Here is a 144,179-nt window from a genome sequence, read left to right on the forward strand (position 1 = left end):
CATTTTGGTCGCTCACAAACGTTCCATCTCGAAAATTAACTCATTTTTATTTTGGGAACGCGTGCCACGCACTGGTTTCTTCATTTGAGCGAAGAAGAAGAAGTAACTGGGCACCATGTCAGAAAAGTAGGGAGAATAAGGCAAAATTTTATAGCCTGAAGAAACAGTTAATTAGTTACTTTCATGCTCCATGGATTATTTTGCACAATAAACCGTAATGACGTGGAACAAGTCAATTTACATTCACATCGCAAATTATTTTGTACAGTTAGTTACATGGTGAACGTCTCTAGAACATTTTTAAGGAAAATAATTTACATTCACATCGCAAATTATTTTGTACAGTTAGTTACATGGTGAACGTCTCTAGAACATTTTTAAGGAAAATAAATTGCACAGGCGAGTTATTAATTCCTACCCATCACCTTTTACACATTACAATAATAGAAATTCTTATACGGAATAGAATGAGTTGCCGAGAAGAAACTTTCTCAGTTTGTCTTCAAATCTTACTTTGCTGTCTGTTGGGTGCATTTTATCTGGTGATATTTGCAGTTTCGATTTTTGAATGGGTACATGATCAAAAATTTTTGTTGCAGCATTGGGCATCCTTCTTTGTGCTAAAGACAAAACCTGAATGTGAGAAATGAATGTCATTTTTCCTTCTTGTATTGTAATTACGTATATCATTGTTCCGTTTGGACTGTAATGGATTATTTACAACAAACATCATGAGGGAATAAATATACCGTGAGGTAGTAGTCAGAATGCCCAACTCCTTAAACAGATGTCTACAAAATGATCACGGGTGAGCACCACATATTATTCTTACATCACGTTCTTGAGCAATGAACACTCACTCTCTTAAAGGTGAATTACTTCAGAACCCTATTCCATATGACATTACTGAATGAAAACAATGAGAATATGTCAACTTATTGATTTGTGTCTCCTCAAGATTTGTACTGATTCTGAGTACAAATGCGGCTGAACTATTTTGTTTTAGGTATTTCAAAATGTGTTTTTTTTTCAGTTTAAATTCGTGTGTGTGTGTGTGTGTGTGTGTGTGTGTGTGTGTGGGTGGGTGGGTGGGTGGGTGGATGGGTGGGTGAGTATTTGGTGGGTTAGGTGGGTGTGCGAGTTTCGGGAAACCCAGCGGCCAGCGACCATTGACATGTTAAAAATGTGGTGCAAGCTGTAGAAAACTGATATACGATTGTTTTAAACTTTTTCCATTTCGCTTTTCTTCGTCATGCAGACTTTTATGAACCCAATGGAAGCATCTGCTCACCCAACCAGTGTGACTTGTGAACATGTATTGATGCCGTACTCTTCCATTAACTCGGTCTCTCGTGTACCAGCGGAGTTCCCTTTCCATTGCAGAAAATTATCTCACGATATTCCACTTCATCGACAGGCTGCGACATTTTGTTTTGGTTGCTCTAAAAACGTGCTACGGAAATGTGGCGCAGGGACTTCAGTATTCATCAAGGCTGAAGACATGTACCAGCTGATATTAAAAAAAATCATGTTTTAGAGGTCAGAACCGAACCTTTAAAACTACACCTAGTAGGGGTATACCGGGTGACGTATAAGCGGGGTGTCTCTCCTCAGAGTTTCCATGTGCGTTTTCTCTTGTATTTCGCCACATGTTTGTAGTTTCGTGTTTGCAGTGTGTAGTTGGGAATCAGTCCAAACAAACGCTGCTCATCAGGTCTTTCATCCAACGTCCCGTGTCGTCGTAAAGCTTCGGCTTGTTTCCAGTAACAAAACAAAATTACAGATAAAGCGGAATTTGACGTACCCATCTGACAGACCGAACTGAAATTAGTCTAGAGCGATATTCGTTTTATTGGTATTTCTTAACAGGGACAGTAAAACACACATAATAACCAGTACCCTAGCAGCGACTCGAGTGCAGCCCTCGTCCGCGCTGACTGCTAACGCCGTGTACATAGTAGCGTTGCAAGTTATATCGTCCCTGTTAAAATATACCGGTAAAACGAATATCACCGTAGATAAATACGGGACCGCTCTATCAAATGGTACGTAAAATTCCACTTTAAGAATCTTTTTGTTTGTAAACGGAAAATAAACCGGCGGTTTCCGTCAACTCTGGGCGTCGCATGACTGGCGTGGTGGGCAGTATTTGTTTGGACTGACATCTGTGCCATTGTTGAGTCTTCGGCAGCACATTTACAGATCTCCTAATGATATAAAAGAACATATGTCCCTTGGACGTACAAATCAGGAAAGGGTTGCCATCTATTGGATGAAGAAAAACAATAAGGAAACATAAACGAAGCTGTTAGTACTAATGAATTTAATATTTAAAGAATGACAGTAGAAATGAAATCCTCAGACAAAGGGAGGAGAACGTATGAATTTACTCCTATTGTAAACGAAAGGTTTCAGCTAAAGCATTTTGAGCTTACGAAGCGACTGGTCCACACCTTTCCGAACGTGAGCAGTGAACTACTTACCTGAATACAGCTAACGGCAGAGCAAGGAACAGCTATGATTGTGGCGAAAAAGACACACCAGATGGTCAGTCTTCCGTGGATGTGGTAGTGTCAACTTGACTTCCTCTAACGTGCTTTGGTTTTAGTCATCAGTCTTCCGACTGGTTTGATGTGACCCACCATGAATTCCTCTCCAGTGCCAGCCTCTTCATTTTAGAGTACCAGTTGCACCCGACATCCTCAGTTGTTTGTTAGATGTATTCCAATTTCCGCCTTTCGCGCAGTTCTTAACCTCTGCAGCTCCCTCTGGTACTATAGAAGCTGTTACCTGATGTCTTAAGACATGTTCTATCATCTTGTCAGGTCTTCTTCTCAACGCTTGCCGTATGTTTCTTCTTTCTCTAATTCTGAAGAGAACCTTCTTACTCCTTATTAATATAAGGCCCACCAGATCGTCGACATTATTCTCAAGCAACACATCTCAAATGCTTCGATTCTCTTCTTTTACGGTGATCTCACGGTCCATGACTCACTACCATACAATGCTGTGCACCGAAAGTACATCCTTAGACATTCTTCTTGAACTAAGGCCTGCGTTTGGTACTAGTTGACTTGTTTTACTCAGAAATGCCCCCTTTTACCTGTGTTCGTCTGCTTATTATGTCCTCTTTGCTTCGTCTTTCACGTGATATTTGCTTCCAAATGGTTCAAATGGCTCTGAGCACTATGCGACTTAACTCCTGAGGTCATCAGTCGCCTAGAACTTAGAACTAATTAAACCTAACTAACCTAAGAACATCACACACATCCATGCCCGAGGCAGGATTCGAACCTGCGACCGTAGCGGTCACGCGGTTCCAGACTGCAGCGCCTTTAACCGCACGGCCACACCGGCCGGCTATTTGCTTCCAAGATTGCGTAAATTTCATGATCTCCGTCTAGTTTTCTCACCAATTTTAAATTTACCCCTAATCTCATTTCTGTTAATCCTCATTGGTTTCCCTCTTTCTTCGGTTAATTTGCAACGCATATTATGATCTCGTTAGACTATTCACTCCATTCGACAAGTCCTGTAGTGTGTAATCGAACAGTCAGCTAATCTTAGCATCGATAGCTGATCTTAGCATCGATATCCTTCTATCCTGAATTTTAATGCCACTCTTCAACCTTTCTCTTATTTCCGTCCTTGCTTTTTCGATGTACAGATTGAACAGTAAGAGTGGAATACTGCGTCCCTGCCTTGCAACTTTTTTAATCTCAGCACGCCGTTCTTGATTTACAATTCGTATTGTTGCCTCTACGTTCTTGTACACAATGTATATCATCAGTCTTTCCCTACAGCTTACTCCCATTTCGTTCTTATAATTTCGAATATCTTGCACCATTTTATATTGCTGAGCGCTTTTTTTAGGTCGTCTTGATTTTCTTAAGCATTGCTTCCGTTGTCAAGGGCAACGTCAAAACTGTCTCTCTGGTGGCTTTACCATCCCGTAAACCAATCTGATTGTCCTCTAATAGCTACTCGACTTTCTTTTCCATTCTTCTGTATATTACTCTTGTCACTAACTTGGATCCGTGAGGTATTAAGCTGATTTTGCGATAATTTTCGCACGTATCTGCTATTGCTATCTTCAAGTTTGTGAGGATGATACTTTCCAGGAAGTATGATGGTATGTCTCCAGTCTCAAAGATTCTACACAGCTAATTGAATAGTAGTTTGGTTGCCATTTCCCCACATAATTTTAGAAATTGCGAAACAATATGATTTATTCCGTTCTGTCTCAACTGATGGCAAGTCTTCCAGTGTTCTATTAAGCTCTAAATCTAACACTGGATTGTCTATGTCTTTCATCTCGACCCTCATATCCTCCTCTACCATGTCGCCTGCCTCCCCCCCACTCCCCTCTCCCCTCGTAAGGCCTCAATGTACTCTTCCACGTGAAACTTCCTGGCAGATTAAAACTGTGTGCCGGACCGAGACTCTAACTCGGGACCTTTGCCTTTCGCGGGCAAATGCTCTACCAACTGAGCTACCCAAGCTGTGAGGACGGGGCGTGAGTCGTGCTTGGGTAGCTCAGTTGGTAGAGCATTGGCCCGAGAAAGGCAAAGGTCCCGAGTTCGAGTCTCGGTCCGGCACACAGTTTTAATCTGCCAGGAAGTTTCATATCAGCGCACACTCCGCTGTAGAATGAAAATTTCATTCTACTATTCCACGTATCCGCTCCCTTCTGTGCGTTTAATAATATCGCCGTCTTTGCTTTTATTTCACCGCAGGCTGTTTTGACTTCTCTACATGCTGAATCAGTAGTTCCCACGATCATTCCTTTTTTGATCTCTTCATGTTATTCCTGTAGCGATTTAACTTTGGATTTCCTGCACTTTCGTTTCATTTCATTCCTAAATGACTTGGGGATGCATGGAGATGTGGGCATCATCTCAGGTTGCATCATCCATAGTGTGGCAGAGGTCAGCCCAAGAAAAACGAAGCTCTACTTAACGATAGATATGTTGTAAATTAGCTACAGAGCACAATCAGACAAGGACTACTTAGCTGTGCGAACATGTCCAAAAATGCTGTGGTTATGACCACTTGAAGGGCTTATTTCAGTAGTGGTACAAGTCCATTTTTTTCATCCTGAGATACAGAGTCCTAAAGTTAAATGAGCGCTGAAAAATCTGCAGTTGAGATACCAGAAATATTCAAGTATATATACTTGAATATCTGCTGATTTTTCAGCGCTCATTTAACTTTAGGACTCTGTATCTCAGAATGAATAAAAATGGGCTTGTACCAGTATTGAAACAAGCCCATCACTTATCCAAATTTTACAAGACAGAAAATTACGTTTGGGTTCACTGTGGTGAAGCTGGATGCTTAAAGAATGACCGTCCCAAAGCTAAAATGTCACCAAAGCGCATACGATGCACGATTAGCTGTAATAAATGTTGGAGCCACGGAAATGAACGAGCCACATACAAGATGCTGCTGTGATCAATAACACCTTTGCAGTTGGTTTTGGAGATCAACGTTCGGTTCCGGAAACTACACAGAAAGAGATAAGAGATAACTGTAGGCACAAAAAGAAGAAGCATCCTTCAATGTGCCTTCGAGATTGATGGTGTGAATTACAGTTTTGGAGAACCAAAACTATCGTACCAGAATGAGGATTAACGAAGGCATGAAAGATCGATGGGAAAAAAATTATGTTATCGAGCAGCAGAATGTGCCGTATTACAGGGGACATATGCACGTTATTACTAGCATGGCTCACCCAACAAGTGGTTCAGTGGTCTTTCATACTCCTGAGGCGACTGACCGAATTAAGATGAAATGTACCGAAACTTGCGTCCTCGTGAATCAAGTGTTGACCATGAAATAAGAGGTTCTTGACCTGGAACAAACAAAGACGTTATCAGAGCACGGGTTCGAATTTATTTCGATTCCTCCCAACAATCTCCTAAATCAGGTGACGCCAAGAATTCAGTTGGTGAGCCTTGTCCTGGCAAAAGCGCCATAGCGCTCAACATGGCTTCACATTTTCTCCTCGACCAGGGCACGCTGTCTGACCGAGAAGAGGGGGACACTGCACTGCATATGACTTAGTTCTATATTTCACGTTTGTGAACAACATAAACGAAGACAGAACACATTTTCAGTACCATTCCATTACTTGTGACGCGCTGAAGACATACTATAATTTTTATCTGGCGAAAATTGTTGGCAGACGGACTGACGCAGACTCTTTCACAGATTTTCGCACTCAGGATGCCACGTAACCGTGACTTAGTTAGTTTCATAATCGAATAAATTCTTGAACACAAACATGTTGATCGAAACATTGTAGTACTTTTGCAGTCTCATTGTGGAGACGTAGAAACTCTACTTGAGGAGAGCAATGTTGACATCCTGGACAGTTGTAACGTAAAACGATTTGTCTTTAAACTGAAATTACGCTGTAGGTCAGTGAGTTACACCTGCACTAGCACAGAGGCGCTTTCAAATGAAATGCCAAACGGTCTCGAGAATAGCTTGAAAACAGATGTGAGATAGGCAGGGTCCTCAAAACGTTCAGAAAAATGTCCTTGTAATTTCTTAAAGGTCACAATGAATTCTTCATACCTTGCGTTTTCCCTAACCCCAATTAGCTATAAGAGCTGGGCTATGTATTTCAGAATTCTCCCTTCCGCAATACGAATTTCCGTTTAAATTTATCGCAATAAAGTAAGAAATAAATTTGTCAAGGTTTTTTAAATTACCGCTAGCAGTCACAAACCTTGTTGACCATTGTATTACATAGTCTTTTTCTAAATGCTGTAGTTTTCCTGTGGAAGAAGAGCAAACTTAGTGAGAGGCGATGTCACTTTGGAAGCTGGACTGATGTTTGCATGAAAATGTTTTGTGAAGGTCACTCACTTTGTTCTTCTGTCGTTGCAGTCTCGTTGTAATGCACTGAGGTGTTTCCATTTCCGTGGAAAAATGAAAAAACCGATAGAAGCCGATCACAGGGCAAATCAATATGAGTTCCGGAGAAATGTGGGAGCGTGCGTAGCCGTACTGAGCGTATCTTAGAAGAAAGACAAACACAGATTTATAGAATCTGTAGATTTACAGAAATCGTTCTATAAAGGTGACTGGACTGTTGTCTTTGGCGTTCTGAAGGTATCAGAAATAAAATACAGAGAACAAAAGTCTCTCTACAGCTTTGACAGCTACCAGACCGCAAGAACTGCGATGCTGCTACGGTCGCAGGTTCGAATCCTGCATCGGGCATGGATGTGTGTGATGTCCTTAGGTTAGTTAGGTTTAAGTAGTTCTAGGTCTAGGGGACTGATGACCTCAGATGTTAAGTCCCATAGTGCTCAGAGCCATTTGAACCATTTTTGAACCAGACCGCAGCTGAATAGTCGAAGGACGTGGAAGGGAAACAGTAGTTGAAAATGGGGTTGGACAGTGTTGTAGCTTATCCTCGATGTTATTCAATCTGTACACTGAAGAAGCAGTATAGGAAACCAAGTAGAAGACTGGAGATGGAATTGATGTTCAGGGAGAAGGGACGATAACTCTGAAGATTTGCCGAAGACATTTTAATTCCTTCAGAGACGGAAAAGGACTTGTAAGAGCAGTTGCACGGAATGGATAGTGCCTACAAAGTGATTATATAGTGAATATTAACAAAAGCAAAACGACAAACTGCAGTCGAATTAACTCAGACAGTGGTGAGGGAATTAGATTATGAAATTAAACATTAGAAGTATTAATGATTAGAAGGAAGGTCAGCGGTGGCCGTAATTTAGATGATTTGTTAACAGCAAAAACGATCGTTTCATAGCTTTTGTTACTGCTAATAACTAGACACCAGTGCCTATGAGCTTTGATTTGTACGCTAAAGCACTGAAGATGATCATTATGTGATCGAAAATCGATTTTGCTGTTAATAAATCATAAATATTATGGCCAACGCTAACCTTCCTTCTAATTTTACTTATCATATGGTCGCTGTGCACACAGCACTCTATAGAGTCGCCAATCAATAGTATTAATGATATTTGTTATGTGGGCAGCTAAATAAGTAACGAGGGTTGAAACAGGGACGCTATACAATGTACACTGGTTGCACTAAAAACAGAATTTGTGACAAAAGAGTAAAGGGTTCAAAGGAGATATTTGGAATATACACCGGCCGATAAAAGAATGTGAAGCAGCCACAAGACATAAATAGATGTAAATGTTACTTCGTACACGTATACGCCATCAGCGAGTAGTTAAAATATTATAGTTTTGCAGTTATTTGTGACAGCACTGGAGTGAAATTTTTGTTGTTTAGGTTTAGTGTTGTTACCAGGCCTGATAGACTACATAAAAGGACATGAACAGCGTCAGTTCTTGAGTCACAACCGAAAATGGCACAGAGATGCCATGTACCTGCGCGTGACAGTGTTATCGGCACAAGGGGTTTTTGAAAGGGGCCTCATGTTGAGTCCACATATGGCCAGGTGGTACAATATCCTGTTTTGAGAAATATTCGGGGGTAACAGGGACCAGTGCTGGACTGAATGAGAAATGAAAGCAGACACACACGTTGTCGAGGTTCCACGTTCGACCACCACATGTAAAGATCGCCGTACTGTGCACCAACAACACAGTAACTCCTTCACGTGTATCCCTGCCCCCTGTCAAGATGTAATGGACTCCCTCCAACACTCTGTGTCATCGCACATCATTGGTCAGAGACTACCAGCTGCTGGACTGGGGAATTATTATCCCGTGTGTAGGCTGCCGTCAACGCTATTATACAAACGGATACGTTTGGTGTGGTGGCACGATTAGGAGGTACAGACTGCTAATGAATGGTGTCGCATTATGCTCAGCGATGAATTGTACTTCTGCGTTACCTAAGATGACTGTAACCGGCGAGTACAGCATTCACCTAGGGCGAGGTCCAAAACTTCCAATTTTTTTTGGTGACCTACAGTAGTGTTAATCCTAACATCGTGATGTGGCGAACCATCAGGTACCTTTTAAGGTTACAGCTAGTATTGAATGGGGGAACTCTGACGACACAATGGTACGTCATAGACCGCCTGCATCCTCAAGTTTTACCTCTCATGTGACATGACTCTGGATTAATTTTCCTCAAAACAATGGTTCCAAAAATGGCAAGTGTCGTTATGAAATGTCTAGGTGAATTTTAAGTACTCTCGTGTCCACCAATATTCTCAAATCTGTCCCCCATAGAACATGTGTTGGGACATTTCCAGCCGGCCCCAGTGGTCTCGCGGTTCTAGGCGCTCAGTCCGAAACCGCGTGACTGCTACGGTCGCAGATTAGAATCCTGCCTCGGGCATGGATGTGTGTGATGTCCTTAGGTTAGTTAGGTTTAAGTAGTTCTAAGTTCTAGGGGACTGATGACCACAGATGTTAAGTCCCATAGTGCTCAGAGCAATGTGAACCATTTTTTGACATTTCTAACGACAAAATCAACCCAGAAGATGTCAAGGACCAGGTTGCAACAGATAATTTACCTAAGGAAGGATACAACGTTTTTAAGACATCCTTCGTGAACCAAATCAGTGCAAGCCTCCAGGTACGATATGGTGCAACGTTCTACTGATGAGTCGGTTCTTACTGCCAAATTCCATGTAAATCTGAAATGATTTTGTGATCACTGCTGTAGCATCACATACCCTCTCAACCCACGAAATTTCGTTACCTTCTCTTGTCAACGCTTCAATTTTTATCATGCAGCGTAAGCTTAACTGTTAGGATATTGTTTGAGACGTGGTAGTGGTGTGTCATCTCACTGCATGTCCGCTCAAACTTAATACATTGTGAGGTTAAGGAAGTGGGCAACGGCCTTGTCGCAGTGGATACACCGTTTCCCGTCAGATCACCGAAGTTAAGCGCTGTCGGGCGTGACTGGCACACTGGATGAGTGAACATCCGGGCTGCCATGCGCTGTTGCCATTTTTCGGGGTGCTCTCAGCCTCGCGATGCCAACTGAGGAGGTACTCGACCGAACAGTAGCAGCTCCAGACAAAGAAAACTATCTTAACGATCGGGAGAGCGGTGTGCTGACCACACGCCCCTCCTAACCTCACCAGAGGATGACACGGCGATCGGATGGTCCTGACAGGCCACTTGTGTCCTCAAGGCAGTGAGCTTTTTAAGGGCATAATGGAGAGAAGGAATCAGGTGGAGAGATATATAGAGGGATATATAATTTTATGAAAGTGAGATTGGTGAAAACCACATTATGATCGAAGCTAGATAAGTGAATATTGATAGATGATAATCCAAATTCTTGCTAGGTAGCAGTGGCTGCAGAGAGCCACTGTCGAGCAGGAGACTGTAGGCAATCAGAAGAGATGCAAATCAGCATCTGAGGAGTTCAGGCTACAATGTCTGGAAGTCTGGAAATGGGGAACCAGAAAACTACCAGTGACTAAAAATAATTTTAAAAGTTTTAGTTTTAGCCTGTAGGGATGATACTACTCAGCTACGAGTTGGTGGATCAGTCGAAGGCAATCCAAAAGGGGAAACGAAAAACAACCTATCTTTAAATTACAGAATTAGGAGGTAGGGGAAATTATATCAATTATAATTCTGAGAGTGCCTTCACTGGTGTCGTTGAATTAAGCTACTGTACTATGAGAAGCGTTAATATTAGTAAAATGAAGTCTGACGTTAATGCAGTTCAGAAAGACTAGCTTTGGGGGTGGCAAGCCACTGTTCAGGGAGAAGGTATCACATGTTGAAAGAAATCCGACGTGTGACCAACGTCAGTCCTATCTATAGGACATAATATGTTTCGTATTGGCTCATGTCATGTTAGCAACGTGTATTAAAGCATGTTCACTTAGGCAGTCAGTATAGTATATTTTGATTGAAAATATCTAGAGACTCTAATGGCGATAGAAAATGAGCAAAGGTTTATGCCGAGCGATGCGCCATCACTGCAGTTAATAACGGTAGGTGGGTTGATGTGTCCCTCCAGCTGTTCACTGTTTCATTGTGCGTGGCAGACAACATAAATCATATGCCGCACCATATGACAGTATTTTCGCAACTCAGCCTTCGAAACTCATATATGAGTGACGGTTACATTAGGGCTGTAGTACCACATTTATTGAACATAGTTACGGTCGACTGAGCTCCATGAATTCTAATAAATGCACTCGTAACTTTGTGCAACTAATTTAACGAATGTATGTATGTCAAAGTGGAGGTAATTACAATTGCTACACCAAGAAGAAATGCAGATGATAAACGGGTATTCATTGGACAAATATTACGCTAGAACTGGCATGTGGTTATATTTCCACGCAATTTGGGTGCATACATCCTGAGAAATCAGTACCAAGAACAATCACTTCTGGCCGTAATAACGGCCTTGATACGCCTGCGCATTGAGTCAAACAAAGCTTGGATGGCGTGTAGAAGTACAGCTGCCCATGCAGCTTCAACACGATACCACAATTCATCTAGAATAGTGACTGGCGTATTGTGACGAGCCACCATTGACCAGACGTTTTCAATTGATGAGATATCTGGAGAACGTGCTGGTCAGGGCAGCAGTCACAAAATTCCTGTATCTAGAAAGGCCCATACAGGACCTGCAACATGCGGTCGTGCATTATCCTGCTGAAATGTAGGGTTTCGCAGGAATCGAATGAAGGGTAGAGCCACGGGTCGTAACACATCTGAAATGTCCACTGTTCAAAGTGCGGTCGATGCGAACAAGAGGTGACCGAGACGTGTAACCAATGGCACCCCATACCATCACGCCGGGTGATACACCAGTATGGCGATGACGAGTACACGCTTCCAACGTGCGTTCACCGCGATGTCGCCAAACACGGATGCGACCATCGTGATGCAGTAAACAGAACCTGGATTCATCCGAAAAAATGACGATTTGCCATTCGTGCACCCAGGTTTGTCGTTGACTACACCATCGCTGGTGCACCTGTCTGTGATGCAGCGTCGAGGGTAACCGCAGCCATGGTCTCCCAGCTGATAGTCCATGCTGCTGCAAACGTCGTCCAACTGTTCGTGCAGATGGTTGTTGTCTGGCAAACGTCCCTATCTATTGACCCAGGCATCGAGACGTGGCTGCACGTTCCGTTACAGTCATGCGGATAAGATGACTGTCATCTGGACTGCTAGTGATACGAGGCCGTCGGGATCCAGCATGGCGTTCCGTCTTACCCTCCTGAACCCACCGATTCCATATTCTGCTATTGGATTTCGACCAACGCGAGCAGCAATGTCGCGATACGATAAACCGCAATCGCGATAGGCTACAATCCAACCTTCATCAAAGTCGGAAACGTGGTGGTACACATTTCTCCTCCTTACACGAGGCATCACAACAACGTTTCACCAGGCAACACCGGTCAACTACTGTTTGTGTATGAGAAATCGGTTGGAAACTTTCCTCATGTCAGCACGTTGTAGGTGTCGCCATCGGCGCCAACCTTGTGTGACTGCTCTGAAAAGCTAATCATTTGCATATCACAGCATCTTCTTCCTATCGCTTGAATTTCGCGTCTGTAGCACGCCATCTTCGTGGTGTAGCAATTTTAATGGCCAGTAGTGTATTAATATTTTACCAGATTTCTTTGATGTTTATTTATGAGCGTACCAACCTCTCGAAGAGTGCGGTTGTCGTAGAGTAATTTATCATCGGGTTTCATATATTGGAGTGCAGATAAGGGCAGGCAAGTTTAGCATGTAGAGGATGTGCAGAGGGACTTCGCAGATGCAGTATCAGCTGAGTCACATACCCCTCTTAAGCCTCCGCTTCCTGGTAGTGGAAGTTTTCTACATAGTGCGTTGTTGGTTAGAGTTTGGGCAGTTAACTTTCTCTTGATGTGAAGTGATGTGCTGTATTTCGATTATCCTCAAGAAGTAGAAGAACTTCTGACAGCAGAGTAGTAACAGAGATGATCCAAACATTGCATCGTGAAGCCAGTAAATCGCTTGTAATATTGCGGTGTAATCATTAATTCAGTAATAAGTTTGCTGAATGTTCCCGAAGAGCAAGATTTGAATTTTTGAACGCAACACAGTGCAGTATTAGCTGGATGTTGTAAATCATTAACCTTATGACAGAATGCGACAGTTGTGTGGCAGACCGAGGCAGGACGTAAACGGAAACATTGTGGGTGTGGTTGCGAACACACAACAATGGGAGTTCCTGTCGCAGCCGGCCGTGGAGGGAGAAGAGTCGAGGGTGTACGGATTCAAACAGTGTTGCGGTCTTTCATCTCAGCTCCTGTATCTGCTGGAGATGTGGTTGACGACGAGATGCCTAATTCTTTGAAAGGTGAGCTCTTGTAATCTTTATCACCTGTTGGGTACTATGTAAAATTTCAGAACAGATTGCCCAGTTGTTATAAAGACCCAGAAGATCCTACTTACCATGTGAAGTAGAGGTTGTAACGTTTTCAATTGTAATATGTACTCATCACAAGTATTGTGTGAAGATGAAATTTGGTTAGAATATGCAAGTATTGTGTCAACAGGACAGGCTAAAGTGAAACCAACTGTAATCATTCTAGCAATCCAGTAACTGGGGGTACTGATGACACTCAAGCAATGACAGATTCAGTAGCTGAGCAGCTGTCTCCATGGCTGAAGCCAGATGGACAAAATGTTTCATTATCGTCACTAACTGTACATTAGGCAGTCTTAAGATGGAATTAACAACAGAAATGAGTAACTTAACATCCAATATATTAACAGAAATAAGTTATATTACCAAGGATGTAAAGCAAAATCCGTATGATTCGGGTTTATAGTATATGCCATGTTTCAAGGTACCATATTCTTCTTTCTGTACTAAAACACCCAGAAAAGGTAATTTGCCATCTTTTCCAATCTAAAATTTGATACGTGGATGAAGACAGTTAAAACGATCTAAAAACCGATAAAGAGCTTTCACTCCATGAGGCCAAACAATGAAAATATCGTCCATGTATCTCCAAAAACATGTTAATTTTAAAAGAAGAAGTCCTGAGTGCGATATCTTTAAAATCTTCCATGTAAAGTTTGGTGACAATAGGGGAAAGAGGACTCCCCATAGCCACACCTTCAGTTTCTTCCAAAAAATACGTCATTAAATAAAATATATGTCGATGTCAATACATGGCGACACAGCTCAGTAGTTTTACCATCCAAAAGTATACCGATTAGCAGCAAGGAGTCTTCCAAAGGTAGCTGGGTGAAAAGAGAAACCACATCAAAACTAACTAAGAGGTCAGATGGTCCATTGCATGAAGACTACAACCGTTGAATGAAGTCATTCGAGTTGTGAATGTGTTTACGTTACCCAGCGTAAGTGCTGAGGACGGAAGCAAGACATTTAGCTAAATTATAAGTGGGAGCGCCCAAATTACTACCGATAGGACGAACAGGATTTCCAGGTTTATACACCTTCGCTAAACCATACAACCTGGGGGGTACTGCCACCCCTGGATGAAGTTCTTTGATGATGTCCTTTGGCAGGGAGCTCTTCTTATTAAGTGAAATGGTCCTCCGCTTCTCTTCATCTTACATGTTTTTGGAGATAAAAAATGGTTCAAATGGCTCTGAGCACTATGGGACTTAACATTCGAGGTCATCAGTCTCCCAGAACTTAGAACTAACCTAAGGACATCACACACATCCATGCCCGAGGCAGGATTCGAACCTTCGACCGTAGCGGTCGCGCGGTTCCAGACTGAAGCGCCTAGAACCGCTCGGCCACAACGGCCGGCTTTTTGGAGATACGTGGACGATATTTTCATTTTTTGGCCTCATGGAAAGGAAGATCGTAATTGGTTCTTAGATCTGTTTAACTGTCTTCATCCACGCATCGAATTTTAGATGGAAATAGAAAAAGATGTCAAATTATCTTTTTGGATGTTTTCGTACACAAAAAAGAAGATGGTACCTTGGGACATGGTGTATACTATAAACCCACACATACGGATCGCTATCTTCATTCCACGAGATGTCCTCCAGCCCATCAGCGCATGGGAGTTCTACGTACATTCGCCAAGAGAGCTTATGCCATTTCTGATTCCGATAATTTGACACAGGAACTGGATCATCTTAAGGCTGTCTTCAAGCTCAACGGATATACCAATCATCAAATTAATCGTGCTTTTCAGTTTGGACCATCAAGTGAATCAGCGCTGGATACTAGCAAATCAGTTGCTTTTCTACCCTATGCTGGAAGTATTTCTTCAAAAATTTCTAGAATACTCTGGAAATATAATATTGAAAGTGTTCTTTGGCCTTTGGCCAAGATTAGAGAGCTGTTTGGATCTATTAAGAATGGTCTGGGATTGAGAAAGCCTGGGGTTTATAAAATTCCCTGTCACTGTGGAAAGCCCTATATTGGACAGACTATTCACACTGTTCATGACCGACGTGTGGAACATCAGCGTCACGTACGTTTGCTCCAGCCTGAAAACTCTGCCGTCGCCGAACATTGTCCGAACGAAGGGCATAACATGTCGTTTAAAGAGACGAAAACTGTTGCTCCGTCTTCTCGTTACTGGGATTGTGTGTTCAAGGATTTCATCGAAATATGATTATCCCATGACATTATTAATAGAGATAGGGGTTTCCCTTTAAGCAAGCTATGGAACCATATTTTATTTGATATAAAACAACAACGGTCAGGTTTTCGACCAACTACATCTTAATTTGATATTTATAACTTTCGCCAGTTTCTACCGCCGGCGGCGCTGCAATTTTTCGCTTCGCAGGAGACAGCTCTTCCGCTTCTCGCGCAGGCGCAGTGACCTGGACACGGTGTATAGAGGAGCCGCCGTTTCTGATGTTCATTCAGTTCCAGCGTGATTGTGTACTCAGCGATCGCACGTGAAGATGGCGGCCAATGGATCACCGAAATATCGTGTATTGAAAACGATCTCATCCGGTAGCATACCCGTGAAAAGCATAATAATATAAGACGCCGGGAAATTCTACGGAATCGTGATAAGGCAGAATGTTTAAATTAGCAAATTCCACAAGCCCCATTAAACTAATATGGGTTTCAACGGAGGATCAGCTACAGACAACAAGAGATGAGATGCCTACTTGAAGCGGATATCCTGGAAGGTGATGAACTTCACGCTGGTGTGATATTCAGAACCGAGAGGCAGTTTGATGTTGAGGAACCAACTGTACTAGGGAATGTAAAAAATAACAATTCGTTTAACTGGTTACTGTGGTAACTTTGGGCTCCAAAACAGAATATTAAAGACGGTAGAGCAAAAGCACTTCTGAATTGTAAGCAAGAGAATTGAAACAAGCATATAAAGTAGAAAGCGCAATAGTGATTTTGGAGGTAAGTGACGCTATCCCTGATTTCGTATTTGATGGAGGTACATAATATGAACTGCCCTTAAGATTGGATAACAGTCACGCAAAGCTTTTAGATTCCCAGGCCATGTGGGATGATGCCCAGAGCCCTTGTGAAGTGCCACTTCACGACGAGATGCTTCAAGACTTTAAATGTTTGTCGGAAGAGTAAAAACGGAAATTCCGCTGGTTACATCAAAGTTCGATAGAAAAGCAGTAATTAAAGATCTGTTATATGAAAACGTGCCAAGACCCATTCCATCTGATGTTAATCCTATTGTAACAGCATTAGTAGGGGGCCTGGCGAAAGAATTATTACTCGACAGCGGTTCAGAGATTTTGGCACTTCGAAAGAATACTTTACAGTCGTTCCAAGCAAAATGGACATGGCAGTACTCTCAGTCTCTAGTGTTAAAATTTTAGGAGCTACAGGGAAGTTGTCCAAAGTAACCGACACTATCGGTGCAACTTAAGGAAGTCATCGTAGAGCACATTCCAAAGCTACTAGTTGATATGATTATAGGTATAGACGTCTTGAATTTCGGCTGTGGTACCGTGTTTAGAGGAAAGGACCAAGTCATGGGACCCCTGCACTTTAACATAGTGCCAAATTCAGTAGTGAAAAAGCAGTATGAAATATAAGTTTATATGGTCTCAGAGTTAAAAGGGAAGTAGAAAGAGGGTAAACAACCATTCTCAAGGAGGGAAATAGGTAACGCCCTGTTGGAGGTTGTAACCTCCCCGTGAAAATAAAAGACAATGTATTGAAATTGTGCCAAATGTTGTCTTCGCACAAAAGCGAATAATAATCCCCGCAAAATTTTAAATGACAATAATTGAATAAAAATGCAAATAGTGCCAAATGTTAGCTTCCCACAGTAATAAAATTCAATGATAATAAAATGTGCAAAAATGTTATGTCCCCACAAAATTAACGTTAAGATGAACCTGATAAATTTTATAAGGGCAGCTGCGCTGACCTTCGGCCATGTGCAATAATTAAACCTGAACACAAAAACCAAAATTCTTACCTCAGTAAACTGCATCTATATCTGCTCTTATTTTTACTGCATCTACATCTGCTCTTATTTTTCGGCACAGCTCCGTGCAATGCTGGCCCGTGTTTAATTCTGATTCTTGGAGGGAATGCATGGGAAATATTATTTAACTTGAAATGAATCCTTTTTGTTTAAAACAGTTACTTTAAAAGAAAATTATTATTGGGGCAATTCTCGAACAAATTAATTACAATTAACATATGTTATTGGCTGAGCGCAATGCTGCTTCATTACCTTCGATAACAATATACCTCGTCCAGAACCGTGACCAGAGACCCATGTCGACGCCCGCCGACTCCTCACACACAACTACTGTTCCTGCCGGCTCGCTACACGCAACTGCTTACGACTGAGCCCAACTCACAACTGCAACCGACTACTACTGCAGACAGAGTGCAACTGAACACTCGCGCGGTCAAGCGCAGACTAGCAACTATAAATAACTCTCTGGTCAGAGATTCTGTCATGCCTCGCCATCGCTGTTAATGAATACACTGAATACATACGTGTTTCATAACCCTCCACTGGGGGGGAGGGGGGGGGCAAAAATTTGGCAGCGATGGTGAGTCATTTGGACTTGCCATGAGCAACAAATTTTTTCTTAACTAATTAACTTTACAAACAGAGAATATACATATATAGAACATGAAGTAAATATGGTGCACATGCACCGAGTACAAAACATATTAGGCAATAACAAAATGTGAGTACAAAACATATTAACAAATGACATAAGTGCACATGCACTGAAAAATTCTTCAAAGTTTGCACAACAAATAGACATAATGAGTACAAATCCCATTGACAAATGACATAAGTGCACATGTCCTGTAGTTCAGAACATATCAGCAAATGAAAAAAAATGTACATACAATGAGTAGAAATCATGTTAGAAAAATTCAGAATATATCAGCAAATCAAAAAAAAATGTATTGGTCATGAATACAAATCATATTAGCAAAAAAATGATTTTCACTATGTTACAAGAATTAGGACAGGAAAGGGAAGGATTGCATCATGGTTGTAGCACTTTAGGTTGCACGCAGCTGCACTGAAAGTCCATATCTTTCTACTGTACCACAACACCAAGTGGAACAATCTGAAGTTCTTTTCCCAGAAGTATTTATCAGCGTAGCCAAGACACTGAAATGTCGTAGTAATATTCCATGTTATAATTTTAGCAGTACATTAGGTACACCAAACAGTGGGACCATAATAACATCTCAATCGCTCAAGGTGGTGGACAGCATGTCGTGTCAACACCACGTTCTTGTAAGGTACACCAACGTAGAATTAGTGCAAAAACCAAATATAGTGCTCCATGATCAAGAGGATATACTGGATAAACGGATATTGCAGTAATTCAGGGTAGTTAGGCCAGAAGGTGAATGACATTAAGTCACATACTAGTCTTCACTGAGAATTACATTAGTAGTTTGCGGCATTCATTGCCCAGTTATTGAACATTTCCGTACCATGTATGTACTATTAAAGAATAATGTTCATAAATTGGCGTTTTACCGAGAACATTGGCATTCATTGCCCAATTATAAATCATTAGAAGTCATAATATTCATGCAGTGTTTTACAGAAAACATTAGTACTCATTTCCTAATTACAAATCATCAGAAGTCATAACATAATAATATTCATATAATGATTTACAGAGAACATAGGCACTCATTTCCTAATTACAAATCATCAGAAGTCATTATATTCATGTGGTGCTTTACAGAAAACAGTGGCACTCATTTCCTAATTACAAGTCATCAGAAGCCATAATATTCATATGGTGTTTTACAGAGATCATTGGTACTCATTTCCTAATTACAAATCGTCAGAAGTCATTATATTCATGTTGTGCTTTACAGAGAACACTGACACTCATTTCCTAATTATAAATCATCAGAAGTCATTATATCCATGTGGTGCTTTACAGAGAACATTGGTACTCATTTCCTAATTACAAGTCATCAGAAGTCATTACATAATAATATCCATATAATGATTTACAGAGAACATAGGCACTCATTTCCTAATTACAAATCATCAGAAGTCATTACTTAAAACAGGAGGTAGTCAATAACATAGTATTACAGAATAATGTTCATAATTAATCATTGCTCATTTCAATACAGTAATCAGTAGCATTCATTTCCCAGTTACAAAGCATTATTATTCATTATGCAAGTGACATACTATTCAGAGCTGAGCAGTATTACTCAGAACTTTCTTAAACTGGTATCATTATTTGGGACTGGTAATACATTTTTTTTGTTAGCAATGCATTGCGTTGGGTAATTACAGGGGAAAGAAAAAAATTTGCTTTTGGGTTGTTGCTGTAAATGAAAATGTGTAACGTCATTCGTCATGAGTCAGCTGTAGCAAGATTATGAAACAAATAGAGTATATGTAATCACATTCATAAGTGACACAGGTTTAATGACCAACTGCTTATAGCACATTAATTTCATGAATAATTTCTCCTGCAAAAAATATACAAATAATGGATTATTAAACTGAAAGAAGAAACGCATTTTATGCTGAAAAGTAGTGAACTTCGAATTAACAGGCAGTGAAATGTATATAAAAATGTGTTCCATAGCTGTCCCTTCCAAAACCTTCATTCATCCTACTATGCAATAAAACACATACTGTCAAAACGAACTGCAACAAATACTTAAATAACTACATAGCATAAATACATAACTTCAACATTATCCTCATCTGTAAAGAAAAAACTTCATTATCCATATTATCATAACTCCATTATTATCATCACCTGTAAAGAAAAACTTCATTATCCATAGTAGCATATTCTTCATCATTATTCATCAGCATTCATTATCATCTGCAAAAAAAATCACTTCATTATTCATTATAGAACTATTCCTTATTTCTACCATATTTCATCACTAAAACTAAGATGTGAAGTTCTGTCAGACAGCCTGCATCAACCGCCTCGTATTCTGAAAGAAAAAATTAGTTAAGACTGCTATTCTACGATGTGTATAGTATATTCTTGTTAATGCTTGTTAATCCTGATCCATTTACTCCTCATCACGAGGTTTGCATCTTGTTTCATTCATTCCGAAGGTGAAATTCCCATTTCTGTTTAATTTATTTCTTTTACGCATCATTTCTTTCTGAAATTGATGAACAAAGATTAATGTCTTGCATTTACGTCATATACTCACGAAATAATGATTGGTTTATGGTAACATAATTAAGCATACAGCATACCATGACAGAAAACGTAATATGAGAAAAAAAATAGACAGTGTTCAAATGCAAAAATGTACACAGAATATCACAATGCAGCAGCAAAAAATGTAAAACAGTCACGGTGTCGAGATATCATAGGGCAAAAATGTCCAAGTCAACTGGTGTGTGTTATATCTTAACTATTTCACAGTGCATACAAACAAAATATGAAAACAATCGTACATACAGAAAAAAATGATGACAAGAAATGTGACCTTCTTTGAGTTCAGCTTGTAAGTTGTGTATTTAATAGAGGCGAGAATTAAAGACTTTAATGGAGAGAGAATTTAATAAAATTAATATGTCTCTAGATAAAATTGCATAATTATTCATAGCATACGTAATTTTATTTGGAAAAATGTGCACAGTCTGATATGTAACGACAAGAAGAGCGACCTGCTAACCTTATCTTGCCGGGCATTTGCCAAGAAAAAATACGATAATCATCAGTAAGTAATCACATAAATATAATTGCATAAATTGTCATAAAATGTGTAAATTCATCTGGAAAATATGCACGGTCTGATGTGTAACAACAAGAAAATCGACCTGCTAACCTTACCTTGCTGGACACTTGCCAAGAAAAAATACGATAATCATCAGTAAGTAGTCATGTGAATATAATTGCATAAGTGATCATAAAATTAGCAAATGGCATTATAGCATGTTAAATCATAAAGTATCTTCATTCAATAAAAGGTTTGACGTTTGACCAGTGGTGGTTTCCTTTCGATTTTCTGGTTCTCAAAGTTTCGACGTGTACAACATTGGGGTGAGGAATGCTGCGAACCCGATATGGTCCTGCGTATAGAAGTTCAAATTTACTGCACCTACCTTTTCCTTTATTAGATAAATAGTGTGTATCTTCTGTCCAATGTGAAAGTCACGGCGTATACAAACCTGTTTTTGTTGTCTTCTCCGGCGCTCTGCGGCACGTTTGATGTTGTTCAGCGCAATGTCAATTATTTCATGGTGTCGTAGTCGACGAGATGTAGGAAAGTTTACTAATTCTTTAATTTTATGTGGTTCAACATTTTTCAATATAACCGACGGAGATAGCATAGTGGATTCATTTGGTATGGAATTAATTACATCCTGGAATGAGTGTATGTGTGTGTCCCAATCAATATGTCTTTTATGGCAGTATATTCTAACCAGTTTACCAATTTATTTCATTATTCGTTCACAAGGGTTCGAAGAAGCATGGTACCTAGATATATAGATCGGAGAAATGTTTCTAGCTCGTAACATACGTGTCCATATAGCAGAACGAAATTGTGATCCATTGTCGGAAATTACTTTCAATACATGCCCTACATGAAATAGAAAATGTTTTACAAATGCTTTCGAAACAGTTTTAGCAGTAGCTTTGCGTAACGGAGTGAAGGTAACAAATTTTGAAGTGAGTTCAACAGCGACAAAGATGTAGCAAAAACCTGTATTAGTTCTGGGAATCGGACCAAAAATGTCTACAGCGGCCATATGTCTCAATTTAACAGGTACAATGGGATATAATGGAGGAATAAGTGAAGTTGTGTCTGACTTAGCTTTCTGGCAGATTTTACATGACGCTAAAACTCGTCGTATACGTTTCTCCATGTTGGCAAAATAACAGTTCTGTCTCAGTATAAGAAAACATTTTCTAGCTCCGTAATGTGCGTAACTTAAATGAGGATACCAGATTAATTTGTTAACAAGCTCGTCAGGAATGCATAATAACCAATTGTTGCTGTCAGGATGAGAGCGGCGAAATAGAATGTCATTGCGTACAGTGTAATGGTTTCTAATAGTAACATTTTTCCTATCTTGCCAAAGGTGTTTAATCTCTTTCCACACGTTGTCTTTATTCTGCTCTTGTGCTATGTCCTGTAATGACGACGAAATAAAATTTTCAAATGCAACTTGCTGAATGTACATGACGCTGAAATTTGCTTTGCAGAAGTTAGTTGCGATGTCATGCTGATTGTTACCGAGAGAACGAGATAGTGCGTCTGCTACAACATTTTGTGTGCCGGGAATGTGAACAATTGTGAAATTAAATTCCTGTAAATAAAGTTTCCATCTGCTTAACCTGTCGTGAGTAAATTTAGCTGAAAGTAAAAATTGTATCGCTCTGTGGTCTGTGTATACGGTCCTATGTCTGCCATAAAGAAAATGCCTAAATCTTGTAAAAGCCCAAACGACACATAATGTTTCCAGTTCGGTAACGGAATAATTTCGTTCAGCAGGTGACAGAATTCGACTTGCAAATGCGATGTTTTTAATTACTGTACAACCATCTTCTTCAATTTCCTGGAAAATATGCACTCCGAAAGCGGTGTTAGAACTGTCGGTGGCAATGGAAAAATTTCTAGTAAGATCTGGGTGTGATAAAAGTGGTGCATTCAGCAAGGCTTCTTTCAGGTTCACAAATTCAGAATGTGCTTGCTTATCCCAGGACCAAATACTGTTTTTACCTGTCAATTGACATAATCTTGGGGTATCTAAAGCAGAGTAATGAATAAATTTACGAAAAAAGTTAATTAAGCCCAAAAAACTGCGTAGTTGTTTCTTCGTCGTAGGAACAGTAATGTCACGTAGAGGTTGAAGTTTTTCCGGGTCAGGCGCAATGCCTTCGGCTGAAATTACATGTCCAAGAAATTTTATAGAAGTTTTGCCAAAATGTGATTTACTGAGATTAACTCTAAGTCCTTGTGCACGAAAAGTTTGCAACAGTTGTTCAAGAATCAGATTGTGTTCAGACCAGTTAGCTTCTGCAATAAGAATGTCGTCTACGTACGTTGTAATTCTGTCTTTAAGTTCTGTCGGAAGTATTGTGTTCAAACCGCGAATAAAAGCTGCAGAAGAAATAGTTAAACCGAATGGTAATTTGCAAAATTGATAACAGTCACCAAAACAGAGAAAAGCTGTGTACTTTCTGCAGTTCGGATGGAGCTGAATTTGCCAAAATCCCGATTTCAGATCTAATGTAGAATAAATAGCAGTACCACGAAATTTCTGTAGTAGTTCCTCTAGTGTCTGTGGACGATCTGTTTCATTAATAATTATGTCATTGATGTGACGTGAATCAAGTACGAGGCGAAGTGAACCATCTTTTTTCTTAACAATATGTAGCGGGTTTATGTACGGACTAACTGCCGGTTCAATAATTCCTTGGTCAAGCATTTCCTGCAATTCTTTCTTAACCTGTTGTCTATGAATATACGGAATGGAATAATGCTTGGCTTTAAATGTGTCGTGCTGTTTGACTTGAAATTCATACATAAAACCGGACATAGTACCAGGAATGTTGTCGAAAATTGGAGCTTGGTGTAAAAGAATTTTGTGTAGTTGCGTGCGTTCGTCGTCTGTATTTGCACTGCTTTGTTTAACTTTATCAGAAATCATCTGCATTACGTCGTAGTCAGCTTCGTCTGGAGTATTATAGTTATATACGTACGTATCTGTGAACAATGTGGGATTACAGTCTATGTTACGTGATGCAGAAATGACCTCTGTACGATTAATTGTTTGTTCTTCCGCAGATAAAGAGTGCTGAAATTCTAAAGCCAATTGTACATTTTCATCCTTTAGCATTAAATAGGAATTTTGAAAATCAATAACTGCGTCATGTTGTACCAGAAAATTAGTACCTAAAATAACGTCTGTTGTCAATAAAGGAACAATCCAAAAATTTGAGTGAAATGTGTGACCTGCAATGCAAAATGATAAATGTGTCTGTAATTTAACGTCTACTCCTTTACTCGATACTGCTCCTTTCACTTTCGTTTTGCCTAATGGTAATGTAGGATAGGTATTCTTTTTGTTACACTCGTTGAAAGTTTCTTCATTTATTACTGACATACGTGATCCGGAATCGATTACTGCTGAGAATTTCGATGAACCAATTTTAATTTCGATGACAGGGTGTGAAATAGTTTTTTGAACGATTGGTCTTTCCTGCAAAAGAGTGTCTCGGATGTCGTCAAAAGTAATAACATTTTCGTGAACAACATTCTGCGTGTCTAAAGTAGTGCTTGTGTTACTGGAAGATACGACATGTACAGTATCTAGTCCAATTCTATCTGACGTGTTATTATTTTCGGGAGGATGCTGTGGCATTTCGACTATTTGAACTGTTCTGTTATTTCTTCCAGACGTATTACGTTCTGGGTGATATCTACTATCTGGTTCATTCATGAGGATATGTTCTTGCGGACGATTTTGCTGTTGGTAAGACCGACTGTTATTATATGTACGCTGAAAATCTTGCTCATTACTTTTACGTCTGTCGTGATAGTCATTCCTATACGGTGCAAAAAATGGTTCAAATGGCTCTGAGCACTATGGGACTCAACTGCTGAGGTCATTAGTCCTAGAACTTAGAACTAGTTAAACCTAACTGACCTAAGGACATCACAAACATCCATGCCCGAGGCAGGATTCGAACCTGCGACCGTAGCGGTCTTGCGGTTCCAGTATACGGTGCATTGCGATAGGAATTGAAGTAGTGTGTTTTCTGCACGTAGTTATTTCCTTGCTGCCGTGCGTTACTATTTGTTGTACCAGGGACTATACGTGCACGCGGCGAAACATTAAAGTTTGGTCGACCTTGTGCATTACATTGTTCGTTAGGTATGCTAACCGGCTGACTTTCATGCTGTTGCGGAGAAAAACCTGTATTGTTACCAAAATGTGTTTGCTGTCGCTGATAATCTTGACGATACTGATAATTAAAATTTTGCCTGTTATTAAAGTTCTGTTGTCTGTCGTTCCTGAAGCGTCTATTACCTTTACTATTGAAATTGCGTGGCTGATCGTAATTACTGTAACTTTGTTGGCCTTGGTTATTATATGAAAAATTTTTGTTTACAAAGGTATAATCCAATTGCTGCACTTCCAAAAGCTGTAACAGATCCCTGAATGCCGAGATATTTTCTTCTGGCTGACTCGTTAAAAGTGACACTCTTAATGATCGTGGCACTTTAGAAATACATAATTGAATGAGTGCAGATTCACTATATGGTTCACTTAGGTACTGGTTTTTTTGTACCATGTGCTCAAAAAATTGCGTGACACTGGGAAAATTTGAGTTCTCATAATTTGGCAAACTAATTAATTGATCCTTAATTCCTCGCTGTGTCGTCTTCGACCAATACGCTGACAGAAAAGCATTCTGAAATTCTTCTACCGAATAACATTGTCTCGCGATCGGTCTCATACGAGTTGCCGGTTCGTCTTCCAAAAAACTACAAATAAATTCAAGTTTATGTGTTACAGGCCAAGTCGGTGGAAAAGCAAAGCTAAATTGTTGTATCCAATCCAGAGAGTGAATTTTGAATTTGCTCACTGACAGAAAATGTTTGTAATCAAAATTATCGTCTCTGTATGATGGAACATGTTCACGATTGTAAGAGAATCTATTTGTCTGTGTCTGTTCTGAATCTAAGTCGCGTACTCTCTGTACATTACCCAAATTCTACGCGCTGCGTGAGTCTGACAAATGTTCGCGAAGTGGCGTCTGCTGTGATGTGTTATTAACTGAAATATTTTTCATCTCTGTTACTTCTTGCTGTAAACTTGACAATTCTCTACGCAATGTGTTATTAGACGAATCTATCTCATTGATTGTCTGCTGTAGATTTTGGAATTCAGGTGTTTGGTTAAACGAAATCGGTCCGGTATCGTCTGATTTACTGTCATTATTACTTTCAATAATATCAATACGACTGGCCAATTCATCACATTTTTCAGTCAGTATTTTTACCTGATCATCGGTTTTAGTGTCAGAGGCATTAATCTGTTTTTGCATTTTACGTGTGGTTTCGTTCAGTTTTTTAACGTCAGCTTTGATGTAGTCGGAATCCTGTGTTAGTTCTAATTGTTCGAGTCTGTCGGTAACTCTTTGAATATCTACTGTGTGTGTATCTGTTTTTGATTTAAGATCAGAAATTTCATCACGTAATTCGGTGTTCAACTGTTCGATGGTATTAATTTTGTCCGATACTGTAGCAATATTGTTGTCTACGTATGTTTTTGCCTTCGCAAACATTTTACGTTTATCTTCTTGTCTCTGTGCAGTGATTGTTTCCATGACTTGACGTTTCACTTTATTTTGATCCTGTATAAATTTGCGGAAACGCGTATCACTGTTTTGTAGGTGAAGATTAAAGCGTTCGTCAATTTGAGTGTTCTGTTGGCCGAATTTCGCGTCTATCTTTGCATCCATTGTGCGCGAAAGTTCTGCTGTCAGTAGTTTAAACTCGTCGCGTAATTGTGTTGCTTTTTCAGAGCATTGTTTACCGACTGCACTAATTTCCTCTCTAAGTGTTTCTGTTGTAGCTGTTTGCATATCCCTTAATTCCTGAGCAACAGATCTAATTTCTACGCTACTTTTCCTAGCACAAGCCTCAATTTCCTCGCATAACTGTTCTTTAATATCATGACACTGCGCGGCAACGGCTTTAATCTGTTCACTAAGCTGTCTGGAATTGTTGTCTAATTTTTCATTTAACTGTCTGGAATTGTTGTCTTGTTTTTCACTCTGTTGTTTGAAATCTTCTTTAAGGTTGTCTTGTTTTTCACCCTGTTGTAGCAATATTGCCATTATTTGATCAAATCTAAAATGAACATCTCTACTCTCTGTACTGTGTGATGGTGTGTCTGCAATTGTCACGTTTTGTGTATCCATTTGGACATTCTGTGATTCTTGAAGATGTTTGCTAATCGGATGTACACTTTTGGTCACTAAATCGGAGTTAAATAAATCCGACGCATTCTGATTACACTGTTCGATTTCATTAGAGAAATTTGTCTGTTCGTCACGTGAATTTTGCAAACTGGTTGTGTTAAGCTGGGCAGCGCTCATTGCAACAGAACGCCCCGCGTCATCAATTGTCGTCAAATTAACAGAGGACACAATTGAATTCGTCTGTTCATCACTAAGATGATTGTCAGTAAACGGTGGATTGTCATCATTATATTGCGTGTCGCAAGTACTATCGGTGAAGTTATTTAAGTCGGTTATTTCATTCATTATACCTCGCGATGCACTATTAATAGTCTTTCGCGGCATTTTTACACTAGTCACAATTATTCACAAATGAGACAAAAACAATGCAAAATCCAACAAATACAACAAAGAGCAACGAATTGCCGATGATCTAAGGAAAGAAAGTCACAAAATTAGTAAAAGAGTTGCGCCAAATGCTAATTAAATTTTAATAAATAAGAGCAAATATCTGACTAGTTCTCAAAAGATTCTCAAAGAAATACGATCCTGGTCCGGATGTCGCCAAGTGTAACCTCCCCGTGAAAATAAAAGACAATGTATTGAAATTGTGCCAAATGTTGTCTTCGCGCAAAAGCGAATAATAATCCCCGCAAAATTTTAAATGACAATAATTGAATAAAAATGCAAATAGTGCCAAATGTTAGCTTCCCACAGTAATAAAATTCAATGATAATAAAATGTGCAAAAATGTTATGTCCCCACAAAATTAACGTTAAGATGAACCTGATAAATTTTATAAGGGCAGCTGCGCTGACCTTCGGCCATGTGCAATAATTAAACCTGAACACAAAAACCAAAATTCTTACCTCAGTAAACTGCATCTATATCTGCTCTTATTTTTACTGCATCTACATCTGCTCTTATTTTTCGGCACAGCTCCGTGCAATGCTGGCCCGTGTTTAATTCTGATTCTTGGAGGGAATGCATGGGAAATATTATTTAACTTGAAATGAATCCTTTTTGTTTAAAACAGTTACTTTAAAAGAAAATTATTATTGGGGCAATTCTTGAACAAATTAATTACAATTAACATATGTTATTGGCTGAGCGCAATGCTGCTTCATTACCTTCGATAACAATATACCTCGTCCAGAACCGTGACCAGAGACCCATGTCGACGCCCGCCGACTCCTCACACACAACTACTGTTCCTGCCGACTCGCTACACGCAACTGCTTACGACTGAGCCCAACTCACAACTGCAACCGACTACTACTGCAGACAGAGTGCAACTAAACACTCGCGCGGTTAAGCGCAGACTAGCAACTATAAATAACTCTCTGGTCAGAGATTCTGTCATGCCTCACCATCGCTGTTAATGAATACACTGAATACATACGTGTTTCAAGGTAAATAAATGAATGATGGTGGAGGAGGTATTAAAAGAGAAGCAGAAATAGAATGCAGGAGTTATTCTTAAGAAGGGGAAATAGAAAATGTCACGTTGGAGTATACAAACGAATGGTGGTGGAGGAGGCATTATCCTAATGAAACGAGGAAGAAGGCGACGTCACCGGCTATGAGACGCCTATGGCCTTGCCCCATGACTACTTTTAATTGGAGAACCGGTTTCCCTCCCCATTCTTCTTTCCGATCACCATCTTAACTCAAGTACATGAAACTGTATGACGGAACAGAGGTAGAAGTGTTGGATAGTGCGACAGGGCAGCAGTGAAAATGGCATGTACACAGCACAGAGTAATTGTCTTAAAGCAAATTGATGTTTTAAAATCAAGCTTCCGTTGTTTAGTAATGGAAACTATTAGCGATAATTATCAGTTGAGATTATCTTGCAGTCAATCGTATTTAGTATTGATGTAACTTGGAAGAAACTGGGAATGCTTGCAAAGGTAATCCAAGTCTATGAGGTACATGAATATTTTTGGATTAAGCGAATGTGAGTGTACGTGAAATATATTTACATGGTGAAGTAGAACAAAAAGTGAAGTGTATGATAATGTTATTTGAAACTCGATGAAAGTTTTAAAAGAGTGGGGACGGAATGAAACGCGGCAGTGGTATGTCATCTCACTTCATACATTCATATCAGAGTTAATAAGTTGACGGATAAAATCGTGATGGGGAGCAGAAATTAGGTGGAAACATGTGTAGGAGCTGTGCAAGTTTTTATTAAAGCGAGCTTGATGAAAACTGTATCGTAATCCGTGCTAGGCATCAAGAGGTATTCTATCTTTGATAGATTATGATGGCTGGAACCGTGGATGGCTGGCCTAAAAGTACTAGCAGCGACCAAAACTCGAAATAGGGAGTAGTTTATATGGACGACACCCATGAGCTACGACTTGGAGGAAGAGTCCAAGCTAATGCGTGAGGGGAAAGGAAAAATAGTCCACCATTAAGCTGCAGATTGTCAGAGTTTGGAGGTAGGAAAAACTTTGTCATGTATGATTCTGAAAGAGTCGCCGCTGGAGCCATCGACTTAAGCCATTGCATTACACGATGAGTGATAATGTTCCTAAAGTGGACTGTCTGACGTCCCTGCAGCCCAGAAAGGCTGTCAGTTGGCGTGGCAAGCCATTTTTAATGGAGAACACGGCTTGTGTTGAAAGAGTTCAGAGTGCATCGAACGTCTGTCCTAGCCTCTATGGCGTTATCAGCTTTGTTTGTGGTCATATGTCGGCAACATCTAATCAAGTACATTCGTGAAGACAGCTAACTTTATTGCTTTGAACTGAGTATATTTTGATTGGTGACAATGTACGGAGACTATGATAATGGAGGATAATGAGGAAAGCTTGTGCCTTGCCATACGTCACCACCCCAACTCATGTCAGTAAGTGAAATGATGGGTCCCCTCTAGTTACTCACTGTTTGAGTATTGTGCACTGGTCTCGCATTCGGGAGGACGACGGTTCAATCCCGCGTCCGGTCATCCCGATTTAGGTTTACCGTGATTTCCCTAAATCGCTCCAGGCAAATGCCGGGATGGTTCCTTTGAAAGGGCACGGCCGAATTCCTTCCCCGTCCTTCCCTAATCCGATGAGACCGATGACCTCACAGTTTGGTCTCTTCCCCCGAGCAACCCAACCCCCCCCCCCCCCCCCCAGTATATTGTCGCTGGTGGCTTCTTGGTTGTGTCAGCAGGCTTAGGTATTTTTGTATATTGGAGAATATTGTGTAATTAATTGTCAGCAGATCTTAAATTATTCTGGTGTTCTGGTTTCATGCCCCGCGTGGCAGAAAGCATAAAGTCATATGCCACACAGTATAGCAGTATTGTTGCAGCTTGGACTTGTAAATTTATACGTGAGTGGCTGTTTCGTTAGGGTTGGTAGTGCCATATTGATCGAAAGTAGTGTCAGCTGAGAGAGCTCCTTCAATTCTGATAAATTGTAACTTTTTGCATATCATTTGTATGTACAGCTACCAAACTAGAGGAAAACGGACGTCAACAATATACTAAGATTTTACCAGCTATGTTCGCTATTCATTTATAGATGTACCAACCTCTCCGAGGTTCCCATTCTCTTAGCGTAATTCAAATTTACAATGGGCACAGGAACAACATTTGACCAGTCACTGACGTTCTAAGTTTACATAACCAACAAAGAATTTCACTTTAGTATTTTTTATTGATCTAGGGTGACTTAGCTCTAAAAACTACGACGATGTGAAGTGAGTGTCTCTCACTGTACAACATTTTAGACTGATCTGAAGATTTCTCGGTAAGGAGCCGAAGCCGGTAATCAGTTTTTTTAGTGGTCCTGATGTAGGACTTTTATCCACACAAGTTTTAGTGCAATTCATCATCAGGGTTCATGTGTTGGAGCGCAGCGTGTAAGCAACTGCACTGCAGGTAAGGGCAGGTAAGTTTAACACGTCTAGACTGCATGGACTGTCTTCGAAGACATAGTACCAACAGGAATGTCGGCGTTGCAACTGAGTCACGCACCCCAGTTAGGCTTCCGCTTCCTGATACACACGGTTTCCTGCATTGTGTGCTGTAGGTTAGTGTATGGGCATTTATTTTCTCTCGATGTAAGGCGATGTGTTGTGTTTTGCTTATCACCCAAAACGCTAAATTCAGTAAATGTCTTATGTGACAGGAAGTAACGAATATGTTTCAAGTTTCGGAAGATAACTAACTGAAGAGTAGCCCTTCACGAAAATGACAAATGGACAATATGCAGATAAACAGAAGCTTTTGAAATGTGGCGCTACTGAAGAATGTTCAGGTTTAGAAGGATAAATAGGATAACTAATGAGGAGATACTAGGTCGAATTGAGGAAAAGAGAAGTTAGTGGTACAAGAACGGATCATTTAACAGGACTTATGTTGAGGTATAACAGAATACGCAGTTTGTTAATGGTAGCTAGTATGAGAATTGAGGAAAGAGACCGAGGCTTGACAGTAGAGAGTAGATTCAAATGGTTTTAGATGCAGCTATAACGCACAGATAGATTAGCGTGGAAAGCCACATCACGCCAGTTATCAGGCTGAAGTCTATGACAGAAAAGTACTGGAGGAGAATAAAATGAAAGAATTTTGATAGCTGTAACACAGGAAGGTCTTACGACTTGAACGGATAAGAATAATTCAGTGAAGAGGGCCAAGACTGATTATATGAAGACAGAAGACAAGGGAGACCCCTTGTCAGGCGAAGGAAACAGAATACATAAAAAATGGCTCTGAGCACTATGGGACTTAACATCTATGGTCATCAGTCCCCAAGAACTTAGAACTACTTAAACCTAACTAACCTAAGGACATCACGCAACACCCAGCCATCCCGAGGCAGAGAAAATCCCTGACCCCGCCGGGAATCGAACCCGGGAACCCGGGCGTGGGAAGCGAGAACGCTACCGCACGACCACGAGATGCGGGCAGAATACATAAAAAGGCATTCATTATTTACTTAGCTGTTACTGGAGTGAGCAGTGGGCTGAACAAACTGCAGATGTATGTAAAATTTAAAAACCATAAACGTCGGCGGTAGTCAGTGTAGAAGGTAAGAGTAAGTACTAGATACCAGTGGAAAATCGTTCGCCTACAAAAAGATACGAGCGCGAAGCGTACAACTTCCATCGTCATATCTTAGGGAAAGATCTTACGGAGAACCAAGAAAACTTTGGTCCTATGTAATGTAACTGAGCTGGTAAAAGGCTTTTGTCCACCCATTCGCCGACCAGTCAGTCTCGTGTGGCAATAGAAGACAGCAAAGAGAAAGTTGAAATTTTAAATTCCGAGCTTAAGAAATCATTCAGACAGAGCACGAGGATCGTGCAGACAAACCGTTGTTTAACAGTCGCACAGAGAGAACAGAACAGTAAGAGTAGAGATGCAACTATAAGAGCTGAAAACAAATCACCAGGTCCGTATGGAGTCCCAAATCCGTTTTACAGAGAGTACTCTGCGGAATTGGTCACTTACTTTGCTTGTCTTTATTGCATATGTCTCGCCCAGTGCAAAGTCTCAAGCGACTCGAAAACATTGCTGGTGACTCCCGTATATAAAGAGAATAAAAGAACAGACACGCAGAATTACACATCACTACCATTCACACTGATTTGCTTCAGAAATATTGAATATATCTAAATTTCGAATAACACGGATTTAGAAAGCATCACATTTGTGAAACTTAGCTTGTAAACTCACATAAACCCTGCGAACCGTGAATGAAGAGCATCGGAAGAATTCACATTCCTAGACTTTCGGAAAGCGTTTGACACCATGCTCTACCGCAGCGTACGGGTTCACATCTTCAGTAATAGAAACTAGTAAGTTGCCCTCGACGGCGCGTATCCATCAGAGACAAGGGTATCGCCAGGAGTGCGCCACTGAAGTGTGATAGGACCACCCTTATCACCTACACTATATGATCAAAAGTATCCGGACACCCCCAAAAACACGTTTTTCACACAAGGTGCATTGTGCTGCCACCTACTGCCAGGTACTCCACATCAGCGACCTCAGTAGTCATTAGACATCGTGAAAGAGCAGAATGGGGCGCTCCGTGGAACTCAAGGACTTCGAACGTGGTCAGGTGATCGGGTGTCACTTGTGTCATACGTCTGTACGTGAGATTTCGACGCTACTAAACATCCCTAGGTCCACTATTTCCGATGTGATAGTGAAGTGGAAACGTGAAGACACACTTACAGCCCAAAGCGTACAGGCCGACCTCGTCTGTTGACTCACAGAGATAGCCGACAGTTGAAGAGGGTCGTAATGTATAATAGACAGACATCTATCAAGACCATCACACAGGAATTCCAAACTGCATCAGGATCCACTGCAAGTACTATGACAGTCAGACGAGAAGTGAGAAAACTTGGATTTCATGCTCGAGTGGCTGCTCATAAGCCACACATCACGCCGGTAATGGCCAAAGGACGCCTCGCTTGGTATAAGGAGCGTAAACATTGGACTATTCAACAGTGAAAAAACGTTGTGTGGAGTGACGAATCACGGTACATAATGTGTCGATCCTATGGCAAGATGTAGGTATGGCGAATGCCCGGTGAACGTCGTCTGCCTGCACGTGTAGTGCCAACAGTAAAATTCGGAGGCGGTGGTGCTATGGTGTGGTCGTGTTTTTCATGGAGGGGGCATGCACCCCTTGTTGTTTTGCGTGGCGCTATCACAACACAGGCCTACACTGAGTTTTAAGCACCATCCTGCTTCCCACCTTTGAAGAGAAATTCGGGGATGGCGATTGCATCTTTCAATACGATCGAGCACCTGTTCATAAAGCACGGCCTGTGGCGGAGTGGTTACACGACAGTAACATCCCTGTAATTAACTGGCCTGCACAGAGTTCTGATCTGAATCCGATAGAACACTTTTGGGATGTTTGAGAACGCCTCACCGACCGACATCGGTACCTCTCCTCGGTGCAGCACTCCCTGCAGAATGGGCTACCATTCCCCAAGAAACCTTCCGGCACCCGACTGAACGTATGCCTGCGAGATTGGAAGGTGTCATCAAGGCTAAGTGGAGGCCAACACCATATTGAATTCCAGCATTACCGATGGAGGGCGCCACGAACTTGTAAGTCATTGTCAGCCAGGTGTCCGGAGACCTTTTATCGCGTTCAGAACATTGTGTAATCGGTTTTGGAATAATGCCCTGGTACCTAGAATCCTCACCAGGACTGACAAAGGAAGACATTGAAGCAATGAAGAGGCGTGCTGATAGGTTCGTTACCGGTAGGTTCGATCAGCACGTATGGGTTCTGGAGATGCTTCGTGAGCTCACATTGGAATTCTTGAAGGGAACACGATTTTCTTTTCACGAAACACTTTCAGGAAAAATTTAGAGAAGCGGCATTTGTAACTGACTGCAGAACGGATCCACTGGCGCCATCGAATATTTCGCGTAAGGACAGAGAAAGCGAGATTAGGGAAATTAAGGGTCATACGGAGGCATATAGACAATAGTTTCTTCCTTTGCCTCCGCCTTGCGCTATTGGGCGTATAGGTGTGCAGATATAGAATACATTATAATGATGACAGTCTAATAAGAAACCTTATCATTTTGTGTCTGAGCATTCTACAGCGGAACTGGGTGGGGGGTAGGAAAAAGACGAATGGGCAGTAATACATGTATCCTCAACAAATAACTTCTATATGTTGTCCTCGTAATACACAATGATGGTATTTACATTGTCACCAGCAGCAGTGCTACAGGAAATAAGAAGAGAATGGCCTATTGACAGTAAGTCAGATATTGGGAGCATACTGAACATCCGAAATACATTAATGTTTTGAGAAAGTTCATTCTGTCAAACAAATCCAATGCTATACTGAGTCATAGTGGTAACTGCCTCTTGCAGTAAGAGAAATGGACTGCCGCTACCGACAGTGCATAAATTCTGGAAATAATTCGTCGAAACGGATGAGTTTAGCGAAGTTGAGAAAATTAAAGCCAAGGCCGATTAAACGTAAATTAGATTTTAGAATAAGATAAAGGAAGGTTCTTTACGGGAAAAGTAATTAAAGAAGACTTCTCCGTATAAGACGAGGGGACGTTAGTTGGACCGCGGAAGCGCCCTTCAGAATTAAGACAATGGCTGCAGAGGATGCGAATTGTGGAAATAAATAGCTACGTCTTATTGATATGCACGTTCATTGTATGCCTCTGAGTATGTGTGTGTGTGTGTGTGAGTGGAGTGTGAGTGTGAGTGTGAGTGAAAGGGGGAGGGGGAGGGGGAGGGGGAGAGAGAGCGAGAGAGAGAGAGAGAGAGAGGAGAGTGTAGATGGCTCAAAGTGTCATGAATCTTTACAGGCTATGAAACATACGCAGTTTAAGAGAACGACAAATATGACAAATAAGTACATTTTCACTGATTCCACTCCATTTTATTAACATACACATGTTACATATACGTCTGCATTGGGTTTTTCACCTCTATGCGCTTAGTATCTTTATGACGGCTTATATACCAGTCCAGGAACTACTCACATTAGAATTTATGAACATATTTACCCATGTTTCTCATTTTCTGTCCATCATTGTGAGCCTAATCATGTGTTTGAACATTTCGTATATATACTCTCCTGGAAATGGAAAAAAGAACACATTGACACCGGTGTGTCAGACCCACCATACTTGCTCCGGACACTGCGAGAGGGCTGTACAAGCAATGATCACACGCACGGCACAGCGGACACACCAGGAACCGCGGTGTTGGCCGTCGAATGGCGCTAGCTGCGCAGCATTTGTGCACCGCCGCCGTCAGTGTCAGCCAGTTTGCCGTGGCATACGGAGATCCATCGCAGTCTTTAACACTGGTAGCATGCCGCGACAGCGTGGACGTGAACCGTATGTGCAGTTGACGGACTTTGAGCGAGGGCGTATAGTGGGCATGCGGGAGGCCGGGTGGACGTACCGCCGAATTGCTCAACACGTGGGGCGTGAGGTCTCCACAGTACATCGATGTTGTCGCCAGTGGTCGGCGGAAGGTGCACGTGCCCGTCGACCTGGGACCGGACCGCAGCGACGCACGGATGCACGCCAAGACCGTAGGATCCTACGCAGTGCCGTAGGGGACCGCACCGCCACTTCCCAGCAAATTAGGGACACTGTTGCTCCTAGGGTATCGGCGAGGACCATTCGCAACCGTCTCCATGAAGCTGGGCTACGGTCCCGCACACCGTTAGGCCGTCTTCCGCTCACGCCCCAACATCGTGCAGCCCGCCTCCAGTGGCGTCGCGACAGGCGTGAATGGAGGGACGAATGGAGACGTGTCGTCTTCAGCGATGAGAGTCGCTTCTGCCTTGGTGCCAATGATGGTCGTATGCGTGTTTGGCGCCGTGCAGGTGAGCGCCACAATCAGGACTGCATACGACCGAGGCACACAGGGCCAACACCCGGCATCATGGTGTGGGGAGCGATCTCCTACACTGGCCGTACACCACTGGTGATCGTCGAGGGGACACTGAATAGTGCACGGTACATCCAAACCGTCATCGAACCCATCGTTCTACCATTCCTAGACCGGCAAGGGAACTTGCTGTTCCAACAGGACAATGCACGTCCGCATGTATCCCGTGCCACCCAACGTGCTCTAGAAGGTGTAAGTCAACTACCCTGGCCAGCAAGATCTCCGGATCTGTCCCCCATTGAGCATGTTTGGGACTGGATGAAGCGTCGTCTCACGCGGTCTGCACGTCCAGCACGAACGCTGGTCCAGCTGAGGCGCCAGGTGGAAATGGCATGGCAAGCCGTTCCACAGGACTACATCCAGCATCTCTACGATCGTCTCCATGGGAGAATAGCAGCCTGCATTGCTGCGAAAGGTGGATATACACTGTACTAGTGCCGACATTGTGCATGCTCTGTTGCCTGTGTCTATGTGCCTGTGGTTCTCAGTGTGATCATGTGATGTATCTGACCCCAGGAATGTGTCAATAAAGTTTCCCCTTCCTGAGACAATGAATTCACGGTGTTCTTATTTCAATTTCCAGGAGTATATATATATATATATATATATATATATATATATATATATATATATATATATATATATCTGTGTGTGTGTGTGTGTGTGTGTGTGTGTGTGTGTGTGTTCATTAAAACGAATAATAATAAATAATCTGCAATAACAATACTTTTAATAAGAACTGCAGGTTTGGAACCATATTAAGAAAACATGAGCTTATCCGATCTTGAGAGTTTATTAAAATTGGAGAGATAGTGACTGTTATGATAGAAGCTGTTTCACAAGAGAATTCTGCGTATGAAAGGAAAATAAATAAGGGTGGACAGAGTGAAACAAGATTTTTAAATACTACCAAGGTTGTGCCAAAACTTCAGAATTTGAAAGAAATAATTCTCTGAAATTCTGGCAAGAGATCCATCCAATCCCATGTTAACAAATCTGAAAAAGATTTTCAAAACAGGATCCACGTTATTCTATAAAAAGCAAAAGGACGTTATTAGTTCAGTACAATAAATAAATATACAATTGCCGGAGGTCCATGCTGGTCTGTGTTTGTGACACGAAGTGTGACTTGTGAGGGCACTTACAATGGAGCCAAAGGATGAGGCTATCTAGGAAATTCTCTACTTCACAAAATTTTAGCAGTTAGTAATCTCTTTCGATGACAGTGAGAGTACGTATTACAATTGGGAAGCATGTCACCAGTCTTAGTGCTGTCACAATAGGCTAACACGCGACACGCGGTAACGTCTCTTTCAAGAATTGTCAGAGAAGATTTGTGACGATATCGTGCTCATTAAATAAAGTTATGCTTAACACACAACTGTTCCATGCACATTTTCTGTTCCGTTACGCTATTTTACTAAGGGTTCCAGAGCAACAAATATTACTTATGAACTGGCCGAACACGGATTCTGCAAACGGATACCTGTTCAAGTAAATTAAAATTCCCAAATAATCTTCCTACAAATACCAGTCTGTTATCTGAATTAGTGGCGAATAAGTCTATCTGACTGTTTATTCCAGATCGCCGAAAGGTACTCCTACATAAAACATGACAATTGCGATTGATATCAGAGACAAAGTTCCTGCAATTCTGAATATAGCATTTAACATTTACTTAGGTAAAAGTGGGCAACGTCTCTGATCGACAGATATCAAACAGACACGAAATTTTTGATACAGTGAACGCCGAGGATGGATCATGAAAGAAGGTTGCATACGTGGAAGAGGTCCTGAGTCACTGGAAGGTTTCACATAGATTATATTATGATAATAGAGACATTTAGGAACCAGATTTTAAATTACAAGACATTTTCAGGGGCACATACGGACTCTGACCACAATCTATTGGTTATGAACTGTATATTAAAACTGAAGAAACTACAAAAAGTTTGAATTTAAGGAGATGGGACCTGGATAAACTGAAAGAACCAAAGGTTGTAGAAAGTTTCAGAGAGAGAATTAGGGAACGATTGGCAACAATGGGAGAAAGAAATACAGTGGAAGAAGAATAGGTAGCTTTGAGAGATGAAATAGTGAAGGCAGCAGAGGATCAAGTAGGTAAAAAGACGAGGACTAGCGGAAATCCTTGGGTAACAGAAGAGATATTGAATTAATTGATGAACGAAGAAAAAATAAAAATGCACTAAATGAAGCAGGTAAAAAGGAATACAGACATCTCAAAAATAAGATCAATAGGAAGTGCAAAATGGCTAGGTAGGGATGGCTAGAGGACAAATGTAAGGATCTAGGGGTACGACATATACTGCCTACAGGAAAATTAAAGGGACCTTTGGAGAAAAGAGAACCACTTGTATGAATATCAAGAGCTCAGATGGAAAGACAGTTCTAAGCAAAGAAGGGAAGGCCTATCCAAGGGTGATGTACCTGAGGGCAATATTATGGAAAAGGAGAGGACGTAGATGAAATGGGAGCTACGATGCTGCGTGAAGAGTCTGACAGAGCACTGAAAGAAGTCGAAACAACGCTCCGGGAGTAGACAACATTCCATAAGACCTTTAATAGCATTGGGAAAGTCAGCCCTGGAAAACTATACCATCTGGTAAGCAAGATGTATGAGACAGGCGAAATACCCTCGAACTTCAAGAAGAATATAATAATTCGAATCCCAAAGAAAGCAGGTGTTGACAGATGTGAAAATTACCGATCTATCAGTTTAATAAGTCGCAGCTGCAAAATAATGCGAAATATTTACAGACGAATGGAAAAACTGATAGAAGCCGACTTCGGGGAAGATCAGTTTGGATTCCGTAGGAATGTTGGAACACGTGAGGCAATACTGACCCTACGACTTATCTTAGAAAATAGATTAAGGAAAGGCAAACCTACTTAGAGAAAGCTTTTCAAAATGTTGACTGGAATACTCTCTTTCAGATTCCGAAGGTGGCAGCGGTAAAATACAGGGAGCAAAAGGCTATTTACAATTTGTACAGAAACGAATCTGCAGTTACAAGAATCGAGGGGCACGAAAGGAAAGCAGTGGTTGGGAAGGGAGTAGACATGGTTGTAGCCTACCCCTGATGTTATTCAATCTGTATATTGAGCAAGCCGTAAAGGAAACAAAAGAAAAATTCGGAGTAGGAATTAGCAACTAATAATCCTGGACAAATACTGAGTGTCGTGACGAACACATAGATTAGCGACCACAAGGCAGTTGCTGCTAGGCTGAATGCCGAAAACACCTACAACCTTAAAAAAGAAACTCAAAGTATATCTTTTTAAAATAGGCTGATAACAATGCTCTTAACACATTTTTAGGAGACAGTCTGCACTCCTTCCTATCCGATCATGTAAGCGTAGAAAAGTTGTGAAATCATTTCAAAGAAATAGTTTCGACAGCACCACAAATTAATAAGTGATGGTACTGATCCCCCATGGTACACAAAACGGGTCAGATTGCTGTTGCCGAAGCGGCGAGAAAAGCATGCCAAATTTAAAAGAACTCAAAATCCCCAGGACTGGTGAAGTTTTATAGAAGTTCAAAACATGGCGCGTACTTCAGTGTGTGAGGCAACAGTCTGAATGATTGACTGATCTGGCCTTGTAACACTAACCAAAACGGTCTTGCTGTGCTGGTACTGCGAACGGATGAAACTAAGATGAAACTAAAGCCGTAATTTTTCCCGAGGGCATGCAGCTCTAATGTGTGGTTAAATGATAATGGCGTCCTCTTGGGTAAAATATTCCGGAGGGAAATAGTCTCCCATTCAGTTCTCCGGGCGGGGATTACTCAGGAGTGTGTCGTCACCAGGAAAAGGAAAACTAGCGTTCTACATATCGGAACGTGGAACATCAGATCCCTTAATCGGACAGGAAGGTTAGAAAACTTAAAAACGGAAATGGATCGGTTAGGTATAGTGGGAATTAGTGAAGTTCGGTGGCAGGAGATTACAGGGTTATAGTCACAAAATCTGATAGTGATAAAGCAGGAGTAGATTTCATAATGAATAAGAAAATAGGAATGTTGGCAAGCTAATACGTACGGCATAGTGAACGCATTGTTGTAGCCAAGATAAACACAAAAACCACACCAATCACATTAGTACAAATTTATATGCCAACCAGCTGCGCCCATGATGAAGGCTTTGAGGAAATGTATGATAAAAGGAATTATTCAGATTGTTAAGGGAGACGGAAATTTAACAGTCTTAGGGGACTGGAATTCGATATTAGGAAAAAGAAAGAAAATAGTTTGTGAACGTGGAGTGAGGGAAAGGAAAGAAAGAGTAAGACGCTTGGTAGTTATGTACACAGCATAATTTAATCGTAGCTAACACTTGGTTTAAGAATCATAAAAGAAGATTGTATACGTGGAAGAAACCAGGAGACACTGGAAGGTTTCAGATTGACTGTACAATGGTAAGACATAGATTTAAGAGCCAGATTTTAAATTCTAAGTCACTTCCACGGGCAGACATGACTGACCACAATTTATTAGTTATCAACTGTAGATTAAAACTGAAGAAATTCGAAAAAGGTAGGAAATTAAGGAGACGAGACCTGGACAAGTTGACAGAGTTATAGATTACTGAGAGTTACACTGCGCAAAGTGAAAATGGCTAAGCAGGAATGGGTAGAGGAGAAATATAAGGATTGTGAAACACACACTATGTAATCAAAAGTATCCGGACACCCACAAAAATATACATTTTTCATATTAGGTGCACTTTACTGCCACGTACCGCCAGGTACTCCATATCAACGACCTCAGCAGTCTTTAGACATCGTGAGAGAGCAGAATGGGGCGCTCCGCGGAACTCAAAGACTTCGAACGTTGCCAGGTGATTTGGTGTCACTTGTGTCATACGTCTGTACGCGAGATATCCACACTCCTAAACATCCCTAGTCCACTGTTTCCGATGTGATAGTGATACGGAAACGAAGGGTCACGTACAGCACAAAATCGTACTGGCCGACCTCTTCAGTTGACGACAGTTGAAGAGTGTCGTAATGCGTAATAGGCAGAGATTTATTGATTGATTTATTTACACGTCAAGTTCCGTGGGACCAAATTAAGGAGCAAATCTCCAATGTCATGGAACGTACCAGTACATGAAATTACAACATAAAAGTAATAACACATAAAAATAAATGTTTATGAGCCCCAAAAAAAAATTTCAGTCCATACGTTTAAGTAAATGCAATCAACAATACAATAAGAATCAGCTTATTTTTTCAAGGAACTCCTCGACAGAATAGAAGGAGTGATTCGTGAGGAAACCCTTCAGTTTCGATTTGAAAGCGCATGAATCACTGCTAAGATTTTTGAATTCGAGTGGCTGCTTATTGAAAACAGATGCAGCAGTATACTACACACCTTCCTGCACAAGAGTTAAGGAAGTCCGATCCCAATGCAGGTTTGATTTCTGCCGAGTATTAACCGACTGAAAGCTGCTTATTCTTGTGAGTAAGCTATTATTGTGAACAAGTAACGACAGTAAGGCATATTTATATTGAGAGACCAATGACGAACTACCCAGACTCGTGAACAGGGGTCGAAAAGAAGTTCGTGAACTTACACCACTTATTGCCCGAACCGCCCCTTTCTGACAAAAATACCCTTTTAGAATGAGAAGAGGTACCGCAAAATGTAATACCATACGACATGAGCGAATGAAAATAAGCAAAGAAGACTAATTTTCGTTTCGAACGCTCACTCCCTTCAGATACCGTTCGAATAGTAAAATTGGCAGTATTAAATCTTTGAACAAGATCCTGAACGTGGGCTTTCCACGACGGCTTATTATCCATCTGAACGCCTAGAAATTTGAACTGCTCAGTTTCACTAATCACATGCCCGTTCTGTGACATTAAAACTTCAGGTTTAGTTGTATCATGTGTTAGAAACTGTAAAAACTGACTCATACTGTGATTTAGCATTAGTTTATTTTCTACAAGCCCTGAACTTAGGTCATGTACTACTTGGCCACCCCCCCCCCCCCCCATGAACCAAGGACCTTGCCGTTGGTGGGGAGGCTTGCGTGCCTCAGCGATACAGATGGCCGTACCGTAGGTGCAACCACAACGGAGGGGTATCTGTTGAGAAGCCAGACAAACATGTGGTTCCTGAAGAGGGGCAGCAGCCTTTTCAGTAGTTGCAGGGGCAACAGTCTGGATGATTGACTGATCTGGCCTTGTAACATTAACCAAAACGGCCTTGCTGTGCTGGTACTGCGAACGGCTGAAAGCAAGGGGAAACTACAGCCGTAATTTTTCCCGAGGACATGCAGCTTTACTGTATAATTAAATGATGATGGCGTCCTCTTGGGTAAAATATTCCGGAGGTAAAATAGTCCCCCATTCGGATCTCCGGGCGGGGACTACACAAGAGGACGTCGTTATCAGGAGAAAGAAAACTGGCGTTCTACGGATCGGAGCGTGGAATGTCAGATCCCTTAATCGGGCAGGTAGGTTAGAAAATTTAAAAAGGGATAGGTTAATGTTAGATATAGTGGGAATTAGTGAAGTTCGGTGGCAGGAGGAACAAGACTTTTGGTCAGGTGATTACAGGGTTATAAATACAAAATCAAACAGGGGTAATGCAGGAGTAGGTTTAATAATGAATAAAAAAATAGGAGTCCGGGTTAGCTACTACAAACAGCATAGTGAACGCATTATTGTGGCCAAGATAGACACAAAGCCCATGCCTACTACAGTAGTACAAGTTTATATGCCAACTAGCTCTGCAGATGATGAAGAAATTGATGAAATGTATGACGAGATAAAAGAAATTATTCAGGTAGTGAAGGGAGACGAAAATTTAATAGTCATGGGCGACTGGGATTCGTCAGTAGGAAAAGGGAGAGAAGGAAACATAGTAGGTGAATATGGATTGGGGGGAAGAAATGAAAGAGGAAGCCGCCTTGTAGAATTTTGCACAGAGCATAACTTAATAATAGCTAACACTTGGTTCAAGAATCATAAAAGAAGGTTGTATACCTGGAAGAATCCTGGAGATACTAAAAGGTATCAGATAGATTATATAATGGTAAGACAGAGATTTAGGAACCAGGTTTTAAATTGTAAGACATTTCCAGGGGCAGATGTGGATTCTGACCACAATCTATTGGTTATGACCTGCAGATTGAAACTGAAGAAACTGCAAAAAGGTGGGAATTTAAGGAGATGGGACCTGGATAAACTGAAAGAACCAGAGGTTGTAGAGAGTTTCAGGGAGAGCATAAGGGAACAACTGACAGGAATGGGGGAAAGAAATACAGTAGAAGAAGAATGGGTAGCTCTGAGGGATGAAGTAGTGAAGGTAGCAGACGATCAAGTAGGTAAAAAGACGAGGGCTAATAGAAATCCTTGGGTAACAGAAGAAATATTGAATTTAATTGATGAAAGGAGAAAATATAAAAATGCAGTCAATGAAGCAGGCAAAAAGGAATACAAACGTCTCAAAAATGAGATCGACAGGAAGTGCAAAATGGCTAAGCAGGGTTGGCTAGAGGACAAATGTAAGGATGTAGAGGCTTGTCTCACTAGGGGTAAGATAGATACTGCCTACAGGAAAATTAAAGATACCTTTGGAGAGAAGAGAACTACTTGTATGAATATCAAGAGCTCAGATGGCAACCCAGTTCTAAGCAAAGAAGGGAAGGCAGAAAGGTGGAAGGAGTATATAGAGGGTTTATACAAGGGCGATGTACTTGAGGACAATATTATGGAAATGGAAGAGGATGTAGATGAAGATGAAATGGGAGATAAGATACTGCGTGAAGAGTTTGACAGAGCACTGAATGACCTGAGTCGAAACAAGGCCCCGGGAGTAGAAAACATTCCACTAGAACTACTGATGGCCTTGGGAGAGCCAGTCCTGACAAAACTCTACCATCTGGTGAGCAAGATGTATGAGACAGGCGAAATACCCACAGACTTCAAGAAGAATATAATAATTCCAATCCCAAAGAAAGCAGGTGTTGACAGATGTGAAAATTACCGAACTATCAGTTTAATAAGTCACAGCTGCAATATACTAACGCGAATTCTTTACAGACGAATGGAAAAACTGGTAGAAGCGGACCTCGGGGAAGATCAGTTTGGATTCCGTAGAAATGTTGGAACACGTGAGGCAATACTAACCTTACGACTTATCTTAGAAGAAAGATTAAGAAAAGGCAAACCTACGTTTCTAGCATTTGTAAACTTAGAGAAAGCTTTTGACAACGTTAACTGGAATAATCTCTTTCAAATTCTGAAGGTGGCAGGGGTAAAATACGGGGAGCGAAAGGCTATTTACAATTTGTACAGAAACCAGATGGCAGTTATAAGAGTCGAGGGGCATGAAAGGGAAGCAATGGTTGGGAAAGGAGTGAGACAGGGTTGTAGCCTCTCCCCGATGTTATTCAATCTGTATACTGAGCAAGCAGTAAAGGAAACAAAAGAAAAATTCGTCGTAGGTATTAAAATTCATGGAGAAGAAGTAAAAACTTTGAGGTTCGCCGATGACATTGTAATTCTGTCAGAGACAGCAAAGGACTTGGAAGAGCAGTTGAACGGAATGGACAGTGTCTTGAAAGGAGGATATAAGATGAACATCAACAAAAGCAAAACAAGGATAATGGAATGTAGTCAAATTAAATCGGGTGATGCTGAGGGAATTAGATTAGGAAATGAGACACTTAAAGTAGTAAAGGAGTTTTGCTATTTAGGGAGTAAAATAACTGATGATGGTCGAAGTAGAGAGGATATAAAATGTAGACTGGCAATGGCAAGGAAATCGTTTCTGAAGAAGAGAAATTTGTTAACATCGAGTATACATTTATATGTCAGGAAGTCGTTTCTGAAAGTATTTGTATGGAGTGTAGCCATGTATGGAAGTGAAACATGGACGATAACCAGTTTGGACAAGAAGAGAATAGAAGCTTTCGAAATGTGGTGTTACAGAAGAATGCTGAAGATAAGGTGGGTAGATCACGTAACTAATGAGGAGGTATTGAATAGGATTGGGGAGAAGAGAAGTTTGTGGCACAACTTGACTAGAAGAAGGGATCGGTTGGTAGGACATGTTTTGAGGCATCAAGGGATCACAAATTTAGCATTGGAGGGCAGCGTGGAGGGTAAAAATCGTAGAGGGAGACCAAGAGATGAATACACTAAGCAGATTCAGAAGGACGTAGGTTGCAGTAGGTACTGGGAGATGAAGAAGCTTGCACAGGATAGAGTAGCATGGAGAGCTGCATCAAACCAGTCTCAGGACTGAAGACCACAACAACAACAACTACTACTTGACCGCACCCCACTCAGACCACATATCACAGCAGTTATCAACATTGCGAATAATGACATTTTGCTGCCTGTTGCTAAAGTAAGAGACGAAACAATTATGAGCTACTCCCCGTATTCCGTAATGGTTCAACTTCTGAAGCAATATTTTGTGATCAACACAATCAAATGCCTTAGTTAAATCAACAAAAAAAGGCCAAGCGCTCGAAACCTTTTGTCTAACCCATTTAGTGCCTCACAGAGAAAAGGGAATATAGCTTTTTCAGTTGTTAAACGACTTCTAAAGCCAAACTGTACATTTGATAGCAAATCGTGTGATATAAAATTATCAATTTGTAAGTAGGCTGTTTAGGCTTTTATATTTGTAACGCCACGTAGCGCTCTGTATGAAAATCACTGGCTGTGCTGTGTGCAGTCTGTGGCTAGTTTGCATTGTTGTCTGCCATTGTAGTGTTGGGCAGCTGGATGTTAACAGCGCGTAGTGTTGCGCAGTTGGAGGTGAGCCGCCAGCAGTGGTGGATGTGTGGAGTGAGATGGCGGAGTTTTGAGAGCGGATGATCTGGACAGAGACAGTAAATTAGTAAGACTGGATGTCATGAATTGCTATATATATATATATTATGACTTTTGAACACTATTAACGTAAATACATTATTTGTTCTCTATCAAAATCTTTCATTTGCTAACTATGCCTATCAGTAGTTAGTGCCTTCAGTAGTTTGAATCTTTTATTTAGCTGGCAGTATTGGCGCTCACTGTATTGCAGTAGTTCGAGTAACGAAGATTTTTGTGAGGTAAGTGATCTGCGAAAGGTATAGGTTAATGTTAGTCAGAGCCATTCCTTTGTAGGGATTATTAAAAGTCAGATTGCGTTGCGCTAAAAAATATTGTGTGTCAGTTTAAGCACAGTCATGTATAATTTTTCTAAGGGGACGTTTCAAATTATCCTTACACACACAGCCTTTTCAATAATTTTTTCGAACACTGATGGCATAGAAATAGGTCTAAAATTATCTACATCATCCCTTTCATAAAGTGGCTTTACTGTTGAGTACTATAATCGCTCAGGAAACTGACCATCCCTAAAGGAAAAATAATAAATATGGCTAAATGCAGGGCAAACATGGGCAGCACAGTACTTCAATATTCTGCTAGACATTCCACCATAACCATGAGAGTCCTTAGTCTCCAGTGATTTAATTATTGACTCAATCTCCCTCTTGGTTGTATCACAGAGGAGTATTTCAGACATCAATCTCAGAAATGCATTTGCCATGAAAGTTGTATGATTCCGTGTAGAAACTAATTTTTTTAAAAAAATTCACCAGCAATGCACAGAAAATCATTGTTAAATACTGTACATATATCTGATATATCAGTAACAGAAATATTTTTAATGCGAACTGACACTATATCGTCAACCTTTTGCTGCTCACGAGACACTTCCTCCACAGCTGACCATATGGTTTTAATTTTATCCTGTGAATTAGCTATTCCATTTGCATACCACATACGCCTTGCGTTCCTAACAACATTTTTAAGCACCTTACAACACTGTCTGTAATGGGCTACTGTAGCTTGATTGTGACTACTTCTAACATTTTGATATAATTCCCACTTTGTTCTACAAGATATCCTTATCCCACTAGTCAGCCTATTACTGCTTGTAACCTGTTTGGAAAGTTCTAATGGTAAGCAACTCCCAAAGAGCATGAGAAATGTGTTAAGCAAAGCATTACATTTGTCATCTATGTTATCGGCACTATAAACATCCTGCTACTCTTGTTCCTTGACAGGGTTTAAAAAACTCCCTATTGCTGTTGGATTAACTTTCCTACATAGTTTGTAATTAAAAATGACATTTGTTTGAGTACAATAGCCTTTTAGTGATCAAATTTGTCCATCATGGTCTGAAAGGCCATTCACGCTTTTACTAACAAAATGCCCATCTAGTAATGAAGAATGAATAAAAATATTGTCTATGGCTGTGCTACTGTTCCCCTGCACTCTAGTTTGCAAAAACATAGTATGCATCAGATCATATGAATTTAGGAGATCTAAAAACATCCTTTTTCTTGCACCACCATACACTAAATTAATATTGAAGTCGCCACATATAGTTAATTTTTGGTACTTCCTACAAAGTGAATCAAGAACCCTCTCTAGCTTAAGCAGAAATGTTCTGAAGTCGGAGTTAGGGGACCTATAAACAAGATCTGTTCAGAGCAGTGTCGTGATACGTCTATAGACTCAAATGGAATACTGTTTTTTACGTACATAGCCACTCCCCTAGCCCGCAAGGAACTCCTTGAAAAACAGCCAGTTAATGTGTATCACGGGAAAGGAAGCCTCTGAATTGTCAAATTATTTAATTGGTGCTCTGATATACCAATAATTTCATAGTCAACATCTGTAAGCAGTTCACTAACTTCATCTCTAATACCTCTTATATTTTGATGAAATATGTTGGTTCCTTCTCTGCTTGGAAACTTTAAATCCTCGGAAGGTGAGCGCATAGTTAGAGGGACTTCCTTTAAGCAGGTATACCTATCAGCAGACTTCAATCTAAAAAAGGTGCAGCTCTAACACCAACTACTACAGCAATTTTTCCATCAGTGATTCCACCACCACCCACTACACTATCACGTATAAGCTTTGCCAGCCTCCCTTCCCATATCCACTGCAGTGCTCGCCATGCCTAGTGAAACCCGATCTACTGATAGACCCAACTGGCACCACTGAGCTGTGACCCATTGCCTCTGCCATCAGCGCCCTCCCCAGCCCCATGTTAACGCACCTAACAGTCGCAGTAAGGTGAGGCCGATCATGACGCTGAAACAGTTGCACGAATTGCACATTAACGCCACCAGTTTGAGTAGCTGTCTTTACCACGTCACCACCTACATTGTATTTCCCGTCCCTATGAAGACTGTTACCTGCTCCACCCACTACCTGATCCTCCTTCGTTAAAATTCCTACATAACTCCCCTAAGCTCTCAGTCACTTGAGCCAACCCTGCCCTAAGCTTCACAATTCTGGTGACCTAGTGCTCACTCCCCAACACTTCCTGCAACTGCTGGCCCACACCTCTACTGTGAGAGCTGCCTAGCAGCAGAACCTTCTTCTTTCTGTTAGACTTCGCAACTGACCTGGGCCTCCTAACTGCTGAGGACTGCTGCATGTTTCCTACAACTACAGCTACAAGAGGCTGCTCTCCACTCAACTCCGACAGTTGGTCATATCTATTGCATATATGCAAAGTAAAACTGTCTGAATACCTCTTCCTAACTGCCTTCTTGCCAACTGCCAATTCCCATTCCCCACCAACCCTAACTCTCCTCAACCTATCTAGTTCCTCCTTTGCGTGTTGTAACTACACCTGAAGGGCACAGATCTTACGCTCCTGCTCCTCTGACAAACTTATTTCTACTACAGATTCTGCACTCCCAGGAGAGGATCTCACTAGAATCCACGCCGGCTTCCTCACTACTTTCCCTGCAATGAAAATACTTAGAACAAATCCCACACCCCAACCCCCTACTCACAAACCTACAACAGAGCCCACACTTCTCACTCACAGTAAAATTTTACAGTTACTGAAAAAAAACTATACGTCTACGTTACCGAAGTTCAGTTACACCAGCAGAACTATTTAAGAACTAACAATAATGGTGTCGAATATCTCTGTCTATTCAGAAAGCAACTACTTGTATTAATACTACTACACCACAGCTAATACCAACAAAATTTCACAAAATTATTAGCTAAAACAAAACAAAAAATTCAACGGCCATTGAACTACTAAACGAAGTTAAAACACAAGATGAAAATTTTACTCAAATATTTCACTAGAAACAACAAGAAACGTCAGTTGAAAACTAAAGTACGAAATTTACTAAATGACTTCAACGCACGGAAAACTCTACAAAACACAGCGAGCGAAAGTTTCCAAAAGTTTATTAAAAAGTTATTTCGCCACAATCGTCACGAAACACCGCTGAAAACTTTTTAATTTACACTGCTGGCCACCGTAAATGCAACACCAAGAAAGACAAGAGGTAGCACAACTAAATTTATTTTGTAGATAACATGTTGACCAAGTATCAAATGATTACGTTTACAGACGTCTGTGACATGTGGTTCCCGCCAGAATCAGTAGCCAGAGTAGCCGCCATTGTTGGAGATCACCGCTGCCACACGTCTCGGCATTGAGTCAAAGAGACGTTGGGTGTGTTCCTGGGGTACAGCAGCCCAAGCAGCTTCCATACGTTGCCAAAGATCATCTGGTGTGGCAGGGCAGCTGGGGATGTAATCACTCGTTGAGCAACCGTGGACCACATGTTTTCTATCGGCGAAAGATCCGGAGAGCGAGCCGGCCAGGGAAGCAATTCAATCTGGTTATTGACGAAGAACCTTTCGACAATGCGTGCCACGTGTGGTCGCGCATTATCCTGTTGAAATATGGCTGTGGCCGAGCCCTGAATGTAAGGAAGGACAACTGGCTCCAGCACCTCGGATATGTAGCGCCGGCTATTTAAAATACCGGCAATGCGTACTAGAGGCTTGCGAGAGTAATATCCAATACCGCCCCATACCATAATACCCGGTGCAAGACGAGTGTGGCGGTGCATAATGCAGCTGTCCAGCATCCTCTCTCCACGGTGTCTCCACACTCGAATCCGACCATCGTGGTGCTGCAGACAGAAGCGTGCCTCGTCAGTAAAGACAACGTCATTCCATTCTGCCGTCCACATCCGTCTGTCATCACACCATTGGCGACGGAGACGTCTGTGGTTCTGCGTCAATGGTAGACGAAGCAATGGACGTCTTGCGGACAGACCACTCTGCTGTAAACGGCGTCGAATGGTACGCGCAGACACTGGATGATGCGTTACAGACGCAATTTGCTGTGCTATTGTTCGGGATGTCACTGAGCGATCCGTCTCTGCCATGCGCACAATTTGCCTATCAGCACGTGCAGTGGTGCACCGAGGTGAATGTGATCGACCACGTCGGTCCGTCGTACCCTCCTGCATCCAACGGTCACATATCCGCATTACAGTTGTTCGGTTTCGTCCAACACGACTAGCGATTTCTCTGTATGATAATCCACAATCTCGGTAAGCCACTATCCTTCCTCTGTCGAACTCGGATACTTGATCAAAATATGTTCGCTGTTGTCTACGAGGCATAAGTGATCGTCTTGTGAAACAACCACAAGGTAAACACAGGTGCCGAACGTACACTCGTCGAAAGCGCCAAGCCTTAAAATGGCGCTATGAGATGGCGCCACAGGCGCGCGTGATGTGCGTCTGCGCTGAAATTCTAATCAGTTGCATATCTCATCGCTGCAAACTCATGGTGTAAATTTCACTTGATTCGGATGCTTCCTTCAGGGTGTTGCATTTACGGTGGCCAGCAGTGTAATAACTGGTTAACATTGCATCAATAAGTTTGTCAGTATTTAGCTTTCTAACCACTACAGCTGCCATGCACACCGCAAAATGTAAACACACTACTGAGGCGTGAGGCTTAGACGAGCGACGAAAGCACACTGACGAATAATAGACCTCTCGAGTCAATAACGTAGGAACAAAGACTAAGATTAATGAACATACCTTAATAAGTTACTTTTACAACAAATATTAACACAAATAAACTTGAAAATAAGTAACTGAAGACTAAAATTTTATAAAATATTAACGAGCAATTTCGACAGCAGTGCAGCACACGTGACGTTACACCAAAGATACAGTTCACGAAGAAAGTTGGTCAATATGGAAGACCCTCGACAGGCTGCGTTCTGGAGTTGGAAGAACGAAGACCAACTTGAAAAAGTGGGGAATTGCATGTTGTTTCACAGCATGTGAACGTGGTGAAGAACAAACAATATCTTTTTATCTGCAGCCTATGCTCAATGCCATGCTAACCACACAATGTCATCGATGCCACCAAGGAAGCATGCGAAGCTGCTGCATACTGGTCACTCCACATTTAATTGTAATTGTAATGCTTATAGTACCATATTTTGAAACATTTTATGTAACTCGTAAGCTATAAACATCCAGACCATTACACGGAAATTCCTGACAGCATCAGGACCAACTGCAAGTACTATGACAAGTAGGCGGGAGATGAGAAAACTTGGATTTCATGGTCGAGTGGCTGCTCATAAGCCACACATCACGTCGATAATTGCCAAAAGACGCCTCGGTTGGTGTAAGGAACGTAACATTGGACGACAGAACAGCGGAAAAACGTTGTGTGGTGTGACGAATCACGGTACATAATGTGGCGATTCGATGGCAGGGTGTGGGTATGGCGAATGCCCGGTGAACGTCATCTGGCAGCATGTGTAGTGCCAACAGTAAAATTTGGAGGCGATGGTGTTACGGTGTGGTCGTGTATTCATGGTGGGGCGTGTACCCATTGTTGCTTTGCGTGGCACTATCACAGCACAGGCCTACACTGATTTTTAAGCACCTTCGTGCTTCCCACTTTTGAAGACCAATTCGGGGATGGCGATTGCATCTTTCAACACGATCCAGCACCTGTACATAAAGTACGGCCTGTGGCGGAGTGGTTACACGACAATAACATCCCTGTAATGGACTGCCCTGCATAGAGTCCCGACCCGAATACTATAGAAAACCTTTGGGATGTTCTGGAAGGCCGACTTCATGCCAAGCCTCACGGATCGACATCGATACCTCTCGTCAGTGCAACACTCCGTGAAGAACGGGCTGCCATTCCCCAAGAAACCGTCCAGCACCCGTCTGAACAATGCCAGGGAGAGTGGAAGCTGGCATCAAGGCTAACGGTGGGTCAACACCATACTGAATTCCAGCAATACCGATGGAAGGAGCCACGAACTTTAAAGTCATTTTCAGCCAGGTGTCCGGATACTTTTGATTACATACTGTATTTCGCTAGGGGGAAGAGAGACACCACCTATAGGAAAATTAAGGAGGCCTTTAGGGGAAAAGAGAAGCAGTTGAAGGAACATAAAGAGCTCAGATGGAAAACCAGACCTAAGCGAAGAAGGGCGGTGGAAGGAGTATTTAGTGACGGAAGAGGACTTAGATGAAGATGAGATGGGAGACATAATGCTGCGCAAAGAATTTGACAGAGCACTGAGAGGTCTAAGTCGTAACAAGGCCCCGGGATTAGACAACATTCCGTTACAACTACTGATAGCCTTACGAGAGGCAACCGCAACAAAACTTTTCTAAATGGTGAGCAAGATATGTGAGACAGGTGGAATACTCTCAGACTTCAAGATGAATATAATAATTTAGATTCTAAAGAAAGCAGTTACTGACAGGTGTGAAAATTACCAGATTTTCAGTTTAATAGGTCATGACTACAAAATATTAACACGAATTCATTTACACAAAAACGTAAGGACTGGTGGAAGACGACATCGGGGAGGATCACTTTGGATTCTGGAGAAATGCAGGAACATGCGAGACAATACTGATCCCACAACTTCTCATAGGAGATAGGTTAACCATAGAACTGTCGGGCTGGGTCTGTGTGACGCACTAGTTTTTTTTTTTTTTTTTTTTACTATATTTATATTCTTATAGTTGCTGATTTGACTCGAGCTAGCTAGCATTCTGTAATATCCGAGACAAAGCGTTCACGTCGTGAATGAGGTTTTGCTTTGTTTAGTCATTGTTTGGCGCTCTTCCAAAAAGCGCGCGGGTCTGTCAGACTGAGCCCGACCGTTTACATTACTAATTTCTGCCTGTGCGATCCCATTTTTATTTTGGTGTAGCTCTATTATTGTGTTACTTTGAGAACTATTTGTGATGTCCTAAAACCGAATTATCATTGTCAATAGTTTACAATTTTCAGTGGCAAGAGAAAATCTTTCATATAGTGATATTTATAGAATTTTATATGAGGATGAGAGTCAACTAGACGATTCAGACGCGGAGCCAACTTCGAAATGAACAGTGATGATGAGAGTAATAGAGAAGTAAGTGGTAGCGAAGAGGAAGATGTTCAGCTTTTTGCCAGCACCAATGCAATTATCATTGTTGGTTCAAGTATATCTCCAATGACATCGGAGCACCTAAATGGAGAAAAACTTCTTTCCCTCAGCGTTCGAACAAGATGTCACAATATAGTGACAATATATTTGCAGGGAAGCATTCGAGCTGCGTTAGAATCATTGCAGCTATTTTTTAACAGTCCATTGATTGATTTTTTTTAATGTGTGAAATCTTATGGGACTTAACTGCTAAGGTCATCCATCCCTAAGCTTAGGCACTACTTAACCTAAATTATCCTAAAGACAAACACACACACCCATGCCCGAGGGAGGACTCGAACCTCCGCCAGGACCAGCCGCAGAGTCCATGACTGCAGCGCCTCAGACCGCTCGGCTAATCCCGCGCGGCGATTGATTTAGTTCTTGAATTAACCGGTATCTACATTGATTCAGTTCCAAACAAATAAACTTTGTAAAAGTGATCCAAATATGGCTAGACCTACAAGTTTTGATGAAGTAAAGGCATATTTTGCCCTAATTTACTTAACTGCAACATAGCATGGCGGTAAAATGAATATCGAAAACTTTTTGGAATATAGACGGGACCGGAATAGAAATCTCCCTAGAAAGTATGTTACTAAAAAGGGTCGGACTTTTGACACGCTGTGTCAGGTTTATCAACATCCATACGAGCGACAAAAGAAAATCACGAGATAATCTACTGTATTAAGATCCATTCTTGATGTGTTTGTCTCCAACTGGTACGCACATTGTTCTCTGTCAGAAAACGTTACTTTGGACGAAATGCTCATTGCATACAGAGGCAGGTGCAGGTTCAGAATGTGTACCCCAAATAAACCTACCAAGTATGGGCTCAAGGTTTTCATCATGGCTTGTTCTAAAACGTACTATGTAAAACATTTGGAAGTCTATGCTGGTGCACAACCACAAGGACCGTACAAAGTCAGTAATAAGGCATATGACGTTGTGTTGCGTCTTTTAAACCCATTACAGAGGTTTGGAAGAAATCTGACAGTACATAATGGTTTACTTCTTATCCGATCAACAGAAAGGTAGACCTGATGCAGAAATGAAAAGTACTGTTGAAGTACTGTTGTTGGTACGTTAAAATTATAAGCCTGAAATTCCAGTAGAGGTTTCTGCCAAAAACGCTAAGAAGAGTACTCAAGTATGTTTGGGCTTAAGGAAGACGTCACATTACTCTCATGTGTACCAAAACGAAACAAATCAATACTCCTTATTTCGTCAACGAATCATAATAATGAAACTGACAGGGACAGTGGCGAAAAAAAATACAAGTATAGCAAAGTACTACAACAAAACATAGGGCGGCGTACATGTCGTTAACGCTATACGTGGTGATTATACTGTTGCTAGAGGGACAAGACGGTGGCCTGTCTGTCTCTTTTTTCAATTGTTGAACATTGCAGCTTTCAATGGCTACGTTGTATTCAAAACAAACAAAAACGTTCAGTTAGAAGATAATACCGCAGAACCCAAGGAATGTTTTTCATAACACCATATTTGATAAAGCATGCTACCCAGCCAAACCTCCTGAGCAAAATTAGCAGGCTTAACTCTAACTTATCCGGCACCAGAGAACAAAGAATTGTTGAAGATCCACAACCAGGAAAAAGGGGAGGATGCAACAAATGCAAGCACAGCAAAACTAAATACTTTTGCAAAATTTACAAGGTATGGTTATGCGTGGCGCATGCTGGAATGGTTTCTGGTGACTGTTCAGAAAAATGATGATTTTAGAGGAAGATATCTCACAAACTATTCATTACATTCACAATTTCCATTTAGATAATGAAAATTCAACATTTTTGCTTCTTAGTTGTACAAGGTATTCTCATTTGCAGCCCTATTTCAATCAGATTTACTTGTATTTGCAGTTTAATTACGTTTTGTACTACAAAGAAGTATGTTTTTCAGCTTCGTTATTTTTTTTTTTTTACAGTTACTGTATAATCCAGAATATAGCATTTAGTGGTATCCGAACAAAATAAAAATTCGTCAGTTGATGAAAATACACTGCTTGCCACGTGTTAGAAGTATTTTATTTATTGGGTCCCATAGACCCAGCCCGACCATTCTTGAAATTATTTTTCGCTAGGCCGTTCTAGTGTTAAGAACAGATATCTTACGTTTATAGCATTTATAGGCTTAGAGAAAGATTTGAAATTGTTGATTGAAATACGAAAAATGGCTCTGAGCACTATGGGACTTAACATCTGAGGTCATCAGTCCCCTAGAACTTAGAACTACTTAAACCTAACTAACCTAAGGACATCACACACATCCATGCCCGAGGCAGGATTCGAACCTGCGACCGTAGCAATTGCGCGGTTCCGGACTGGACCGCCTAGAACAGCTCTACCACTGCGGCCGGCTTGGAATAGTATCTTTTAGATTCTGAAAGTGGCGGGGATAATATACAGGGAGCAAAAGGCTATTTACAATTTGTACAGTAGCCAGATGGCAGTTTTAAGAGTTGAGGGGCATGAAAGGGAAGCAGTGGTTGAGAAGGGAGTGAGACACGGTTGTAGCCTATCCCCGATGTTAATCGCTCTATATATTGAGCAAGCAGTAAAAGTAACAAAAGAAGAATTTGGAGTAGGAATTAAAATCCACGGAGAAGAAATAAAAACATTGAGATTTGCCGATGACATGGTAATTCTGTCAGCAAAGGACTTGGAAGAGCGGTTGAGTGCAATGGACATAGTCTTGAAAGCAGGATACAAGATGAAAATCAACAAAAGCAAAACGAGGAATATGGAATGTAGTCGAATTAAATCAGGTGATGCCGAGGGAATCATATTAGGAAATGAGACACTTAAAGTACTGGATGAGTTTTTCCATTTGGGGAGCAAAATAACTGATGATGGTCGAAGTAGAGAGGATATAAAATGTAGGCTGGCAATAGCAATGAAAGCGTTTCTGAAGAAGGAAATTTGTTAACATCGAGTATAGATTTAAGTGTCAGGAAGTCGAATCTGAAAGTGAAACATGAACGATAAGCATTTAAGCATGAAGAGAATAGAAGCTTTTGGAATGTCGTGCTACAGAAGAATGCAGAAGAATAGACTGGTAGATCATGTAGCTAATGAGGTGGTATTGAATAGAACTGGGGAAAAATACTAGAAGAGGGGATCGTTTGGTAGGACCCGTTTTGAGACATAAAGGGATGAGCAGTTTAGTAGGGGAGAGAAGCGTGTGTGTGTTTTTGTTATTGGGGGAGAGGGGGGGCGTTAGTAGGGGGAAACCAAGAGATGTCTACAGAGAGCAGATTGAGAAGGATGTAGGTTGCAGTAGCTAAGAGGCTTGCACAGGGTAGAGTAGCATGGACAGCTGCATCAAACCAGTCTTTGAACAACAACAACATTATTATAAACATATTTTTGTGATTGGTCATTTTGGTCCAACTTACACTTCTTTCACGCTACAGAAATAAATATTTTGTTTTATTGTAAGCTGATTACTTTATTGTAAACTGAAGTTTGTATGCTTGACAAAATAACTGTTAAATTAATCCCGTCCCTCCGCTCCCCACCTACACAGCTCCCAGCCGCAACCCCACTTCACCGAAGCCCCACGCTACAATCGCGTAAAATACTGAAATTGGCTGAGGACGCCAAGAGGCGAGCGGAGCGGTGACGGCCAGCGCAGTTTTCCTGAGGCGGCGAGCCGTGATGCTGCGTCACGAACCCCGCTGGCCGCTGGGCGTGTTTGTCATTGTTTTTACTTTGCGCTCGGTCGCTGCGGCCACCGCTTTTGGAGGCACTAAAGCAAAGCGTGGGTCGTCGCGTATTTACTGCGTGCCGGTGTCCATAGCGGCGGCTGTGTTTTATGTCGGCACTCTCAGACAATAGGCCGCTGGGCCGCGGCCGTTTTATTGCCTCCCGCTCTGCCTGCAGGGTGCTGGCTGTTGGCTACTGGGCGCCCTAGTGTGCGCCTTTCCTGCGTATGTTTCTGTAGCGTGTGTGTGTGTTTGTGTGTGTGTTTTTACACGGGTGTGGGGGCGCAACTGCGCCGCGCCGCTCTTGTCTAGGCTCGGACGCTATAGAGCAAACACCTCCCCGTCGTACCGAGTGTTTATAGTGGCACCGGAAAACATCTGTTCACCTCTGCACTTCACCTCCTACCTTTCTCGTGCCTTCTTGCTCTTTGTTATGAGATCCTAAAAAATGAGTGTCGACATCAAAGGAAAGGTAACAAAAGAATGATATAAAAAAATTATACAGGATGACTCACGTGAATCCTGCATACCTTTAATTTCGTGAACGGGTCACGATATGGAAACCGCATTCTAATTTATAGCTCTCTGCCGTTCTGTGCAAATGAGGGGAGGGTAGTGTCTCCGTTGTGTGCCCTGTCCGTAGGAAAATTAATACTGAAATTCAGTCTCAGTCTTGACCGCTTACGGCCGTCCTAATTCTTCCTATTTATGGGGAGGGGGTGCGAGAGGAACTGAACATGGTTATGACCAAAACAACTTTAAAATCAGGATCTTTCACAATGCACAGAGCAGTGTTCACAAATGTACGGTTGCAGCCAACATTTCACTTTAGACAGGTGAGAACAAAGTGCTGACACTTGAATGGAAACTGGAACTGTTAATATGTTATTAAACAGGGGTAGAGTGGCGGACTTACACACTACTTAACCTAAGGTATCCTAAGGACAAACACACACACCCATGCCCGAGGGAGGACTCGAAACTCCGCCGGGACCAGTCGCACAGTCCATAACTGCAGCGCCCCAGCCCGCTCGGCTAATCCCGCGCGGCTCTGAGGTCATCAGTCCCCTAGAACTTAGAACTACTTAAACCTAACTAAGGACATCACACACACATCCATGCTCGAAGCAGGATTCGAACCTGCGACCGTAGCGGTCGCGAGGTTGCAGACTGTAACGCCTAGAACCGCTTGGTCACATCGGCCGGCGCTTTACTCTAGAAGCTAAGTTTAATGTGCACATTGAAAATTGTGTTGGGGAAGGATTTCGTGATAAACCAGAGAAATCAGAAACCACTTTGCACACATAAGAGTCTAGTCGACGAGACAAAGTGTGGTGATATAGGATGCGATGTCATCTTACCACACTGGGCCGTCGAAGACGGCTTGGAGCATCCAGCACGTTACTAGAAAACACCTGCCTGAAACAGCTGTTCGAGTTGCATTGAAGCAGTTGTGCTTTACCGCGGGAATCATCGTCTATTACAGGTAATGAACAGCATGACTCTAAGAAGACTCAAGGGTGCAAGAGCCTCTGGCCGAATTAGATAACACTGACGTCTTCCGAGGGTACCATCCAACTGCATCTGCTGACGACCGAACAAGAATAATCGTTCGGGACGTCTACATTCCGGAGTCTTATGATCTCGGAGGATACTCTCCACAGTAAGCTTCACACGCCCTGACAACCACTTAGAATGACGGTGGACATGTTCCACCTGTTGGAATATAGCAAACAATGCTTTCGTTTCTCAGAGGTGTCCCACCCTGCCTAGGCGCCAACCGATGCAAGGGAGGACGTTTTGTTGTATGGGACGCTTCTTTAAAGGAAAAGGAACTGTTGATGTTATCAGCGGATTCTAACTGTAGTTACCATTTTGGAGAAATTGCTAATTTATTTCACGAAGATCATATCATAAATAACTTCTTGTTTATTTTTGCTTGCAAAATTATAGAAATTATAGGACTAAAGACATAGAAATGAAATTAATATTGAGAAATGAAATACACTAGAGTATTAGCTGTTCTGAGATGATCAACATTTCATAGGAATGTCATTCCAATTTTAATTAACTGAAACCTCTTTCTTTGTTGTTAGATTTTGAGCGAGTGCTTTTTAGCCGTCTCAGCATGTGGCAAGGCTGGCTCGAGCTGTTGTCTCATATAGTTCTCAGCAAATGACAGTAAGCAGAGGAGCAAGTAATTTCGTTCTGTGTGTAAATTACTCTTAACTCTTGTATCAGCCAGAGTATTAAAGCTAGTGTAGCTCCTTTAAATGCACTGATATATTTTTAGAGGCATTCAGAAGCTCTTGTCAACCAGAGTACAGTTATAAAACACTTGTTAATGTTGGCGCCGAAACTTTTCATAAAAATATCCTAGACATATGCTAACATAGGAGCTTACGCTGGTCGGAATCGGCTATTGCGGTTAGAAAACCTCCAAGTGGAATTCTGTACAAGGCTCCACAGATATATCAAGTCTTTGGTCAGGTTACTTGTTTCCACAAAACCACTTCACATAGTCATCAGCATGTACATGCTCTTGAAATAGTTTTCCTAAGCCTCTTGGCACACGAGTCCGTTTACAATAATTGTTGCTGACCATGCATCTGTATAGGGCCGAGAGGAACTATATTTCATCTTAGTAGTGTAAGCCTACAGTAAAAATTTGAGTCTTCTGTAAATCTGTATCCCTGACTTGGTGGAGGCCAATGGAACTACTGAATAAAAGTGGGCAACTGCTTTCGCCATCACTACCACACACACAAACTGCTGGCAACTGGCAATCAGATTCTTCTTCATGTATTAGCAGAGATGGTGTTTTATATAAACATGGTTGCTAGGGAAAAATGGTAAGCAGAAGAGAAGGGAACGCATGAGTAGGGGCTCAATGCAGTTTCTGGCAGAATTCACTGACTCAGCATTTATTTGCACTTTCTTATCATTGCATTCCCAGAATCCAGACATAAGCGTGTCATTGCCCCGGAAGCCTACCCAAACTCCACAGCACCGGCTCCCCATGACTGTGCCTCCTGCCCCAGTGCCCCGATGCCACCACACCCCTGTGGCCTCCAAAACGTGAATGACCCTGCTCCTGGAAATCATCAGGCTGTCACCCAACTGAATGCAAACTCAGTTCCCCGCCCTTTTAGCAGTTTTAATCTGTATGTAGCGCAGCTTCTCGTGCTGTTGCATTAAAGAGAAGGTGTGAGCTGTTGAAGCCTGCTATTGTGAAGTCACGAGAATAACTTAACACACGACTGGCCATTAAAATTGCTACATCAAGAAGAAATGCAGATGATAAACAGGTATTCATTGGACAAATATATTACACTAGAACTGACACGTGATTACATTTTCACGCAATTGGGGTGCATAGATCCTGAGAAATCAGTGCCCAGAACAACCACCTCCGGCCGTAATAACGGACTTGATACCCCTGGGCATTGAGTCAAACAGAGCTTGGATGGCGTGTACAGGTACAGCTGCCCATGCAGCTTCAAACCGATACCACAATTCATCAAGAGTAGTGACTGGCGTACTGTGACGAGCCAGTTGCTCGGCCACCACTGACCATACGTTTTCAATTGATGAGAGATCTGGAGAATGTGCTGGCCAGGGCAGCAGTCGAACATTTTCTGTATCCAGAAAGGCCCGTACAGGACCTGCAACATGCGGTCGTGCATTATCCTGCTGAAATGTAGGGTTTTGCAGGGACCGAATGACGGGTAGAGCCACGGGTCGTAACACATCTGAAATGTAACGTCCAATGTTGAAAGTGCCGTCAATGTGAACAAAAGGTGACCGAGACGTGTAACCAATGGCACCCCATACAATCACGCCGAGTGATATGCCAGTATGGCGATGGGGAATACACGCTACCAATGTGTGTTCACTGCGATGTCGACAAACACGGATGCGACCATCATGATGCAGTAAACAGAACCTGGATTCACCCGAAAAAATGAATTTTGTCATTCGTGCACCCAGGTTCGTCGTTGAGTACACATCGCAAGCGCTTCTGCCTGTGATGCAGCGTCAAGGGTAACCGCAGCCATGGTCTCCCAGCTGATAGTCCATGCTGCTGCAAACATCGTCCAACTGTTCGTGCAGATGGTTGTTGTCTTGCAAACGTCCCTATCTATTGACCCAGGCATCCAGACGTGGCTGCACGTTCCGTTACAGTCATGCGGATAAGATGACTGTCATCTCGACTGCTAGTGATACGAGGCCGTTGGGATCCAGCACGGCGTTCCGTATTACCCTCCTGAACCCACCGATTCCATATTCTGCTAACAGTCATTGGATCTCGACCTACGCGAGCAGCAGCGATACGATAAACCGCAATCGCGATAGGCTCCGATCCGACCTTTATCAAAGTCGGAAACGTGATGGTTCACATTTATATTCCTTACATGAGGCATCACAACAACGTTTCACCAGGCAACGCCGGTGAACTGCTGTTTGTGTATAAAAAATCGGTTGGAAACTTTCCTCATGTCAGCAAGTTGTAAGTGTCGCCACCGGCGCCAACCTTGTGTGAATGAACTGAAAAGCTAATCATTGACATAACACAGTAGCTTCTTCCTGCCGGTGTAGCAATTTTAATGGCGAGTAGTGTACGTTCGATTTTTGGAAAATGCCTGAGAACCGTTATTTGTTCACTGTCTTGAGCCTTGCAATGAGCAAAGAAGAATTTTACAGCCCTATTTGTTGTAAACATCTATCAGAGAAATTTACTCACAGCTTCCTGCATCGAGGATGGAAGGGCAAGGTAATGGAGTATCATATGACTGCATGTTCCAGTAGCTGAGTGGTGCCAGCACGGTAGCTCAGCGTGTTCGGTCAGAGGGGTGTTCGCCCTCTGTAATAAAAAAATCTGAGTAAAGGAATCGACTTGAACGGATGTCTTGTGACGCGTGCCCAGACCTAACACAACGAACAATCCCGAACAAAAATGAAGGAAAAAAGAAACTGGTCATCGTGACCGAATGTCAGTCCTAAGGTTGGGTCGGAGATTTTCTCCACTCAGGGACTGGGTGTTGTGGTGTCCTAATCGTCATCATTTAATCCCCATCGACGGGCAAGTCGCTGAAGTGGCGTCAGATCGAAAGTCTTGCACCTGGCGAACGGTTTACCTGACGGGAGGCCTAGTCACAATACATTTACATTTATGTGACGTATCATATGATTGTAACAAACAATATATACAGCAAACATTATATATTTACTCAATCGACCAACAATTAACCCACATGAGAGAGAATTGTCAAAGGGTAAGGATGTCAAGACATACACTATCACTCCATGCCTTGAGGCAGTGTGAGCATTAATGATAATGGTGATGTATATGAATACAGATGGAAAAAAAAGCTTAGCTAATTATTTTCTCCTTGCACACAAGGTGAAGTCATTCCAGCAACAGCTACCTTATGTGGAAAAAATTCTATTCGATCAAATCCACTGTTTAAATGCCAGTGGCTGTAAGCGTTTTTGTTACAGTGTGATATCGAGCCAGGAGCTCTAACCAGTGGTATTATTTGAAAACCCTCAGTTTAATGACATCACAATAATGGTACCCACAGATGAAATATGTCGTCTGTGTCAAGTGTCGATACAGATTTCTGCCTTGTTCCATGGAAATTATCACTCTCCATCAGTGGTACTGGATTATCATACAATCTCTGCAGGGAACTTCCTGGAAGAGCTAAGATATTTCACAATGGTGAGTGAAACATTTAAGAGTGAAACACCTACAGGAGCACACTTTTAAAATTTTTATGTACACCAATTATGCAAGACAGCATGAGCTAGAGTGTTGGCTAAGGTGGCAGCCATATGTCCACTGACTCTATGAGACATTGTGGAGTAATGTGCTGGAATTATCTCGCCAGACTCTCCACCCACCAGAAAAAAACATACCTCAACTTTACAATTCATACAATGAATTGATGGAGGTGAAAATGCATGAATCAACTCTGCCAGATATGGGTGCAGAACTATGAGCTTATTTAGGTTTATTTAAATACCCAGCTACATGTAAGTCTTTATAAATTTTTAAAAAAGTTTGAGAGCTATGCATGTATTATTTATTTCATTGTGAAATCCTAGCGTCCTAAAGTAAATGAACGGTTTTTACCATGACCAAGTGCGAAAACAATCTCACTGCAAGGGTCTTGCAGTAAGTGACTGATCCTGCACTGATGATAGTGGAAACCGCAAGAGAAGAAGGGATCACTATTTCCTGAGAACATTCATGCTTTAATTACACAGTCAAACGATGGAAAAACTTTTTTTGCTGAAAATACCTTATTCTTTATTTTTAGGGTAGGAAATCCAAATATGATACTTAAAACACTGTGTCACCCACTATTCCTTCATATTTTAAAGTTAGATTTACTAAATTAAGCGATATTTAAAGAATTTAACAGCCTTTATATAGTTAAAATAATTTGAAAAGGTGGTGTAATGAATGTAGATGACGTTGGTAGCACTGCTGAAAAATATTTTCTGGCAGAGAAAGGTCGATTTTATTTTGGTGTCAACAGGTGTTATTTTGTTTACTGTCAACATAACCTCACTTTCCCATTTCTGTACATGAGCTCAGTACAATGTCTAATCGTGGTTGTAAAATCTCTGCTGACAGTTTTTGTTAGATTTGTGGTGAAATTGTGATTACGAAATACCAAAGAAACATTACAAACTTTGTGAAAAAGGCTTATCTATCATACTTTGGATCTAAAGTTGATGATCAAGATAAGTATTGGGTGCTGCATAAGGTATGTTATGTGTGTGTTGACGATCTGAGAAAATGGTCTAAAAAGGAGAAAAAAGCCTATATATTTCCTGTTCCTATGATATGGAGGGAGCCAAGAAATCATTCTGATGATTGCTACTTTTGCGGTGTTGATATTACTGTTCATAATTCGGAAAACAAGAAGGTAATAAGCTACCCTAGCCTTCTGTCCGCCATCTGACCAGTAGGGCATACCTGAATGACCAGATGATTTAAATTATATGCCAACAGAAGTGTTTCCTGATCTACAATCTGATTTACCTCAACCAGATGATGATGAATCCCATTGTAATACAGAAAGTCTAGAGCCGAAATTGTTTACTCAGACCGAGCCTAACGATTTGGTTAGGGATCTGGGCTTAACGAAAGAAAAGGCTGACTTTCTTGGCTCTAGATTTAAAAAAAAAGAACTTCTTGGCAGTTGGAACCAGCATATGCATGTAGAGAAAGAGAGAGCATCAATTTTCCCAGTTTTTTGCAACAAGAAGGTGATTTTGTGGTCAGACATTCCCTGGCTGATGAATGTGTTTGGTATTCAATACAACAAGGACGACCTGAGGCTGTTTATTGATTTATCCAAAACTAGTTTTAAGACTGTTTTGTTACACAATGGTAACATGTATGCATCTATACCCGTTGGACATCCTTTAGGTATGAAAGAAAGCTATGAAAACCTAGAAACAGTGATAAATAAAATAGGCTATTCTGCTCATGGCTGGATGACATGTGGCGATCTAAAAGTAACATTCATACTCCTTGCTGAGCAAGGTGGCTTTATCAAATTTCCATGTTTCTTGTGTGAATGGGACAGTAGGGCTAGAGATCAACACTGGTATGACATCATACTGGAATATCAGAATGAAACACAGAAATATGTATGCTTAGGCCAACATATGCAACTGATGCTTTTTTTATTTAAGGCAGACATATTTCAGGACCCCAAGGCAGTTGGTCCATGATAATACGAGTACAAACTTTGCTGCCGCTTTCAAACAGGACAATCTGAATATAAAGCATATTTACCAAGATCATTAAGGAACTGACTGAATCTGTCACAAAATGCAGGGTTTGCTGGAATAAGTCGCTGTATGGTTCCCCAGTTATAGATAAAATGAGCAAACTGAATGAGGCCCGATACAGACGAAACTTCGATCAGATTCTGCATATAAGACTAAGTACCAAAACGTATCAATATACCGGTACTGTAGACTATGGACAAATTTGTTTGTGTGTCACACAGTTGTTCTGAGAGTGCAAAAGACTTATGTCTCATTTTGACAGAGAAACAGAAGCAATCAACTTTAAATTAACAGAGCTTGAAAGTTGTATCAAGGCAGAAACTAGAAATGGCCTGACAACCTTCAAACCGATCGTCAAGGCAAATTATATAGTAGGCTTTACAAAGTGGTAATGGAACGATATGAAATAAACTGCTATTCAGCATTCTACCGTATGAAAGCTAATGTTGCTGAATGGTTGAATGGGATGATAAAAAACTGAGTGTCGATACAAATTATCTTCAGGGGTCATACAAATTACCTATAGCTAGAATTTCTGCCACAAATTACTGACGAGTATAATCGGACTACCCATCATACAATTAAGACAAGACCTATAGCTGTCCATCAAAATGGATACACAATTGTATTAAGATGGTGGATCCACGAAGCATAACTTCAACGTAGGTGATCTGCTACATACTCGTAGCTCGACAAAACTACATTTGAGGATGCTTACCTACTGAGCTGGTCAACGGAGATATTTACGGTTTCCAAAGCGCATCATACAAATGCGAGAACTTACATCCTAAAGGACAGTCATGGTGATGAAATTGCAGCGAGTTTTTACACAGACGGATCATGATAAGTTCTGAAACAGTCGTGTTCCTCGTAGAGTGGGTCATAAGACGTCAAGGGAGCAAGGCATTTGCGAAATGGCTTGCCTTCCTATTCAAACATAACAGTTGGGTGAATGCATACAATTTGCTGTATGATAGGTCACAGAAACTTCAAACCATGCAGTAGTGGGACATGATATCTAGGAAACACATCAGCTATAGTGAGGGTGATATTCTTGATAAACTAACAGTTGAATTGCAAATCCTTGGATACGACTTTTATGGACCAGGAACGAAGCTGAAGAATCACCTAGTTTATGGAGATAAAGGATTTAATATACTATGTGAAGCATGCAAGGAGCATAACATTTTTTGTGCAACAAATGAAGATTGTCCCACTGTGAACAGAACATTAGGTGATAAAGCCAACCCTGTATGTCGAGGAAAGAACACTGGTGTAAGACAATATGTTGCTGCATTCACAGTCGGTGAGGATGTGTGTGCCAAACTTAAACTGGGTGCATGGATGCTGGTATAACTTTCAGGCAAATTATGGCTGTAGCTCGTCTTCCACTAAAAAAGAAGGAAAAGAACTCTGCGATGCTTAAAAAGTTGCATCCAATTGGCGCTGGTTGTGGCGACAGGTGCCATGAAGCATAAAAGGGGAGGCAAAAGACGTTTCAAAACTCTGTGGTTCTGCCAATATCTACGTCATCTGATGGAATAATTCCGTTTCTGATACCTGGATTATTTCCCAGGCTGTTGGCCATTGGTTTGTTAGCAAAGAAGAAGCAACTACAAGAGATTAAAAGACATAATATCTCAATGGAGGTCTGTATTTATAACTGTACAGGAAAGGGACTGAGCTGAACACAAAGAAAGCTCGTAGTGGTACTACTGAACAGACTGCTTACAAACACTGGTCTGCTTAAAATCCCAAGATTTCGTGGAAAGGTGACCTGAGAATCCAAAGAATGTGGGATTGTCATTTTCGATGTTGTGGGAAGATATGAGACCACCCGGTTGCATATGTCGAAAAAAGGTCATCATATACTTTGATTTAAGCAAGGGGGAATGGAATATTACACTGATTGGTGTGGATACGTACAACAGAGTAGCTGATGTCACTGAGGCAAACAATGAACTTCATCTAGGAAGAGAGGAAGTTGTGGTGATACCTCTTGGTTCCTATGTCACTGACGATTTAAATGCACATATAAAATGATTTGTGAAAGTGTTTGAGTTACATGCAAACGTTTACACTTTTAAAAGAGACATAAAAACAGGAGAAAAGACAATGGACTCTTCCCATGAAGGTTCAATAGGACTGCTACTAGGTTTCTTGAGGAGTCAAGTGGTGGAGCATGATACTGTTAAAATTTATTTGTACTTGTCGAATCAGCAAGTGGATATACTGCCAGTTAGTACGATTTATGTTCAGTGTAATATCATGACGAATTCATACCTTAGCAACGGATTAATTCATATTATCGACGGAGTTTTTCCTGCAGTGAGTTCAGGTTACAATGTTCCGAAGCTTCCCAGCAATTGAGTACATATCTCAGTGACTGTTCGGGCATCAGGTCACCTCGAGCTGAATATCACAGACTGGAACACAAATCTAGTCAATTGTCCTGATGAGGAAATTATAGTACATCTTCATCTTAAGCACAACATTGGTATAAAATATAAATACACCACACACAACCATCAGAAGACCACTTACTGTGGAATCAGAACACGATAACATGTAAGAATTACGAGTTTCTCAAGTCAATAGGACTGAAAACTTGTAATGACATCACTCAATATAACGAGTCCAGTTCAATATGATGAGCGTATCAATAGTCAGGAAAATGTTTTCCACAAACCCATTGCTTCAACAACGTTTAATAATATGGTGAGACAAGAATCATTATTCAACATCAAGATGGGTTAACAGTACCAAGCAAGAGCCTTGTATATTGGGTGTTTACACTTAAAATGATTTCAGCACCAATGGTCACATAGCCCCTTACATATAATGCTTTCCTCTTTCTATTTCAAGAAATAAGATGCGAATTTAGTGGCGCTGAAATCAACCACACAAGAAATGTTGGATTCACACTAACTTTCAAAAAATATATTTCTCAATACCCCTCGATATGAACGCCTTACGAAACGCTAGATGGTTCATAGATAGAGTGATCGATGGTTCTTTTAGTATGTATAGCCCACGTAAAATGTTAATGGTCTTCTTTGAAGGTAACAAACATGTTATTACGAACGCTAAATACGAACTGAGTCTAGTTCAAAATACTACTCATAATAACTTGAACAGTAAAGAACATGGAAAAGGTGAGCATAAAATTGTGATACATAAATTTGTGTCAGGTATAAATGCATCGCAGTGCATGATGGAGCTACAAAGTGCTCCCATTTTGAGGATGATAGGAATCCACTATCACCACTTCTCGATGATGTGTTGTATGTGGAGTTGATGCAAGATGAAGTTCAAATGGCTCTGAGCACTATGGGACTCAACTGCTGTGGTCATAAGTCCCCTAGAACTTAGAACTACTTAAACCTAACTAACCTAAGGACATCACACACTTCCATGCCCGAGGCAGGATTCGAACCTGCGACCGCAGCGGTCGTGAGGTTCCAGACTGTAGCGCCTTTAACCGCTCGGCCACTCCGGCCGGCGGCAAGATGAAGTTGTTGCATGTAAGGAATGGTTATTTTATGTGTGTGTCTAAATACTATTTTTTCAATTCTGACTGATAGTAACATTGTTCTTAGGTTTGGATGATAAATTTTCAATGAGTCCCACACATATGAGTCAGGTATCAAGTGTATTTGATACTGTTATGTAACGCATCTCTATAATCTCTGAGTATCTGTATTTTTATTTTCTTTCTTAGCCATTGTCTTTTGCTTTCAGAATCCATTGCACCTTCACTTTTACAATATCAGAGATATGGTGCGTGTGTGTGTGTGTGTGTGTGTGTGTGTGTGTAAGTCCATCTACTGATATGCTAACCACACCACCCAAAGTATCTACCAATGATGATGATGGGATGTAATCTCCATGTGTTTCACATATACATGCCAGGTGGTAATGCTGCTATTGTTTCATGTATACTGAATCAATCATCTTTGTCTGTTTGCTCTAATAAATCAAATTTGTGATGATGATTCAGAGTTCTTATTACTACTTAACAAATATGAAGTACCACCTTTATTGCCTCCTAACATACTGAATCACTCTCTAAGATGAGAAGATTTTGGGAGAACGTGTGCAGATGGCCAAAGTGGACGTTTTCTAATATGAATCTATCCTTATATGCTTGTTGTGTGTGTGTGTGTGTGTGTGTATGGGTGTGTTTGTGTGTGTAATTTCACAGGATCTTACAGCCTGTTGTGATGTGTGTGCTTCAGAATTACTTACGAACATGGTATTTCTGCCTTTGCAAAATGTGTCCCAATGTGACACTGATGATGATGGAGCAGATTTCTATGGCTGCTTAACAAATATGATCTACTGCCTCTATTGCCTCCACCAGCAACAAGTCCAGTGAGGCTCTTGGACAAGGAGACTGTGGGAGGATGCTTGTGGTCAGGCAAGGCACAGATTTTAGTAAGTATATGTATATATGCACTTACTAAAACCTCTAAACCTCTGCCTTATGTATATACATATAAACACAGTCTTACTAAAATCTCTGCCTTGCCCGGCCACACGCATCCTCCCACAACTCCTTGTCCAAGAGCCTCGCTGGAGTTGTTACGGATGGAGGCAGAGGCTTCAGTAAGTATATATATATGTATACTTATTATATATTGTGACAGTACTGGTTATTGCCGAATAGTTGCTCTTCCTAACACCATCTCATACAAGCAAACCAGCTGCGTCTTTACCTGCGGCTACTTTTACTTTAGGTACTGAGGCTATGCACAGTTCTGTTTAAAAAGAATAACTCGATGTACGCATAGGGTCGATCCGCGAATGACTGCTTTCATGCCCCACTGCTAATTCACTGCAGATTATGACCTGTAGCAGTGATCCTGCAGTCAAATAGTCTATGCATTGGCTAGAATTGCGAGTTAATAAAATGCACAGAAACATAAAATAAATGATAAATGAACAGTTTAATAAAAATGGTTCTATTCTAAGCCTGTAACTGACGCAGACCATAGAGAATTAGGTTGAATAATGTTTATTCAAGAAAGGATATCTCAGATAAACGGGAAGCAGTCCTACGATATTCATTTAAAGTAGAGGCAAAAAATACCCTTATAAAATGCAGTAAAGTTACACTGAAAACGTTAAGAGAATGGCAACAAAATCTCCAAACTAAATAGTCAACGTATATACGCGAAAACTGAGTCCATTTCTTGATCACAATACATGAAATATTCACCAGCCCAAAACTGTTCAGAACTCCATATGACTATTCATAATGAACATACGAGATGCAAAGAATAGTAAATCATACTCTGTCTTCAGTTCCTTAATATAAGACAGTTCCTTAATATAAGAGGAAACAGAGTCTTACTCCGGAACACATTCAGACCTCTCGAAATATATGGTTCCTTCAGAAGTTAAAGCACAGCAGCGGCCGCTCACCGCCCAGAATCAAACATCCCCACGATCGAATACTACTCGTTACTACAAGCACGCCTGCTACTTTCCAGCACTCGACACGAAGTATCCAGAATCGCTCTCTTCAGCTCTTCACTCGATAAGTCACAGTGTTCACTTGACTCCAGCAGTGTATAGCCACTGTTCTACGCTCATAGGCTGACGGCCATCCCCTGCAAAAATTCAACGTTCTCCAGCTCTACAGACATTATTTTAATGAACATGACCACTTTCCTGCACTAAACTAATTTATTACAACAATATTTAAATAAAAGTAATGTTCTAAACATTCGATATCATTGCGGTCATTTACAATAAACATAAATAATAGTTGATTCATGAACGAAGAATTCTAGTATTCTTGCACAAGTGCCCTCACATTAAATGACTAAAGATTATCGCTAAATATTGTTTAAACAATTACTTATGCCTTCTGGACAGAAGCGTCTTACGATTCTCTTTTCAATTGTGGTGCCCCTACCACTTGCGATTGAAAACCTTTAAATTAGCACAGTTATTACATAGCACTTGCAGCCATCCTTTAAATGAAGATGCTGGCAAAACAGTAAACTATTCATTAAATAAAAACACAAGTATGACAAAATATGAGGTGTTCATGCTGCATTCATTTTTGTGTAAATGTGGAGAGTATGAGGTTCTGACAAACATGTGCATACTGCAAAAGATATAAAAGATGTCGTAAATAAATAAATAAAATAGACATAGAATGCGTAGCCTTCAGGGATGATAGCTATAGTGTAATGCTATCATCTGAGATAAGGTTTGTTGAAATAGTATAAAGAGATTAAAAGTTCCCAGAATGAGATTTTCTCTCTGCAGCGGAGTGTGCGCTGATATGAAACTTCCTGGCAGATTAAAACTGTGTGCCCGACCGAGACTCGAACTCGGGATCTTTCTCTTTCGTGGGCAAGTGCTCTGAGCACGACTCACGCCCGGTACTCACAGCTTTACTTCTGCCAGTACCTCGTCTCCTACCTTCCAAACTTTACAGAAGCTCTCCTGCGAACCATGCAGAACTAGCACTCCTGAAAGAAAGGATATTGCCCGCGAAAGGCAAAGATCCCGAGTTCGAGTCTCGGTCGGGCAAACAGTTTTAATCTGCCAGGAAGTTTCATATCAGCGCACACTCCGCTGCAGAGTGAAAATCTCATTCTGGAAACATCCCCCAGGCTGTGGCTAAGCCATGTCTCCGCAATATCCTTTCTTTCAGGAGTGCTAGTTCTGCATGGTTCGCAGGAGAGCTTCTGTAAAGTTTGGAAGGTAGGAGACGAGGTACTGGCAGAAGTAAAGCTATGAGTACCGGGCGTGAGTCGTGCTTCGGTAGCTCAGTTGGTAGAGCACTTGCCCGCGAAAGGCAAAGATCCCGAGTTCTAGTCTCGGTCGGGCACACAGTTTTAATCTGCCAGGAAGTTTCGATTAAAAGTTGTTAATTCGGAGGGTGCTTGTGAAAATGTTTATTCCCTATGAGATATTAACTTCTGTAGTTTTAAAGATATTGAGACACTGTCGTGTAATTGGACGCACTTCACTTCCAGAGATCGCACGTGTATTCACACTTACGTTAATACACTCCTGGAAATGGAAAAAAGAACACCGGTGTGTCAGACCCACCATACTTGCTCCGGACACTGCGAGAGGGCTGTACAAGCAATGATCACACGCACGGCACAGCAGACACACCAGGAACCGCGGTGTTGGCCGTCGAATGGCGCTAGCTGCGCAGCATTTGTGCACCGCCGCCGTCAGTGTCAACCAGTTTGCCGTGGCATACGGAGCTCCATCGCAGTCTTTAACACTGGTAGCATGCTGCGACAGCGTGGACGTGAACCGTATGTGCAGCTGACGGACTTTGAGCGAGGGCGTATAGTGGGCATGCGGGAGGCCGGGTGGACGTACCGCCGAATTGCTCAACACGTGGGGCGTGAGGTCTCCACAGTACATCGATGTTGTCGCCAGTGGTCGGCGGAAGGTGCACGTGCCCGTCGACCTGGGACCGGACCGCAGCGACGCACGGATGCACGCCAAGACCGTAGGAACCTACGCAGTGCCGTAGGGGACCACACCGCCACTTCCCAGCAAATTAGGGACACTGTTGCTCCTGGGGTATCGGCGAGGACCATTCGCAACCGTCTCCATGAAGCTGGGCTACGGTCCCGCACACCGTTAGGCCGTCTTCCGCTCACGCCCCAACATCGTGCAGCCCGCCTCCAGTGGTGTCGCGACAGGCGTGAATGGAGGGACGAATGGAGACATGTCGTCTTCAGCGATGAGAGTTGCTTCTGCCTTGGTGCCAATGATGGTCGTATGCGTGTTTGGCGCCGTGCAGGTGAGCGCCACAATCAGGACTGCATACGACCGAGGCACACAGGGCCAACACCCGGCATCATGGTATGGGGAGCGATCTCCTACACTGGCCGTACACCACTGGTGATCGTCGAGGGGACACTGAATAGTGCACGGTACATCCAAACCGTCATCGAACCCATCGTTCTACCAATCCTAGACCGGCAAGGGAACTTGCTGTTCCAACAGGACAATGCACGTCCGCATGTATCCCGTGCCACCCAACGTGCTCTAGAAGGTGTAAGTCAGCTACCCTGGCCAGCAAGATCTCCGGATCTGTCCCCCATTGAGCATGTTTGGGACTGGATGAAGCGTCGTCTCACGCGGTCTGCACGTCCAGCACGAACGCTGGTCCAACTGAGGCGCCAGGTGGAAATGGCATGGCAAGCCGTTCCACAGGACTACATCCAGCATCTCTACGATCGTCTCCATGGGAGAATAGCAGCCTGCATTGCTGCGAAAGGTGGATATACACTGTACTAGTGCCGACATTGTGCATGCTCTGTTGCCTGTGTCTATGTGCCTGTGGTTCTGTCAGTGTGATCATGTGATGTATCTGACCCCAGGAATGTGTCAATAAAGTTTCCCCTTCCTGGGACAATGAATTCACGGTGTTCTTATTTCAATTTCCAGGAGTGTACAAGCAGACAGCTGAATGTAACTTTTCGTCATAGGACAGAAAAGCAGAAACTCCATATAGCGATCATTGTCATCAAATGGGGAAGTTCTGTCATGCAACTCTTTCTGTACAAATTCCTGGACTCGATTAAGAGATTTTCCAAAACCACATTGCCAGATATAAGGGCATACCAGCAAACTCACAGGTACTGTCATAATGGGTACGGAGTGCAAGCATGAAGTGAATGTTGGGCAGGATTTCAACATCTCTAATTTGGAGAGATATGCTAAATTGCACTTTGAGATCGATGTGCATTTGTTCCCAGACTTTTCTGAGAGATTCTGGCGTGTATGCCTGGGAGCATACACACCTGATCCTGCCATCCATTACACTGCGCCGATGTTTTCGTTGTATGCAATGTTAAAACGACATTTATCAACATGAAACTGCTGACAAATGGTATTATGTTGCTTTTCTCGAATGTAGGATTTGCAGAGGACTTTGCCAGTGCACCACAGGTACACCAAGGCGAGTAACTCACAGCTGAGTAAAAAAGAGTACAGGCTTCTGACAAAGTGAGTTACATCCTTCACTTGGATGTAAATAATCTGCGTGGGCATGCCATGCCGCAATCCGCCATTTGGACAGCTCTACTGGCTGCCCAATGATGAGATCGCCAGACTGAACGATGAGATTCAAGATGTGGCTGCTGGTAGGGGATGTGTCCTGGGGACAGACCTGGAATATCCCCTCAATTTGCACAAAGTGAGCAGTCACCTGTCGTGTCCAGAGGGCCTAGTCTTGTGAATTGGTTCCATACTGGAGAATAAGCAAAGATAGATTGCACATAATAGAAAAATTCAGAAGTTTTCAGGTTGGGGATGTGAATTCTTAGAACCACGCACGGCATTCTCTTTGACCAGTATCCATGGCTGATGGAGTACATTGAGTTAATACAAAGGTGAGAGCACTCCAGATGTGTTATTGTGGAAATTTTGTTATAAATTAATGAATAGTTCTATTTTCGGCAAGACCATGAAGAATGTTAGAAACCATAGTGAAATTAATGTAGTTTACCGTTAGGAAGGGCGTCATGGCTCAAGATACTACATCACCAGGCCAAATTTAGGCACACCGCAATCTTCAACGGCGCACTAGTCGCTGTGAAGACAACTAAGGTTTCAGTGGACTTCAGAAAGCCTGTCTACATCGATCTGTGTTATGGAGCTCTCCAAAGTCTGCATGTACACATTCAACTACGAGTCTGCAAAACCTAACATCGCTGATATCAAGTTACTTCACATCAGCGGTTCCCAACCTGGGGGTAATTACCCCATAAGGGGTAAAATGAAATTTTCTGAGGGGTAAAAACTAAACTATTTGATTTTAGTCAATTATTTTCAAAAGATCATTACTAATACCACAATTCTGTAAAACTAATATTTATTATATAAGTTATCAATAATTACTCTTTCTAAATCAGTAGTATTAATGTAGTGTAGGTTACAGGTTTCTCACATAGTCCATCCACTACACACATATTTTGTGCTTTGTTCCGAACATTGGTGACGATAACGGACGTATACATATCAAATGCTAAGTGTCTCAAGAAAAAGTCTTCTCCAAGTTTTATATAGTACCTGCAGCAGTCCAGGAATTGCTTCATTACTCGCTGCAAAACAGATAAATGAATTAATTGAGAGCACATCACAACAGTAAGTACATAAGAGCTACTATAGTGCTGTACAGGGTATTATCATTATTATTATTATTATTATTAGAGTGGTCACAACAAAGCACTAACAGCCTTAAGTTGTCCAATTTATGCCAATTCGGAAGTAAGGAGTGCAACAGTCAAGTGATTTACAAACAGTCAGTATCGTGCACAAGTCTGAACTTGTTTGATTTTAAATGGGGTTGAAGCGTGCAGATCAACCAAATGCCGTAGTGGAGCGAAGTAATACAGGGGAAATATGTTTTGTAACAATTATCTACTCTTGCTTAGATAGTTGGCTTTCTTATCTGAGAATGAATTGTGGGTAGCATTTGTGATGCATCACTAGTTCCTTCGTCATTCATTCTAACATACACACACACACACACACACACACACACACACACACACACACACACACAAACTAAATATCGTTCATCTTTCATAATTTTTAGAAATAAAAACTTTCCAATAAAAGTCTTTCATTATACAGTTTCATTTGATGCTAAAGTTGGTGATAATGTGGGGAATGGGCGACAGCAGATGGCAATGTGAAGGGGGTAGAGGTACTAGCTAATGTCTCACTGTACTCAAGGGTAATGGTCTGAGAAAGGTTGGCAACAACTGCTTTGTATGGATACGGATAGTTTCGTCTACTGGTCGAATGTCTGCAATCCATATGAAGTAATTAGGTACAACCTTATGAATTCGACATGTCTGGATATGTGGATGATAACACCTGTAGTACAACACCTGAGAACAAGAAGGTTATTGGCCCAATGAAAGACGAAGTGAATGCCATGTGGAGTTTGTAGGACTCATATCAAAAATTTATCTGTGCCAAATATATGGAAGTTCCACCCAGATATGGGCCAAGTGTGTGCATTGTGAGCTTTGGAGGCTATTATTATTAGCGAAGGCCATTAGAAATGTCTCTTCATTGATGACGCATCTCCATATATGGTGCATGAAGGACTCTTTCATTTATTGGACCATGAGATGCATACTACACTGCATTCAAAGTGTGTTTGTTGTGACATGATAACAAATGGGTCATTCATGTGCAGGGATTGGATCCTTCCCATTCTGACAATATTCACTTGAGTGCGTGTGTGTGTGTGTATGTGTGTGTGTGTGTGTGTGTGTGTGTGTGTGTGTGTGTGTGTAATAGATAGATGAAATGTTTGTCGTAATTCTGTATATGTGTGTGTTTATGTATACGAATGACTGCCCACCATGTGTGCTTCTTAATTGTATGTGCTTATTTGTACTTTGTACACTTTTTTGCACACTATGAATGCTTGTAAACAGGGTGTTCAGAAACAGTCTGAAAAGATGGTCATGATGTTGAAGAGTAGATTGTGCTGAGAAATTACTGTTAAGAAAAAATCGATACATGGCACCATTTCATAGTTAATTAGCATTGAAGTTAGCCAATCAAGCCATTGAGTACACAAATTCAAGAGGACCGTCAGATACCATTAGCGTCAATTGTTCTCCTAGATGAGACCACATGAGACTGCTTAGCTTTCGATTTGGGTTCAATCCTTACCAATGTTGGAGTCGAATCTTTGTATTACTCCACTGTTTGGTTTTAGGAAACCAAACAATGAATGTGTTTGCTGACACTGCCTCTGGTTGACCACTTTAATTTGCATGTGCAATTGTCTGATTGGCTAATATCAATGCTGATTAAGTTGGAAACAGTCAGACACATCGAATTTTTATCTTAACAATTATTTCTCAGCACAACCTGCGCTACAATAGTCTTACAAGCTATCCAGCCTGTTTCTGAGTATACTGTATATGGCGGTATGGTTGGTTCTTTCTTCTTTCTCACTTGCAGTTGCTAGCCGCCGTACACAGTAAATATGGCAGATAAAAGAATGTATAGTAGTAGCGATGTGTCCCAGCAGTCAGCTGCTGTTGTGCAGATATTGCCCATAAAATCTTTCTCCTCCTCCGCTCTTAGTATCAGTATGATGTATCTCTAGTAGTCATGTATAGTATGAAGTATTGCAGCAGGAAACTGTGTTTCTGCATATGTTGTATGTAAAATCTCTCACCTGCTCCTATAGTGCGATGCATCTATACAAGTCCTATATTGTGATGTATTGCAGCAGTCATCGGCTGTCAGCCTAGTAAATAATGTGTACAAAATTATGCTCCTCCTATTCTCTTCGTGTTATTATGGTGTATTTTTCCTAATCATATGTAGCCTGACGTATCACAACTACCAGTTGCTGTTGTGTCAATACTGTATATAAATTCATTCTCCTCTTCCTTTCTTAGTATGATATATCTCTGCATACATGCAACTACTTTGAAGAAAATGAATAAAAAATAATAAACTAATTTGGTCTGCCATTGATATTATGAATAATAGACGTTGAGTCTTTCACCATTAAAGTTAATGTAGGGCGGAAGTAAATACGAACAACTTCTTGTAGAATACAATCACTGACTTTTACAGTACTGCCGAAATAATTGATTTCTATAAGCCTTTAATTCGGCCTTTATCTATTCAGACCTATAGGTGCAATTACATACATCGACATTCTTTCAGTAAATTTAGTCTCGACAGATTTTATAATTACAGGCTCCACAAGTGGAATACGGACACTAATGAATTGCTCCGTATGGACTACGTTATGCTGTTGTGCAACTACTCAACAAATTCACAGTACATAACACTTTCAATGTAGGGCAGCCACAGTCCAAATATTCCATGCTGAATAAGAAGGACTGCTGCAACTGTTAAAACACTTCAAAGATATGAGCAGTTTCTCAACCTATATTTGAATGATCAGATGTTTATCTGTACACAAATGTACAGAACAACTTATCAGAATTTTTGCAATAACAGTCTATCGATGCGATCTGTTTAAATCCAAAAAGGCATCCCAAAATCTGAAATGGACCCAGTAGAAACGCGAAAAGTGCGAACGTAGTGGGTATTAAATTAATAATTTACAGAGATATTCTGCAAAAGAACCACGTCTGAAGCGTTGGGGGGAAACAATTATTAGAATAACGTCGCATTTTACCTCAATTGCACACAGCTTGGGGAGAAAGAGTTGCTGTTGTCGGTATTACTAAATGTAAGTTGGAGCGTAGGTACATGGAAAGCTGCACATACAGAGTGTTGCGGAAAAAGCGTACCTAGCTACCGTCTTTGAAATTTCGGGAGCCACCTGTACATTTTTAAAAACAAACTACAATAATAATCAGAAACAGTACCTTCTGGTTTTGAGTCCCTTGTGACCAAATTATTAACTGTAGGGGTAGGTGAAAAGTTTCGACATGAACTGTCACAATAATTTGAATATAATGACTCAAAAACAGAATGTACTGTTTGCGTTTATTATAGCTTGTTTTTGAAAACGTGCAACCAGCCCCCAGCGTTTCAAATTGGGGTACCTATTACATCATGTTTTCAAGTATGGGCATGCACGGTTTTACGCATAGGGCACGCTACAGCTTACAGTTAGTTTAATACTGGCAACAACAGTGATCCTTAGTAGACTTTCTACACTGGAGATAAAAATGTGGGGCTGGTTGCACGTTTTCAAAAACAAGCTATAATAAACGCAATGTTTCAAATGCGGTTCTTTTGCAGACTACCTTTATAAATTATTATTCTAATACCTAATATGATCCAGTATATAATGTTTCTACTGGAGCCTTTTTTTAGGTTTACCACCTTTTCTAATTATGGACGTTCACACAAATGTGAGATAGAAATATTATGTACTTCGAAGGGAGGGGTGTCAAATGTGGTTCTTATGGCTTTTAAACTGGTCACTTTTATAGACTGTCTGTAAGTAGTCACAAACCTAAATGCTTTTATTTTTCCATTACTTGCCGCTGCCTAAATTCTAATAAGTTGTTTTGCATATTTGTATACAGATAAACACCTGATGATGTACATACGAAAAAAGGTTTTTAACAGCTGCAGCCATTCTTCGTATTCAAAATGAGATGAATAGTACTCTTCTCTTGCATATGGGTTCCATCGGTACAATCCATCGCTTGTAACTCGTGATGCAGAATACAGTTCTGTAAGTTTAACAATATTCGAATGTCCTAGACATAATTCTGTCCTTGCTCACCATATATATCTACTATAGACACTTTACAACAAAATAGGCGAATGTTAATTCGAGTATGAGACGTCTATTCCACGCCAGTCATCTTCCTCTCTACACAGGGTGAAGAAAAAACACCACTTGTCGGTCAGCATATAATTCCTCATCCAGTTCAAGATAAAAGTGTATCTAGCATTACCTAGTCCTACCGATAGGATTAACAGATATTCAGTTTAAATAACAAGGCTCTGGCAACGCTGTAACTGTGTGCAGTGTGTCCGGAAACAAGCATAATGAAATCTACACTTACTGTAACTGTCCATATAGCTCAGTGAGACGAGGCGATAACGTGAGAAATCGGTGTGCAGACTCGCTGATGTTCGAATCGTATTCGCAGCAAACTTTTTTTTGTTCCAGTTAAAGTATGAAATTGTATCCAATTTACAGCTCCACAGTGTGGTACCTTCCCTATTTCTTTATGTTACTCTTACCTTTATTTAAACATTAACACATTACATGAACTTCTTAAGACGTAAAAGACCACTTTTCTCGTACATGACATTAATTAAGCTGATAGAAAATTATAGTGGACACAGTAACATCTTCTGTATCCAACGAGGTAAGAGTACAAAAACACAAATAGGTAGGCACACTAGGTTGCACATTATGCTTCACGCAACAATTCCATTCTCTATGTTTGACAGCGGGGCTTATCTTCACAAAGTCGGTATGACCATGTACAAGCAATGTTACGTTTAGAAAAGTTGTTCAAAGAGACCACCTTGCATTTGCAAACACTTCGCCACTGGCAAGCTCATGCTTTACTGGACCCTAGGCAACGCACCTGCATTCAACATTGCTGAAGTGGCTTACACGTGAACTATCAGGTCGTGTACATCCTTCAGTGGATTACTATCAACTTCTTCCTTTAAGTGACCCACAAAAAATTACAGATTAAGACCTGGGGAACCTGGAGGACAGAATGCTGGACATCCATGACCAGTCAATTTCTCTGGGAACGCATGATTTAAATATTTACACAGATTCATTCCGAAGTGTGGCAGTGCACTATCAGACTGAAACCATAGCTGTCGCCGAACACCAAGTGGAACTTTTTGCGATGTGTCATGCAAGATATTGCAAAGAAACGTACGACACAGGGGTGCATTCAACTTGTCTGGCAATAGGTAAGGCCCGAAAAACACACCTCCCAGGATTACAGCCCACAGGTTTATGCCAAAGGATGCTTGAAAGCCTTGTTCTCAGGTGACATGTAGGTCGTTTCCAAACAATAATGGTTGTTGTGGATGTTGAAAATACCCTCAAGCGTAAAGGTAGATTCCTCAGCCCATAACATGTTTATATATGAAATTTTCGTTATCTTCCACTTGATGCAAAATCGATTGACAAAACTTTATTCGTTGAAAGGGGTCTTCTGGCTGCTGGTGCTGAGTTAATGTGTACTGACACGGATGTAGTTCTTCACTGTGCAACGCTTCAACAACCTGTCTTTGAGATACCTAGAAGTGCCTTGCAATACTTCGTGTACTTCGCTGGAGTAATGGTGAACAGTTTCAAGAATGACGTCCTCTGTTTGTGGAGTATGCCTTGACCTTGAACGACATCCATCCGTCACTTGAGGACAACGATTACTAGATTGCCGAAGGCGTTGCTCCAGGTGCCAAAAGTTTTCTTATTGGAGTAGTACCTATAAGGATAACATGCAGAATATGCACGAACAGTAGAGGCAGGTTGGTTATGAGATGCACCCAGCACCAAAACCATATCGACTTATTCAGCTTCTGTATACTTCATCGGGAAACCGCTCTACATGAACTAGACAGGAGCTGTTATGGTTGTTCGTTGAATGGTTAGTAGTCACATGCAGACAGTTTAGTGGCTCCCACTGCCAAGTGATGGGCTGTTGTCTCGTGGCAAAATACCCTGATCATAAACGATAAGAACTATTCAATGGATGCCTAGAAAAAAAAATGATGGATGTGGTTTCGATGTCCAAGCAGTCTACTCATTGACCTATGACAGCTGGTATGGTAGTGTAGGCTGTTACTCATTACCACATTTTGAAGTGTTGTAAGATTTGACAGCGTAGCCAACTCCTTGTTTTCATACATGTCTTTCCAAAATGCACGAAGTCTCATTGTGCTTGATAAACTTGGGTTGTAAATCTGGATGAGGACTCTCATACCAATCTCCAAGGGTGGCAGTTTTCCTTCACCTGTATATTCTATCATGCTGCAGAGGTAGCCCCACTCATACCATGAATACTGCACTTTAGTACCAACACATTTGTTATCTACCTCTGCCACTACTTCAAAGTCTATGTTGGGTGCTGGGCCTACATTCACACTTTTAGAGCCACTGGAGTCACTTCGTACGTGTTCATGAATATCAGTACTCTGTGGTACTTGGCTGACATGCTGGCACTCAGATTCCAGTAGCAGCTGAGGCTAGGTTATGGCAGTCAGATGAAACCATGTCCAAAAGCTCAGGAAGACATCCTGTACACAGTAACTGCTGCTGCTGTGGTTCGTGTGAGAACATTTGCATTTGCATTCATTGCTGGGTCAGGGTTTTTTCCTGCTGCTGTGCCTGTGCCACTGCTTGATTGAAGGACACTAGGTCCCAAAGACATACTGTGGACCAAGGCTGTTACAGTGACGGGTGGAACAACTGTGTGTTCTCGTCTGTGACAATAATGACAAAGCTCTAACTGTAATGAAATACACACATAATATTATTAATAATAATAATAGTAATAACAATAAGAATTGGAGGTGGAGGTGGATTGGCTCAAACGGTTCAAAGGGCTCTGAGCACTATGGAACTTACTATCGGAAGTCATCAGTCCCCTATAACTTAGAACTACTTAAACCTAATTAACCTAAGGACATCACACACATCCATGCCCAAGGCAGGATAAGAACCTGCGACCATAGCGGTCCCTGCCACCTTAGCGGTCTCGTAGTTCCGGACTGTAGCGCCTAGAACCGCTGGCCACACCGGCTGGATTAAGAAAATACTGACAGTCGTCGTCTTCTTCCCTGTGAACTGCTGGTGCTGCTCATTGTGGACAGCAAATGACAGCACACACACACACAATCACACAATCTGATTATTAAAAAACGCTCGAAGTGTGTAGCTTGCTTACAAATGTCTAACAGCATCAGTACATTAACAAGTGGGGTCAAGGAAGGGGAGGGGGGCTCAGGCACGGGGTAGGGGGAATGGGGGAGGACGTGGCCATCAAGTTCAGTGGCATAATTATGTTTAGGATTCTGCGAATGCGGTGATAAAAAAAAGTGCTGATGAGTGCTGAATCAGCGAATTCCGCCAGAAACTGCAGCGACCAACTACTCATTTGTATAGGAAATATTACAAAATTGCATATTAATTAAGCAGACATACGGAAAAATAAGAGTGTATTCTTCAATCATAGGTGTTTCAAAATACAAAAAGGGAACACTTCCAGATACAGTACCGACCTCTGTCTAAAAGGTACCACATTCTACTGGTGCTTGGGAACCATATGCAAAAACAAAATATTCACAAACGTAAATTAGGATCTGTCCCTGCCGTATGCAATAGAGCCACTTCTATAATCATCATTATTAACCTTTGATGATCTAAAACATTAAAAAGGAACTTGGATACTCTGGATTCTACTTTCACAATGGCCGGAATTTCTTGAAGCTGTTGAGAAGAGCAAGGATAATCACAAGAAGGAAGAGAATTAGCATGGAGGTGGAACTTCCGTTATCAGTGGCCGAGAGGTCCAGAATGCAAATGCCTCGAGTTGCAGTTGGTACAGCGGCGGTGAATCAACTAATAAATTCACAACGTGAATGCTGACATTAGCGCTCCGAGATTAGCTGCACAGTGGAGTGCGCAGAGCAATGCATTATATCCTGCGTTAGTCAACACTTCCGACACCTACGCGCCCGTGTGTATCAGTAAACAGACCAAGACGGACGCCCTGTGCTAATGGTTATTCTACTACCGGTCCGTGACGACTCACCTCCACCGCAGCCTCGCTTGGAGCGTAGCTAGGGGGTTAGAGTGGGGCGAGGTGCACGGCAGTTTCATCAGTTCGGTCTCCAGAACAACAGTAGGCACCCAACGTCTTCCCGTTACCAGTCTTGCAATGCTGATGGCGCTCACCGCTCCAGGTGCACACTTGTTCGAGTAGGAACCGTCGTAGCCACCTCCTGTTGGCACATACTTTGAACGGAGGAGGAAAGTGACAACGAAGTAGCCCCTATCATATTGGCAACTGGTGATTCTAAGTAATCGCCGTCTTTCGGATACTAATTAATTACTGAATTTACGACCAACGACATTAAAGCGATGCTCTGGGTGCATCAACCCCTGTGCCTGGGGACGTTCTGATAGTTCTCTCTGCCCAGTCCAACAAGATTAAATAGGAGAAAATCGGTGATATACTTTTATTACACAGTAACTAATTTACATATCGAAATTTAAAGTAGATCTCTGAAATCCTTTACTTTTTCTCGTTTACCTGGTGCTATTATCAGTAGTCTTACGTCTAGTATTTTTAAAAGAGGACTAGACACTTGAGTTGCTACGCTACTTTATTGTTGCAAATAACAACAGGGTCCCACCCGGCAGAATTTACAGTCCAACAGCCCATTCCAGTAGATTTGCCTTTCAACTTCAGCACATTTCACGGATATTTCAGAAAGAAGTTCCAACGCAAAAACTAAAGAGTGTTTTATTACAATACTCGTATTTTCAAGAGTTTTGGGATCGTGTTAATAAAGACACTTGTTCCATTAACATAAAAGGAAACGTTTGTAGCAACACACAACCACTCCCACGACGAGAGTTCCGTACCTAATGATAGGTAAATTGCCCAAGTCGCATCAATATGGAAGAGTGGAAATAGAAGTAATCCACTGAATTATCACCCCGTATCAAAGACATCGAGGCGTTCCATGATTTTGGAACATATACTACGTTCCATTGTTACGAAAATAACTGATACATAACCAGTACCGAATTCAAAACTATCATTCTTATCAAAACAACAGCCTCTTGATTCACACTAAGTAATGTCTGCTATCCACATGGTATCTCAAGTTGACTCCATGTCTCTAGAAGCTTTTGACACTGTTTCTCATAAGCAGCTTACAAACAAATTTTTGTGGTTGGTTCAAATGGCTCTGAGCACTATGGGACTCAACTGCTGAGGTCATTAGTCCCCTAGAACTTAGAACTAGTTAAACCTAACTAACCTAAGGACATCACAAACATCCATGCCCGAGGCAGGATTCGAACCTGCGACCGTAGCGGTCTTGCGGTTCCAGACTGCAGCGCCTTTAACCGCACGGCCACTTCGGCCGGCAAATTTTTGTGGATTTAAGAAGTATCCTATCTGTTACATTTACGATTTCCTGTCAGAAATGTCAAAGTTCGTAGCAAATGACGGAAAGTCATCTAGTGAAACTGGAGTAATGGTTCAAATGGCTCTGAGCACTATGGGACTTAACTTTCGAGGTCATCAGTCCCCTAGAACTTAGAACTACTTAAACCTAACTAACCTAAGGACATCACACACATCCATGCCCGAGGCAGGGTTCGAACCTGCGACCGTAGCGGTCACGCGGTTCCAGACTGAAGCGCCTAGAGCCGCACGGCCACACCGGCCGGCAAACCGGAGTAATATCTGGGGTTCCCAAAGTAACTGTTAAAGGCCGTCTGCTGATATTAATCTCTATTAACGATATGGGACACAAACTGACCAGCCCTCTTAGATATGTTTACAGATGATGCTGTCAGTCACCAATCAGTAAATTCATCAGGAGATCAAAACGATTTACAGTGAATGGGTTAGACGATGCATCTGCATTTTGCGAGAAATTGCAGTTGATCCTGAACGACGAAAGTGTGATGTCTTTCACATCAAGTCAAACAAAAATCCTTCAGTTTCGGTAGCACTATAAATAACACGTATTTGAAGGTTACGAACGCAGCTAAACACGTAGGGATCACAGTTTAAAAGTCATCAAACTCGAGCGATCTCGTGTTATGGGAAAGGCTAACCAAATATTGCGTTTTACTGGCAGAAATCTTCGAAGCTGCAACGAATCTACTACGGCCATTGCCTACAAAACACTCCATAACTTTTAGATCCGCTGATTGTTGTGGCCAGGGCAGGTTCGATAACTCATTCACGTGCTCACAAACAGTCTTGAACGATGCAAGCGCTGTAACCACGGGACCTGCCGCCTTGCAATACAGCATGATCATCGCAAAACAGATGTCGTAGCAGGGGATGGACCTGATCAGCATAAATGGTCGCATAATGCTTGGCCGTAACGCGATTTTGCAGAGTATCCATGGCGACCGTGCTACACCACGATATGGCTGCCACCAACGAACGCCGGCTTTGTTTCACTCTTGGCAGTAAACAGCCTGCATCGTGGACTTGGGACGTCGTACGCCAGACGTAAACTCTCACAAAACGTGCAGACAGTGTGAAGTAAGACTCATCCGAACAAACATCTTTTTTTCAGTTACTCCACAGCCTAGGTTTCACGGCTTCGGCTACATGTTTACCTGTTACGGGCATTTGCATCACTGATGTGCAGTTTCGGAATTCCATCTCGCATGGCAGTGCCCAGCTAATGGAGCCCCTTTCGTGTAGTTTTGCTGCTGACAAGGTCCGGGAGTGTGACATTCAGTTCTGCATTGTCTTTTGTAGCTGTCGTCGTCTTATTCTTTGTCACAATCCTCTTCAACGATCTTCTGTCACGATCACGCAACACAAAATTTCCTTCGCGTTGTGACTCAATGGAAGAAGTTGTTCGGTTTTCCTTGTATGTGCCATAGATCTTCGATACGGCGCCTCTTGAAACAGCAACCACTTCGTATACCTTGGTTACAGAAGCAACCACCATAGGAGCGCCGGCAATTTGCCCAAGTTCGAACTCACTTTGCCTCGACTAATGCACTAACAACTACGAAAAAAACACAGTGCTGATCACGATTGACACTTCCAACGTACTCAGGACACTGCACAATCGTCGCTCTTGGTGAAATACAACAAATGGTTCACATGGCTCTAAGCACTATGGGACATAACATCTGAGGTCGTCAGTCCCCTAGACTTGGAACTACTTAAACCTAACCAACCTAAGGACATCACACACATCCATGACCAAGGCAGGATTCAAACCTGCGACCGCAGATGCAACGCGATTTCAGACTGAAGCGCCTAGAACCGCTCTGCCACAGCCGCCGGCTCAAATATAACAGCGCCACCTGCAGGCTTCACTAGCATGTTAAGGCATCCATTTCTCTCAGTGTTCCATATTCTTTTCGAACCCCTGAAAGATGGACACTGTAACCACACAGCAGCAACAACCTTTAGATTGTAATTTTCTATGATTGATTATTATTTTGATTAAGTATCAAGGTTTTTCAGGGTTCCACCCATTAATCAAATTTTTTTACTGCGTAAATTTGGAAAACAACGGTGAACAGAGCAGGTCACTTCTTACAAGGCTAATGCACACTTGTATGCTCGCTCGATCTCTCCAGATATTCTACAAACCAGTCGCGAAAAATTATGACCCGGTGAAATGGCCACAAATTTGACCTGGTTGAGATGGCACATTGTCACCCATAAAAATTCCTTCGTTGTTTGGTTTCATGGCTGCGAATGATCTCCAAGTAACCGAATACAAACATTCCCACTCAATGATAGGTTCAGGTGGGCCAGAGGACACAGTACAATCTACACTACTGGCCATTAAAATTGCTACACCAAGAAGAAATGCAGATGACAAACGGTTCATTGGGCAAATATATTATACTAGAACTGACATGTGATGTCATTTTCACGCAATTTGGGTAGATAGATCCTGAGAAATCAGTACCCGGAACAACCACCTCTGGCCGTAATAACGGACTTTATACGCCTGGGCATTGAGTCAAACAGCACTTGGATGGCGTGTACAGGTACAGCTGCCCATGCAGCTTCAACACCATACCACAGTTCATCAAGAGTAGTGACTGGCGTATTGTGACGAGACAGTTGCTCGGCCACCATTTACCAGACGTTTTCAATTGGTGAGAGATCTGGAGAATGTGCTGGCCAGGGCAGCAGTCGAACATTTTCTGTATCCAGAAAGGCCCGTACAGGACCTGCAACATGCGGTGGGGCATTATCCTGCTGAAATGTAGGGTTTCGCAGGGATCGATTGAAGGGTAAGCCACGAGTCGTAACACATCTGAAATGTAACGTCCACTGTTCAAAGTGCCGTCAATACGAACAAGAGGTGACCGAGACGTGTAACCAATGGCACCCCATATCATTACGCCAGGTGATACGCCAGTATGGCGACCACGAATACACGCTTACAATGTGCGTTCACCGCGATGTCGCCAAACACGGCTGCGACCATCATGATGCTGTAAAGAGAAGTTGGATTCATACGAAAAAATGACGTTTTGCCATTCGTGCTCCCAGGTTCGTCGTTGAGTACACCATCGCAGGCGTCCCTGTCTCTGATGCAGCGTCAAGGGTAACCGCAGCCATCGTCTCCGAGCTGATAGTCCATGCTGCTGGGAACGTCGTCGAACTGTTCGTGCAGATGGTTGTTGTCTTTCAAAGGTCCCCATCTGTTGACTTGGGGATCGAGACGTGGCTGCACGATCCGTTACAGACATGCGGATAAGATGCCTCTAATCTCGACTGCTAGTGATACGAGGCCGATCTAACACGGCGTTCCGTATTACCCTCCTGACCCCCCGATTCCATATTCTGCTAACAGTCATTGGATCTCGACCAACGCGAGCAGCAATGTCGCGATACGATAAACCGCAATCGTGATAGGCTACAATCCGACCTTTATCAAAGTCGGAAACGTGATGGTACGCATTTCTCCTCGTTGCACGAGGCATCACAACAATATTTCATCAGGCAATGCCGGTCAACTGCTGTCTGTGTATAAGAAATCGATTGGAAACTTTCCCCATGTTAGCACGTTGTAAGTGTCACCACCGGCGCCAACCTTGTGTGAATGCTATGAAAAGCTAATCATTTGCATCTCACATCATCTTCTTCCTGTCGGTTAAATTTCGCGTCTGTAGCACGCCATCTTCGTGGTGTAGCAATTTTAATAGCCAGTAGTGTATGTAAATACAGCCCACACCATTATAGTACCACCAACAACTTGCACAATGCCTTGTTGACAATAAGAGTCCATGGCTTCGTGGGTCTGAGCGACGCTCGAACCGTACCATCAGGTCTTACCAACTGAAATTGGGACTCATCTGACAAAGTCTCGGTTTTCCAGCCGTCTAGGGTCCAACAGTTATGGTGAGGAGCCCAGCAGATGCACTACAGGCTATGTCGTGCTGTTTGCAAAGGCACTCATCTTGCTCGGCTCTTGACATAGCGCTTTAACGTCAGATATAGCTGCACTTTGCTAACGGATACGTTCGTCCTATGTCCTATACTGATTTCAGTGGTTATTTCATGCAGTGTTCTTATTTGTTAGTGCTGACAACTGTACAACACAAACGCCGCTGCCCTCGGTCGTTAAGTCAAGGCCTCCGCACACTGCGTTTTCTTGGCGAGAGGGAACGCCTGAAAGTTGGCATTCATGGGGCACTCTTGGAGCCAGGGATCTCGGAATATTGCATTCCCTGACGTTTCCGAAATTGAATATCACATGCGTCTAGCTCCAACTACCATTCCGCTTTCAGAGTCTTAATTCCCGTCATGTGGCCATAATCATGTCGGAAACTTTTTCACATGAATCACCTGAGCACAAATGACAGATCCCCCAGTGCACTGTCCTTTTATACCCTGCATTCCCCTGCATACGCGGTTGCAGTCGCTCTCCCATGACTTTTGTGCCACTCAGTGCATTACTATCGAGTGAGATGGCCTTCTTCTCGACTATGGCTGAAACCGTTCGCACGCACGCAGTACTGAATTGGCAGCCACTTGCGCCGCCGAGTTTTCCGTGTTCCTTTGCGGCTCGACCCGACCCGGCGCTAAAAGTTCAATAAATGCAAAACAGCCGCAGCAAACAGACGGCGGCCGCTTATCACCCGGTCTTTCGCAGCTCCGGCGCAGCTCCGCCGCCTCTCATTACCATAAACACTGCCGGACCATTTGTAGTCTGCCCTGAAAGAGTGGCAAATAATACTCAGTGCCACCATTATAAACGAGCAGCATGACCCACAAAAAAAGAACACGGCCGCTAAATCCTCTCGGTACTCCCGGTCTGCGTGAATTTTTTTACTCGCACAAAGCCAGAGCCTGCTGCTACGTGGGACATTTAATAGAGGTCAGATTGCAAGTGACTGTCGTCAGAAAAACACGGAAATGGGCTCTACTGCCAGACACAACAAAGAAAGTACAATGCCTGTGACTAAAATTGTGGTTAGCACTTCGTAATCAAATTAGGTGCTTACTATAAGAGGAAGAACTTAAAAGAGCTGCAAATCGATATGAAGTCTGTGTGTTTTCACCATTTACACTACTGGACATTAAAATTGCTACACCAAGAAGAAATGCAGATGATAAACGGGTATTCATTGGAGAAATATATTATACTAGAACTGACATGTGATTACATTTTCACGCAATTTAGGTGCATAAATCCTGAGAACCTCTGGCCGTAATAACGGCCTTAATACGCCTGGGCATTGAGTTAAACATAGCTTGGATGGCGTGTACAGGTACAGCTGCCCATGCAGCTTCAACACGATACCACAGTTCATCAACAGTAGTGACTGGCGTATTGTGAGGAGCCAGCTGCTTGGTCACCATTGACCAGACGTTTTCAATATGGTGATGACGAATACACTGTTACAATGTGCGTTCACCGCGATGTCGCCAAACACGGATGCGATTATCATTATGCTGTAAACAGAACCTGGATTCATCCGAAAAAAATGACGTTTTGCCATTCGTGCACCCAGGTTCGTCGTTGAGTACACCATCGTAGACGCTCCTGTCTGTGATGCAGCGTCAAGGGTAACCGCAGCCATGGTCTCCGAGCTGATAGTCCATGCTGCTGCAAACATCGTCGAACTGTTCTTGTCTTGAAAACGTCCCCCTCTGCTGACTCAGGGATTGAGACGTGGCTGCACGATCCGTTACAGCCATGCGGATAAGATGCCTGTCATCTCGACTGCTAGTGATACGAGGCCGTTGGGATCCACCACGACGTTCTGTATTACCCTCCTGAACCCACCGATTCCATATTCTGCTAGCAGTCATTGGATTTCGACAAACGCGAGCAGCAATGTCGCGATACGACAAACCGCAATCCCGATAGGCTACAATCCGACCTTTATCAAAGTCGGAAACGTGATGGCACGCATTTCTCCTCCTTACACGAGGCATCACAACAACGTTGCACCAGGCAATGCCGGTCAACTTCTGTTTGTGTATGAGAAATCGGTTGGAAACTTTCCTCATTCAGCACGTTGCAGGTGTCGCCACCGGCGCCAACCTTGTGTGAATGCACTGAAAAGCTAATCGTTTGCGTATCACAGCATCTTCTTCCTGTCGGTTAAATTTCGCGTCTGTAGCACGTGGTGTAGCAATTTTAATGGCCAGTAGTGTAAAAGGAACGAGCCTCCATCGTATCTTGAGTAGCAGCAAGGAGTGTAGCTACCATACGTCAAAGTGTAAGAGTATTTTGTAGGCCTAATATTATCAATATGCAACAATACTTTCTAAATCATAAATTTTACCGCCTGACGGTCGAACCCATTAATTTCTCCAGAGGACTACGGAGAAGACATAATAAGCTAGAGATGGTACAGACGTGAGTGTAGGCCTTCATAATGATCCAACATCTGGTCTGACGGTCGTGGTATCAATCATTTCAGTCAGTATCATGATCGGGACTGATTATCACAGATCATGGCTAATTGTAGAATTAGGATGATAGCAAGACTGAACCCATAAAGCTTATGATAATCAGTGATGTTTTTTTCCACTGTTCTCTCAGTCCAGTCCAGGCGTGCGTTAAGTGCAGAGCAGAGCAACTCAAAAATAATGTGTACTCCGCGACAGAAAGCGTGGTGTGTTATTTGGCTTGTGGAAACTGAGTCAGTCATAACAGTGCAACGTAATTTTAAGGTCAGTATGGTGGTGAACCGCCTACAGCAAAAACTATCCGTCACTGGCTAAACAATAAACGGGGACGTTTACTGTTACATGTAGACAGAGTACGTCTTTCCCCAAATTGACTATATTGAGACGGATAAGGTGTTTGTGTTTTTCCAACAAAATGGCGCCCTACCTCATTACAGTAACCATTTGCGTGCGGCTCTTGACACTCGCTTTCGAGGAAGGTGGATAGGTAAGGCAGGGCTGGCCCAATACCTTGGTCTCCACGAAGCCCAGACTTAACTCTCTGGACTTTTATTTTGGGGACACATAAACAATATTGTGTACACAGAAAAGATCGCAGACATCAATCATTTACGGGAAAGAACCGTTGCGGCGGTTGGGACAGTTACACCTGAAATGTTAGTGAATACGTGGCGAGAAGTGGAATATCGTCTCGATTTGTGCTGGGCACCAAATGGGTCCCACATTGAAGTCTACTAGTATTACACAAAACTTGAAGGAATTCTCTTTTATGATATGTACTCAATGACGTAATTTTTCATTAATTTCCCCATTATGTTTATACTTAATAGTAGGGAGTTGTTCTTCAAACACCCTGTACTTTCATTAGGTTAAATAGACAGAATGTTACGTATTCACAGTCAATATCAATGATGGAACAATGTACCTCTGATAAATTTATGCCAATTACGCAAATGCATAGCTGAGATGGCTTTTGGATCCGATGATGTTCTGATCCTAGACCGTAATCGACTGTCTCTCATGAAACATAACGTTACAGCTATATATTGCGTAATGAACTTTTCAACATTCATTTAAGTTGTACAACACCACACCCACAATATATTTATAATTCCGTAGGTTCCTCTAAGGAGCATGATCTATAAGCTGTGCACAGACAGGCAATGATAATAGCCTGCTTTCCTCGGGCATTGATCACTGATCCCGTTCCTATCCCAGTCTCGCAAAGCCAAATGAAAACAAATCTTCGACTGACTGAACTCAAATGGATAGCCTTACACAATGTTGGATTTCCCTCTTGTCTTTCGTGATATTTACACCAGGAATAATAAATGCCCTTCTGTCAGATGTATGGTGTCAAACATTTGTTCCGCCAGAGGATATCAAGCGTTGTAGACAACATCCGCCCCCTCTACCCCATCTCTATAACTAGCGGTGCCATCCTAGTTCTTTTTAATTCAGACGTTTTCAAGCGTCATGGCGTCGTTTATTCCACGAAAGTAGTTGAAAGACTGTAGACGAATTATTTCCCTCCAAGACTTTACGCAAAATCATTATGTGCTGTTTCCAGAGACGCATTTCACGAATCCATGAGTATACCAAAGAAAATGTTTCTTTTATTTTGTAAAAATATTACCAATTGTCCTTTCAATTTGTTATCTTGCGGTTTGTTTCATTTAGTTAGAATTACGAACATTTTTATGTCCCAGAAAACAGGTAAAAAGTAATATTAAAACATTCTGTAGGCACTCCAGTATTCAGAAGTTACCAGTAGATGGGCTACAATGAAAAGATACTGAACCATTTAAAACCCTTATTCTACTATGAAACAGTGTTAAAAATGTAATGAAATTGACGGGCCTATTTTTTACAACAAAGTTAACCAAAATTTTGTAGTGATACTTGCAATAGCTTGTCTTTTATTTGATAGAAAATTTGAAAAAAGTAACCTGCCTAACACCATGCAGGCAGGAATCCCATCGCGTCTGTTGGTCTAGTGGTTAAGCGCGCGACTGCGAATCAAGAGTTCACGGAAAATAATCGCGGCCGGACAACAGAAATTTTCAGTTTTTCCTTAGTATTTTCTTAGTATTCTCCTTAGCATTCTCCTTCACGTCTCTACTATGTGAGGAGTCCCCAGGTAGTAAATGACTAAATGTTATTCGGATTCAACGTTAAACAGTAGGCCCTCTGTCCAGTTGGATAATTGTGGTAAGCTACAGACACACAAGTCGCCGAAATGGCGTCCAGTGCAAAGAGATACACTCTGCCTTGACACAGACGAAATTATTACAACCATCAGCCAATATCAAAAAATCTGAACAGAGTATTACAGCACTTTTAAAATAGTTCATATAAACGCATGCAGAAAATGAACGGGCCCGGCTTTCCCTTCCACCAGTGGAACACCCTCGTACAGATGGAAGTTCATTCTACAGACTGAAAACCTGTCTTTGACAACCACCTAATATTCTTTAACAACCACTTGTTATTCCAACTGTCTGCCTTGGGTAATATGCAGATGTTGCTAATCATGAGAGACAATTTTTTACTTCCTTCTTTTCTTGTGTTTCATTTACTCTATACGTATGTCCTTGATGGTCTAGAACAGTGGTCGTCAAACTTTTTTTGTTTAAGAGCCAATATTGACAATGAAGGGAGCGGCAAGGTAAGACTGTGGCGGGAGGGGGGGGTTGGAGTGGAGAGTAATAACCACTCAAAGAAGAAACTCAATGATCAGCAAGCCTTGATTATTGGTAGAATCTTAGCGCTTAAGTACCTCGAAGCAATATATTTTAAGGTATCACACCGAATACTTTAAGTGAAAAAGTAAATAATGTATTGGAACTAGATGCATGTTCTCAAAGCTTACATAGTGACCAACTGTACATATCTAAGCAGAGCGTTTCTGCCTTTGGATCACTGGGTTTCGGGTTCGATTCCCGGCCCGGTCGGGGATTTTTCTCCTCCCGGGGACTGGGTGTTTGTGTTGTCCTCATCACTCCATCATCATTCGGTAAAACGGCGAGACTGGACAGTAAAAGGATTGGGAGTTTGTTAGGGCGCTGATAACCACGCAGTCGAGCGCCCCACAAACCAAATATCACCATCAATATCACTGTATCTAAACACGTGCTGTAGCCAGTGCCGTTTCAACAGACCCAATGATTTGTTGTACTGATTTCCGTACACATTTCCCAGGTATCTGCAAGCTGTGGTACTTGAACGAATACCAAGAGATGCAGCACAGCATTTCGAATCGGACTCCTGTATTGGGCCAGATGTAACGAAACAGAGACTGCTTTAAACAGTATAACTTTATTAATTCAAAATATCACAAAGGGATGAAATAGCGGACAATAACTTTACATATATAAAAGGGTGTAAAAGTCAGTCTGATCTGTAATATTTTGCGGGAGACGTGGAAGTAACTGACCCTTATTGCGGTTAACACCTTGACCGCTTTTCCCGACGAGTTGTGTGAACACTTTTCCAGATTGGATGCCATGTCAGCATTAGTGATCCACGGAAGAATATACATAACAAGGAATTACGTTTGTAGGTCAAAAGACGTTGTTTATACATTGATATATTACAAATTATTACACTTCAGGCAAGTGAGGTGGCAAGAACAATATAAATGGCTTATCTTACATCAGGCGACTCAAAATCAAAAAAGATTTTACTAAAAAATTACGGAAGAAGGTTCCTATGTCATTCTCACGTTTCCCGTCCTGGTCACTTTGCGACACTTTCCACTATCGATGTTTCTATTAATTGGCAACGGACATAATTAGAGCGTTGTACTAATTAATGACAATAATTGTAATATGGGACAGCCTGCCAGGCTAGCCGAGGGCGCTAAGTGCTGCTTCCTGGACTCGGGTAGGCGCGCCGGCCCCGGTTCGAATCCGCCCGGCTGATTAATGACGAGAGCCGTTGTGCCAGCCAGCCTGGATGTGGTTTTTAGGCGGTGTTCCACATCCCACAAGGTGAGTATCGAGCTGGTTCCCACGTCCCGCCTCAGTTGCACAATTCGCAGACATTTGAAAACGTTCGGACTATTTCATGGCTTACACTAGACACAGACAATAATTCTGTCCCGGGGGGCGCAGGGTGGCGACAGGAAGGGTATCTGGCCATCCTTTGACACTAACATCGCAAAATCCGTAGTAGTATGTCGACCCCGCGTCGAAGTGGGACAATGGCCCAAAGAAAATGATGGTGAATTGCAATATGAGATACAATCACAAATGTTTATTAGATATTTTGAACCACACTTTCCTTTTACTGATTGATTTACATTGCAACAGCCTTAATTTGATTTCATATTGTTTGCTACAAAGATGTACCACATTTGAAGGTGACCATCTATAACGCGCATTCAAAAGTGCATATTATCTTCGAGTGACATTTATGCTACAGCAGCTGATCTGTGCTATTTGCTCATGAGCTGCCAGTATTGGAAGACAAACAATAAAATATTCCTCTCACATTTCTATTAACCCTGCAGTGACCGCCCAACATACTACTGTGCCACTGACGTCAGCTCACGACCGATTTCAACGTCAATAAAGAACTGAGCACGTCTTAAAATATTACTGACCCTGTCAGTATTTTTGTTTGTTACTGAACAAAAAAAAAAGAATACACTTTTAAGAAGCTCTTAAAGTTATCTGACGTTTTTGGATTCTGTTAGTTTCTAGAAGCAAAATATTATAAAACGCGGCTGAGAACAGACGCCTGCACAAACACTTGATCTGGGCAGCACGCAGCCCGTGGACCGCAGTTTGACGACCGCTGGTCTAGAATATTATGTTTGTATTATTTCCTGATATGAAATGTTACTATGTATTGCTTTATTGCTATTGCTACAGTAAAAATGGTTCAAATGGCTCTGAGCACTATGGGACTCAACTGCTGAGGTCATAAGTCCCCTAGAACTTAGAACTACTTAAACCTAACTAACCTAAGGACAACACACACATCCATGCCCGAGGCAGGATTCGAACCTGCGATCGTAGCGGTCGCGCGGTTCCAGACTGTAGCGCCAGAACCGCTCGGCCACCAGCGGCCGGCTGCTATAGTAATCTCTTTTAATCGAGTATTCGAAAGTGTCAGTGTATGTTTGATTTTCTTTGTAATACTTTTGTGAATCGCGCTGTGTGAAACCAAATGTAATGTGCAGAAGTACTGAATGAACTGTGATACGAGAAAGAGATTGGTAGTTGAAGTCGGAAAATGAAGAGTGTACGCGCGGTGTATCTTGGGTAATCGAGCTACATAGAAAAACACGAAAATTCATAACCGTGTTCTTATTCTTTCGTGTCGGCTTAAACTATACTTCAACGTAGACGTTAAGGAACTAAATGTTGGACTACATGACCGCTGTGAGTTTCGTAGAGTACTATAAACAGCAGCAACAATGTTCGCGTGAAAGGACTGTGACTGTTTGCAGCTAACCGAACTGCACGGCCATACGTAACTTGCATTTATTACCTCATGTGCAATTTAATTACGGCCAGAGGGGGTGGTTCTGGGTACTGATTTCTCAGGATTTATGCGCCCAAACTGCGTGAAAATGTAATCACATGTCAGTTCTAGTATAATATATTTGTCCAATGAATACCCGTTTATCATCTGCATTTCTTCTTAGTATGGTAATTTTAATGGCCAGTAGTGTAGTATACATCCAAGCTCGTATGTGCTCTATAACGGCACTCATTAACTGTCACCGTGGCGACATGCGAACTGATTGTGATGTGTGGCTCTGTTTTCCACACAAGTGTAACTTCGCGATCGTGGCACTCATGAAAAAAGTGGATGGACTGTCAATTCGCAATGGGCGAGTCAAATTGAATTTTTTACAGTGTTTGAAGTTGTGTACAGAAGGCTAACAACGGAGCCGTGAGTACCGTTATAGAGCACATACGAGCTTGGATGTATACTACACTACTGGCCATTAAAATTACCATACTAAGAAGAAATGCAGATGATAAACGGGTATTCATTGGACACATATATTATACTAGAACTGACATGTGATTACATTTTCACGCAGTTTGGGTGCATAGATCCTGAGAAATCAGTACCCACAACCACCCCCTCTGGCCCTAACAACGGCCTTGATACGCCTGGGCATTGAGTCAAACAGAGCTTGGATGGCGTGTACAGGTACAGCTGCCCATGCAGCTTCAACACGATAACACAGTTCATCAAGAGTAGTGACTGGCGTATTGTGTCGAGCCAGTTGCTCGACCACCATTGACCAGACTTTTTCAATTGGTGAGAGATCTGGAGAATGTGCTGGCCAGGGCAGCAGTCGAACATTTTCTCTATCCAGAAAGGCCCGTGAAGGACCTGCAACATGTGGTCGTGCATTATCCTGCTGAAATGTAGGGCTTCGCAGGGATCGAATGAAGGGTAGAGCCACGGGTCGTAACACATCTGAAATGTAACGTCCACTGTTCAAAGTGCCGTCAATGCGGACAAGAGGTGACCGAGACGTGTAACCAATGGCACCCCATACCATCACGCCGGATGATATGCCAGTATGGCGATGACGAATACACGCTTCCAACGTGCGTTCACCGCGACGTCGCCAAACACGGATGCGACCATCATGATGCTGCAAACAGAACATGGATTCATCCGAAAAAATGACGTTTTGCCATTCGTGCAGCCAGGTTCGTGATTGAGTATACCATGGCAGGCGCTGCTGTCTGTGACGCAGCGTCAAGGGTAACCGCAGTCATGGTCTCCGAGCGGATAGTCCATGCTGCTGCAAACGTCGTCGAACTGTTCGTGCAGAAGGTTGTTGTCTTGCATACGTCCCCATCTGTTGACTCAGGGATCGATCCGTTAAAGCCATGCGGATAAGATGCCTGTCATCTCGACTGCTTGTGATACGAGGCAGTTGGGATCCAGCACCTCGTTCCGTATTACCCTCCTGAACCCACCGATTTCATATTCTGCTAACAGTCATTGGATCTCGACCAACGCGAGCAACAATGTCGCGATACGATAAACCGCAATCGCGATAGGCTACAGTCCGACCTTTATCAAAGTCGGAAACGTGATGGCACGCATTTCTCCTCCTTACACGAGGCATCACACTACCTTTTACCAGGCAACGCCAGTCAACTGCTGTTTGTGTATGAGAAATCGGCTGGAAACTTTTCTCATATCAGCACGTTGTAGGTGTCGCCACCGGCGCCAACCTTGTTTGAATGCTGTCGCCACCGGCGCCAACCTTGTTTGAATGCTCTCAAAAGGTAATCATTTGCATATCACAGCATCTTCTGCCTGTCGGTTCAATTTCGCGTCTGTAGCACGTCATCTTCGTGGTGTAGCAATTTTAATGGCCAGTAGTGTATAACAAGTATGTCGAGCCGACCGGTGACGAAAGGAATTATACAGTATTTAATATGACCAGGAGAATCATAAACTAAGGCAGAGAATATACCCATGGCATTGTCATGATTGATGGAAATACAATAATTACACTACCAGAATCACCGAACCGCCGCTAAAGTTCAACGCAAAGACCTCAGACACAGGTAAGCTGCAATGTCAAACACCTCCCCTCTAAAGACTTATGGGGTTACATAAAGATTCTATCGTATTTTTTTCTATTTTGTGACACTCTTTTTTCAGTATTTACTTTCCGTAGAAATAAATGTAATTTGAGTGAAGCGCCGGCCGCTGGTGACCGAGCGGTTCTGGCGCTACCGTCTGGAACCGCGCGACCGCTACGGTCGCAGGTTCGAATCCTGCCTCGGGCATTGATGTTTGTGTTGTCCTTAGGTTAGTTAGGTTTAAGTAATTCTAAGTTCTAGGAGACTTATGACCTCAGCAGTTGATTCCCACAGTGCTCAGTGCCATTTGAGCCATTTTGAGCCATTTTGAGTGAAGCGTTCTGTTGACATCGTTGACCCACCATTAATGTATTTTGTTAATAGTTATTGCTATTTACTTTCTGTATCTTATTCATTTATCTATTGTACCTCTTACTGCATGCGTTTTACGTGTTGTTTTGGAGGTCTGTGCTTTAGTGTAAGTGGGTAGTGTTTCGCCAGGTGAATTCACGTATTTATCGTAGACGTGCTAACCCGCGTAAGTTGTGACATCCGTCATTAGATTCCTGCGCCGACCAGTCAAATCAAAGCTGCTCTCTCGCTACGGCGGAAAGTTTGCTTTTGACAGATGTCACAGCTGTCAATTACGTAAACTGTGTTTATATTCAATGAGAAGTCATATTATGGCATTCTAATTACCAAATGCGAGAGTATTTTGGACTTTCAGCTATAACCGAAAAAAATTATAGCCATTTCATTAATTTTTTATGGGAATTTTTGTGTTACACGTTTTTTTTTGGTGTTTTTTGAAAAACTCTGACGTAGTTACTTTCGCTAATTTGGAAGTAAAGCAGGTTCTTTCGGATTTAAACCGCAGAAATTCATGGTGGAAATTAAGTAAAAAAGATCTCTCAGAACTTTTTTCTTGGTGCTATCATCACGTAACAATACAAATTGTTGTGAGTGAGAGAACTTGCGAGAACAAACATCTACAGCGTACCTTACGACCAACGACTTTCTTAGCCTGGTTACAGAGAACAAATATGGATTAAGGAGACTACGAGTTTCCAACCTTGTATTTGGAGAAAATCTCCGCGTGTTTTGTTCTCTCACACCTGAGTTGGTCTCAATCCCTATCACTGGATTACAGATATAATCTCAGAACTTGTATCACGCCACTGTTCTCTATGCTACCACCTTTCACTCAGTACTTTGATGTGGGTCCATCCTAACTCCAAACATATTCGCTAGAGAGGGATATATAATACTATGATACGACATAAAGAAGCCATCACGTTTTCCCCACACGCCAAACAGAAACACCACCGTATTTTCGTTTGTCCGTACTCCAGCACTCACCTAAAATACTAGTCCTGGTACAAACTTCTGTATCGAAAACCGGCGCACACGGACCGATATCTGTACAAACTGTCAAGTCATCACCAGAGCTAGAAAAGAGGCGTGATTAATACGCTCGTAAAGTGAGCAAGACTAATGTCTGAGCCAAAGCATCTCAGACGCGAGATGCAACAGCCGGGAAGAGTTCTGAGGAGCAATGGGTACTCCGCCTGTTACAGAAGAAGTGTCACAGAATCAAACCCTCGGCGAAGTAAAACACCGGAAAAAGAAATGTCGGGTACGGCCTTCCTGCCACACATTACCTGAGTGACGGACAGAGTCTACCGTATATTGCGGGGATACGGCGTTCAGACTATTTATAAACCGACAAAGAAGATCATAAACTGTGTGAGATCGGAAAAAAATGTTGAAATGTGTGTGAAATCTTATGGGACTTAACTGCTAAGGTCATCAGTCCCTAAGCTTACACACTACTTAACCTAAATTATCCTAAGGACAAACACACACATCCATGCCCGAGGGAGGATTCGAACCTCCGCCGGGATCAGCCGCACAGTCCATGACTACAGCGCCCGAGACCGCTCGGCTAATCCCGCGCAGCAGGAAAACTAAAAAAGGGAGCTATTTACAATGTCGGGAAAATATCGCATAGCACGTACATACGGAAAAATCTATGTTGGCATCAATCAACATCAGGATCACCGAACTTAGCAGCATTGCAGGTTGGGGCAGGTGGAGAAATTGGTTTGGCGAAGCATGCGCTGTGTGAGGAGGGGGGAGGGGAGGTTATTGTTGAACATCCCGTCGATAACGAGGTCATTAGAGACGGAGCACAAGCTCGGATTAAGGAAGGATGGAGAAGGAAAGCGGCAGTGCCCTTTCGAAGGAACCATCCCGGCATTTGCCTTAAGCGATTTATGGATATCACGGAAAACCTAAATCAGGATGGCCGGGCACCGATTTGAACCGTCGTTCTCCCGAATGCGAGCCGCGCTGCGTGGCAGAGACCACATAGTAGAATTCGCCGACGTGGAAGTTCGTACTGTAGAGAAAAGCATCACACCTGCACGTTCAGATAAACTGTAGAAATACACAAACATGAGAACAGCTTCAACAAGAAAGAAGAAGAAAGCCCCAAGGTGAATGGATCCTGGATTCCCGTGCTGCAGCGAACTGTCGCTGCAGGTAGAAAGGGGACAACTGCAGCGGAAACGACGACGCAAAAGCCCTACGATGTAGACGCGCCAGGTGCATATAATGGATGGCCGCAGGCACGACTCCAGTCCACGACCAGCAATCCAATAATGGAGGGCGAACCTTCGACAATGTTAGCCACTCTTGCTGGCAAATCGTCAGCGAAATTATCAAATGAACTTTGGCCGAAGAACCCGAGACAGAAGCCAACAGGCAGTTCTTCAAGACGACAATGGCAATCGTAGTGTTCGAAGGTGATCAATTATCTTTTTTTTACTATTTTTTCTTTTATTTTGGTACTGCTCTGACAGTAAGTACAGTTAGGAATCGACGGCTTTTAAATGAAACCGACACAATAACGTATGTTGGTAACAGCCAAATGTGCAGACGTTTACATGTGAAAAGTAACACCCCTTCTTTTTATTTCATTACAGGTCAACTTAGGACCGCATGAAGATTACTATTTTTTGCTTTTCCTGCATCCTCCTTCAAAACTCTAAATTTTTGTCAGAATAAGCTCTTTTCCTCTCATGTGGTCACTTGACTTTTTTCTTGCTTTTTGTTTTATGTTCCTGAAAACCATTAAATTTCCTGGTTGTATTGGTCTCTTTTGGGCAAGATCACCTAAGTCCTTTTTTGTCATACATCACCGTCCATTTTCTACTTTTTCGTTTTGAAAGAAACTGTGCATTTTCTTTAATAATCTATTTTCCTTCGTTCTTTCTATATGTCGATACCATGTTAACACACCTATATCGCATCTTTTGTTATGGGGGAGTATGGGTGTACTTCCTTAATTGGTCTCAAAACAACATTGCCATTTTTGTTCTTAATTTCAGTTACAATTTTCACAGGATACTTCTTTACAACTTTTCCAAATCTTCTATTGCCATTTTGAATCCACACTCATGCTCAATAATTAAGGATAATATTGATACATGGTGAAACAAGCCTCTGGTGAGCGGTTTTCCGGTTTAAATCACCTCGGCGTATGAACATGCCGTGCATTTGACCTGCGGTCGTCACACGGTGGCGCCGGCAGCAGTCCACGTACGAAGAGGTGTGTTGGCGCATGCCAGAGTACGGTGCAGCGAGTAAGTGTGCAGACGTTTTCAGACGTGCCAATGGTGACTGTGTGGTGAAAATTGCTCAAAGAACACATATTGATGACGTTATGAGGGGTAGAATACTAGGACGACTGGAGACTGATCAAACACATCAGGTCGTAGCACGGCCCATCCGTGTACCACAAACTGTGTTCTCAGGATTATGGCAACGATTCCAGCAGACAGGAAACGTGTGGCGCTACAGTACTGGACGTACACAGTGTACAACACCACAAGAAGAGCGATATCTCACCATCAGTGCCCGCAGACAGCCACGGATTACTGCAGGTAACCTTGGTCGGGACCTTACCGCAGCCACTGGAACAGTTGCCCCAGACACACAGTCTACAGACGACAGAACAGACATGGTCCATTTCACTGACCCCTGGTCACAGGAGAGCCTGTAAAGCCTGGTGTCAAGAACACAGTGCATGGTCATTGGAACAGTGGTCCCAGGTTATGTTCACGGAGGAGTTAAAAAAAAATGGTTCAAATGGCTCTGAGCACTATGGGACTTAACATCTGAGGTCATCAGTCCCCTAGAACTCAGACCTACTTAAACCTAACTAACCTAAGGACATGACACACATCCATGCCCGAGGCAGGATTCGAACCTGCGACCGTAGCGGTCACGCGGTTCCAGACTGAAGCGCCTAGAACCGCACGGCCACACCGGCCGGCCACGGAGGAGTACAGGTATAGTCTGAACAGTGATTCTCGCAGGGTTTTTGTATGACGTGAACCAGGAACCAGATACCAACCCCTAAATTTCCTTGAAAGGGACCTGTATGGATGTCGTGGTTTGATGGTTTGTGATGGGATTATGATGGGTGCACGTACACTCCTGCATGTCTTTGATAGAGGAACTGTAACAGGTCAGGTATATCGGGACGTCATTTTGCCTATCAGGGGTGCAGTGGGTCCCACCTTCCTCCTGATGGATGATAACGCACGGCACCACCGAGCTGCCGTCGTGGAGGAGTGCCTTGATACAAAAGATATCAGGCGAATGGAGTGGGCTGCCTGTTCTCCAGACCTAAACACCATCGAGCACGTCTTGGATGCTCTCGGTCGACGTATCGCTGCACGTCTTCAAATCCCTACAACACTTCAGGAGCTCCGACAGGCACTGGTGCAAGAATGGGAGGCTATACCCCAGCAGCTGCTAGACCACATGATCCAGAGTATGCCAACCCGTTGTGCGGTCTGTGTACGTGTGCATGGTGATTATATCCCATATTGATGTCGGGGTACATGCGCAGGAAACAGTGGCGTTTTGTAGCACACGTGTTTCGGGATGGTTTTCTCAACTTATCACCAATACCGTGGACTTACAGAACTATGTCGTGTGTGTTCCCTATGTGCCTATGCTATTAGCGCCAGTTTTGTGCAGTGACACGTTGTGTGGCATCACATTCTGCAATTATCTTTAATTTATGAGCATGAGTATAGGTGGAAGTACTGTTTCCGATCCGCAGAGGACTTCTGGTTTTAAAAATGTATCACAATGCCTTAATTTAACATCTTTAGAAAAAAATACCTTTAACTATACACCTTCTTTCCTTTCAAGCATACTCTCTTCGCTTTTTTCACTTCTGAAAAAAACTGCAATTTCCAATTTTTATGTTTATATTTTCACCCATACGAATAAAGATGTTTGCTATTTAAGTTGCCATACTTCTTCATGTGTGACTTTTATTGGTCGCGTATTCTGTCTTTTCCAGAGACATTTGTAGACCTACCTTCTCAGCTGTTTCTTTCAAAGGTTCTATGATTTTCTTCGCATTTTCTGAGGACCCACCTATCCTCACAAAATCATCTGCAAAAGCCAGACCATTTATTGCTTATTTTGATTACCTAACTCTATGTAACTGTTAACTTATCGGCTTTTGTCCCTTTCTTCTCCATCTCTCTCAACTTTCTGCAGCATAGTAATGGTGACAATCCGTGTCTCTGTTTGGCTCCTGATACAATTTTTAAGGGAGTAGAGGTTGTTACAGGAAAGTTTACTTTAGATATTGTGTTTGTAAGAGTCCGCTGGTTTCCGCGACTGCTCACACCCGTTTCAAAAGATCGGCTAAATCGGGCGGCAGTCGGTTACACTTTCAGCAACCTAATCGTCATGAACTAATTTTGGGCTTGGCACAGTGACAGTGAGTAAGACAAAAGAACAAAGCAAATAGTGGAAAAATAACGATTTACCAAAACCAAAAACGGTGAGGACACAAACTTCATCGGGGTGAGTGAAGCTGAGTATTTATCCGAGCTGCCATGATGTATTGCTAACCGATTATGTTTGCAAGGAGAGAGTCGTCACAGCAGCACACTATCGAAATCTTCTGAAGAGGTTCCGTGTCGTCGCGGGACGCTAACCAAGGAGGTGACCTTGCTCCAAGGCAGCCCCGAGACCATTATGCACAAAACAGTCCCACATGCTGCTTCTCCGTGTCATGAAGCAATCGCGTGGCGTACTGTAGTCGCTACTGAGGTGGATGCGTATAGTTTCCAGTGGCGTCACCGCGGTAGTACCACTTTGTACCACGCCATTGAAAGTTACAGACTTTTATACGTATGTAATTTTACTAGCCCTCCATCACCACCGAGCACAACAATATGACCGCTCCTTAGTGGTTAAATTTCTAAGCATCAGCATTCTGTCATAGTTTTCGTGGAGTAGCTGCTGCTGGGCTCCGGTTAGTTGCAGCGTGTTGTCATTTTATTACTGAAGGAAACGTGGAAAATGTAGTTGGTAGGTAGAGTTTTGCAGTTTGCTGAAGGAGTGACCCGCTTTTACTGTAAAAATTTTTGAGCATGCAGGTATGTGTGTGTGTATGTGTATGTGTGTGTGTGTGTGTGTGTGTGTGTGTGTGTGTGTGTGTGTGTGTGTACGCGCGCGCGTCTGTCTGTCTTTGTGGGTGTGTGCTGGGGTGGCGGCATACAGAATACTTACAGAAAAATGGCGTACCCAATAATCCGGAAAGATTTTTTGGATGACTAAATAAATATGAAACCAGAACGGAAAAACATATAAAGATGGTGGTGCATGAATTGTGGAGTGAATGCGAGAAATAGCACTCCACTCTTCATTACCATCGAAAATATGATGATTTGGTCTGGTTGTAACAGTCAGACATTTGACTCAGTTGTTGCAGGTGGAGATGCAGACTTCAAGTACACATCGAATGTCCTTTCCACCTAAGTTGCGTTTTCTGTAGTTGTGTCCGTTACGCAGAAGATACCGCAATGTTGTCGATATGTTGACAGCTCTCACCTTGGCTCCAAGTGTAGTATGCTCCTTGGCTATTGGCAACGAGTATTTAAATATTGTTTACTAATGCCTTGATGCTTTTTATTTATCACAACAATTGTCCTTAAGCAATGTGTACCGCTGTTAATAATGATCAGTCTGAATAATAATCATACACATTTGAAGTAGAATAAAATCCTTACTATTTACAACGCGCTCTCCCACTAATTTGTAATTATATGTGTACATTCACCCTCAGACAACCTAGCCGTCCATTCGTATCCGTCTGTTATGAATACTGTTACCAGTCAGAAGCCAGGGAGCCGGCCGTTGTGATCGAGCGTCTACGCGCTACAGTCCGGATCCACGCGGCTGCTACGGCCTCAGGTTCGAATCCTGCCTCGGGTATGGATGTGTGTGACGTCCTTAGGTTAGTTAGGTTTAAGTTGTTCTAAGTCTAGGGACCTGGTGACAGATGTTAAGTCGCATAGTGCTTAGAGCCATTTGAACCATTTCAGAAGTCAGGGAAGGCAACGCTTCCTTATAAGGGTGTGCTCTACAGAGCCAACACTTATCGTCAAACGGAGTTTATCTCATACTGCGCATCGTTATTGTTCCCGTACACCGCTTTATTAAGCTGGAATAACTGCCTCCCAATAAATGGTTCAAATGGCTCTGAGCACTATGGGACTTAACTTCTGATGTCATCAGTCCCCTAGAACTCAGACCTACTTAAACCTAACTAACGTAAGGACATCACACACATCCATGTCCGAGGCCGGATTCGAAACTGCGACCGTAGCGGTCGCGCGGTTCCAGACTGTAGCCCCTAGAACCGCTCGGCCATCCCGTCCGGCCCTCCCAATAAATAAACCAGAAACATGATTCAGGTGCGACAGATCTCAGCACAAGCGCAATTAGCAAAAAATATAAGGGGCGAGTTAAAAATTTCCGTTCGAAGGCCGTACAGTCCACAGTCAATCTGCCAATCAGGCAAAATCACCGTGAGCATTGAAGCAACTGTCCCACCGACTCACCAGGTTGCAATTATCCGTTTGGTAAAATACCGTGTCCTGCTGCGTGAAGAATTTCGTAGCTGCCTACCGCACATACTGGTCCAACATGTATCGACGGCCTTTCAAGGCCTATTTTAAGGGACCGAAGGTGTGATAATCGCATAGGGAGAGATCAGGACTGCCGGCCGGTGTGGCCGTGCGGTTAAAGGCGCTTCAGTCTGGAACCGCGTGACCGCTACGGTCGCAGGTTCGAATCCTGCCTCGGGCATGGATGTGTGTGATGTCCTTAGGTTAGTTAGGTTTAATTAGTTCTAAGTTCTAGGCGACTGATGACCTCAGAAGTTAAGTCGCATAGTGCTCAGAGCCATTTGAACCATTTTGAGAGATCAGGACTACAGGGCGAGTGCTCGAGTGTCTCCCACTTGAGTTGACGGAACTTCAGCATAATATTTGTGATATGGGGACTCACGTTATCATGAAGCAGCGGCACCCCTTCTCGTGCACCATTCAACAATGGTCGTTTTCGAAAGACATGCTGCTCCATATACACTCTTCATTCTCCGATGGATGTTCACCGCTGTTGGTCCATCGGCAGCCAAGAACACAGTAGCAGCATGCTGGTCATGTTTCGATGCATTTGGAATAACGTAGTACACTTACAGCATTTACCGTACACACGTCGGAAAGATACGAATGGCACACTAATCCCTTCCCTATATGTCGGTGCTTATATATCCGCGCCAAAGTCACGCTACGTAGAATATGTGCTGCAGCAACCTCCTCAAATGGAAACTTTGTGATCGTCCCTTATATTACATCCCAATCTTGGTGTAATAGTCGGAAAAGCAAAAATTATAAGAACTCGCTATGTTAACTAATACTATACAATTCTAAACTGTGGAAAGAGTGGCACGTCTGTAACTGACATCTACAAGCAGTCCACAGCTCGTGGTCTAGTGGTTTACATCTCTGCATCTAGATCATGGAGCCCTGGTTTCGATCCCCTTCCGGGTCGGAGATTTCTCTCGCTCGGAGACTTGTGGTTTGCGTGGTCCTAAAAAAATTCATCTTATCCTCGTCAACGTGAAAGTCACTGAAGTGGGGTCAAATACAGGCAGACAGTTATTGAACTGTATGAAATAAAATTGTCATAACTTCAGAACAGTTTGCGTTACGACATCCACACTTCACGGTTGGCTGCGGGGCACGCTGGGAATTAGTATGAGCATGTATCCGACGAAGCCCACTTTCATTCGGATGGTTTGGTCAATAAGCAAAACTAGTGCATTTGGGGAACTGAGAATAAGCATTTCGCGATCGACAAGTCTCTTTACCCACAATGGATGACTGTGTGGTGTGCAATGTCCAGTCATGGGATATTCGGTGAGATATTAGTTGGTGTCACGGTGGCTACCGAACAGTACGTGAAGGTTTTGAAAGATGATTTCTTCCCCATTATCCAAAGTGACCTTGTTTTTGACAAGATGTGTAGTATCATTGCCACAGATACCACTATAACGCCGCGCCAACACAAGGTTGGCAGCCCGTCGTCTGCTGAGCACAGCGCACTCTAGCGGGCTGCGCAGCTCGACGGAACTGGAGTGTGCGTCGTTCACTTCTTAGCTAGATTTCAACCTAGGCAGACGCACTTTCATAATCGGCCCTCAGCCAGTTCTGTTTGCATTGATTCTCTGAGGAGAGCCCTTCAGGCTTAGTCCCTGAGAATATGTTGTGTTAGTTCATGGTATTCCATGTTACGAGATTTGACAATAGCCAGCCGTAGCTGCAGTCCTACAGACTACTGAAAATAAGTAATTGCTTTGTACTATGTGTTTCTTGAATAATAATCCTTCTCTCTAACAGTGTGCCGTACCGCATATTATTGCAACCTGGACTCCTTCAGCTCCTATCAACTCGGCCTCCTACTTATTTGCATTTAGTAACGAGCTGAAAACACCCACGCGTTTTGTGCCTCTAAACAGTGAGACACAATAAGATGTGTTTCATCAAAGACGGAGCTCGAACCCATCGAAACAGGAGAGTGTTTGATGTCCTGGAGGAGCACTTTGGGGACCGCGTTCTGGCTCTGGGGTTCCCAGAGGCCACTGGCATAGGCCTCGATTGGTTGCCGTATTCTCCGGATCTGAACACATGGGACTCCTTTTTGTGGGGCTATATTACAGACAACAAGTACAGCAATAACCCCAAAACCATAGCTGAGCTGAAAACAGGCATTCATGAGGTCATCCACAATATCGATATTCCGACAGTTCAGCGGCTCATGCAGGATTTCACTATTTGCCTGTGCCACATTATCGCCAATGATGGCATATCGAACATGTCATAACCTAAATCCGAATAACTGTATTGACGTTTACATGTTGAATGAAGTGTGGGCACGCCGTAGTTTGCAACTAATTTACGTTTTCTTCACATAGTTCAATATTGTCACCTTGTAGAAAGACTTGCACGAGGCGGCCAAACACCCCAAACAGGTTCTCTGGGCCAATAACGTCATTCGATGGTGTTATTTATAAACAAATAGTTGGCTTGTTTGCCAAAACAGACAGCATTTTGCCTTCTTGTGGGAGTTCTTTTCTTTATGCTTTTCATGTATTATTCTTGTGCACAATCCATTTTCGGAGCCATAATTAGTATTTTCAGTTCACTGTACTTAACACTTGCTTAAGCTGCAACGCCGTAGCAAGCACTATAAATTAATAACTGCCCGAACCGCCTCAGTTGACGCAGTCTCAAAAACTGCATACTGTCTAGATTTTGTGGCATCTAGAGTAAAGGGCAGTACACAGCGCCACCACAGTATTCCGCTAGCAGTTGCATAACTTTAGTTGCGTGTGTGAGTGGGGGTTAACAGGGTGCCGGATGTTCATTAGGTATCTGCCACCTTGTGGGAATACAGGAGGCGGCTGCACTGGTCACTTGTTTGCCGGCCCGCCCTCACACGGGCGCGCAGCATTGGACGCAGGCAGGGTGGGGATGGGGGGACGTCGGCGGATGTTTTATGCAGGCCGGTGACAGGAGTGTAGTGCAGACGCCGCCGCCTCTTTCCGACTACAAAGGCAGCGGCGCCCCGCGGGACCGTAATTACCGCTGTCACCGCCACGGCGCTGGCGTCGCGTCCCACGTAGTCCCCAGCCTCCCACGAGGCAGCGCTGCTGTCTGTGGCGTCGGTCCATCCGTCTCACCGCCGGCGTCAACTGTGTGGGTTTACACTGGCGCCTATGGCTAGTACGGTCGTGTGAAAAGAAATCGAGAGAGCGACACGGAAAGGCTGACACAGAGAGCGGCAGCGCAAATCATATCTGTCATCTCGCTGACTTTGGAGGACGACGCACAACGTCCGCCGGGGCTATGGCTCATCATGCAGCACGAGGCCCTCACGCGGTCAAAACGCTGTCAGTGAACTGTCCGACTTGATTCCCGTGAGTTCTCCGACGATTCCTGCAGTCTTCGTACGGTAGATCAGAGAGGGCAATAACGTTTCGGCTCCATCGCCAGCATCATATTCATTTATGACATGGTACCTTATCTGTGCTGAGGATGGCCTGTCTGTTAATTTATAATGTACATTGGCTGTCTCAGTTGTCGAAGATATTTAACCTACATGGCCTTTCATATTTTATTGGAATAGTAAAACTATTGTGCCGCCTGGCTAGTAGTGTTGCTTAAACATCGATAGTTGACACACCCGATATTATCGATAGTTTTTTTGAAAACTGTCGATGTATCGGATAACTACCGATTGTTCTGGGCAGGTATTTAAAATGAAAAATAGCTTTCAAAGGGTTTTATTTCTTAGAATACAGCAATACAAGAATTGCAAATTTTGTTTTTAAAAAAGTAAGGTATTTAATTTGTAATCCTTTAGCCTGTTGTTTAAAATACAACACTAAAAGATAACACTCAAGTTGTTTAAATTCTTCTCCTTGAGTCTGATGCGTTTTTAAATGATTATTTAACCTGTCTTGGGGAAAGCCCTCCCTGCAGGCACTGAAGTAGCTGGACACCATAAAAATTTAAGGGCCATTATACACAACGTACTATTACATTTTGCACAGTAACCTAATACACAGGTATTCTCCTCTATTACAAGTTCTTCAAAATATTGATGTAGGTCGATTATGGAATCACTGACTTGTGTAACGACAACGTCGTTACGCTGTTCGTAATTGGGCAAAAGAAGTAGATCATCCTATTTCAAACCGTTAGACGTATCAGTAGACGTACTAGCACTGCTCATGGATGGTCCTGTTTCAGGTATTATTCATGCAGTTGGTGCGATGATAGCAGCATATTCTTTCTGAAGTACTTGTGCAGCGTTCTCTGCCTCTTGGAAAGTCCGGAAACCTGTTTTTTAAACCTAGTATCTAATAATGTCACAAGCATATTAACAGTCAACATGTTGAATGGTTTCACTCTTCCATTGTCTGATTTAATCAAGGAATCCAGAACACTTCGTCCTTTACTAGTTGTTAATGTGTTTTACAAGTCTGAAAACTTTGCAGCAATACCTCGTATAAGAGGTATAATTAAGGAACCAGTGATGTTTGACTCCCTTGAGATTGTTGTTGTTGATACTTCAAAAGGTTCAACAAGCTCTGTTATCTCTTGTATAGCTAAGTAATTTTCTGCTGTGAGGGTAGACAGTGCTTTTGAACTTTCGTTGATCGCAATCTCATGTTCACTTCGTACTTCCAAAATTCTTCTGAGCGTGTGGCATGAGCTGTTCCATCGTGTCGGCACCTCTTGTATCAGTCTCAGTTTTTTTTTTTTTGTTTACTTTTTTTAACATTGCGCAGTTTGTCACTGGCTGTGTAGAGTTACGAAAGAAAGTCACAGTAGCCTTTGTTTTCAAGGAAATTTTTGAAAATGTTTCTGCTTTGAAACAATCTTGTACTGTTAAGTTAATGCAGTGGGCTAAACAGGGTGAAAAACGAATCCTTAAGATTCAGACAGTTTTTTCGTAACTGCAGCTTTGTATGTAACCACTACTACTGTCTTATCACGGATATTGTATTCTGGTAAGATTTGAATGATGACCTGAAAAAATGTAATGTTACAACAACCTGCCAGTATATTCGAAATTTCCCATAATATTGTCAAAAAATTTCTTTCTCCAACTTCTTGTTATCTGAAAAATTACTTTCATATATAAAAAATAATAATTCTCACTAAAATTGGGCCAATATATTACTCGTCTACGTTACGTTGATCTTCGGAGTCTTAGAAGCACGGGGAAAGCAGGAAGAGGAAGAAGAAGGAGGTCACCATAAGGAATAGAGATGCGAGAGGAGAAGTGTTTACTGGTCTGGCACGCAGTGCTGCTACCTTAGGTGTGCTTGCTTGCTGATGAACTGCAGCATATACTGTATAAACTCCACATGGGAATAGCGAGACTGAAACTGCGTTGAATAGATCAATGGTGGCTTCATCACTCATTATGTTTTTATTCAGTTGAGTTGACACAGTACAAAACAAAGGGGCCATCACTCTACTGCAGTACTACAGCTGCTACATCGCTGAAGCGGCAGGACTTGTGATCTTAGTGCAGTCGACATAACGTGTGTAGCTTGTAGAAGTTCTATTGGGTGTTCCGCTTTTCGCCGGGGGAAGCGCACAGGGTGCTACAAAAAGCACAATACGGTATTCATGAAGGATAAGGAAAGGTGCGGCGGCAGACAACAGTGCTGGCACATTCATGCATCATACCAACATATTCGTGTAATTTACCAGCGCCGCTCAAAGTCTGCACTTGCCAGAACCCGACATAGCGTTTCGTCGGCTTCACTGTAGTGGCGATACAACAGCTTCCATTAGACAATAGCTGAGAGTTTTCCATTGCCACTGGAAAGTTCCCATTCGGTTAGTAAGGTCTATATTTACAACTTCTTTTTCTTCTTAACTGTCGCTTCGGCCTTGAAAGACAATAAGCGTTCTCTACATTCCTCTTCCAGTGCTCTCTGTTCCTGGCTTTTGTAGTCCATTCTCCTTTATTCAGGCCCATTGCCACCGCGTCCTCGTCGATGTCACCCATCTGGTTCATGGCCTTCCTCGCTTCCTTCTGCCCCCTATGGCTCCAGAGAATTCTACGAGGGTAATCCCAAATGTAAGGTCTCCTATTTTTTTTATAAGTATATAGACCTGTTTATTTCTACAATGGTTTACGTCAGTTTACAGTTTGAACATTTAGCTTTTTTTCCATATAATCACCATTTCTGCCGATGCATTTTTTGTAGATGCTGTAGCAGCTTCTCTATGCCCATGTCATACCAACTTGCCGCCATGCTGCGAAGAAGGATGCCGCCACTGGCGTGATTGTTGCTTGGTCTCAGGTGTAAAGTGGTATGCCCAGGTTTCGTCACCCGTGACAATTGATTCCAGAAAGGTGTCCTGTTCGGCTGCAAGGCGGTGAAGAAATGCCGGGGAAGCATCAACTCGTTGCCACATGTGGTCCTCTGTCAGCATGCGTGGTACCCATCTTGCGCACACCTTCCGGTAGTTCAATGTTTCCCTTAAAATTCTGTGAGCGGTGCTTCGGGAAACCTCAGGAACCAACGTGCAGAGATCATCCAAGGTGATCCGCCGATCTTCACGCATGCTTTGCTCAACCTTCGACACTGTCTCCTCAGAAATTGACGTCTCCTGCTCCTTTGTTCGTCGTGAATTTCGGTCCGACCAGCTACAAACTCTCTACACCACTTACGAACATTTTTGACATCCATGCAGGACTCACCATACACTTCCGTCAATTGGCGGTGGATTTCAATCGGCACCGTGCTCTTTGCGTTCAAAAACCGAATAACTGCACGTAATTCGTACTTGGCGGTAACATCCAACGGGAGCTCCGTTCTGAACGGCTGCCAAGCCTAGACTGAGCGCCTCAGCGCGGCGTGCGCATGTTTACACACAGCGCGTGAAGCACTCTTCGTAACAGTGTGACCACCTGCCACACAAACAAAGTTCTGTACTTATAAAAAAATAGGACACCTTACTTTTGGGATTACCCTCGTACGTTAGGTAATCTTTCCTCCTCCATCCTAGTCAGATGTCCGGCCCACATCAGTCTCCTCCTCTTCATCCTTTGACTAATATCAGCCTGTTGATATAACTCCTTCAGTTCCTGGTTTTTAAGTATTCTCCAGTTCTGTGTTTCTGAGTCTCTCTTGAGTCCAAAAATTTTTCTTAATATTTTCCTTTCAAAAACTAAGAAATTTTGTTCATCTGCTTTTCTAAATGTGAAGCTTCGTGACCCATATAGAGCTGCTGACAGAATTACGCTCTGATATAGCACAAGTTTGAAGCTTCTGGAAACAGCTCTACTGGATAACACATCTCGTACGCCAAAATACGCTTTATTCGCTGACGCTGTCCTCGTTTTAATTTCAATTTCCATTTTATTCTGTTACTGATTATGTTTGAAGGTGTCTACCCTTTCGAAAGTGAGATTGTTGTGTCGATTCCCTAAGGTCTCGACACAATGAGTGGCTAGGTGCACGCGAAACTAACGCAGACGGGCGTAAATTCTGAAACAGGAGACTGGATGAAAACTACGAGGGCTATTCCGAAAGTAAAGTCCGATCGGTCACGAAATGGAAACGACTATGAAAATCCGATAAAGCTTTGCACAGATGTGTTGGGTAGTGTCTCTAGTATAACCCCAGTTAGCATCACGTCGCTCTTCTTATTTCTGAGCTCGCAGTGAGTGCGTAAAGATGTCTAGAAAATAGTGTCTGCCGCCAAGTACGGGGGCCTGGTGAGAAATTTCCCCTGAAGCTATGCAGCTAACATTACATAACTGTCGTGCTGTTTCGTCTTCAAGACAATTCGCAGCCGCATTCTGCAGGGGCAATGAAGATGCTCCTGCATCGTTTTCAAATGGAAATGTGAGATTACCCACAATACAGCCCGTAATTGTCTCCCTCTGAGTTTCAGCTCAGGTCACATGAACCGCTGGTTATGAAGACAACATTTCGGCACAAGACAACGAGCCGTAGGCCAGCGTAGAGAATTGGCGGAGAGCACTGGCGGCTGCCTTCTATAGCGAGGGTATGGGAAAGTTGGTACAACGCTACGATACACGTCTAAGTCGGGTCGGCGACTATGGAGATAAGTAGCTGCAAGGTGTATCTAACTGTTGCAAATAAAACATTTTTGATTTTTACCGTGGTTTCCATTTCGCGACCTATCGGACCTTACTTTCGGAATAGCCCTCGTATAAAGAAAAGAAGAGAGATTTTAATATACTTAACTTTAATGTAGTCTTGTTCTTGTTGAAATACATCTCTTGCATAGTAGTAAGCAATTAGCAATGATACACATGGCGCCTTGCTAGGTAGTAGCGATGGACTAGCTGAAGGCTATTTAATCTGTCTCTCGGCAAATGAGAGGAATACTTGGTAGGTCTTGTCGCAAGCTAAGTCGTCCGTACAACTGGGGCGAGGTCATGTCCGTGTCTTGTGACCTGCCATGTGGTGGCGCTAGGATTGCGAGTACACAGTGGCGACACGCGGGTCCGACATGTACTACAGGACCGCGGCCGATTTAAGTTACCACCTAGCAAGTGTGGTGTCTAGCGGTGACACCACAGAGATCATCAGCTGTTAGTGGACTACCATCATTGGGTGCCTTGCCCAAGACCATCTACTCTGTTTTCTTCTCATTAATTTCTACTCCTGCTTTCCTTGCAATGTTTCTGTAGGAACTTGTCATGAGTTTTAGTACTTCTTGGTTTCTATTTATTAGGACAATATCGCCCGCATAAGCAAGACGATGTATTTTATTCCTACCCATCTTTACTCCAACTGGGTTTAATTTTTGATGTTTTCTATCTATCGTTCCTAAAACTAGACTGAAAAAATTGGAGATAAACCATCTCATTGTCTAAGGCCTGTTCTGACTTCAAACTCCTTTGACACTCCTGTGTTGGTCTTCATTTTGCAATAGGTTTCCTCCAAGCACATCAGTACTAGACATATTAAGTTTCCAGGAAATTGAAACTCTTTGAGAACCCTGGTTATCGTGCTCCTGTGTATACTGTCGTACGCTTTTTTGAAGTCAACAAAAACCATGTGGATGTCAAAGTTATGTTCCCATGTTTTCTCAGTTATCTATCGGAATGTAAAGATGTGATTACTAGTTGATCTGTCTCTCCTAAAACCACACTGATAGTCACCTATAATTTCTTGAGCTAGTAGAACCACTCTCTTGAGTAGACACTGTGATAGGATTTTGTAGGTTACATTAAGGAGTGAAATTCCTCTATAATTATCACAATCCACAGGGCCATTCTTTTTTAAAATGGCCGTTTATCAGTCGTCAGGCATTTTCTCATATTCCCAAATTTTCTTTATAAATTTCGCAATTCTTTTTACTAATTCTGTCTCTCCATCCTCTATTAGTTCACCCACAATTTTATCTTCACCTGAAACTTTATAATTTTTTAAATTTTTAATTATTTCTTCTTCACTGGGTGGCTCTACTTTGATGTCTACTGTGTCTGGCACGTCACATAAAAGAGCTTCAGTGGGGTCTTCGCAGTTTAGTAAATTAGCGAAGTAGTCTGCCCAACGCTGTTCTACTTCAGCATCAATTGTGAGGATTTTTCTTGGGTGTCTTTAATATATGTTTCTGTCTTTGTATGTTTTGTATGTCTTGTTCTGTGATGAATACAATCCTCTTCCACCTCTTTTATTAGTTCCTTGTAATACTTGCGTTTCTCCTGCCTCGGTATAGTAGCTGTTTCCTTTCTTATTCTGGTGTACTTTTCTCTGAGATCGTGATCTCTCAGATTTTCTAGCGAACCTTCTTTCTTCAATTTTTTGTGGCACATTTGTTTGAAACTCACTTTATCGGACTTTTTAAGTTTACCCAGTACCTTAGAGGCTGCACTGTTTACTGTCTCCTTAATTTGAGACTAGTCATTGTTCACATCACTGGCACTTTCCAAATCATCACAACTCATTAGGCCTTCTGTTACTGTTGACTCATACTTTCTTCTTACCTCTGTTTCTTTTAACCTATTTGTCTTATAAGGTACAGTCTTCTTAGATATATTCTGCACAATTTCCTATATTTAATGTTAATAAAAAATTATCTGTGTCAGGACGCTCTACATAAGCCTCGGAATCAGGAATGTCCCAACCAGAATTTGACAACTTGCTATGGTTAGTCTTTTTTGGCAAATATGTGCATTAATATTGATGCTGTTTTATAAGCACCGAAAGTTTTAATTCTGTTCCGATTCGCTAACATAATGGAAGCACTTCCGCATAAACTGCCACAAAAGCAAGTTGTTTATACACTCGAATGACAGCAACACTGTAATTGTAACGCCATTGCCAGCTGATTTTGCTATGCCGTCTTAGTTTTGGTTCAGACGGTGTTGGTGTTCGCGTTCTTTTCTCACTTGTTAGTCTGCTATCGTACACACTGTCAAGTGAAAACTATGGGAGCGGAAGTAACAATGCTTCGAAATGGAGCATTATACAGACATCTGTGTTCAAATGTGTTGCTTATGTGTAGTAATGAACAAGAGATTATATTAAGCCTGTTGTAACGCAATTATTCAATAACTTTTTACTATTGCCAGTGTCCGTAAACTGAACACAAATGACACGACGGCTTCAGATTTCTACCGACAAGAGCGGTGAGCGGAAGTGGGGGAGGGGGAGGGAGGGGTGAAACCGCGAAGAAAAGTTACGCCGACTTGACTTACACCGACATGTAGCGATCACAAGAATGAAACGAAACTCAGTTTGGCATTGACGAGTTAAAGAAAGAAAGATTTTAAAAAGTGATAATTAGTGTGTACAGATTCTGCGTTGTGATGACCTGCAGTTTTTGTCACTTTTAATATGGGTAAAAGTAATTTTTCATCTATAATAAAGTGGCAAGCCAATCGCAGTACGCCTTCATTCGCGTTGCTCTTACACATTTCGGTTGTAACATTAAAAATTACATTTTGTAATGGCTTGCTCTAATTTAGTTTTGATTTCTTTCTATAGTTTTGCGATCAGTCAACATTTAAGTGTGGTTTTATCTGTCAACTCATATCTGCTGTCAAAGGCATAACCAAATTTTTTTTCAAAACTTGCTGATCGGAAGTTCTGTGCGAGAATCAAGTTCTTTTTCTACTTTTGAACTGGCATCGTGCAACTGATTTCTGTTAAAATAATTTTTATAGAGCTTCTCGATTCTTTTTGTTAAATCACTTGCACTTGATCTAGCTCACAAGTTTATCTCTCCCCTATCAGTTCTATTTCTAATTCGTGGTTCTTAGTTTTTCACCATGCTTTCTTTTTAGTGGCCTCTTAAGTTAGTCCTATTCCATGATCATGTTTATAATCTTGAATGCAGACGGTACACTTTACAAACTGACAATTATTCCCCACTTTCTTGAAAAAATTCGACACAGATGCCTGTTTTTCATGGTTCATTTTCAAAACAATAACAAAAAACTATTTACGCACTTCTTACTTTAACAAAATCGTCTTGGAAGCGCGGAATTTCCTCAGCCAACAGTCTATCGGTGGCATGCGTAAAGTAGTGATCGTTTCATGTCGGCACCATTCGGAACATTTTTCCGCTAATGTGCTCTTTGTCTCACTGCTGCCAACGACAGCGATTCAACAGTTGTGGCACCATAGTTGCGTCATAAAGTATAAGCCTATTGTTGTATGTCGTTTAAACAACGAAATGAGTGACGAAGAAGCCACTGTTGGCACATTGAGGACACCTCGTAAGAGCTAGAAGCTTTAGAGGCAGAATTCTTCCTCGGTATGCTCGATAAATTATTAATCAGGTTGCAGAATGATGTAAACTCGAAAACATGAAAAACATAACAATAGTGAACGTTCAAGAGCTTAAGAAATACAGTATCTACAGGATTTGGAGTTTTGCAAAAACATTGCTGGACATTCACAGTCAACTCTTGGCAAGAAGAGATTAGCTTTGTCTTACATCCACTGAAACATTCACATGTCGCCCAAATTACTTACGAATATGCACTGCGATGCTGTGAAAGCGGATTAGCATGTAAATACAGCTGTATATTTTAATGATTATATCCAGCCACCATACAAATAAAAATAACTTGACACTCGACGGGTTGTGCTTTTACTATATTTAGTTCTGCGGGAGCTGGTGTGTCCTAGAAGGAACAAGCTCCGCTAATCCAGCACAACATGGGCAACCAACAAATGAATATAAATGATATTTGTGCTTCTGTAACAGCATAAGTGACGCAGGAGCATTAGGAATGCGTCAGTGTTTTATGCTTTCGAATCAATTTACACATTAACATGTACAACTGAAAACTCTTGAACGTACAATGAAGGCTCAGAAACAGAAGAGGTCAGCAGCAGGTGTGTTTAATTAATAACGACAATAATTGTATTTATTTTAAAATGCATTATACTATACAAGCAGAATTACTTATCAAATCTTTAAAATGCCATTTATTTCTCTACTAACTGCGTTGTATTACAGCCTTATTTACATTTATATTCCTTGCTAGAAGTAAGTAAGCTCACACATTTAAGATGATAATGCACATTCACGAATCTATGTTAATTACCTGTGTAGTTTTTACCATAAGCATCTGATCGGTACGAGATGTGGACGACCGTGAGTTGTCATCACTGGAAGACAAACAAGAAAATTCCCTCCTTCACGACCCCTCCCTCTCAGCGACCAGTCTCATAACAACATAGTTTATAAACAACTTAGACTGACTAAGGCGCCACCATATTTGTTGTTGTTGGGCATCTTCACTCCAAACGCGATGGAGGTAATAGGAACCGACAATTTTTTAAGCGCCAATTCAAAAAGAATTACATTACAAACGATACGACTATCAACAGTTAAAGCAGACTACGAGTAGTGGCAATAGTGCAGATACTATCGATTAATCGATTGTTTATCGATGTATGAAAACACTACTGGCTAACGCGAAAAATAATGTAGTTGAAAACCTCCTCAGTCCCTACGTAGCACACATGCGTCATCCAAATTTTATTTTTTACTGGCTCATGGAATCAACCAAACTCGCTGTGCCAAATTTTAGTTTTTACTTTACACCACGTACTTTCACTGCATCGCTTTGATTTCGTCTCTGTTACGTTCCCAGCAGGTAGCAACATCTGCTTAAAAATGCTGTTTATCGCAGTGTCAGTACATCTTCGAAAAACAAAGGTACTTTCTATTAGTGTTCTGCCGGCCGGAGTGGCCGAGCGGTTCTAGGCGCTACAGTCTGGAACCGCGCGACCGCTATGGTCGCAGGTTCGAATCCTGCCTCGGGCATTGGTGTGTGTGATGTCCTTAGGTAGGTTTAAGTATTTCTAAGTTCTAATGGACTGATGACCTCAGTAGTTAAGTCCCATAGTGCTCAGAGCCATTTGAACGATTTTTTTTTTTGTGTTCTAGACTGAATACAATCCTCTTTTACCTCTTTTATTAGTTCCTTGTAATACTTGCGTTTCTCCTCCCTCAGTATAGTAGCTGTTCCTTTCTTATTCTGGTGTACTTTTCCCTGAGATCGTGGTCTCTCAGATTTTCTAACTACATCTTCCAAGCCGGTATTTTGTAATTAGCTAATACATCCTACACTACCGAATAAGTGACTGTTTATTTCATCACAACAATATAGCGATATATTGTTTTCGATTAACAGTGAGGCTACGTTTGGCACTGACTTTTATTTTCTAATTCCAGTGATGATGTTTTCATTATTTTTAGGTGTTTAATATAGAGTTTTCCAAGTATTCCAACATTTTATTTAGTGTCTAACACTAATGGTATTTACTTTGAACATGTTCGAAACTTTTTGTGAATCACACCAACCTTTTTAATTTAGTATTTCATTCTTATCTTGCCCAAGGACAATACATTGACCACCAGTACAATCTAAGCTCAGGACTGAGGAGGTTAAGGATTTATTCAGTACCTTAAAACACTACCTTTTGCAAAGAAACAACTGGCAGGGTGGAATCGGTTTTCTAAATACGTAAAGAAGCATCTGTAACGTAAGTCACTGTGGAAGCTGCAATGTAGCGTACCGCAGCGAGTTATAAAGTGGTTGGCGAAGAGGGTAAACCTACTTGCTGTAAGCGGCGAATGTGGACACGTGGTATGTGTTACACAGAGAAGCTAAAATCGTCGGCACACGGATCGTCCTGTCGAACGCCTGTGTTGAGCATGACGAGACCTGAGTGCTGCCTGAACGCTCAGAAACGATGCGACTTGTGCATACCGTGTACATGTTCTCAACGTGGTACACGTGACTGCACTCGCTCCAGCGGCAGTTGTCGGCTGACTTGTACATCACACTGTTTACGAAATACACAGCTGTGAAACTCCTACGTTATATCTATTAAAACTCACTTCTGTTCCCTTCTCTATATACTAGTCCTGTTGTTCTGTCTGTAGTATACATAAATAAAAACTTCGATAACCATGGACATATCATAAGGTAAAAAGGAAAGTACCATTTCCAGTCAATAAGGACATCGGCTTATAAAAGTTCCATTACAAATAGTGTCATACAAATTTAAAGTAGTTCACCATATACGTTAAAAATTATTTCATCATTCTCACGTTTCAGCAAAATCCTAAGGTCATTCTTACTTGATCACTGTTCCTATTTAGCAGCAGAATCTTTGTAAAATGTAAAATACAAAACTGAAAACATTAAAGCGCAAAATAGCTTACTGAAAGTAGTTCAAGCTACCTTGTGGATTAATCCCATCCAACAAACTCACTCCTCTGTAATAGCGCACTTATATTTACATAACATCCAATATTGTGGAGCATACTTTCATTAAACTAATAAGAAACTGTTAGATTCTACTAGAAAACGCTAACGCTAGAAATAAAACTTTATACCCACTGAGACACCAACCAGCAACACAACATACACTCCCTCATGAGTCTGCGACTCTACTCATGGCACTACACCACATCATACTTCGCAACTTACAGTAACTATTTAACGAGCACTATGGCGTTTCCCGCCATTTTGTTACAACAATTCATACAACTTTTGATGCTCAGAAACGGGTATATGTGCATATGGGCTTCAAATGAAAGCCAATATGGGTCTCTCGATTCTGTACTAGAGAGATTGCCGTGCATGTGAGGTAGCTGGCGTCCTTCCGTCTCATTGGTCAACATTCAAACGAACGTTCAGAATATCTGTCATGCTAGACATTGCTCTGCACGCTCAGAAAGACTACCCAACGTGCTTTTTCCATGCTATGACGTCAGAAACTCGCCACGCTCGACACTTAATGTCGAACGCACGGTCCGTGTGCCGACGGCTTAAGGCAGCAGTCAGGATGCTGTCCCATCCCCGTGTCCGCACCTGACGTCTACCTGGACGATGTCCAAGGAGCAGTCTCTTAATCGTATTGATGTATGTTTGAGTAACCATCACTTCACGCCCATCGCTTGCGAATCGTCAGCAGACATTGTTCTCTCGTCTACGGTGAACAAAAATAGTTCGACTTGTTACACTCTATCCCAGAGAAAAAAAGATTAGTCGAAAGATATTGGTGTTTTCATGAGACGATGGTTCCAATATTTTTAGAAGTATTTACTATAAATAGAAAGAAAAATATATGTAGAACTTCTTCCAATACAACAGTATGTTGGATATTTGAATAGAAAACAGTCTTGATTGCAACTTATTGTTTTCAGCTCTCGTGGGGCAAAAGTTCCACCTTCAAATTATTTATAGGCATAACAAAATAAGCAAAAATTATGGAATTGTTAAATCCTGAACGGTTCTACATGTGAGTGAGTAATTGTTACTGATCATAAAATTTTCCTTTCACAGCATCCTAGAAACCATAAAAGGCTCAGTGCTAGACTGAATCAGGTGTCTAATCAGATGAATCCGCAGAGATCTAGCCAAAAATAACTAATATAATATCGTGTCACTGCAGGATAGAATGCTAAAAAAAACAATGAAATTTAACGAGACATACCTTAATAAAGTTTTATTAATCCCCCTCAATGATTCAATCCTAGACATTACAGTTTTAAAGTCGAGTTGACATGTGTTGTTTTAAGATTTGATTTTATCCCCAATTATTGGGATGACACCCATCTTTGGTGGCTATTTTACGGTTTAATTTAGCTATGGCTGATGTTACTATTTTATCTACATGGAGAAATTTAAATGTTCCTTTATGGGCGACTGTGTTTTGATAAATCGTAACAGCTTAATTTCATTAAAGTGAATCAATCATTTTAAATCATCTTCTGTAAGCATTAAATATGCTGACTGCCAGATACCTGCTTTGAGCGCCACCCACAGGGTGACAGCTATTGAACAACGTGTATGAAAAAAGCCGTAAATTAGCTGCAAACTACAACTTGCACACACTTCATTCAACATGTAAACGTCACTACAGGTATTTACTAGTGTGTTTACATTTCGCGGAGTGTGGCTGCAGCTATAGCGGCTATAATGCCAAGTACTGACAAAGGTGTTTGTGCACTGTTATACAGTTATTAAATTTAATAGCTTTCAATGCTGTTTCGGGCTGTTTGTGGAGAAAGAATGACTTAATAAACTTTCGGAATTGTTCGCTCGCTGTGTTATCTGTGCGTTGAATTTCGTGCGGTAGTTTTCAACTGACGTTTCTTATTGTTTCCAGTGAAATATTTCAATACAATTTTCATTCAATGTTTTAACTTCGTCAGCTTTCAGAGTTGAGTGGAGAGCAGCCCCTTGTAGTTTTAGGTGTATAAAACATGCAGCAGTCCTCAGCAGTTAGGAGGCCAAAGTCAGCTGCAAAGTCTAACAGAAAGAAGAAGGCTTTGCTTCTAGGTAGTTCATACGGTAGAGGTGTGGGGGCAGCAGTTGCAGGAAGTGTTGGGGAATGAGTACCAGGTCACCAGCACTGTGAAACCTAGTGCAGGGTTGGCTCAGGTGACTGATAGCATAGAGGAGTTATGTAGGAATTTTACGAAGGGGGATCAGGTAGTGATAGTGGGAGGAACAGGAAATAGTCTTGATAGGGGCGGGGAGTACGATGTAGGTGGTGACCTGGTAAATATAGCTACTCAAACTGGTGCCACTAATGTGCATTTCGTGCAACTGTTTCAGCGTCATGATTGGCCTCACCTTAACGCAGCTGTTTGGCGTGTTAACATTGGGTTGGAGAGGGCGCTGATGGCAGAGGGCATCGGTCACATTGCAGTGGTGTCAGCTGAATCTATCAGTAGATCGTGTTTCACTAGCTTGGCCTGCGCTTCATTAGGTATTGGAAGGGGAGGCTGGCAAAGATTATAGGTGACAGTGTAGTGGGTGGTGTTGGGGTCACTCATGGAAAAATTCCTGTAGCAGTTTGTTTTAGAACTGCACCTTTTTTAAATTGAAGTCAGCTGACAGGTATAGCGCCTTAAGGAAGTCCCTCTAACTAAGGAATCACCTCCAGAGGAAATCATGTTTCCAAGTAGAGAAAGAATTAGGATATTTCATCAAAATATAAGACGTATTAGAGATAAAGTTAGCGAACTGCTTATAGATGTTGACTCTGAAATTATTGGTGTATCGGAGAACTACTTAAATAATTTGACAATTCAGAGACTTCCTTTACCAGGATACAAATTAGCTGTTTTCCAAAGAATTCCCTGCGGAGGGGCAGGGGGGGGGGGGGGAGTGGCCATGTACGTAAAACAGTAGTCAATTTGAGTCCATAGGCGTACCAAGGCGTACTGAACAGATATTTGAATGTTGTGCATGGGCAATTGAATTTAGTGAAACTAAATATGTAATTGTTGTGGTTTGTAGATCTCCTAACTCTGAGTTCAGAGCATTTCTGCCCAAGCTAGAGAGGGTTCTTGATTTACTTTATAGGAAGTTCCAGAAATTACGTGGTGACTTTAATATTAATTTTGTATATAATTGTGCAAGAAAAAGGATGTTGGTAGATCTCCTAAATTAATATGATCTGATGCAGATTGTGTTTTTTCCAACTAGGATGCAGGGAAACACTAGCACAGCCATAAACAATATTTTTAGTCATTGTTTATTACTAGATGGGCATTCTATTAGTGAAAGGGTGAATGGCCTTTCAGACCATAATGCAAAAATTTTAACACTAAGAGGCTTTTGTACTCAAACAAGTGTCACATATAATTACAAACTATGTAGGAAAGCTAATTCAACGGCAATAGACAGTTTTTCAAACCTTGTCAAGGAACAAGAGTGTCACGATATTTATAGAGCTGTTAAAAAAAATTGTTCAAATGGTCATCAGTCCCCTAGAACTTAGAACTACTTAAACTAACCTAAGGACAGCACACAACACCCAGTCATCACGAGGCAGAGAAAATCCCTGACCCCGCCGGGAATCCGGGCGTGGGAAGCGAGAACGCTACCGCACGACCACGAGCTGCGGACATAGTGCTGTTAACATAGACAACAAATATAATGCTTTCCTTAACACATTTCTCATGCTCTTTAAGAGTTGCTTTCCATTAGAACGTTCTAAACGGGGTACTGGCAGTAACGGGCAGCCCGGGTGGCTGACTCGTGGGATAAGGATATCATGTAGAACAAAGCGGGAATCATATCCAAATCTTAGAAGTAGTCACAATCAAGCTACAGTAGCCCATAATAAACAGTATTGTAGGGTGCATAAATTGTTATCAGGAAAGCAATGAGTATATGGTATGCAAAATTATCCACAGGATAAAATTAAAACCATATAGTCAGTTATGAAGGAAGTGTCTGGTCAGCAGCACAAGGTCTACGATACAAAGGCAATTCGTAGTAAAAATACTTCTGTTACTGTTAAACCAGGTATATGCACAGTATTAAACAATCATTTACTGAGCATTGCTGGTAAATTATGCAAAAATTTCCGTTTCTACAGGGAATCATAAACACTCTTGGCAAATGCCTTGCCAAGACTGATGTCGGAAATACTCCTCTGTGATACAAACAAGCGGTAGATTGAGTCAATAATTAAATCACCGAAGTCTAATGACTCTCATCGATATGATGAAGTGCCTAGCACTGTACTAAGCCGTATCTGTAATTTTTCCTTTAGGAATTGTCAGTTTCAGGAATGATTAAAGTACTCACTAGAAACGCCGCTTTATAAAAAGGGAGAAAGGAATAATGTAGGCGATTTTAGACCTATTCCTATGTCATGAGTGTTTGCTAAAAGGCAGTGTGTGTAAGGATAATTGATCATTTTGTATCAGATGATTTGCTATCAAATGTACAAATCGGCTTTAGAAGTCATTAACAACGAAAAATGCCATATTCTCTTTTCTCTGTGCGGAACAGGATGGGTTAAACAAAAGGTTTCGAACGCTAGGCATATTTTTTGATTTAACTAAGGCGTTTGATTATGTTGATCACAAAATATCGCTTCAGAAGTTGGACCATTACGAAATATTAGAAGCTCACAATTGGTTCACCTCTTACTTTATCAACAGACAGAGGAATGTCATTATTCAAATTTTTGAGAACGGCTGTGACGTGGAGTCTTATTGGGATACGGTCAAATGGGGGAGAGGGGTAGAGGGGAGCCCCAGGGATCAGAACTGGGGGCACTCCTGTTCCTTATTTATACAAGTGATGTGCCCTCTGGTATTACGGTTACTCTAAAATATTTCTGTTTGCTGATGACACAAGATTGGTAGCAAAGGATGTTGTGTGCAATATTGGTTCGGTTTCAAACAGTGCATTTCATGATATAAGTTCATGGCTTGTAGAAAATAAACTAACGGTAAATTACAATAAGACTCGGTTTTTACAGTTTCTAACACACAACTCAACAAAACCCGAAGTTTTAATTTCACAGAATGGGCATATGATTAGTGTAACTGAACAGTTCAAATTTGTAGGCGTTTAGATAGATAGTAAACTGTCGTGGAAAACCCACGTTCAGGATCTTGTTTGGAGACTTAATGCTGTCATTTTTACTATTCGAACGGTATCTGAAATAAGTGTTAGTTCGACACGAAAAGTAGTCTACATTGCTTCTTTTGATTCGTTTATGTAGTATGGTATTATACACTCCTGGAAATGGAAAAAAGAACACATTGACACCGGTGTGTCAGACCCACCATACTTGCTCCGGACACTGCGAGAGGGCTGTACAAGCAAAGATCACACGCACGGCACAGCGGACACACCAGGAACCGCGGTGTTGGCCGTCGAATGGCGCTAGCTGCGCAGCATTTGTGCACCGCCGCCGTCAGTGTCAGCCAGTTTGCCGTGGCATACGGAGCTCCATCGCAGTCTTTAACACTGGTAGCATGCCGCGACAGCGTGGACGTGAACCGTATGTGCAGTTGACGGACTTTGAGCGAGGGCGTATAGTGGGCATGCGGGAGGCCGGGTGGACGTACCGCCGAATTGCTCAACACGTGGGGCGTGAGGTCTCCACAGTACATCGATGTTGTCGCCAGTGGTCGGCGGAAGGTGCACGTGCCCGTCGACCTGGGACCGGACCGCAGCGACGCACGGATGCACGCCAAGACCGTAGGATCCTACGCAGTGCCGTAGGGGACCGCACCGCCACTTCCCAGCAAATTAGGGACACTGTTGCTCCTGGGGTATCGGCGAGGACCATTCGCAACCGTCTCCATGAAGCTGGGCTACGGTCCCGCACACCGTTAGGCCGTCTTCCGCTCACGCCCCAACATCGTGCAGCCCGCCTCCAGTGGTGTCGCGACAGGCGTGAATGGAGGGACGAATGGAGACGTGTCGTCTTCAGCGATGAGAGTCGCTTCTGCCTCGGTGCCAATGATGGTCGTATGCGTGTTTGGCGCCGTGCAGGTGAGCGCCACAATCAGGACTGCATACGACCGAGGCACACAGGGCCAACACCCGGCATCATGGTGTGGGGAGCGATCTCCTACACTGGCCGTACACCACTGGTGATCGTCGAGGGGACACTGAATAGTGCACGGTACATCCAAACCGTCATCGAACCCATCGTTCTACCATTCCTAGACCGGCAAGGGAACTTGCTGTTCCAACAGGACAATGCACGTCCGCATGTATCCCGTGCCACCCAACGTGCTCTAGAAGGTGTAAGTCAACTACCCTGGCCAGCAAGATCTCCGGATCTGTCCCCCATTGAGCATGTTTGGGACTGGATGAAGCGTCGTCTCACGCGGTCTGCACGTCCAGCACGAACGCTGGTCCAGCTGAGGCGCCAGGTGGAAATGGCATGGCAAGCCGTTCCACAGGACTACATCCAGCATCTCTACGATCGTCTCCATGGGAGAATAGCAGCCTGCATTGCTGCGAAAGGTGGATATACACTGTACTAGTGCCGACATTGTGCATGCTCTGTTGCCTGTGTCTACGTGCCTGTGGTTCTGTCAGTGTGAACATGTGATGTATCTGACCCCAGGAATGTGTCAATAAAGTTTCCCCTTCCTGGGACAATGAATTCACGGTGTTCTTATTTCAATTTCCAGGAGTGTATTTTGGGGTAACTCTTCCCGTTATAAAAGGACATTTTTGGCTTAGAAACGGGCGGTTCTGGCAATAAGTGATGTTAAGCTCACGAACCTCTTGTCGACCCCTGTTCACGAGTCTGGATATTTTGCCACTAGCCTCTCAATATATATATTCTTTACTGTCATTTCTTGTTAACAATATCAGCTTATTCCCAAGAATAAGCAGCTTTCACTCAGTTAATACACGGCATAAATCGAACCTGCACCTGGATCGGACTTCCGTAACTCTTGTGCAGAAAGGTGTGCAGTGTACTGCTGCAGCCATTTTCAATAAGCTACCGCTCGAGCTCAAAAATCTTAGCAGTAATCCACGCGCTTTCAGATCGAAACTGAAGAGTTTCCTCATGGGTCACTCTTTCAAATATTCGTTTGAGGAGTTCCTTGAAAACTTAAGCTGATTCTTGTGTTGTTGATAGCGTTTACTTATACTTGCGTCTTGACTTTTTTGGGTTCATAAACATTTCATTTATATCTGTTATTAGTTTTATGTTTCAATTCCATGTACTGTCACGTTCTGTGACCTTGGAGTTTTCCTCCTCAATTTGGTCCTTCGGAACTAGACCTGTAAATAAAAATAAATGAAATATTCAAATTTAGGTTATGACAGTTTCGATATGTCTGCCATCATTGGCGATGATCTGGTGCAGACGAATAGTGAAATTCTGTGTGTCCCGCTGAAATGTCAGAACATCGATGCTACCGATGACCTCTTGAACGGCTGTTTTAAGCTCAGCAATTGGTTTCGGGCTATTGCTGTACATCTTCTCTTTAATATAGCGTCACAAAAGGGAGTCGTATGTGTTCAGATCCGGAGTACCCAAGAACATGAATGCGATCGCCAAAGCGCTCCTCGAGGACATCTCCTCTTCGATGGGGAAGAGGTCCGTCTTGTGTGAACCGCATCTTGTCGAAATTAGGGTCAGTTTGGATAATTGGGAAGAAATCATCTTCCAAAACCTTCACGTACCGTTCGGTAGTAACATTGCCATCAAGCAATATCGCACCGAATATTCCGTGAATGGACATTGCACAACACATAGCTACCCGTTGGGGGTGAAGTGACTTCTCGATCGCAAAACGCGGTTTCTCAGTCACCCATATGCGCCAATTTTGCTTATTGACGGACCAGTCCAAATGAATGTAGGCTTCGTCGCTTAAGGAAATCATATTCACATCATACTAATTCCCATCACGCTCTGGGGCCAGCCGTGCAGTGTGATTGCCCTAACGGAAACCGTTAAGAAGTTAGGACGATTTTATGTCATATAATTCAGTAGTTGTCACCCTGTATGCGAGTCCGCTGCAGACATCGTAGGCAAGCCTCATTCTATTGCTCGTCTCTGGGGCCGCCTGACGCTCAGTTATTGCGGCAGTACTGTGCATTACGTGTACCATAAATGTGTGTACCTATTTGTACGTTACTATTACTGTGCCATTCCGTCCAGCTGTACGACTTTATTATGGTATGTCTCGATCAGTCTGATAACATTCTGCACGCAGTCACGTGATATTATGTTCGATATTTTTGACTTGCTCTCTGCGGGTTCCTTTGATTCGACGTGTGCTTCAGTCTAGCACAGACCAGTTTTATGGTTTTTAAAATGGTGTAAAATGTAAGTTTTAAAGTCAGTAACAATTCGTTATTCACATTTAAAATCATTCAGGCTAGGACCATGCCGTATTTTTTGCTTATTATTATTACTGTTTTGATGCCCCACAAAGAGGAAAATAAGGGAGTATGTTGTGAGCAAGACCGGTTTCATTTAACAGAGAAACATACGCTGCAAATAAATTTTTTTTAATTATTTTAATTCTTGTGGCGTCAGCAATATGTTGCGGAAGCCAAACACGCAATGTCGTCAGTTCTTAGGTTTTTTCCACTTGACGATCTGCAGTTTACGTTGTTTTAGCTGTAACTGTGACAAACTGCACAGTTTGTGAAGCAATAGCCAGAGTATTTTTTCCGTAAATCATCAGTTTGGTTGAATATAACGAGGGAGTACTTCGTGGAAACCCGTGAGGAACAATAAACTTATATGAGTTGGAAATTTGTACAGACTTAGAAAGTTTCTTTAGAAAAGTTTCTCATTATTGTCATCTTTTCTTGACTCATTAGTCTTCTGACTAGTTTGAGATGGCCTGCGACCAATTTCCCCCTTGTGCCAAGCTCTTCATCTCAGAGTAGCACTTGCAACTTATGTCATCAATTATTTGCTTGAAGTATTCCAATATCTGTCTTTCTCCATAGGTTTTGCCCTCTAGAGCTCCCTCTAGTACCATGGAAGTCATTCCCTCATGCCTTAGCAGATGTCCTATCATCCTGTCCCTTCTCCTTATCAGTGTTTTCCACATATTACTTTCCTCTCAGATTCTGCGCAGAACCTCCTCATTCCCTTCCTCAGCAGTCCAACTAATTTTCAGCATTCTTCTGTACCACCACATCTCAAATGATTTGATTCTCTTCTGTTCCGGTTTTCCCACAGCCCATGTTTCACTATCATACAGTGCTGTGCTCCAAACGTACATTCTCAGAATTTTTTTCTCAAATTAAGGCCTACATTTAATACTAGTAGACTTCTCTTGGCAAGGAAAGCCCTTTTTGCCATTGTTAGTTTGCTTTTGATGTCCTCCTTGCTCCGTCCATCATCGGTTATTTTGCTGCGTAGGTAGCAGAATTTCTTAACTCCATCTACTTCGTGACGGCCAATCCGGATGTTAAGTTTCTCCTGTTCTCATTTCTGCTACTTCTCATTACTTTCTCCTTTCTTCGATTTACTCTCAGTCCATATTCTGTACACATTAGACTTCATTCCATTCAGCAGGTCACGTAATTCTTCTTCACTTTCATTCAGGATAGCAATGTCATCAGCAAATCCTATCACTGACATCCTTTCACCTTGAATTTTAATTCCACTCCTTAATCTTTCTTATACTTCCTTCATCTCTGTTTCGATGTACAGATTGAACAGTAGAGGCGAACCACTACATCCCTGTCTTACACCCTTTTTAATCCGAGTACTTCGTTCTAGGTCGTCCAGTATTGTTATTCCCACCTTGGCTCTTGTACATATTGTGTGTTACCCGTCTCTCCCTATGCCTACCCCAATTTTTCTCAGAATTTCGAATATCTTGCGTAATTCTACATTATCGATCACTTTTTCAGGTCGATCAATTCTATAATCGTATCATGAGTTTTCTTTAGACTCGCTTCCATTATCAGCCGCGACGTCTGAATTGCCTCTCTCGTGGCTTTACCTTTCCTAAAGCCAAACTGATCTAGATATAAGACTTCCTCAGTTTTCTTTGCCATTCTTCTGTATATAATTTTTGCCAGCAACTTTGGTTCATGAGTTGTTAAGCTGATTTTGCGATGATTCTCTCACTTGTCAGCTCCTGCAGTCCTCGGAAATGTGTGGATGATTTTTTCCCACAGTGGGATGCTGTGTCGCCACTGTACATACGAACGTGAACATTCGTTTTGTTGCCACTTAATTATTTTAGAAATTCTGATGAAATGTTATCTATCCCTTCTGCCTTATTTGATCTTAAGTCCTCCACAGCTCTTTTAAATTCTGGTTCTAATATTGGATCCCCTATCTCTTCTACATCGATTCCTGTTCCTTCTTCTATAACATCAGACAAATCTTCCCCCTCATAGAGGCCTTCAACGCACTCTTTCCACCTATCTGCTGTCTCCTCTGCATTCAACAATTAAATTCCCGATGTAGTCTTTATATTAGCACCCTGGCTTTTAATTTCACCAAAGATTGATTTGACGGGCCAACATGCGAGTAACACCTTCCGACAATCATTTCCTTTTCGATTTCTTCACATTTTTCATGCAGCCATTTCGTCTTAGCTCGGCGACTTGTATTTCTGTATTCTTGAATTTCCTCTAACGTTTTTGTACTTCCTTCTTTCGTCAAACAGCTGAAGTATTTCTTCTGTTTCCCATGGTTTCTTCGCAGTTACCTTCTTTGAGTCTATGTTTTTCTTTCCAACTTCCGTGATTGCCCTTTTTAGACATGTCCATTCGTCCTCAACTGTACTGCCTACTGAGCTATTCCTTATTGTTGTATCTATACCGTCAGAGAACTTCAAGCGTATCTCCTAATTCCACTTCCGTATCGCACAGACTACTCTTTATCACTATTACATTGTGATCTGAGCCTATATCTGCTCCTGGGTACGCCTTACAATCCAGTATCTGATTTCGGAATCTCTGCCTGACCATTATGTAATCAAACTGATATCTCCCCGTATCACTCTACTTTTTCCCAGTATATCTGCTCCTATTGTGATTCTTGAACAGTATATTCGCCATTAGTAACTGAAATTTATTACAGAACTCAATCTTTCTCCTCTCATTCCTTGTCCCAAGCCCACATTCTCCTGTAACGTTTTCTTCCTTCCTTCCCCTACAACAGCAATCCAGACCCCATGACTGCTACATTTTCATTTCCTCTTACTTACCGTATTACTCTTTCAATATCTTCATATACTGTCTCTATCTATTCATCTTCAGCTAGCGACGTCGGCATATACACCAAAACTATCGTTGTCTGTGTTAGTTTGCTGTCGCTTCTGATAAGAACAACCCTGTCATTGAACTGTTCACGGTAACACGTTTTCTGCTCTACATTCCTATTCATAACGAATCCCACTCCCGTTACACCATTTTCTGCTGCTATTGATATTATCCTTGTTTTCTTTGAATTTCACCTCACTGACCCCTACTACATCTATACTGAGCCTTTGCATTTCTCTTTACAGATTTTCTAGCTTCCCTACCACGTTCAAGAATCTGTTATTCCACGACCCGACTCGTAGAACGTTATCCTTTCATTGGTTATTATATGTTTTTCTCATGGTACCTCGCGCTTGGCAGTACCCTCCCGGGGATCCGAATGGGCGACCATTGCAGAATCTTTTACCAATGACACTTTTTCAATTACAGGCCATCTGTCCTGTGGATACACGATATGTGTCTTTAATGCAGTGGTTTCCATTGGCTTCTGCATCCTCATGCCGTTGATCAATGCTGATTCTTCCGCCTTTTAGGGGCAGTTTTCCACCCCACGGCCATGAGTGTGCCCTGAATCTCTGTCCGCGCCTCCGCTGTCTCTGACAAGGCCGTTGGTAGAATGAGGGTGACTTCTTATGCCGAAAGTCTTCCGCCGCCAGTGCTTTTTATAAATCGAAATTAAGCGGTGACGGGATTCACACCCAGGACTGATGACGTTTTGATTACTAATGAGAGACGCTACCCCGAAACCGTGGGTGCCATCTTACTAAGCCTAGACCGATTTCTTGAAATTCTCGTTAGAATTACACACGAATTTCGAAAAAGTTTTTCTCTTTCTTTAATTTTGTGTAGATGCAATATAAACCACTTGTTCAGCTACTTCACATATACTGAGATATTTGCGGTAGAACTACTAATTATATTAAACTGGACTTTAAAGTAAGGTAAAGCAATGTTCTTTGATACTGACAGAGGAGGCGTTGTAATTAACGCGCCGGAATTGTAGAGTGGAGGAATGAAATTCGAATCCCAATTGGGCTGAATGATTTAGGTTTTCCGTGATAACCTATTACTTAGAATGAGAGTTCCTTCGATAGTCCAACTGTACGTTCCTCCTTCCGTCCTTCTCAAACTGAAAGGCGCATGTAGAATTTCGAATAGCTTGCTCATCAAACTTCTGGATTCCTGTAAGCCTTCTGTAACTGAAATACTCGTATTTCACCTATTATCTTGTTAAAGTACTTCCACGGGAGTCTCACCGATAGGGAAACAATTGGTGATGGGAAACTACTTCAGACAGAGCATTATGTGAAAGGATATGGCTATCGGCTTATTCAAAAGACTCATCACTGTTTCCAAATAAAGTAATGTCGCTAAATAACGACATAGCTCCTCCTGGGTGGCCAAATAATGATTTGAAACGTTGCTCAGTCCGACCAAGAATTTTGTGTCTTACACATTGTACTACTTCCGTTGCAGAATGACGTCATAGAGAAACATCTGTTTGCTACTCATAACTGGAACGTGATAGGAAATTGTATTTTGAAACGTTCTCGGGTATTCAGCTGAAGAATCAACTCGATATTAAACAGTGGCAAAATATTGTTCGGTAAAAGTGATTGCATAGTAGTGGTAATTCTCTCCTTATTTATGTCCAAGTATGTTTTCTCTGATGCGGCAAAACAAAATTTGTTACTGGGCGCTATTCGTTCCTTTGTTCATTGTTCATTGTTAACTAAAAGGAAATGCGGCGATTTCTTGTCTTGCGCCTTGTCTTTTTTTATCAGGGAGAATTATAAAAATAAAAATATTCCAAGGAAAATATGTACTACGGTAAAAAAAAAATGTCGTGTCACTGGAGCCTCCCGTCGGGTGGAGCGTTCGCCGAGTGCAAGACTTCTGACTTGACGCCACTTCGGCGACTTGCACGTCCATGGGTATGAAATGATTATGATTGGGACAACACAACACCCAGTCACAGAGCGGAGAAAATCTCCGACCCAGCGGGAATCGAACCCGGGTACTTAGGATTCGCATTCTGCCTCGCTTTCAACTTTCTTTTTTCCTTCATTTTTGTTCGGTATTGTTCGTTGTGTTTGGTCTGGGCATACGTCACAAGACATACGTTCAAGTTGATCGTTAATTCCTTTATTCGGTTTTTATATTACAGTGAGGAAACAGCCCTCTGATCGAACACGCTGAGCTACCGTGCCGGCAACCACTCAGCTACCGGGGCGGACTATATTACGGTGCGTTTAATATCATCACAAACAGAAATCGTCTCTCTAGCTACCTATGAGTGCAAACACTATAAAATAAAAATGATTATTAGTCAAGGAAGTTCTGTAAATATTACGATGAAAACACAGCACTCAGCATCCTTGTTAATATTTCAAAGTCCACAACTGACACAATAACACAATATCGGAAAATCTTCCTTCCCCTTCTCCACATCCTTTTCCCTGAGACCAGTGGTACAATGCTTGCATGTTTCATACGCTCAAAAATGTGCCATTTGCCGCATCAGCCATCATAAATGAAATATAGGCATGTAACATTTGCAAACAACTGAAACTTTGCCGATAAGTTATAAAATCAAAGTGGAAACAACCATAAAATAGATATTATTCCGTGTCATCGCCGAAATAAGAACACGCTTCCATATCAGTGAATATCCTCGGCACATGGAAGGAAACAATATAGGTGTAAGAGAACACCAAACGAAGATGAACAGAATCACACTTGTTTTCATATGATAAAGACGTCTCTGCCAAAGGAAAAGATGCAGACGTCAACAGGAGAACATACTTTTGTTAAGTAAAATGTAGGAACATGATGTGGTCGGGGAAAATATTAAGCATCATAGACAAACAATACAAAAATTATAGGATATAAGGGAAAAGTCGTTCTGAATTTTCCGTCTCTGTAAACTAGCACAATCATAAAACAAAGTAAAAGAATGATGTGGAACACCTCCCGGTAGGACACAGAATTTTGCCACAGAGAACAAGTACAATCAGTTCATCAATGGTCTCAATGACGAGGATGGCGCACTTAACAGATCTATCGTGTGCGCCACACTTATCAACTAAAGATCGTCCTGAACATTTGTAAAGTCATATGTTAGCAATAAACACAAGGAAATTGGACGAACACCGTATGATAGCTGGACTCCTGACAACTCTAATACCAAAGAGCCTTAGTTTTATTTTCCTGCTCTCCTTCCACACTACTCACAGAAACAAGAACTTCCCACCCTAAACAACTGCCGTCATTTACAACTCACACCTATTCCTACCATTCAACTACCATTGTCGATCAGTTACACCGCTTATAGAGCAACACATGGGTAAAACGGTACCCACAATCTGAAAAGAGGTTTTTGGGAACATAAGAAGTCTGAAACAGAAATATGGATATAAAATTTGCAGTGAACACTGACACTAAATACAAATGCTCGTGACGAAAAGCAATAACACTTAGACTTATGTAACACAGAAAATACCTTTTTAGACAAATTTTTGACAATTAGTCACAGTTAACTTTTTTTAAATTTTTGCTTTATTCATTCTAGCAGTTACAGCCGATACTACTACCTAAGCTTCGAAGAAGGTGTATCGGGCAACTGACTTAACGAACGCGGCCTTCAACATCATAGATTATCTAAGTGCATCAGCATCCTTCGGGCTGTGACGGATGAGCACCGACGTGTGAGAATATGAACGATAGAAACGCCTTACCTTAAACGCCGAAATGTATGAATGAGTGCATACCTGAAAAGCTCGCAGCAGGAACCTTTTTTCATTAGTGGTAGTTACTGGGAGAGACCACTGATAAATGAACATTTAAGCTGTGAATTAAACCTATTAATACCGTAAAAGAAGAGTAATTAAATAACTACGAAATAGACTTGAGTGAACGAAGAAGGCAGAACTGAGTCGAAAGCAGCTGGAATGTTTCTTTGTCAACACTATTCGTAAGTTAACGTAAAGTGGGTACGGTATAAATTCTTTAAGCTTCTAAGCCACTGCATTCAAACGATACATTTTCATACTTTCACACGTACTCATCAAAAACTTGGCGGTGTAAATAATATAAGCAATGCAATATTATAAGCAATGCATTCAAAATGTACGGTCATATATGTTACATATTTTGATGTTCTCATATTCAAAGCACAAAACCTGTAGATGAACTATCGATACACATGTCGTGCCCAGTGGTCTAGCGCAGTGATTGGCAAACTCATTCGGCAAAAGAGCCAAATTCAAGTAGTATAGTGATTAAAAAATTTTCCGAGAGCCGCACTTATTTTCTAGAACTATGCTTTTAGGAGTCGGTTAATAGTACCAACAGCAAAGAAATATAGAACTAACAATTAATGGTAACCTTATTTACCGACAAATAAAATACAAAAAACAATATATGACAATGCATATTTAATGCCAACTGTGTTCTTGCTTTTCTTTGGAAAGTTTGACTACGTCCGCTTTCTACGGTGTTATTTTCAACTTCAGGCAGTATACCAGGTTCTCATCAATATGGCGGTTTCTCAGTTTACATTTTATGCGGTTCGTGCGTGAAAAAGATTGTTCACGTGTGTATGTGGAGCCTAAAAGTGACCGAACAGAAAATGCTAGGTTTTTAACTGATGAAATGAATCTGGAATACTTTTCCAGGTGTTAAAAACTACCATGTCTAGTCTTTCAAAGCAGACCATTTGTGCCTTAAACTAAGACCACATTTTTGTCTCACCAACTGCGACATGGTTGCATATACAAACAGTGATCCAATACTGGCAGATGTTTTTTATTCCAGTCTTTGATCACAGTATCAATTCTCTAGACGATGACCGGTTTCAATCCGTAATGACCATGCTCAGATCTTTTTTACACCATGTCCTAAAGTGATAAGGCCACGATGGCATCGTCAAAACATATAAATATAATCAGCACAGCATCGTCACATAGATTTAAAATAAGTTGCAGAATAAGCCACATCGTCCACACAGTAATTATTGCAACTGGCTACTTGGAACAATGCTACGTGGAGTAGCCAGTTGCACTAATGACTGTGTGGACGATGTTGCCTATTCTACAACTTATTTTAGATCTATGTGACGATGCTGTGCTGATTATATTTATGTATCTGACGATGCCACTATGGCCTTATCACTTTAGGACATGGTGTAAAAAAAGATCTGAGGATGGTCATTACGGACTGAAACCGGTCATCGTCTAAAGAATTGATATTGTGGTCAAAGACTGGAATAAAAAACATTTGACATTTTTGTCTTTCTGATTGTTTCAAATCAGTATTAAGAAGGTCAGATTTAGAACTCCAGAAATCCTTGTTTTCTACTTCTAATAACTGAATTTCAAAGATGCCAATTCCAATATCAAAGGGAGATAAATTTAGTTTTGTTCTGCTAGCATTACGTGGATTTTTAACAAAGGCTACCGACTCTTTGCTTTTTCTGAACTCCTGAAACGTCCGCAGTAAAGCTTTCCTCATGTTTAAAATTGTTCTCTTGAAAAGAGAAATGTCAATTACCAATTCGTTTTCTTGCCGATATTTCAGCAGACTTGGGAAATGAATTAACGTTCCTCTCTCCAAATCTTGCACCAAGAGAGACCATTTCCTTTGGAACGAAGTTATGTCTTCAGACATGGAAATGACTATCTTTCCAGTCCCTTGTAGTTTACTACTCAGCTCGGTTAGATGAGCTGTAATGGCTACCACAATATAGAATTTTTGGATCCAATGCTATTGGTTTAATTCATGATAGTCAGTTCCCTTTTCTAGGGGAAATACTTTAATTTCTAGTAGTAAGGAAGTGAAACATTGTATAACATATCCTATTGTAAACCAACGTACCTCATTATAAAGCAGAAGATCTGCATATTCACTCTCTCTTTCAATAAAAAATTCCTTAAACTGCCGATGATAAAGAGCTTTAGCCATTGTTGTGTTGACCATCTTGATGAATAGTCCATAACGCTGCCAGTTTCTTCTGGGAATGTCTGGACACAAAGCGCAGGTACCTCATGGCTGACTTTTTAATTGTAAAGACAAGCAAATCCCTTTCCCACTCCAGTCATACTTCTTGCCCTATTTGCCGCAACTGAAACAATTTTATCACGTGAAATATGGCATTTTCTCAAGCATTCAGTGACATTTTTGCAATATCCTCACCACGTGTTTGACCTTTGAACGGCAGTAATCCAAAAAGTGTTTCTATACGGCTCGTAGGTGAAATAAACTGCACAAAAAAGGAAACTTGTACTGTGTCATTTCTCACAAGATTCGTCAACAGCTATAGATAAGGATGAGACCAGATCTTCAATAAGTTGATCAGTAATATTCGAAGATATTCTGGCTTTTCTTTCTTTCACTGTTCTAGCAGACAGTTGAAGCTCGTTAATATTTTTAAATATTTATTCCTTGTTCTTAAAATCATGGAATAACTCTTCGGCTGCACTTGCAAAACACCTTTTTATGTATTCGCCGTCTGTGTATGGTTTTCCTCTCTTACCAGTCTCTTGAATTACAACGAAGCTTGCAACGGCAGTGTTGTTGGAAGGTCGCGGCAAGTGATTAAATATCGAACTTGGTCTTTCTTTATTCATTTGAAGATCCTGAACAGCTTGCTTTGTTGCATCACTGGTGGGATATTTACTTGCAATTGATGCATGTTTCGCTGTGAAATGCCTCTCCAAATCTGATTTTTTTGTTATGTGCCAGCTTTTCTTGACAAATCAGACAGGTTGAAAGCCCATTTTAGTTTTGTATGAAGGCAAATTTCTCAGTCTATTCAACTTTAAATTCAGATTTCCGTCTTCCGTTATCCTTTGCATTTTCTTTGTAGCCATAGCTGAGATGTGGCACCTAAAATGAAGTTCACCGTTTTAACAAAGCCAGAAACACTGAAACGTCCCCTTAGAAAAATTATACATGACTGTGTTTAAACTGACACACAGTATTTTTAGCGCAACACAATCTGACTTTCAATAATCCCTACAAAAGAATGTCCCTGACTAACATTAACCTATACCTTTCACAAATCACTTACCTCACAAAAATCTTCGTTACTCAAACTGCTGCAATACAGCGAGCGCCACTACTGCCAGCTAAATAAAAGATTCACACTACTGAAGGCACTATCTACTGATAGGCATAGTTAGCAAATGAAAGATTTTAATAGAGAACAAACAATGTATTTACCTTAATAGTGTTGAAAAATCATAATATACATAGCAGTTCATGACATCCAGTCTTACAAATTTCAAAACTCCGCCATTTCTCTCCCCACATCCACCACTGCTAGCGGCTAACCTCCAACTGCGCAACGCTACGCGCTGTTAACATCCAGCTGCCCAACACTAGAATAGCAGACAACAATGCAAACTAGCCACAGACTGCACACAGCACAGCCAGTGATTTTCATACAGAGCGTTACGTGGCGTTACCAATAAAAAAACCTAAACAGCCTACTTACAACACTATGTTGTAGCAATTTCTTAAATTTTTGCGGGAAATAGCTGATAGATTTGTGATATAGATTATCAGATCTTAGAGCAACGTTTTGTTTCTCTATATGCTTTCGGGGAAACTTACATTAATAGATTGTATGGTTTAATGTCTTATTTGCCGCGCGTCGACTCGTACAGAGTAGGGATCCATTTTCACTTTTCTTGAGTATATTGTTCATGATTACTTACCAACAAGCAAATTGACCATCAGCAAACAATACTGTCCTCAGACGAAACAGCGACATTTGAATAGTCAAGGCACAAAATTTGTCACCCCAACAACTGCCGTTTCAGGAGGGCCACTGAAATTTTGTCTTACTTTGCCATTGTTTCGAAAGATGCGCGAGAAATACACACGTGCGTCTGAAAAATTGAGCACTACCTAGCAGCTGGGCGTTAACGGATGGACTGCGTCATTAAATACAGCCTCGCCCGTTCATTAAATTTTAGATGAATTTTGACTCTTTTGTAATATCTCTGTGATAGAAAATGCGAGAATGAAGAAAAATTACATTCTTTTTCTTTCTCTTTTCTTCTTAGCTCTTTTACCTTTTTGGTACCGGCTTGTTTACAGACATTGGGCGTATGAGTATAAAATGTGGACTCCTGGCCACTGAATTCACTACCACATAGTAACTGGCGTACTGCAACCGTAAGCTAGTCGCTCGCGACAGTTAAGCGTGTCATTATAGTTTTGTTTTGCTTGTCAGGATGTATTACCCACCTTGCGAACATACGCATTGCTATGCGCACAAGACAGATTTACATCATGCTCTGTAGTAGGGAAGACGACGGCAGCACGAATATTTGACGAAAAGTTGTGACGTGGGAGTGTGTGTCATCTTTTGTGTTTATTACAGTATGAGAGGTTTTCATTAAAAAAAGTGGTCGTAGCGCTTGGAAAAATTTTAATGCCGTAAAAGAAAGTTGGCTTTACGGAAAGTCTCAGACGTCTTACCTCAACTAAGAACATTAAATAATTTTTATACAAAAGAGCCGCGAAATGGTCCCAGATCGGTCGATGCCAGGTGATAAGGAGTTAATTTTTATGAACTACTCGTGAGGAGTTAAAAAAAAGCATGGTCTATGGGTAATTCACAATCAAATAATGTGAGTATTTACGTACATGTAGCACTTAAAATATGAGTCACATTCTAAAACCAAAAACTGTGACAAAGTTACATAGATTACTAAATTAATAGCAGAAATACCTGTATGATTCGCAGCTAGTTGAAGGATAGAAGTGGTTTAATATAAACAGCGTATAGATATTTTCGTCGATCACGCGCTTTTCTCCAACCCGCCTGGCTCCGACCACTAAACACACTGATAACTGGCTCTGTTGATTTGCGTGTGTCGTGGCTCCCTTCCTGTGCCCAGCCTGTGGTGCAACAACATTACTCATTCACCCGTAATGAACAATCGCCGCTAAGCTTCGAGTACAGGATGGAATACAGACACTTCAAGTGCGTTTAAATGACACGGTTTGTAAACTGAGAATAAATTTAAAATGAGAATACATTTAAAATGACTGCAATGCGAAAAGAACCAACGCTGTGCTTTAGTGCCTCTAAAACATCAGTTTTCAACCTGATTGTGGACGTAAAGTTTCGCAAGTCGAAGTCGGAGTCGGTTCATTAAAGAGCCGCAGTGGAGTGGCCGAAGACAGGCATGCGGCTCGCGAGCCGCGGTTTGCCGACCAATGGTCTAGTGGAAAGGTAGATAGAAAATTAAAAATAGAATAAAATAGTATGATATAAAATAAAACTTTAAAAAGTGCCTGGAAACGGAGGTGTCGCAGGTTCGAATCGTAGTCAGACCGTGGATTCGTCACTCTTCTTTCCAATATAGACATCATCTCTATACTATGTGAGGAGCAGCCAGGAGCAACATGTGGTTTGGATTCCCCGTTAAACCGTGTGAAACATGTACATTTCTATTGCCTTTTGTCAGACCACAATTTATGAAAGATGTTTATATTTTATTAATAGGATTAAGTAGGAATAATTAATATTTGTCATTTTAGAAATAATTGTGGTAACAGGGAATGTCTGCACCAAAGTATTGTTGGCTGGAGAGAGACTGCACATTGATATAATTTTAAAAAGGGCGCGAGAGACCGTGTATGGATACATTTTAAGAAAAGAGCGGGAAAGACCGTGCATTGATACATTTTGTAATTGTAGCAGGGACTGTCTGCACCAGGAAGCATTGTTGGCGGGAGAGACTGCACTTCAGCGTTCGTAGGAAGTCAGTAGTAAGCGAGATGTGAAGCGAGTAGGTAGCTGGTCTGAAGCGAGAGGTTGAGAGGAGCGGTGTGCCTGCCAGCCACCAGCTATGATTTACAAGAGATTGTAAACGGATGTACAGAGACGTCAGCTAACTACTATCATAAGAGGAACTTATATTATTGAATTTTTTTTCCAGAAACTCAAGACTACGGAAGGTATGTTTGCGCAATGCTAGTTGTAAGATTATTGTAAAAAGTAAGTCCCATCTGAACGTTTGTAAAATCATTTCATTACCAACAGTAAATATTTGAAGAATCGTTTTCAGAATATAATTAATTTTTGCCAGCAATGTTGCATTACTGATTATAATCCATCCCAAAAACCATCAACGTAAAATTTTGCAAAATTTTAATGTTGTCAAGGAAAAGTTTAACTATGAATTACGTAACTTCAGTCAAATTAATTAAAGAATAACGTCAGCTTTGCTATTAAAGAATAACGTCAGCTTTGGTAATCAACACAGCCACTTATTATGACAGCCCATCATCAGCTAATAGAGTATAGTGAAACAGAGTGAGTGTAATCATACAATGAAGGCTTTCACAACCGGATGGTACTGTTGTTGATAATTAGGAATTGGAGAATTCCATGGACCACGGCCATATAACTCGGAAGAATTATCAACATCAGAGTGAGTATAATCATGTCGCAGTTCGATGTAGCACTCAGGTGGCGAACCAATAACAGTAAAAAAGGTAAGGAAGAGTTTTGGGTTATTGCAGGTAACGACAAAGCGCCACGATGACGACACATTCTATGATTCGTCGAAATAATCAACAAATTACATTTAATAGGCAGCATATAAATTTGTATGCTACGATGGCACTAATTATTATTGAGGAAGAGAATTAATTTCAAAGGGAAGATTTCATTTGTTACTATTAAGCAAGAGATAGAAATCCTTAAAGAAGGTTTCATAGGTTATTGTAGAAGGGAAGGTTGCGTGACAAAAGAGATGTAGAGGAGACGAGAAGGTTTCAACCGTAGGTCCCCATTTCCCGCCTGAGTATGTGAGGTGGGCTGGGGACACTCAAATCGCCAAACTGTTGTCTAAC

General features: G+C 41.9%; 1 non-coding gene across 1 annotated transcript; it reads left to right on the forward strand.

The window, feature by feature from the left end:
• Window positions 1-4,524: 4,524 nt before the first annotated feature.
• Window positions 4,525-4,599, forward strand: Trnas-aga (transfer RNA serine (anticodon AGA)). Its single transcript has one exon. It is a non-coding gene; the product is annotated as a tRNA-Ser (tRNA).
• Window positions 4,600-144,179: the final 139,580 nt, after the last annotated feature.

The sequence above is a fragment of the Schistocerca nitens genome, chromosome 2, assembly GCF_023898315.1.
Source record: "Schistocerca nitens isolate TAMUIC-IGC-003100 chromosome 2, iqSchNite1.1, whole genome shotgun sequence".
Classification (NCBI taxonomy): Eukaryota; Metazoa; Arthropoda; class Insecta; order Orthoptera; family Acrididae; genus Schistocerca; species Schistocerca nitens.